At 36.8% G+C, this 108,877-nt stretch overlaps 7 protein-coding genes across 9 annotated transcripts; 3 read left to right on the plus strand and 4 right to left on the minus strand.

Annotated features, from left to right (window-relative positions):
- Positions 1-6,185: 6,185 nt before the first annotated feature.
- LOC126377395 (CDK-activating kinase assembly factor MAT1) lies at positions 6,186-10,288 on the minus strand. Of its 2 annotated transcripts, XR_007567848.1 has the most exons (6): positions 10,064-10,288; positions 9,567-9,863; positions 8,893-9,125; positions 8,092-8,267; positions 7,545-7,733; positions 6,186-7,104 (listed from the first exon to the last, which is right to left on the minus strand). XR_007567848.1 is itself a non-coding variant. In XM_050025127.1 (5 exons), the coding sequence occupies exons 1-5, from the start codon at positions 10,185-10,187 to the stop codon at positions 7,634-7,636; spliced, it is 930 nt and encodes a 309-aa protein (XP_049881084.1). In that variant the 5' UTR covers positions 10,188-10,288; the 3' UTR covers positions 6,186-7,633. The 2 variants fall into 2 exon arrangements, 1 of the variants encoding a protein (XP_049881084.1); XM_050025127.1 differs by having other exon boundaries at positions 6,186-7,733.
- Positions 10,289-10,437: 149 nt separating this feature from the next.
- Positions 10,438-12,513, plus strand: LOC126377405 (m-AAA protease-interacting protein 1, mitochondrial). The gene is made up of 4 exons (XM_050025140.1): positions 10,438-10,873; positions 11,044-11,208; positions 11,542-11,660; positions 12,293-12,513. Exons 1-4 carry the CDS (start codon positions 10,565-10,567, stop codon positions 12,426-12,428), a joined length of 729 nt encoding a protein of 242 aa, XP_049881097.1. The 5' UTR covers positions 10,438-10,564; the 3' UTR covers positions 12,429-12,513.
- An 84-nt stretch (positions 12,514-12,597) lies between these two features.
- Positions 12,598-15,888, minus strand: LOC126377386 (mucosa-associated lymphoid tissue lymphoma translocation protein 1 homolog). Of its 2 annotated transcripts, none has more exons than XM_050025115.1 (6): positions 15,657-15,888; positions 14,903-15,051; positions 14,314-14,503; positions 13,498-13,775; positions 13,228-13,311; positions 12,598-12,766 (listed from the first exon to the last, which is right to left on the minus strand). In XM_050025115.1, the coding sequence occupies exons 1-6, from the start codon at positions 15,758-15,760 to the stop codon at positions 12,693-12,695; spliced, it is 879 nt and encodes a 292-aa protein (XP_049881072.1). In that variant the 5' UTR covers positions 15,761-15,888; the 3' UTR covers positions 12,598-12,692. The 2 variants fall into 2 exon arrangements, with proteins under 2 accessions (XP_049881072.1, XP_049881071.1); XM_050025114.1 differs by having other exon boundaries at positions 12,602-12,766; positions 14,903-15,243; positions 15,657-15,886.
- A 229-nt stretch (positions 15,889-16,117) lies between these two features.
- Positions 16,118-16,799, plus strand: LOC126377427 (uncharacterized). Its single transcript, XM_050025170.1, has 2 exons — positions 16,118-16,263; positions 16,378-16,799. The coding sequence occupies exons 1-2, from the start codon at positions 16,130-16,132 to the stop codon at positions 16,547-16,549; spliced, it is 306 nt and encodes a 101-aa protein (XP_049881127.1). The 5' UTR covers positions 16,118-16,129; the 3' UTR covers positions 16,550-16,799.
- LOC126377326 (structure-specific endonuclease subunit SLX4) lies at positions 16,441-21,895 on the plus strand. The gene is made up of 5 exons (XM_050025010.1): positions 16,441-16,580; positions 16,824-19,636; positions 19,879-20,222; positions 20,852-21,004; positions 21,810-21,895. Exons 1-5 carry the CDS (start codon positions 16,555-16,557, stop codon positions 21,888-21,890), a joined length of 3,417 nt encoding a protein of 1,138 aa, XP_049880967.1. The 5' UTR covers positions 16,441-16,554; the 3' UTR covers positions 21,891-21,895.
- Positions 21,896-21,944: 49 nt separating this feature from the next.
- Positions 21,945-26,066, minus strand: LOC126377402 (protein IMPACT-B-like). Its single transcript, XM_050025137.1, has 6 exons — positions 25,929-26,066; positions 25,607-25,839; positions 25,098-25,227; positions 24,187-24,290; positions 23,505-23,711; positions 21,945-22,528 (listed from the first exon to the last, which is right to left on the minus strand). Exons 1-6 carry the CDS (start codon positions 25,950-25,952, stop codon positions 22,435-22,437), a joined length of 792 nt encoding a protein of 263 aa, XP_049881094.1. The 5' UTR covers positions 25,953-26,066; the 3' UTR covers positions 21,945-22,434.
- A 2,535-nt stretch (positions 26,067-28,601) lies between these two features.
- LOC126377382 (paired box pox-neuro protein) lies at positions 28,602-108,507 on the minus strand. The gene is made up of 5 exons (XM_050025110.1): positions 108,386-108,507; positions 87,431-87,456; positions 66,557-66,777; positions 34,222-34,423; positions 28,602-29,926 (listed from the first exon to the last, which is right to left on the minus strand). Exons 2-5 carry the CDS (start codon positions 87,441-87,443, stop codon positions 29,253-29,255), a joined length of 1,110 nt encoding a protein of 369 aa, XP_049881067.1. The 5' UTR covers positions 87,444-87,456; positions 108,386-108,507; the 3' UTR covers positions 28,602-29,252.
- Between the last annotated feature and the right edge of the window lie 370 nt (positions 108,508-108,877).

Consider the following 108,877-nt stretch of genomic DNA (forward strand, 5'->3'; position numbering starts at 1 on the left):
TCTGAATCACTTATTCCTCTTTCCTCCCCCTTCGTATCTCTCCGCTCTTAACTCTATTGCTACAAGGTACGTTTTTAGTTTAATAAACAGAAAGATATCTTTGTAATAGTTTTTCTAAGTTTGCACACACGAGTTAAATGTATGAGTCTATTGAGATAGTTTTATAACGTCTAAGTACAGCGATTTTATTATTTTAAGCACTGATGCAGCAAATTAGAAATCTCTCTACTCGACTGTGCAAAAGTAAAAAGTTTTTGTAACTTTTCGGAATTGTAAATGTAAGATTGGTTTACAGACAATGATTTTTTTAAAGGTCATTCAAGCAAGACAAATGAAATAAAATAGGTATATGAAGAAGAAAGCAAGATAAATATACTTACGTAAGAACATAATATTAAATAGCCTCTACTGTATACTTCCCACTGCTGGCACAGGCCTCCCCTCAGTCAACCGGAGGGGGTATGGAGCATACTCCACCACGCTGCTCCACTGCGGGTTGATGGAGATGTTACGACCAAGAAAAAAATTAATATTAATAACTAAAATATTGTAGGTGCTGAGTCCTATCTGATGGTTTTATTTCTCTGAACGAACAATCTGTTTTTCGCGAAACAAATAAATCATACAAAAACGGACTGTACGTATATAATAATAGAAGTAGACTAACCCATTAACCAGTCAAGAGTTTAACTTTCGGCGCAAATTTTATTACAATCATAAATTAGTTGTAAGCTATACAGGTAAACAAATGAAGTAGTAACAGAGGGTTCAAGCGTTTATAAAGATATATATGCGTGTTGAGTGATGAGATCTGATGATGAGCTGTTGTCTACACACTGGCTGTTTAAAAAATAATGGCTGACTGTATTCTTTTTTCGAATTTGTCGATGAAATCTACACAAATAGATACAACACATGCAATCTCGATTGGGGACCGTAGAGTTCTGTAGAAAACTAGTCGAGTAGGTAATCGTAAAAGAGCTATATATTTTTAAATTTAAATATGAAACCGCGTAAAATTATGCATGTATAATAGATACCTAGGTACTGACGAAAGAGAAAAGGTACTTTATAGTTCAACAATAATTACATTGATTTTAGGAAACTTAAAAATACCTACTTAGTTTTTGTTTTTAGTTTTTAAGGGTGTTTCACTGTGAGTATTTCTTTATTAAAAAATATGTTTGTTATTCTTATTCTCAATTCAGATATATCTGTACCTCCCGATATTTCAATCTTCTTCTATCGTGTGGGTTGTGAGGTGCATTACCAACCTCATCAACCCTGGTATCAGGGTTATTATTAAGCCGATATTTCAATTAAACAACACTATTTTATTTCAAAATCTGTACATCGCTTCTATCTTTACGGATATCCAATTGCTCAATACCTGAACAATTTTATTTAAAAAGTATAAAACTACTAAAGGCGTCGTTTCTGTTCGCGTGTTTTGTAACCTGTAGCTTTCTGTATTGGTTATTACATTTTTGAAGAAAAATATAACTGGTGAACAGCCTCTATCGCTTCACTACTGGTTACAAAACTCCTCCCTGTGAAATGGGGGAGTGTATTGAGTATACTCCACCACGCAGCATCACTTTTAAAAAGATTTTCTTTTTTTGAGCCATTTTTATAGTCCAATATTACGGCCGCCATCTTGGCAGTACAAGTACAACTTCACTACCAATAATAATTAAAAATAAAAAGCACCTCCCCTCATACTTGGTGGCCCATTGATCTACACTCACTGTTACTCAAATCACTTGGCAAATTAGCATGTGCACCATTCGATATCCATTTACAAGGCATTGTGCTCGCAACGGCTATTGTCTGAACGAACCCGATCCAATATGGCTGCCTATATGGCGGGAAACGGTTATTGTTTCAAACATCTCATATGACTGAATGATGGAAGCTGATGGATATCGATTTGCTTTCGGTTATTTCTGGTTACAGGATCTGGTTTTTCGCGTACAAGGTCACAACAATGCCAGAAATGCGTCTACGATCTTGAAATTAAGTACATTACATACCTATTTGAGAGTTTCGTAATATTTTATCTATTTTATTAATATTTTATCGTTATAATTTATTATTGTAAGTTTTATGAAATAGGCCCCTGATGGTAATTTATAATGCGGCCTACTTTTGTCCTTTGCTCTATATACGACACGCAAAGATCATAAGGCCATACTGACAGGTCATCAAAACGGGTGAAAGCACTTCCAATTAGTCCGGTCAAGTAGTTAATGTCATTTGCGGCAAATCTACACTGAGCAAAATGCCTAGTCATCAGTAAGCTTTCTTTGCGGTCTACACCTACATTTAGGTGGAATGGATATGTCACAACAAATCTTATTTTTTTTAATCAAACAATGGCAACATCCTCATGATTCCTCGTTACGAGCTGACGTAACTACTGAGATATTTCTCCAGTGTCTGACTAATGATATAATGGTGTTAAACAATTGGATTCGTCTTTACTTCAATTGCTCTGTCTACAATTGACTACAGTACTATCCGCTTGTTCACACGTTCGTATGGTCCTTGGCCTACAATGTCTTGTCCACATAATACATAGGTACATCATCACGGCCTCGATTCGGAGGTACCAGGTTCGGATCCCGGAGGGAAATACCACAAAAAAAGTTTTTTTTTGATACGATCCCTAGGTTGGTTAGGACATTGCAGAATGATCACCCAACTGTCCGAAAGTAAGATGATCCGTGCTTCGGAAGCCACATTAAGCTGTTGGTCCCGGTTATTACTTACTGATGTAAGTCATTACATGAGGGACGTCAGGGATATTTGGCGGCTCAATAATAACCTAACATGGCAGACCTCACTACCCACACAATAGAAGAAGGAAGTCCCCAGATGGATATAAAGAATCGTATAGGGACGGGGGGTATAAATTGATTAAACTTTCTCAACTCTCTCTCCTCTTCATTACAACGTCTCCTTTCACTTCTTTATTCTTTTTCTTTATAAAGGTTTGCATAACTATGCTTTGTATTGTAGAATTGAAATGCGGCATGGGTGTTCCACAACCGTAACATATCAAAATTTAGCAGCTGTATTATGAAAACATCTCAATTTTTAGCATCCTTCTACTGGATATGTGCACGCCAAACGGCGGTACGGACGGGCAATTAGCATGAGAAAACAGCGTTGTCTCGCGTTGCGCCGCGGGGCGGTCTAATTGGTACTGTGTAAACCTGGCGTGTTATCGGGGAGCCGCCGGCGGGCGTTGTGGTACATCGGTATGGAGGGGTTGTTTTGAATTTCGTAAGGAAAGTGATTCGTTCCATTTTCTCAGCTTCGTACCAATGCGGCCAGTTGGAAGTACGCTTGACTCTGTGAGGTTAACTGTACACGTTTCGAATCGCAGCACTGGCCTAAACCAATGATTTTCGAATTTGTTTTCGAATTCATGTTTCGCTCATAAATTATTATCACGTGCTCAGCAGTGAAGGATCACATTGTGAGGAATCCCACGTTCCCGAGAAAAGCGTTTCGGAGGTATTGTGACCTAATCTGCATTGGGCTGCTATTCCCTTCGCGGGTTGAAAGCTCAGACAGGCAGTCGTTTCTGTAAAAAATCGGACTTGTAAACCGCGGTATACTTCACTGCCCATTGGTGGAGGCGTATGGGCTAGTAGCAATCCCATTCGTCATTGAAGCACGACATTGATATCGTAAACGTACGATTACCGATTTTCCAAGTTCCAATATTGATTTTTGATGAATTTACAAGACACAATGTCACTGGGGAATAAAATAACTAAAACCAGAAGCATTCTCCACGTTACTGCAGCCGGTTCAAATCCGCCCGCCCAGCACGCTAATATTGACTTCTTATTACCGTCGCCGCCCGGTTATCGTCGTACGGTTCGCTACGGTCCGGATAATAGTGTCCGGTGTCCGGAGATAGCGCCCCACTCTATTGTCCTATCATATTCTCTGCACTTTATTGCCGGCACTGCACTGAGCGGACAAACGGACGCTAACTAGCCAGCCTTTGCTTAGCGCGGCAAAATTAAAACAATAAAACCTTTTTCTTTTTAATAAACAGCTGATCGTATAATTTGCGCGCGAGGAAAGAAATTTAAAAAATACGTAAGTAGATATTATGTAAAACTTTATTTAAAAAGATTGAATGTAAATTAAATGTCTGGTGACATTGCAACTGGCACCACGACGAAAAATTTTGAAAATGCCATTAGGTTATAAAAAAAAATATTTAAAAAAATATCTAATGGCTTTAAAAATATTTTTTAGATGAAATCAGCCAGAGTTCTTTGCATTTATGTCAAAAATGTTTTTTACTAAGGGAGTTTTTATTTGAGTTTGTCTGCTTGGCATCAAACCTTTTTATTGCAGTCTCTATCGCTAACCCGAGCCCGGTAGGTAGTGTAGCGACAAGCAGCCCACGTAACATATCGCATATCACGTGCTTTACGTTTATTTATCAACAGGCTTCTTCCAGGCTACGTTCCCCAAAAGATAAATTATTCAAAAATAATCTAATAGCAGAGGCATATATTATAATTGTTGCTTGTTATTTGGATCATATTATGTATACGCCATCTATATTGTTGAAAGTTGCCTGGAAAGTCTCTCATTGAACCCTGCGGGGCTTTTTTCTTACTTAGTAGAGGTAGACTTAGTAGTAGGAAGTAGGTATTTTCCGATTTCTCCGTTTGTGTCATAATTGTAGAAACTGTTTCCGATATATTTTATTTAAAGGATAAAATGGCTTATACTTAAATATACTTACTTTTTTCTATTTAACTTATTTATGAATTTTAATCAAGAAAAACGTAATAGTAAGTCCGACATTTTATCACGTATTTCTATGACGTCACATGCGTTTTCATCCAAATTCCATAGTAATTTCGTGTTTTGACGTTCAGTAAAAAGTAACTGATTTGACTAGTTGGAAACTACCCTATGGAAAATTGTGGGACCATAAGCTGCTGAACGCAGTTCATTGTACTTAGAAGGAACATTGTATGTATCTATTACCTACATACAAACGGTCTCCGTGGTCCAGTGGTTGAGCGTTCGGCTTAATCCGGAGGCCCCGGGTACGAATCCCGGTGGGGACACATCACAAAAATCACTTTGTGATCCCTAGTTTGGCTAGGACATTACAGGCTGATCACCTGATTGTCCGAAAGTAAAATGATCCGTGCTTCGGAAGGCACGTTAAGCCGTTGGTCCCGGTTACTACTTACTGATGTAAGTATGTAGTCGTTACATGAGCCATGCCAGGGGCCTTTGGCAGCTCAGTAATAACCCTGACACCAGGGTTGACGAGATTGGTATTCTACCTCACAACCCACACGATAAGAAGACCTACATACAACAGCAAAATAGGTACGTATTTCAATCATAATAAGCGCCTGTGCCACCCAACTGTACCCAGTATGCTTCACGTGACCTACCCTCTTGACTAACTACCAACGACAAAGTAGTTTAGTTCAGTCACAATAGTTAATAATCATAATTTCCCACAAGCAATGGGCACTTAATGCTCTAAGTTTGTAGAGGTGCATTATTTGTCATAGTTTAGTGCCTCGGTCGGCGCTTTATGTGTTATCGCTCGAACAATATTTGCTTAAATGCTCGTTTGTACCCGAAGATGGACGACGAAGCGCGGTATTTATTTTGCTTTCGTTTAACGGCTTTTCAGATAAAACTTTTCTAGTTTAAATACGTTTTGATAGCCAAAATTATGATGTCCTACAAACTTTTGAATAAGTAGCTTTTTGTTTTCTCTTGTTGGTGGTAACACTGTCTCACCCCGGACACTTCATACAAACCACCTCGTTTTACATAAATACTACACATTGACATTGACGTTATCTTACAAGTGCATCTGTGTGTGTGACGCCTGACGCCCATACGATTGAAATAAAGTAAGACCGAGGTGTTTGAGTTGCCCGTCTATCGTAGCATTATTCCTTATTCTATGCCCAAAGCTTTTAATGCTACTATTTGTTCAATGCTTCAGAGCCGGTTCTCTTATTCGACTTTTATTTTCTTAAAAAAATATTAATTATTATACTTTTCCCGCCAGATTTAGCTTACCGACATCTGTAAACATTATTACGCAATCTAACAACTTTACTTGGAAACAAGTCCGTTAGATGGCGCTTTAAATAAGGAAAAGAAAAATGGCCACTTCAACACTTTTATTTTTTAGACGAACATCGAACTTCGTTGTAATTAATTCTATTTCAATAATAAGTTATTTATAAATAAACCAGAAATATAATACAGGCAGTAGTTATCACGAGACAAAGTTTTTCACCTAAACATAGTAAATACTTTTCACTACTTCAAGACTCTTACATGCCATAAAATGTAACAAATAGACACATATTTCTAGCTTAGTTTAAAACACATCTTACTATTATATTTACAAAAATAAGAAAACAAACAGAACAGTAACAAAATGCCATCACATGGGAAATTTATCACAACATACTCGTGAAATCATTCACGAACACTATTTTGGACAAAAAAACTGTTTAAATAATTAGAGGTACCCGTAAAAAGAAAACAAGACAGTATAAATGAACAATTAAATGCTGCCTATTTTGTTTCTAGAACAAAAACAATTCGAAACAATGATAACAATCAACTGGATATGTTTCATTATTATTTAATGTAACTAATTTTATCATGCAACTTCAAATTTTATTACACTGTAACACAATACAGTAGTAAGTAATGAAGATTACTTTCAAAATACATGAAAAGATGAAACTCCTAATTTCTTAAGCGAAACTCTCAGCCAATCAGTTCTAGACATCTAACGGTTTTCATTGTTATTACAAAACCAAGTCTAAGGATAAACTAAAGAAGTCGACGGATTTAAATGAAACTAATTTACAAGTTATAATAATTCTATGCAGAATCTGCGTACAGATCAAATATTAGACCGAAACAACTCCTTGATTATTTTGAATGTCATCTTCATTTTACACTTAATTCAAAAATCGAAACTCAGAACACCACTATTTATTACATTTTTTTTTACACTTATTCAGTTCCATAGCAATTACATATTATTTTTAATTTTTTGGCGTGGTTTTGTGGGTCGTTCTTCTTTTTTATCGACAATGATCTGTCCTTCGTTCTGCTTCTGATAAGTTATGTTTTAGAATTTTATTTCATGTTTTGATTGTCCAAAAATATAGTTATCTTATTATACTCAAAATACAAGCAAAATACTAATCGGTTCCTCAATTAGTTATTAACGTAGCTTGATCGTTTTTCACAAAATTCTGTGACAGAGTGGTAAATTGAAATGCTGTCTCCGATGAAAAGGGCCACTCTGTCACAATATTTTTTGGAATGCGCCTGCAAAGAAAAGTATGTTACCAAGATAAAGAGAACCACTAAATAGTCCTCTACAGACACATCTTTATATGATGTTTTAAAATATTTATTGCCGTTATAATTTTAAAGATGTTAAATCCGATAAATCGAGAAAATGTCTTTTTATTGTCGATAAAAAAGAAGAACGACCCTTGTACGAAGTAGTAATGGTGACAACTTGACAGTGTTAGTGCTGTTAGTCTAATATGATGACGGTTTCCACCACTTTTGGTGGTTTTCGTCAGCTGGCGTGGTAGAGGCCAGCGAGTGCGTCTTGCAGGGCGCGCAGGCACGGCAGAGTGGCTGAGTAACCACCCGCTTTCTCTGTTTCTGTCTCTGTTCTGTAAAGGTAATAATAATAACGCTGTCAGTAAAGTCACTGTGGGCCTGTGGTTCTCAAACGGTAAGCGCCAGTTCGCATCCTGTTACTGGACTGTATTCACTAACACAGTTAGCTCGGGTGTTATAGACCACGATACGGCCCACCAGTCACCACCTATTTATTACATTGGTCTAATAGAAAGCTCGGTGAAGCGTGGGTACTTAGTTCATCTTGCAATAAATGTACGTACGACTACCCCAATTGGAATATGGGAGATATAAAAATAAAAATAATATTCTTTCACATACTTTAAAATTCCATTCAATAGACTTGTTGTGATTCTTAGTCATTTCAAATAATATCGCTGAAGTACTAACCTGACATGCTGCAAATACCCATTGTTAACAATATCATCCAGAGTGGGTGGGTCTGGTCCTATCCAGTCCGGTACAACCGGTGGCTCATACTTGTACAATGGGCCCTCTTCAATGACCGGTAACATTGTATGGTTGCTGCCTCGCGTGAACTTCACGCCCGTTGAGAACTGTGTCACCTGAAATGTAAAGCATAAGTTAAAAAAAGTTAAGATATAATATCTGTAGTTCTTTAAAATAATAGGAATTTTAGTAGTACCTACAGAAACAGAAAGAGGAACCTTTTGATCAGTACCTATTAGGACATTATTTTTTTTATGTTTTACTGGTATTAGGACAGTAGGGACAAAATAAATAATAGAAGGTTAGTGTTAAAGTCACCAAAATTAACATAATAGTTAATACTTTGCATAAAATGCCACAACTAAAAAAACACACATAATAAAAATATGTAACTTTTGCTAAAGTCACTGTCAGTGTTTTAGGGACCAATTACTTTTTCAAGATATTTGAAAATGTAACATAATAACCAAACAATCTAACAGATGTCGCTAGTAACTGACGCCAATATTATTTTTATTGATAGATTACCAAGATTGAGTGAATGACGAAACACTGCGTTTATTTTCCACTCCCGATTAACCCCTTAAACGCCGGAACGCGGATCTCGACCAGACACAATGTAAAATCTATTGTGTCTGGTATCTCGGCATATGAGAGGTTAATAAACCAATTTATACAAAATCTTAACTCAATTATCATACCTATTTCTTCAGCAAATTTTAAACAAAGTAGTAGGTATACCTTCGGCACAACAGGCAAAGCTTCTTCTTGTTTGTTGGCAATGTTTTGAGCAAATGTGGTCAGTATATCTTTGGCATCACCCTCAGCAAACATTAACTCATCAATCAACGCTTCCTTCTCCCGAATCTTTTGCTTCTTAGCTTCCTGCTCTATACGGGCTGCTTCTGATCTTCTTAGGTCTTCCATCTGCTTCTCTATCTCTAGTATCTCTTCTAACTCTAATTCTTCTCTTCCTGTAAGAGAAAATAAGTGCTGATTTATTAAAATGCATGAGGCTGTTTTAATGTATGTTTTATAATTATTTGTGGTAGCTTGTAATTGGCCTTTACTTTTGTGTAAAGTGGGAATGCTCCAGTTGTAAAACTATAAATAGTAAGGACACTGGCTGCTTTTCTTTTTCAAATTGTTCTTTCTTGTAGGTTCTCTAGTCTTATCTTAAGTTTAGGGTAATAAAGCTCTATTATTACATATTACATATACTACTATTTTTACATATATTTTCCTTTTCAATGCCAGGAATGTTCCCAAAGTGGGAAAATTCCCGGGAACCCCACGTCACTGTGTAAATAATGCCATAAGTTCCCCTAAGAAATAAATAGTAAGTAAAATAAGGACTCATAGCATTCCTATTTAATATTTAAGTAAATATTTCAAATAAGTCAAGTTATATTTACCTATTTTAACCTTATTCTTCTGTATCAATTCTTTATTTTCCTTCTTATACTGTTCAATCCTCTTATTAGTGCCAACTATATCAATATTATTCGTCAGATTATATATTATAGTTTCAATTTCTTCTAAATAGTCATTGTATTCTCGTAACGTGGCAAAGTCTTCCTCCTTTTTATTGTAATCTTTAAGAACACGCTTCCGTATGTCTATTTCCTTCTCTACCATAGCATCTTCGAATAATTGGACTCTGAAGTTGCTCCTCCGAAGAGGCACATTACATTCTGGGCATGATCCCGATCCTGAAATAAATGTAAGCCCACTTTAATTTCCCATGTTCACTGTAAAATTATTAATAACACTAAACAAAAAGTAATGCTATTTAATACTAGGTTAATATATTACAGGTATTACGTACGTAATCGTAGACATCATATATACTCGCTTCTACAATAAAATAATTTTATATGGCACTTTAAATAAAAAGAATGATATTGTTTACCTTTTAAAAACAGCAAATCGACACAACTTTCACACAAGGCATGACCGCACACGTTTACCATCAACTTTAAAGAGGGATTTCTATATTTCGTGGTTTTACAGCGGGGGCATGCTTGGTCATCCATGGTGAAGCTTTTTGTAAAGATTATCAGAGTTTGTAGCGACAAATTATTCAAAAAACATTTGTTTCTCAAAAAATTAACACAAACCGCTGACTGAAACAACCGGCCCACGGTCCACAGATGCAAAAAAATACTTTTTTTTGCTGACAGCTGCTGCTACTGCTCTTAATTTCAAGTAAATAAAATTAATGTTAAATACGACAGAGACAGCGCTATACCGCATATGGTATCGTTTTCTAGCTGGCTATCTCTAAGTGGAATAGGCAAAAACTGCAACTGACAGATTTTTTTTTGTATATTTGCGAGGAAAGTTATTTCATGTTTTTCGTATCATTTTCTATCATTATAGTGACTATTTTCGTAGAAAGTGTTAGTGAAATATGAATTTAGCTTTAAGGCAAGTCTTAGCGCGACAGACTTTTAGACTATGTGACAGAGTTACATATAAATGTTTACCAAAACAGATTCCTATAACCTCACAATGTCCTGTTATACAATTTCGGAATTATTGCGAGGAACGAGTGGAAAGCAGAAAGTTGCCACAGCTAATGGAGTTCCCGCCGATCGTGTGGCCATCATTCATCAAATTCATCAAGAACTGGATGTTCGCTAACTTCATCATAAGACCGTACTTTGAACAAGAGTTCAGTTTAGCAGAGTTCATTGAGGCTTCCAAACATGCAGTTCAGGTATAATCATCGCTTGACATAGATAATATATCCTTTTTATCTTTATTTTTTATTCAAACATCATCAAAATCGATTATTTGTGATAAAGTAACCTGCAATAATATAATATGGATGTATATAGTTAATTTACTGTAGGTCTGTTGGCAAATTGGGCTATAATCTCCGGTCAGGTTGTTTCAGATGCCCTACAAAGGAGCGACTTCAAAGCACTGGAAGGACTAGTAGAAAAGGATGCCATCACAGCCCTGAAGCAAGCAGTCTCTAAACTATCCATGTCCCAGAGACAGATGCTTGCTGTCGAAAAAGACGACATATTCTATGCCTTCCCTTATCAGGTATAGAAAGTATTTTTCCTAGTGATATTTCGAGTATTGATGTTTGAAGAACTACTTCTTTTAAGAAACATTTTTGCAGTTTCAAATATCGCTTAAATTCAATTAAATTCTTGATGAATGGCTTTTGTGTGATCACAATTCTGCCAGTGTCACGTTTAATATCGCTTAAAACAAGTATCATTTTGACTGTCAATACTGTTAAGTGTGACCAATGTAATAAATTTGGCAAAATTTACACTCAACAATACATATTAAAAAATAATATCTTGCCTGTAAAGCAACAGTTACTCAAATGTTTATAGTCCACATGTTTACTTATGACAAATTTTCCAGGTGGGAGTAATGTTTGACGATGCAGACAAGCGTTGGGTGGAGATCACGATGTGCTACCATGTCATGAAGGGGCTCAAACAGATGCAGGAGACGGGAGATATGCCCCCCATCTCATTAGGGTATGAGTACTTTTGTGATAACATGACATATCTACGTCAAAATATATCTCGAGAGACATATGAGGGTAGAATAGAATTTAACATAGTTTAGGTACCAGAGTTGTTATAAGTAGTTTTTGGCACTGGCAAGAATAAATTACAGCTGTTGATAACCACTCTATTTTAACATATTCAGTAATCACTGTGTAACTGAATATTAGAGATTGTCCCCACATGTGTAATGTTATTTTTCTACATACACATTGGAATTTATGTACATAACATAGACACTATGGCAAGAATAAAACAATCTCAAAAAATCCCCCATGGGATTTTCCAATTTTCCCTAGTGCCCCACATGTGGGACATGCACATATGAGTTTAGATTGATTACCTCATATGTGGTTCATACACAGTGAATGTGTTAATTTCTTTAACTATGAAAGAATAATAATTTCATGGTGATATTTCACTATACTTAATGTTTAATTTGCAAAATAATTGTGTAGGTACTCAATTTCTGTGCCTATGAGAAAGATTACATAAGTTTGTTTATAATCTCTCCTAATTAATCCATCAATCTCATCAAGACGTTAAAATCTGCGCTAAAACGTTAAAATAAGTACTGTACAAAATCCTGTCTCTTGTTTCAGTGTTCAACCAGAGTACCAAGACAAAATCTTCATCTTGAACTACAGATTCATTCGTGAATTTACCAAAGGAGTCGAAGACAGCTGGTGGGTGAACATCGTCAACCACTTCCAGCCACATACGCTTATGAAAAAATGATACCCCAAACTTGTCTGTTGCAAAAGTCAAAAGTCAGTCCGTTGTAAAAATAAAAATAAAATGCAGTTGTAATTGTTCATAGAAATATGTTTTTAATTTTTATAATTCTTATTAGCACCATAAATTAAATTTATGGATATAATTGTTAACATTATTGGCATTTTATTATTCTATAAACTTAAGTTGAAAAAATATGTCTTGCTTTATAAGCGATTATTTACTTTACAATGATTGGCTTTATTAATGTAGGAAACTGTACTTAGATTAAAAAGCGTTATAAAATTCTTTCCAGTCTTTTTCGACATCTTTAAGCTTATTCAAAATTGATCCGGCGTCACCTGAAACAATAAAAAATAACATTTTACTACCTTGTTGATAAAATGTAACCCGCGCCACGAAAGAAGTCCACAGTTTGTAAGGGAATTGTAATTGGCAAGAATCTGCGACACTAGAGCCGCGGAACATATTTCGTGGCGCGAGCTATGTTTTAAAACAGGTTTTATCTTAGTCTTCGTTTTGTATTCTAAGGCGGTATACCAAAGTAGCCTAGGCTCCAGAAAAGAATGCTAGGTAGATCAATGTTCATAATCATAAATTAATACGTTCACTGTATATGAACCACATAGGAAGCAATAAATTTGAAACAGTCATTCATGGCCCATGGGCCATTCCCTAGTGCCCCATTTTCAGATTATTATTTTCTTGCCATAGCATGTCTATGTACATAATTCTAATGTGTTTTTGTAAAATAATACAGTGAACATGTTAATAACTAAAATAATGTAATTATAACACAAACCTGTGGCCGGGTCATAGAGAGATCTCTTATCAGTACCACACTGCACTTTTATAGGCCTTTGTTTCTTCATGGATTTCTCTACATCTGAAAGAAGAAAATACTATTAATTTTCCTACTGATACAAGAAAAACAACATTCAACAAAATAAGGGTCATTGTAGACCTGTATGTAGCCGGCTTGCTTCTCACGGAACTTGCACCAATGAGTTATTTAAGTGCAATTTTACAGTTAGTGCCTTAGCTTCCCAAACGCAGTAAATTATAATAGTACCTGCATGAACTTTATCCAATAGAGTGCTAACATCTAGGTCATCTTCTAATCTATTACATAGTGCGTTTACATACTGACTAGCATTAGGAACTATTCTGTCAGTGTCTCCAGTCTTCATTTCATAGGTGACGTCATTGTCTATGGTCATAGAGCACTCTATTTCGACAAGTTCGTACGCAGCCGCGGAAGGTTGAGTTGCGTACGCGATGAGAAGGTTTCTATGTATATTCGTAGGCTGTGTATACAGAATGGAGGTGTAGATCTCTGGATTTGTTATCCTGTAAAGGAAGAATAAAGGATATTTTCGACAAGGACGCTTTCTACCATTGTTTTAAAAAATAAAGATTTTATCTATCTTTCGCTATCTCTATCTTAATAGAGGTAAGTGTTTTCATTAAGAAATTATAGTCTTCAGTCAAGTATCAAAGACTTTTATACCTACTTTTTTAATGGCAAGAGTTAAAGCACCTTACCAGTTTTAATAATTCAAAAATGACACTCTATTAACTAGTAACCTTCATTTGGGTTGTGTACTAGGTTAAAGATAAATTATGAAATTCTGATTACTAAATGAAGAGTTCTAAAACTAACGAAAAAAACATTTCCTTTTTTCCATTTAACTTATTTATGAATTTTAATAAAGAAAAACGTAATAGTAAGACCGACATTATCACGTTTTTCTATGACGTCACAGTGTGCTTTTTTATACAAATTAGTAAGTACCAAATTAATTTCGAGTTTTGACGTTTAGTAAATGTAACTGATTTGACCAGTTGAAAAATCAAGTTGGAAAATAGCTTTTTCAACAATTATCACCTGTCCAAGTTAATGCAGCACATATCCATGATTAACACACAAAGCTCGGGTTTGCACTTCACAACTGCATTCAACATGGCATTTTCAGTTATACAATGTTCTTCCTTCATGTTTTCTGATGGACAATCTATGCCGAGCATGCATTTTGTATTACAAATCTCACAACCATGCCCTGCATAGAAGATGAAACCTGGAACACAAGGTATGTTTAATTATTACCTTTTCCATTTTTTAATGAGGCTTTGAACACCCTGTGTTATCATGTCAGCCACATAGGCTTCATGTACCCTATCCCTTAGGCAAAGGATTGGTCAACCAGATAATATAAACTAAAAGCCTTACAAAATAGTGGCACTGCTAGCAATTGACTTCTTCATTATCAAGGGAAATTACACCATATTTATTACTTTATGGATAATAATGTAGCAATTTAAAATAATTATATGGCAACACATAATATAATTTGGATTAAGTGTAATTTCATTAGTAATCGTGTTGCATGGGAAGTGTTTTATTATAGTAATATTTCACAGTAGCATATTTTAAATCTCATTGCAACAACATACACATAGTAAAATTTTCAACTAACCATAAGAATTTTCTGGTATTAATTCAAATGTTTTCTCCAACATACTCATCAAATCCATGCTCCTGCTATTTTTAATAGTAACTACAATAAATCCTAAGTTTTTCAAACAGTGTCCTAATGTGGCACAGTCTATAGATGGTGTTGCCAACCTGGATAAATGAAAATATCTATCATTTGCTATAAGGATGGCAAACTTTATATGAGGTTTGTAATATGTTTTGACTAGTTTTGTGTTGAGAGCTGTAGTCAGGAATTCTCTATAATGTTGTACTCTAAAGCCAGAACGGTCTAGGGCGTGAATGAGCAGTTTCCCTGGGGTCTTTGACTGCTGGAAAGATATCCTGTGAAGTAGAGAAATGTTAACTTAATAATTGCGTAAAGTAAAACAGTTCACAATCAAAGAGTATATAAAATAAGATTTTAAACAAATATACCTAGATGGATTTTCAGTTTGAGTATACCTACTAAGGGGGCACTGTGAACTGATAGTACTGGTAACCAACTGGTAAGTCCTGGCCCATACAAAAGTGCCGATAGTGCCCCCTTAGATACAGTCCAACTCCGGATTTTAGGTCATATGAGCGGAGTCGGAATAGAACAGTTATGATGAGCCATAAGTACTCAACACCTGATTTACATTGGTTTGTAAAGTATTCCATTATGTTTCCTATAATGTATTCGCATATATTCCTCTTTGTGTAATTCAGCGTAATCTTAAGGAATAAGGAAAAACTTAAAATTAACTAAAACTTACTTCAAATTGGCTAATCGAGCAATTATTTCACATCTCTCTAGTGGCAGAGCTTCAGCCTCCTTATATTCCAAATATGGTAAATCTTGCAAGAGACAGGGTTCCATTTTTATTACCTAAATTATAAATTCTTGCTTACGAACAGACAATAAAAAGTTGAGCCGCAAGTGGCAGGGTAGCAGGTAGCAGTGGCAAACAAAAGGAAAATAAACAAAACAAGGAAAACATGGGAAAACCGGTCTGTAAATGTCAGCTGATGCTGTCATATTATGGCTGCGTTCCGATTAAAGAATTTTGAAGTGATTGTAGATGAGATAGACGTGTATCCGAAGTTTTGTTATATAACGTTTCTGTTTACGCAAAAGCAAACCTTATTTTCTGCTGAACTTTTCAAGATCTCAAAGTGAACTTAAAATTTGACTTAAAATAATCTAACCAAAATCCAACGCAAAACGGAACGTTTTTCAAAATCCAAAATGGCTAGCCGTTTCGGGATTGATACGTCAAAATGGAAACCTAGGCATATGAAAGGAACTCCCGCCGCTACATTCAGAAATGTTCTTGGTTTTGGTATTATTACATTTGGCATAATTTCTGGCTTAATATTCCAGTAAGTACTTTACTGTTTACCTACAATTCAACACAAAAATTTGAGGTTATGTAGTACATTTACAACGCACTATGTTTTTGTTTATCTTGAATGAAAATGAATTTATCTTTACAGCTTCACCAGCGTCACTGAGGGTCTAAGGAACGCCTCAGAGAAGCTATATGAAGATTCTATTGTAGAAGTGGAGAGGAGGAGGATGATAGCAGCAGGATTACCATTGATGAGCAGTACTGAGATGAGACGCATGATTGAAGACGCTCAAAGGCCTGACCGTCCTGATATATAATTAATATGAGCTTAGATAGTCCTAGTAATAGGTAGGTAGCATTATTTCATATACACTAGTATTGAATGTTCCTTATGCAGTGATTCTGTTTAGTTTCACTGCACAATATTGTCACAGTTCGTGTTATATTGGTTCATTAAATGCAAATGCCCTAATATGATGTCTTTGCTTTTGTCTACTTTCAATCGTATTCAGTAGTCAGTTTGAATTTGTCATTTTCCATATGTAAATAAAAAAAAAGATAAATTAACATCCTTGTTTCATTTGTTCCCAGCAAAAATGAGAATCGGTGCAAAGTAATAAGTAAATATTTTGCCGGACACAAATCTGTTATGGATGAAAGTCTATCTGACTTTCAAGAAAAGAAAAAGAATTTCACTGGTCCAAAGAACTCTACGAAACCAAGTGGAAGTAAGACTAAAACTAAGAGAAACATAAAGAGAGTTAGAGGACAGAAAGATATAAGGACAGTTTTAAAGTCCAAAAAGAACGAACTTGTTGCATATTCTAATGATTTTGAAAAGATATGTAAGCAGTCTGGACTAGATGTAGATTCCGAACAGTTGCAACTAGCTATTGCTTTGTCTAAGTCGCTGCAGGCATCTGAGAATAAAGTCGACAATATACAGAGTTCTGGATCTTTAAGCAGCCAAGAGAGGACTGGGAAAATACGAACAACACTCCTTGAATATGGTTTTGTTGTGCCTGATATTAAAATCACAGCAACAAAAAGCAAGAAATTGAAAAGGTATAGGAAAAACTATAAGTTACTTCAAATTAGTGAAGCTGAGAAGCAGCAAATTATTTATGATAGATACTCGCAGATCTTATTTTCTAATTTTGATAATTCAAAAGTTGATGAAAATCCCAAACCTGGAAATAATTCTGCAACATTGTATCACTTAGTGACTGATATACCATATAAAGAAATAAGTACGAATAATATATTTTATGTTGAAGATTTGATAGAACAATCATCAAATGCTGTTGGTTGTTTGCTAAAAGACTGGTCTGACATTCCTGGAAGACCTGTCAGTCCTACATGTGAAAGACTAAACATTGATTTTAATAGAATAGATTGTTCACAAGAAGAACTTGACATTGTTCTTAGTTCAACTTTAAAGTCTGCTCAAGAAATTGTTAAGAGTAAATATAATTTATTACCACAAGAAAACTTAATTGATATGGTTGGAACAAGTAACAGTACTACAGGCCGTAATACTGAAATAAATAATAAAATGGATGATAATTGTATAAATATTATAGATAATGATAATATAGATATCAGTGACATAAGATCTCACACAAAAGAGTTAAATTGTAAAGAAAAAGCTGTAGATATAATAGAAATTAATATGTTAGAATTGAAAACAACTCAAAATGTTCGAAGTTGTTCGCCGGATATTTTCGACGATGAAGTGTCTTCTCTTATAGACAATTCCAGACATTCTTTAATACAATCTCAAGATAAAGTAAGTGATAAAGATGCAACTAAAGTATGTAATGATGTAATGGATTTAACTGAATGTATGCCTTTGCACTCTCAAAGAAGTTTAAATATAAAACCTAATTCTCAATTATCACAAGGAAGTAATGTTACTAAAAGAAGGTCAAATGATTTTATGGAAATGACAGATTGTGTTGTAGGTTCTTCTCAGCCTTTAAAAGAACATATTATTGAAAATAACATAGACCTTACACAAAACTCCGATGATGAGGAAGATGTAACAGCAGTTAAAGAAAGTAAAACTGCAGAAGTAAGTTCTAAGTACATTGAGAGTATGGATTTAACACAATCTTCTGACACTAATGAAGAATTACCTTTTGTAGAAATAAGTGGGAAGACTGATATGGAGGATACTATTATTTTGAATGATGACGCTTATATTGGACTCAAGAGTAAAAAGGAAATACTAAGTGTCTCACAAAATGATTTTAATAACAAATCAAATAATACAGAAATTAGTAGAAATCCAATAATCAATCATATAAAACACACAAGTGATATCAAATCGGTAATTATTGAAAGTGAAGATGAATTAGACAATGTAGAAAACTATAAAAATGGTCAGGTGAAAGTAAGAGCAATAAATCCCATAGAATGCATTGTGCCTAACCATTTAAATGTTTCTAATATTGGACTAACAAAAGCACAAAACGAAATATCATTACTTGATGTAACAGATGAACAAACCAAAAGTCCTCTAAAATCAGATCAAAATTTAGAAAACACCAACACTGAAAGCTTTTTTGAGGAATTTGTGTATCACCATTCAGATGGAAGTGAAAAACATACTGAAGATGTTGTATTATGTCTTGATGAGAGTACTTATAATTCTATTGTAATTGAAAATAAAGAAGATGATATTGACTTAACACAATCTACAGATTCAGAAGAAGTAACAGAAAAAGGAGGTGTTTCACGAATATATGACTGTAATAGTTTAAACAGAGTTGGTAATGTGTCAATAGATTATGATGAAATGTTTGATGATATGGTGAAGAGTCATGCGTCGTCAGCATCTGAATCTAAAAGTATATCATTGAAATCAAACATCACAGACTATAATAACGACAATTTGGGAATAACTACTAACACAAACAGCGATCTCGTATCTAACTCCAGTCAAACTTCGGAAATATTCGAAATATCCGACAAAGAACTTGATTATTCGATGCATAAATCGAGACTCGATGTGGAAGTTCGACAGGAAAATTTTGATTTTGGCGGCATTTCTGTTATGTACAACCTACCTGACATTCCCAGCTTGAGACAATCCAACAATTTTAAAAGAAGTTTAAATAGGTCTTTGAGTGATAGCTGTTTACCTGCTGTTGAATTAAAAAGTACAATTCCAAGTTCAAGTAATAAAATAAGCTCTCCAACTAAATCTTGTGGCACTGCATCGTCTACGCCTTTCAGATCGCCGAAGAGAACTTTAAATATGGCGAAAACACCAAAAAACGGCGAGTATATTATCAAAACAGATCAAGTGACGCCTATGTTGAATTACGAGGCGATGAGTACGCCTGAGCGAAATGCGGAGTTGGACAAGTATGGACTGAAACCGTTCAAGCGGAAAAGAGGTAACAATGTAATCAGTTCAAACATGTTTATTACTGGTGGCTGGGTATCCCCAGCCGAATATTTCTTGATGTAGGAAAGCATGTCCTTATGCTGACATGATCTACACTAACACTACAACATTGATTGTGTAATTTCCCCATCATCTTACTTGTTCTGGAGTGCCAATTTAATACAGACTGTCTACCCTCATGATGTGATAAAGTCCTACTATTTATTAACGATTTGTTATAATTATTTTCAGCTATACAACTTCTAACACATTTGTACAACCAAACTCATCCAATAGTTGAATCATGTTCAAAAGAAGATATTCCATCACCATCAAAAAAACTTAAACCAAACAATTTCAATAACGCAAGAACAAATCCTAAGGACGACACAGATAATATTATTGTTAAATCCAAAAAAACAATAAATTCGCCTAAGAAAAGACATGTAGTACGAACACAAGAAAATGTTAATATGGAAGAATTAGACAAAGAAAATGAAAATAATATTTATGAAAACACAAATGTGATACCAGATATAAAAGAAATACACTGTTGTGAAGAAGATTGGGTTTTTCAAAAGAGAGAAAAAGCCAAGGTAATATTTCTTTTTCCTACTAATGGGTTGGATTAATAGGACATTGGCCAATTTGGCATTGAAAGTCACCTTGGACGAATGAAGAGGCCTGCCCATCAGTGTTCTCGTAGTTCTTGCAAAAGCTATTAATCTGTTTTTAAAGTTAATGTTAATTTCGAATTTATACTCTTCTTTCTCAAATGTGTTCCCATATCTATAACATTGTATGAATGGGGTGCAAAACTGCCTATTTCTCCCACCAGGTGTCGCCGCTGTTGAGTGTTCTTAAATTTTGATAGTTCCGCAAACTATTTGAGTAAACAAACATTTGGTTATATTTTCACACTTTACGCAGCGCAAAAACCTTTGCGCAGCGTTTAACTGCAAAATCATAGGTATTTATTCCCCAAAGATTGGCAAGAAGAAAACTTAGAAAACCTTATTTTTAATCAAAATTGCCTTTTTCCAACTCATCCTTCAGACAGAATACACTTCAAGTTGCTCCACATTTTATCACGTATTTTACCTGGACAGTATGGAGAACTGTCAAAATTTAGGAGCACTCAACAGTGCTGCCGCCTACATTTGAACTTGTAGTTTTTATCCTCAGTTTAAATTAAGCATTAATGCTTTTCTATGCAACCTTCCAGGTTCATTCATGCCGAGTGCCCCTACATATAGCGCTCCACAACTACGTGAGCACCCGGGGTCATCTCCGTGAGGCAATTCTTCGCTACGAGCCTGTTAACATCGACGTCATTCATAAAGGCCTAGTTGCCGATGGTTACAGATACGATCCTAAGGTAAATTGTTAAAAATGTATGCTATTTTTTTTTTAAATGAAGCTATAACCCGGAATAGTTTAGTAGGTATCTCGCTGGTATAAAACCCGTATGACGTGTGCTCAACTTCATTCTGTCGGGTTATATTTTGTCCGTGTTCCGTTTCAGCAGATAAGAAAATGACAGAAATCTAAAAATAAAATTAGGTGTCTGCTGGCATCAGCATCATTTATTCAGTGCATTATTTTTTGTGTGGTGAAACAACCACACTTCACGCGGCTCGACATATATCGAGGGCTTCAACCAATAGCCGTAGGACGTTTTATCTGCGTAGATATCGCTTCGTCTATTGGTCGAAGCCGGCGATATAACAACACGCGACGTATTTACTGTGCTGATAAATTTACTAATTGTCTTCCGATTACTAGTGCTAGTGGTTTTCCCACCCCATACGGATTAGGTACCTACGTAAGTTTATGTGTCTAAAAAAGCAATATTGCACTTTGACATTTGCGCATATAAAAGTAAGTGCGTAATGCAAACAAATGTCAAAACACAATATTGCTTTTTTAGATGAAGTGCTTCGATGTGGCCATTTTAACCCCCCTGCATTACTAGTGCAAGAAAGGGATATAACTAGTGCCTGCCTTCTGGCAGCACCATATTACACACATAAACTTACGTATTTGATATGGCCATTTTAACCCCCCAGGACGGCACTAGTTAGTCAAAAGGCAAGTTAAAATTCAACACCGTTTTGTTGTAAAGAAAGGGATAACATTATGTATTTGTTTACAACTTTAAATATTTTATTTTTTTATTTCAGGATCTACTCAAATTCATGGACAAAAAATGCATAACTGTAAAAACTGCGGATAATAACGCGAAGAATAAAAAACACTATTAACAAAATCATGAATGTTATAAATATACTTACCTAATTTTAATAAAACTGCAATAATTTTATTAACATAATAAACAAGATTTATTTACAAGAGATCCATATTCATACATCATAACTTTGAGGACACATTTTCTACAAGAGTTAAAAATCAATTCATATTTTCAGATGCAAGGTAGCTTGCTAGTACCATCCAATTTAAATTTTTGTATAAGTAATATAATTGAATTCTAATTCAGGATTAGACACCCACTAACACAAAAAAAAACAAGTTGCAGAATGCTCCAGACGCGAATTATATTGAGGGTTTCGACCGATAGTCGCAGCGAAGCCCTCGATATAATATTCGCGCGACCCAGGTGCCGTCCCGCGCGTGCAACTTACTTTTTGTTTTGTAAACACTTAACCATATATACATCAATGTATAAGTCTACAAAATAGTAGTCTGAGAATATTGACTGCATGAACCCAAGATAGGCATTGTCGCCTTACAAAGATATACAAAACTGTATAAAAGTCTCTGTGTCACAGTCTAAGAGTGAGCTGAACGTCATTTCTTCAGTAGACCAGCTTGTTGTATTACTTGTCTTGTGGCATTGTTGATGTGCCGGAATCTGTCCGGCCCCAGCTGTATGCCACCATACCTGGAAACGAGGAATTTAACTTTATGGTCGCCTTATAGCCAATAACCACATCAAGCGCCTCTTTGACAAATCACATTCTGATAATGTGATTTCCTTCAAAAAAAACCGCGGTTTCTTTCAATGAGGGGACTTTCTAAGCTATCTTCCCCACAAAAATATGGATGGCACTGTACAGATTGACAACAGATAATCTTTTGTCTTTGTTTTTGGGATAGACATTAATGAAAAACTTTCTAGGGTATGTTTTCAAAAAAAAATATATACTTGACAGCGATAAGTACATATTTTTCGCGAGTTATTGTTACACATATCAGTCAGAATACCTAGTTAAGTTATGGAATAAGCTCAATATGTGTGATGTGGTTGTACTTTTTTAAATAAATAAATAAATAAATTCACACATTGCTCGCGCGGTTACCTTTTACCATACATTTGATGGTGCACCATCTTAATCTTGGGAGTTCGTATTAAATCAAAGGCGATATGTGTATGCTATGTACCATAATACAGGTAAATGACATGGTGACGAAAACTGAGGGGGTTGATTCAGCTTATGATTCTGAATCATCAACCTTGGTTTTCCTCGTGATGATGTCACATACACCCTGTACAAGTACGGGTACGTGACACTAGCGAATACTTGGAGGGATGATACAGGCCGGTTGATCTATAATTTCCGTCGGAAAACTTATGGAACTCTCAAGTGTTTTTTTTAATTATTATATGAACAGACACGTTTGTCGGATGCATCCGGAGCGGTGGGCACGAGTCGTTACTCACTGGATACCTCAGGGCGGGCTTAGAAGTCGAGGCAGACCGCGTAAAAGATGGTGTGACTACCTCAATGCTTATCGCAAGGATTGGCCGGAGATCGCGCAAAGTCGAGAGGAGTGGAAAAATCAAGGGGAGGCCTTTGCCCAGCAGTGGGATCGTATAGGCTAAATAAGATAAGATAAGATTATATGAACAGACTTACCACCGGGACACGACAACGAGTGTGTTCTTCTGGTCGAGTATCTGCAGTAGGTGCAGCATGCGGCCCCCCGCATGTGCCTCTCCATCGTCGTCACAGTCTTGCAGAACGGACACACCGCGCTCCGTCTTACGCTCGATCCTGTATGCGTACATGTTGTGTGTCGCGTTCAGAATCTTCTTGTTCTGCTTTAGTTTTGCTAACACGGCACTGGAATAAAGGTAGGATTGAAATGAGTGGGGCTTCAAGTGGCATTAAGTTGAATTCATTTTTAATTTGCTACTTTTCTATAGAATAGATTGAGAACTAAATGCTGAACAGTGCGATGGATCAAAAAAAAAGCATAGGAAACATCACTCACTTTCCTATGCGTCTATCCTTTACTGTCACTCAGAATCGTCATTTGCTAAAGCAAGATAAAGAGCTTCGTCGATTCTGTCGCGTGTGTGCGCATTATCTCGCTCTAGCAAATTACGGTTCAGAATGACAGAAAAGGATAGAAGCATAGGAAAGTTGGTTGTGGTACAGCCAGGTGTAGTTCAACCCTAAATAGTAATAGTAACCCATGACAGATGTTTCAATTACTATGCCATTTATAGTTATAAGTTATAATATTAACTATGGGTTCTCAGTATTTTAACCAACTTCAAAAAAGAAGGAGGTTATTAACAAATATATGACTCACTTGACATCGCTCATAGAATGCACCTCAGCTGCATGTCCCTGGAAGGAGCTCTTCCTGTCCTGGATCACTTCACCGTGTGTTATATCTGGACAACTGATTTCTAACTGAAAAGATTAGGTGTTATGCTTATTATTTTTGATAAGTATCATAGTTAAAAGTCATATTCAAAGAGGTATTCTTTTTTAATTATGGTGAGAAAGTACCAATTAACATAATATTTTTAAATTATCAATTTATTATAAGGTACCTTGCCCATGCTCAAAAGATACAATATATGTATAAACGCTAATCTAAGACAGACCAAGCCAAGCAAAAGTAAATAGTTTACTTATTTTAACTTAAAAATGTTGTAATTGAATAAATATTAAAAAGGTTATTGATAATTAGTTAAAATGATTAAATAATTAGCTAAATTGCATTAGTCATACATAGTTATTATATTGGGGATACTTATATGCAAATGCAAGTATGCACTAATGACATGGCCATTATAAAATGAGTCTTAAAGTTGCATTCATTGAATGTACAGAGATTTTGAATGAGATGTGCTTAACCTCTCATCTGCCGAGATACCAGACACAATAGATTTTACATTGTGTCTGGTCGAGATCCGCGTTCCGGCAGATGAGAGGTTAAAAGTAACAGCTGTACTATCCATTGGCCCTACACAAGGGTGGTTAACTTAAATTTTTTTAATCAATCACGTAAACATGTTAAAGATTTATCTCAAAAATGAATTTCAATATCTAAGTTAATGCCGGAGAGTTGCTCGTTAATAGTTGTTCAGACTTCTGTATCCGTCTTGAGGCACCTACCGAGTAATGACTGTCTATCGCTCTAGATGCGTCTGACAAACATATCCCGCTAACTTCTATATCTCATAAGTAAAATAATTATTACTGTCAATATACCTCTGTCAGATCCAAAGTGTCTATGGGAGCTTTCTCTTTTTTCTTCTGGGTCTCCACTGACTTGATGTTCTGCATTATTTCCCTTATTTTCTCCACCCACTGGAATATTACTGTTTCACCTATATTTTCTCTGTAAAGAATAATGTTTTCCATAAGTAATAATATTTATAACAAAATATTTTGCAATATTTTGTTATAACAAAATATTTTGCAATATTTTGTTATAAATATTATTACATGGTATTTTCATAACATGGTATTTTGATGTGGTATTTTTTTTTTTCGTAAGTTCATTATTTAATTAAGAGATGAAGATGAGCTGCAACTTATAAAACATTAATAAACTATTCGTTTTTGAGTCATAAATGTGAAAAGCTAACTGTAAATTAAATTAGTACCAGTCAATAGTCGGTAATATATCTGGTACAACTTTGACATACTTGGATTTTAAGTTATATTATACAATAACCAGCTATATATCATTATAATAATATAAATTACAAACTTACAAGTAAACTTCGTCCAAAGCTTGGTGTAGCTTTTCTTTATCCTTTCTCTCCATCCAGGGAGCCGACAACTCGTATTTCGGAGGTGACTCCCCAGGGTAGCCTTCTGGCATGGTCACATACAAAATACACTCCCTTTTATTATCCTCTACTCTGATCGAGTATGATCTTGATGCTTCGCTCTCCGTTGTCCAGTCGCTTCCGTATATAGAGCTAAGAGCCTCTACTTCTTCAGCCTAGAGAAAAGGAAAATACCACGACAAATATGCATTTCTATTTTCGATAGATTTATATGTCTATAAATGGTAGTATGAATAAAACTTACCTGCTTCACTAAGTTATCTTCCATTTTAACAAAATTTAAGGCTGCTTTTGTGTTAAAAAAAGGTGAAAATCAGCAATATTACTTATTTATCCGTCCTTCCAAGTTTACTTTTCAACACAAACTAAAATAAAAATGTAGAAGTTGCAAGTTCTTATGTAAGACAGAGACAGAACTATCGCAAAAAATATTTTTACCCTTCTTTTTATTTTACCGATGTTCACACTTCCTATGAACTTCAAACGAAATGTCAAAATTACAAAAGAGCACGTTCGTTTTATCATCAAAACTTGTAAATATGAGTTACAAATAGTTAACACTAGATGTCAGTGCAGCAACTTAGCAAATTAGAACCGGTAGAGGACGCTACTTTACCGTATACTACGTAGTATTTATTATTCCTTATTCTATGCGTATAGGTAGGTACTCTAGTAAAAATAAAATAATCATCACGCTTACCACTATGGGATGAAGACAGTAAGCAGGATGTTTTAATTTTTTGCATTCCTATAGCATTGATTCAACAGTGGCTGCAAGTTGTCTTTGATTACTTGTGGCTCTGCCCACCCCATTAGGGATTACGGCGTGAGTTTATGTATGTATAGCATTGATATGAAACTCAATGCCGTAATCCCTGTCAGGGTAGTCAGAAATAAATAATATCGTCAGTTAGACTATTTTCCTGTAATGAAAATACAAACTACAGAATAGTATGCACCGGTATAGAATAGGAATACACTGTCAACTTAGCTCTAGTGCATGATGATGATCCAGCCGATTTCGGCTACGGCAACCGCTTCAACTCCAATGTTCATGTGCTCGCATGTGACTTATATAACTAATCTTGTTGGGAAAGGTACATAGGTAATATAAAGTACCTACACCCACACCTCGCCTACTTTTAAGTCCTATGTAGGTATCTAGTAGGGGGGAAATAATTGAAAATTTCACGACCTAGTTATGGGTACATCCGTCGTAAGATGAATAGGTATTGCACCTATGAACTACAATAACATAATAAATTATGATTTCAAAACCTATACCTGTCCATGCTTACCTACTATTCTAGTAGGTACAAATTAAAGGTACTTAAAACAAAAGAATGCATGCAAAATCATAAATAATACCTACACATTGCTTAGCCTTGCAAAATGTGTTTATAATAGTCAAATCAAATGGCGTCGACATGAAATTAATTAAATACCGGTACAAATTACACTTATCCAATGGCATTATTTGAGATTACTGCGTAATGAACGAGCGCGTATGCAAATCTATGGTGTATGTTAGTATTATGGAAATACGCGACCGGAAACTTTGGTAGGCAATGGCACACATTATACGTACAGCCTTCATAGGACCGAATTATGCCAATGCAAATATTGTTTATCTGGATTTCAATCGCGCTGACATGTTTATTTCATAGAAAGTTATTTATGGCTCTAATAGACTGATGTGAATATTATGCAGTATTTTTTTGATTTCATGTAGATAGGTGGAGTTCCAGCAACCCGCAGTGCAGCAGCGTGGTGGAGTAGGTATGCTCCATACCCCCTCCGGTTGATTGACGGAAAGCGTGTCCCCAGCAGTGGGTGTAGTGAAACGTAGCTATTAGACTGCTTATATAGTCGTAACGCCGACAGTTCTTTTAAAATCCAAACTCCATTGTTTTACTATTGTGTTTGGAAACCTCAGCTTTACGAGGATATTATGTTAACGATGAGTTTTTCCCCAGATTTCGATTACGAACAAAACCATAACAACATAATCTCAAGACTATATCCTAAATGGGGTAGTGAAAGGTACGTCTATCGCTAGATGAACTAAGTACCCACACCTCACCGAGCTTTCTGTTAGACCAACGTGATAGGTGGTGAGCCTTACGGCTCACCGTCTGTAATGGAATATAATATCTGTCTAATAATATACTAATTAAAAAGGCGTAGGGACTTGACGACCCCATCGCCCGCTGGTGAATTCGTCAGCGAACCTGGTGAATTCAACAGTGCAGTCAGTCTCCGCAGGCCAGCTTGCGGCGAGTTGTTGATGAGTGACGTGATGACACCATGCAGCTGAGATCCCCCGAGAGTCAGTTAGGTCCTCCGTCTCTGGCTTGCCTGAGAATCCCATTGCGGGCTGCACGTCTCTCACCTCTGGCTTGCCTTCATTGGCCGGCCACGGTGGGGCGTTAGAGGTAGGTATACGCTCGCAGGGTGGACTTGTAGAAAGCGGTATAATATCTTTTAATACCCCGAGCTGCTCACAACCATATTGCTGCCTTGCGGTGCTCACGCGTCGCGTCGGCTAGACAGGTGGCCCATCCAGTGAGTGGTCACCGCCTGCTCTTTGAATCCTTGTTTATTAACATTGATCGAGCAGGCGCCATAGTCCGCCATGCCCCAGTGTCCCGCTCTACTAACGTCTACCATGATTTCGACAATGACTCGGTAATCGAACCCGGACCACCAGATCGTGAGTCCGACGCTCTAACCACTAGACCACGGAGGCTGTTAGCCTGGAAACGTAGGGAGGAATTTTGCACTCAGTCTATCAATTTAAGGCCCAATATGTAGGGTAGCTATGGATTGCCATAGCTCACGTTTGCTTCTCATATAAAACGTGGGTTTCACGAAATAATACAGATACCACTAGATTATTTGGTTTATTGTGCTTTTAAATAAACAACTATTGCGCTTCTACAACATACAATGAATACATTTAAGTTGGAAATCTACGACTTTACAATTACCAAGAATAACGATGAAAGAATATTAAATAATACTTACAAGCTATGTAAATAATATTAGGTAATCCTACTACGTACTAAAATAATAAAAGTTATTTGAAGAAGGAATGTTTTGTTCATAAAGTATCTACTAATCTAATTTCTATCGTATCACAGAATTACGTTACACAGTTAAATACAGAACTAATTTATGTACACTTATTGCCTAGATAAAGTTATTTTAACAATATACAAAATAATTTAAAATTAGAATAGAATAATGGTTACTATGAACACTTAATTTTAACAGTAAGTACCTAAGTATTTTATTTAGAGACATTACAATATGGCGATGAGTGGGAAAAATAAGTACATAACATATTTACAAAATTTATTTTAAAGACTTTCTATATGGCGGCGAGGAAAATTATGTACTTAACCGCCTTTAAAAAAAAGCAAACAAACGGTAAACGTGTATAAGTAGGTATTTGAAATTTAATCTAATTACTTCACCGCTTGTTTATTTTTTATTGTTAACGCGGTAAAATAGGAATTAAAATATCTTGCCAGTACGTAGTTTCCTTGGACTAGAAATAGTGGGATCAATTTCCCGCCTTTATTTCCGCACTGGCCGATTCTGTGAAGCAATCGTTCGAATTTGAAACGCCGCTCTGCACCGAACAGTAACTGGCCGGTGAACTTCTATTGCTTAAGTTTTTCTCTTGGGTCTGGTATTCGACCATACTGCCACTCGGTTGGCGAAGGAAGTTTTGAAATCCGATCGGGGTTGAGTTTACGATTTTGTCTGGTTTCTTTAACAATTCCTCTATTGAATATGGGTTCTTCTTCTTTTCTTTTTCGTGTGGCGTTTTTCTTTCGTTCTCATCAGTGTCGGGTCTATCGGTACTGTCGTCGCTTGCTTCGACGGAGATGTGTTCAGAATTTTCCGATTTCACTTCATCCGTGTTTATTCTGTTCAAGAGGTCGTTATGTAAAGAGAGGGCGTAGGGTGGGAAGTTCTTCGAGTCGTATGGCATCATGATTCTCTGCCAGGGGGAGATAGGGTACGGTTTGAGGAGTCCTTGCGCTTGCATCTGGTTGGTGAGGAGCCAGGAGGTGGCGAGTCGTCGGTCGTAGAGGGGAGGCTCGTTGGGGGGTGGGACGCGGACAGCGGAGTGCGCGAAGTAGGGGGGGTTGGGCGGAGTGGGGGGAAGCGATGTCTTCAGTGACATGTAGTCCATCACGTTCGGCGGCAGCTCCGGTTGAGGATACGGTTCTGTAATAGAAAGTTTGAGATTAGATAATCTTGTAACTTTACTTTTTGAGGAGCTCGGTGGCGCAGCGGTAAACGCACTCGGTCTGCGATTGTTGAAGTTAAGCAACTTTCGCAAAGGCCGGTCTTAGGATGGGTGACCACAAAAAAAAGTTTTCATCTCGAGCTCCTCCGTGCTTCGGAAGGCACGTTAAGCCGCTGGTCCCGGCTGCATTAGTAGTCGTTAAATAACCACCAATCCGCACTGGGCACGCGTGGTGGTTTAAGACCCGATCTCCCTATCCATCTATAGGGAAGGCCCGTGCCCCAGCAGTGGGGACGTTAGTGGGCTGGTGATGATGATAACTTTACTAGAGGTATAATGTATAATATTATTATTAGAACCAACGCCAAAATATACAGTAGAGGTAGATATAAACTGTTAACTAATTAATCCTTTACTAAGTACCTACCTAAGTATATTGGAATTCACTGACTTGAATATTCAAAAATACACACACGCTTTTCAAAAATGACCCAAATTAAATAACTGTTGAAGTTTAAATAAGGTAACCTTTTGTAAAATGTGTTCCTTCGTACGTTCAAGTCTCTCACACAAGAGACATTCAATGACTTGAAGTCACACAGAGAGCCGACCGACAATAATGTTCTACTAATCGTTGGCAATTAACCAAACCAAAAACAAATAAACTTTAAAGTAAACAAAGGACGTAAATCAACGGAAAAACAAAGTAAAAGAATAGACGGACGGACATTCTTACTAGCCGACAGGTGTAAGGAAATGACACACGCATTATTATAAATATAATGTTATTTTTTATTTAATTATAGCGCAATCGGCTCGGTGACAAGTTTTTTGAACCAAAGCCAGCCGCCATTAAAGTAGGGAGCCAGTAGTGGTAGCGTATAAGCGATCTACTATTTATTAAATACACTTTTATAAGTTACTAGCTTAAGTTACATGTTAATTACCTACTTTTCCTAACGTAACATGCATCAACATTATTTAATTATCACAAAAGTTTAACATTATTTCTAACATGATGGACTAATGTTATGGGCGATAGGCTGATCCCTTATCACCAAAAGGTTCATCATATCCATCTTTGGACTTCGTATCAACAGTGGCTGCAAGTTGTCTTTGATTACTTGTGGCTCTGCCCACCCCATTAGGGATTACGGGCGTGAGTTTATGTATGTATGTTTAACATTATTTAATGCTTACGCGAGAATGCGATACCGGGGCCATCAATTATTAAATTAAAGCTCAAGTAGCCACAAATATTCGTTATTCAATGTACCTACCTACTAAATAGTGGCTCAGCAACTTCACCTAATACAATTTTCAAGTTGGTTTTGAAATATTCAAATATATAATATGTTCTCATTACCGCAGATTTCGGTCGCATAGCAGTCATTAATTGATCTTACAAATGGGGAGCTTTGAAAGCTCTCATTTGGTAACGCTTTTCATTGATAACATAATAGTCACGAAATAAATCGGTAGGTACATTGACAGTTTCTTTGTTTATTGAAATGTGACGTCACTGGGCAAAATGTCACGTGATCAACCCTTTTCGTGCAAAATTTGGAATTAATGAAGAAAAATTGTTTTTTTTTTCTATTATATAAAGCTTTTTATAAGAAGAACTAGAACTTTTTTTGAGAAGTGTGTCAGGATCGAAGCAAATGGAATTCTATAGTCTCTGCTTACTCCGGTGGGAAATAGGCGTGAGTTTATGTATTGTATGTGTATATAAATCTTTTTGGAAAAAAAAATTAAGAGGTATAAAAATGTAATTTGTTAAATGCTTATCCGAAAACTGTCAACTAGCCAACTTTACAACCTGTTTCACCCGCTAATCGCTAATAGTCGCACACAGGTCACAAAGTGCGATTTGTAGTAAATTAAAATTACCTTCACTTAAACATAACCTCTTGATAGTTTTTAATTATATCTATGGCTTAAACGATTTCTCATTTATATGTTTACTAAGTAGTATAAAATACAGTTTTGCACCCGTAGCATAAATTAAATTCATTATTCTATAAGTATTGATTATAATACCTACTCTCCTAATTAATAATATGACCATCTAATGAAATAAATACATACTTTACTTATAACACAAATAAGCTCACGACTACATCCTAATGGGGTAGTCAGAGCTACATCCGTCGTAAGATGAACTAAGTACCCTAACCTAGCTTTCTGTTAGACCAACGTGATAGGTGGTGAGCCGTATCGCCGTCTAATAATTTAATGTTCGAATTAAGGTACTCTTGCAAGTTCAGTACCGGGATTCGAACCGGCGCTCCCCGTTTGAGAAGCAAGCCTATGTACCACTAGACCACAGTGACAGTTCAAGTGACTCATTCAGTGATTTCTCATGTAGTACGGTCACGAGCATTAATATGTATACACTTTGGTACCATGTCACATTAACTTTTTTGACAAATTGAAGTTGAAGTCTCGCTAAATGTCAAATATGTTAGTGCGACAGAGCCCTAAAGTGGGTACATTATATTGCTCATGACTGTACGTAGTCGTTACATGAGTCATGTCAGGGGCCTATGGCGGCTCAATAATAACCCTGACACCTGACACAGCCCACACGATAGAAGAAGAAGAAGTGACTTATTCATGTTTAAAGTTTTGATGTGTTCGGGTATTATAATTTTTTAATATGTGGGTATACTGCAATGTAATAATCTGTGGCCACCGGGTTCGCAGTCGAGTGTTTGCATTGGCGCCATACGCAACTATGATTTAATCTGTGGCCATACTGTCTACGCATTACGACTGACTATTTTATAAAGATCGGTTTCCGCGGTTGTGCTCTAAACTTTGGAACAATTCCTGTGTTGTTTTGTACTGTGTGTTGTGAACATTGTGTGTCGAAGGCTGGGCTGCCTCTGTGACATGGACTATCGAGCCCGTTTTGCCAGCCACGTGTTCTGGACTCCTGGTTACAACCGCATCTTCACATCGGTCGAGGTGAGTGGTTTGCTTTTTATAGTTTTATTCCTATACCTGAAATCGCCTGAGGGACAAACCAGGTCAGGACTCTCAAACTGAAGTCTATCGAAGCGCAAACTTAGTGAGTAGGTAGTAACTAGTAAGCTGAGTCGGTCTCAGGTTGTCTAGCAATATGACTAACATTGAAGGGTTGGTACCTACATAATTCACAATGATAAATCGTTTATATTATTATGGACTAAGCTAGTAAGTAGCCTAAGCGTAAGGTTCATCGTTTTCCATCTTAGGACTTCGCTACATAGCCACTGGGACCGCAATATGCACAATACGAAATGTTTTACTGAGTCAACTACCGTATTATAAAACTAATTACGTTATGCATTGTTTCTTTGATATAGCACAACCATAACTAGCGGTTGTGTTACTACGTAATGAACGGCGGGTAAATCGATGTAGTGGTCCAGCCAGAGATGTCTTGGTGCGACCGCTTCAAACGCCGACGCGACGTGAGTTAGGCGAAATGGGGATAATAATTTAGTACTTACAATAGGTGTAGGGTGTATCTTCCTTATTTCAAATCAATGAAATATTCTTTATAAAACGAAAGACAATATTTTTTTTGTTTCTGTGTTTTGTGGCGACTATAATACTGCGGACTGTACTACTGTTGCAGTTGCTAATCTCATGTAAACCCTATTCAAATTCAAACATTTATAACGGTCAATTCACAAATCCATAATTTCACATTAAAAAAATAATAAAACATAAGATAGAAGTGAGTACATTGAGATAGAGGGGGTTCGATATGCGTGCTCTTTGTGCGCGCAAAGGGTATCTATCGCCATACAACGTGGTATGCGGCAAGTGTATGGAGACTAGACATAGTAGACATGTAGGGTTTCAACGGTTGATTTACATAATTGTATTTATATTATTTTGTATAAATAATAAAAATATATACGGTCGAATTGAGAACCTCCTCCTTTTTTGAAGTAAAGTAAAAATAAAAAAGTGAAGTAGTAAAAATAAAAACTAAATGACAAAAAATAATAAAATAAATAATAAAAATAAACTGTCCCGTCCCTATATGAGTAATAGGCCGATCACCTCTTATTGTAACCACTTTGGCTGCAGGTTAACTTGTGACTATGCCTATACGGACTTTCCGGACACCTTACTTTCGGACAATCGGGTGATTAACCTGTAATGTCCTAACCAGACTAGGGATCACAAAGTGATTTTTGTGATATGTCCCTACTCGGGACCTCCTAATTGTGAGCCATGTAAAAGTTAAAAGCAATTTAAACACATTCCTTACCATGTCCTCTAGGCGGCTCATCGTCGCTCCAAGCCAAGCCACTGTTCCTCAGTATTCTGTTGACAGACGACACTGAGGGTATGGAGTGAGGCTCACACACTCTTGCACTGAGCAGTCTCTCTCTGATCTCCCACGCGAACATGCCAGGGTTCTCTTGCTTCAGTCGCAGTATCTTCTTCACTACCGTGGGGGTCGCCACTTGCTAGAAAGAGAGGGAGGATTAATTAGATTGTCAGAGGGCGCATCCGAATGGCGGATAGGGAGGGTGGCGATATTGTTCTCATTGGTTCATTGCTAAGAGCTGTAGGTAAGGTACTTAAACGGTTAGGGGGAGATGGTTGAATAAGTGAAAGTTGGATTTGTTTTGTAACATTTGCTTATTGCAACATTGCAAAAATATTATATTAATAGTAACATGGGAAGTAGACACTTAGTATGTACATATTTACATAAACTTAGCATCACCCCTGTACAGTCATAAGCAATATCATGTACCCACTTTAGAACCCTGTCGCACTATCATATTTGACATTTAATGAGACTTACGGTTTAATTTGTCAAAAAAGTTAATGTGACATAGTTTCTAGTGTATATGTCACCGTAAAATTGTAAATAACGTTAGATTATAATCTATCTCGCGAGATTGTGAACTGTCGAAAAATTGTGAAACGTAATATACTGCTTACAATTTAACGTATTATTATTCGTCAGATTATAATCTATCGAAGTAAAACTGTTAAATCACAATCTTACAATTGTCAAATTGTCAACTGTCCGACGGCTGTCCCTGATTGGTCGGCCTTACAGTAGACCGTTCTGTGTCCATAGAGTTAGGAATAAAACACAGGTGTCAGTCAAATAAAATAAATGCTCTTCAAGATTGTGAAATCAAGTACGTATTTATTAATTATTTAGTAAGTAATCAATAATTCTGACATCACATGGTAAGAAAAAATGTATCAAAATTAAAAAATCTGAAAAGTATCATTCAGTATACTTTTCGTGTGTAAGATAAACATGCTGGCGGCATAGGGGTGGCCCAAGGGCCACCCCCGCCGCACCCTAACCTACTGTTATGCCTTGTAAAAATTATGACAAAATACTATTATTCTAAAAAAGAATTATGAATATCTATTTATTAATCCCAAAAATAAGTTATACCTAACAAACCAGTATTCCTAGATGTTATTATGGGAAAGTAAAACTATTATGCTAAAAAACGTTATGCAAAAAGGATTATGATAATTAAAATTATGACAAAAACATTTATGCATTTTAAGAGAATCCCAAATTAACATTATGTTCACTCTAATAGTTTTGTAACTCTATGGTTTAGCACGCGATGTGCGTTTCGTATCACAATTTGACGGTTTCACTTCGATAAATTATAATCTACCGAAAAATAACACGTTAAATTGTAAGCAATATGATACGATTCATAATTATTCGACAGTTCACAATCTCGCGAGATTTAAATCGATAGATTATAATCTAACGTTATTTACAATTTTACGGTGACATATACATATTAGTACTCGTGACCGTACCCTGGAAGGGGTAGGCAGTAGGTATATACCTACTCAGATAAATAAATACTATTTTAGTATTATAACACAAATACAACACGCCTGTGTCCTCGAAGGGGAGACAGAAGTGTATACTACACCCACTTCCCACCTGCCATATTTAAGTTCCATGTAATAGGAGGTGAGCCTATTGCCATTAACTGAAAAAAAATCTTGGAAACCTCGTGATACGAGTATCTTTTACTAATGATAAAAACATGAATTCAAACTCATCGAATTCAGTGGTGTGGAGCCCGGGCCGGGATTCCAACCCGTGACACATGATGTAAATCTGCATGTAATATTCTTGTTCCAAATCATTCACATTCTTCTAACAGCTTTATTTCATTTCTGTTTCCTGTAACCACTTACAAGAAACAATTCATTTTTATCCCAAACAAACGGGACGCTCGACGTTCAATCTAAGCAAATTACACGTTCAATTCTTTAAGAGACTTTTTATAGTGTTGCTGATATGAATATATCGCTGCTAAACACATATTCCATTACAAATTTCATCACAGTTCCTATGTGCGTACTGATTGAAAGTTAATAACTTGAAATTGCCGCCTGTAGCGACCTCGTGCGGTTTAGCTCGAGTAAATGGCTATTTAATAATAACTTTTTGTCTCGTCCTTTCGCATCGTTTACACAGAACCAGCGTGAGTGTTGCCATTTTAAGCGAATCGAGGTGTACTTAATTCGAAATTCGAACGTCGGTTACGCCTATTTATCCTTTGTGTTAAATGTTTGAAGTGTACTTATTTGGAAGTTTTCAATGTCGTTAATAAGAGGAAAAACGTATATGTAAGTCTTTTACGGTTCCGCGTTTTCAATGGAAAAAGACTGGCTGTAATTCTGACTTTTGTAATGAAACCTCGACATATATTTCCAGCCCCCGCGGCACAGCAAGCGCGCCGTGGGCGGCACGACTTTATATTGCGGGCCCAATAGCCGTAAGACGTCTATCCAAATATTATTATTTTTGTGTTTTATTTTATATTTCGTTACTCGCTTTTTCATTCGCATTCGCTGCGTCTATTAGTTGAATTGAAACCTTCGATATAATTCGCGCTTCGCACGGCGCAGTCGCTGCTGAAGACTACGATTCGTTACTTAAATTGGCTGTAGTGGATATAGGTTGACTTTATTGCACTAATATTTTTTGTATCCTTTATTTACTTTATTTACCTTATCTTTACTAATCTAATCCCCAAACTTAAAAGAAACTGAGGGGTCTTCTTTAAGTTTCTTTGTTCATTCTTACATAATAGACTATAGGTTTGGTGATACCACGTGTGAATACAAGTTGTGTGATAACCCTACGCACCCTTATAGACTAATAGGCGTGAATATTGTTATATTTTCTTTATAAGTTTATACTCTATGTTCGTTTGTCAATAGGTCAGCTGTGCTAATCACCCGTGTAACACTTACTGGATAAATTGCCTATAAAAGTTAGGGTTAATTTTAATGTTAATTGGGAAGTTGTAACACCATTACGTGTTTAAGTATCGTCTTGGAGATCAGTTGTATGGACGGACGCTCCTACTATTCGCACTGGATATAAAAAGCGAAGCGTGAAATTTACTAGATCCGATCCTGTTTAGTTCGGTGTCCTTTCGTGTGTAGCAACGACAACTTATGTAGACATGTGTGACTTTAGAATTGTTTATGGGCCTTCCAAAATTAAAAATGGAACTTAAACATTGGGAAAATAGGCGTGGCATTTCGTAAATAGGTAAATAGGCAAGGTTTTTCTAGGTAATCTTTGTCGAAATTTGTCATCTCCCTAGCGTTATCCCGTTTTTAACAGAGTCCGCTTACCTAACCTGTAGATTTGACAGGTCCAGTTTTTTATAGAACCGACTGTCTGTCGGATCTTTCAACCGTCGAAGAAAAAACCAGCTCATTACATGTTAGGTCACAATTCACATACTTCCGACACGCGTTATTTGGGGATGTTTTCCTTCACAGCTGACCACGTGATAATCTTTTACGGTCCAAGTAATCATTTGTCGAAATGACGATCAAAAAAATTTAAATCGATTCTACCAAAAACAGGAGGGTTAAAAGCAATATTGCAATTTGACATTTGCGCATATAATAGTAGGTGCGCAATGCAAACAAATGTTTCTTAGATGAATTGCTTCGATGTGGCTATTTTAACTCCCCAGTACTGTGAAACCATTCATCAAAAACAGTAGCGCTTGCTCTCACGCTATTGCGAAGATTAAAAGATAAAGAACCCCGTCACTACCAATTCGATATTCTAGAGATATGACCACTCCAATATATCGCTTAATGAGAAAAGCCAGCGGCGACATGACACGAAGTCCCCTGCACGACATGGAAGCAACATAAAAACCACGGGACTTCACTGAAACAAGTACTAAGCCAAGTCATTATTGGAATTCAGCTGACGGTTCTCACGGACTTTCATTTCACGATATTGCTAGTGAAGTGCAGTAAAGATATTGCGGTGTAATGAAAATTCCTACACTAATAAACAACGGAAAATGTGTTTTTATGGATTAAGGACGTGTTCGTAACTAGATAAATAGGTGATTAGAACTACTTAGTAGTTATGTTTAGAGCATAACGACGTAGGGTCTGTACAAATAATTTGGAAAATAGCCACGGAAAAAAAACATCATCTCCTTAAATTATTCGGTTTTTTACAGGGTCCGCTTACCTAACCTGAAGATTTGACAGGTCCGGTTTTTTACAGAAGCGACTGCCTGTCTGACCTTTCAACCCACGAAGGGAAAACCAGCCCAATACAGATTAGGTCACATACCTCCGAAAATGCATTTCTCGGGAATGTGGGTTTCCTCACGATGTTTTCCTTCACTGCTGAGTAGGTGATAATCATTTATGAGCGAAACATAAATTAGGAAATAAATTCGACAATCATTTGTTTAGGTCTGTGTTTGCTTCGAACCTGCGACCTCAATGTGAGAGGCAAGCGTTCTACCAACTGAGCTACCACGGTTCCACGGAACAACATACATATTAACCTAACCTAACACAAATTCAAAAATACATAGTTTCGTCTTAATAAGTATTTATTTATTTTATTTATGTAATCAATATACTTACTTATCTAAGTCAAAAAAGAACACTAGCATCTTGCCTTGGTAGACACAAAATATTTCTCGTTCATCGGTACCGAAACACCTAAAAATAATGTTCTAAGCATTTTTCATACATTAGGCCATCAATCAAACAAAACATTATTTGCGATTTGGTTCCACAAAAGCTTAAACCGAAGCAGATTTCTGACGCATTAATTGCTAATCTTGAATCCAAGCGTAAAATTTAGGTACGTAGCGGCATCAATAGAAAATATTATGACATGACCATTCTGAACGCATCATAATAATTACAGGTTTCAAACGCACCCTGCGATTAAAAAAAATAATAAAAAAGTAAAAAGAATATGGCGCTAGAATTAGAATTAACCGTTCAATGGGATATCGATCGAAGTTCTAATGGCGTAATGATGGGTTTCCCGCCAAAATTGACGCCTTGGTACAAAATGGGATGCACCACCACAGATAATCCTAAAGACTACTATTTACACATTAACTCTGACAGCCTACTTTAAAGTCGTGTAATTATTTTTTCGTGAGGAAGTGTTTTTAGGTTTTGCGGCAAAAAAGGGAATCTATAATGGACTGACCCGACTAATAATTGTTTGGTAGCTGAACCAATCAAACAGATGATATTTTGCCGCCAGGATATTGTTGGAACTATTGAAATACGCCTGAGGTCTAGTCGAGTTTTGAGTTTTTACGTTTTATAATTATTTAAATGGAACCTGTGAATATGATCTTAGTTCACGACTAACGGCATGTGTTTCTTCCTCGCAATTACATAACCGCAAATATCGTATATAGATAGGCACATATCGTCGCTTATAGTGACAACCATGTAAGCACTTTTTTGAAAAAGCCCATTTTGATGAAATTTTCTTCGACAAAACCTCAATTTATTTCAATTAATTTCATCCCGGGTAATAATTGAGACCACAGATAAGCTAGTCTATTGCGAAGTTCTTTTTTTAAACCGAATGTGATTTTTCAAAATGGCGCTTAAGTGGTTTTCTCTAGAAGGCGATGTTTGCTACTTACGGTCGAAAGTTTTGGAATCAAGAACATTTCGATTCCTTCAAGTTTACTTTACGTCTTTGGCACAGTCTGTGAATGTGGTTGGACGGAAACACTAAGTAATTAGGAAACAAGCCCCTGGCTAATTTGAAGAGACCGTATATTTATTGAATTCGCTACCGTATATTTAAAAAAATATATTCTTCCTGTTTCTCAGACGACGGTTTAAATGAAGAAACGAACTTTAGAAGCCACATTGGAGCCATTCATCTAAAAAGCAATATTGCAATTTGACATTTGCTCCTATAAAATTAAGTCCGCAATGCCAACAAAATTGATCCAATGTGGCTTTTAACCAGTTTTTTAATCAGTTCTTTACAAGTTTACATAGTTGCCGTGGCAGCCCAGTTGCCTCTCACTTTGAAGTCGCAGATTCGAATCCAGCACAGGCCTAAACATGATTGTCGAATTTGTTTTCGAATTCATGTTTGGATCATAAATGATTATCACGTGCTCAGCGGTGAAGGAAAACATCGTGAGGAAACCTACATTCCTGAGAAATGCATTTTCGGAGGTATGTGATGTGACCTAACCTGTATTGGGCTGATTTTCTCATCGCGGGTTGGAAGGTCAGACAAGCAGCGCTTCTGTAAAAAACCGGACCTGTCAAATCTTCAGGTTAGGTAAGCGGACCCTGTGAAAAACGGCATAATGCTAGGGGGATGATGTTCTTTACAAGTTTAAGTCTGTTATAAATACTTTTTGTACTCTCATGAGACGTCACAGATACATCGTATCTACGTGGTGTGACACACGATCAATCGATAACCAAATTACCATACAGATCGATGTTCAATCTCAGGTTTCAATCTCATTGGCTAATCATCGAGATGCCGAGAAAGTCCAACGTGGCTAAAGGTGAAGACATACAACATCATAAAGATTGGCTGTGATGCTAATTACTTCCATGTTATAGTCACTCCGAGCATGGTGTGTGGTAGGTAGGTAGGTACCTAAGGAAAAAAATACTTGGCATCTTGAGCATGTCGCAGAAGTCGATTAAAAAAAATCCTTGTAAGTATACTATTATTATTATTATTATTGACATACTGCTTATAGAGGTGATCTGCTGCATAATTTGTACAATTTTGTTTTTATGTCTTATACATGTGCTTTCAAAGCCCATGTGAGTACCTACCTATAAGACTCACTAAGATTGTGTTTTGTTTTTCTCTTCTATTCAAAGAAAAGTCTTTTTTTTTGTTACAGTCGATAACTTTACTATCATCAAACCATTTCGAGTTTTATTGCAGCAATGTAACTTACCCGTTCCTATAGAACACAAAGCCCTGTACTTATAACAGTACCATCAAATACCCGTGACGTCCACGCGTCGACAGTATGCGTCAAGCCTAAGCGTCGCGTATCGCGGTAGCCACATTCCGCCCGCGTGACGGCGCGCGCGCCGCGGTTCCGTTGGAGGCGACGCTTTTTGCGCGCGCATCCATCATCCCTGACACATCCAATATCGGTTTTTGCTGCCACGCAACGCGAGATGGCGTTAGCGCGTAACTGTCGCGTGCACGATTAGTTTCTTATTACCGATTTCTATTAGACTTTCCACCTTCCTGATGGGGTGAAAGATAATTTGCCGGGGCGTGAGACCCGTTGCTTTAATGACGGATTGATTCGATATTAATTCGAGGAAGAGATGACGTTTGCTTTAATACAGGCTTAATATTGCGCTAATGTGGCAAGGTGCTCTAGGCGAGTTTTTTAGGAAGTAATAAATGGGGCAAGTCGACGAGGGATACTTAATTGTTGCAGGAAGTGCTTCGGAAGCTTCGTTCGGAGTTATGCACTGGTTTAGGGCTGTTAATTGATGTATAATGACCATGGAAAATGGCTCAGTAGGTACCTGATCCTATTTTGATATTGCAAGAATAATGTTTTAAAATAGGTCCAAAAAAACGCAAATGTTTTAAGAGACGGGAACCTGTCTACGTTTTTGGTGATTCGGATCTTCAGACAACTATCATATCAAAGACAGATAAGCGTCTGATTTACCGTTTTGTTCAAATATTTTCATATTTTCGTCATTATCTAAAACATCGATGTCATGGTAACAAAGATCCCAAATCAGCCGCATTCTCTTTAAATGGTCAGCGTATAAAATCGAGAAACCACTTGTCCAAGGCTAACGGAAGCCAGATCAAGGTCAGAAGACGATTGCTCCGAGATTCCTACCTGTAATTACGACATGCCTGCAGGATTATTCGGATGCAAGTTGGCATTTCCCATAGGCGCCTCGACACTGAACGACAAAAAAAGCAGTTTTTAGCTGTGATTATACCTCTAGTTGCTTCATATCAATTATTCGGATTTTAAATTCGTTTATACGGGTATTACGGTAGATACATCCTGAGTTAACCATAGGGCTTTTTTTGTAAAATAGTTGATCGTGTGTGTGGAAGGTTTCGCTGGTTGATATTGAGAGATATTTTAGCTTTATCTCCAGAACCCTCTGTACGCAGCGTGGTGGATTATGTGCACAGGTCGATCTGTGGCTCTACGGGGCTCCTTATTTAATGACGTAAAGCGTATGCCTGTATATAATCTGTTCATATTCTTCTCCTTGTCGTGTCGATGGCAAACTAAATAGTATCGGCCCAAAACTTGGCAACAAGTATGGCGCTATCTGCAGCGCTCATCAGATCGTCCTGCATGTTTATTATTTATATACCTCCTTAACGATCCTTAATCCTGCCGTGACAAAAACTTGTCTCTTTCTAGTTACACAAATAACAAAACATCACGCCTACTTATATCCCTGAAGGGATAGGCAGAGGTGTATAGTATATTCACTCACTCCTCGCCAGCTATGTCTAAGTCCCTTGCAATGTAATAAGAGTTAAGCCTATTAATTCTGGGTACCACCTGATATCAATTGGGTCGTCAACTAAACTAAACTAATATGTAGGTATATATATGTGTATGTGTATATTAATATGTATAATATTAATGCTCGTGACCGATAGAAGTTTTTTAACTCGGGAGTACAAAAATCTATTTGATGCGTACGTACACGAGCATTAATATGTATACACTTTGGTACCATGTCACATTAACTTTTTTGACGAATTCAACTGTAAGTCTCACTAAACGTCAAATATGTTAGTGCGACAGAGTCCTAATGTGGGTACATTACATTGCTCATGACTGTACTAGGTTCAAGGTAAATTATGATATTCTGATTACTAAATAAAGACAGACGAAAAACTAACGAAAAACATTTTCTTTTTTCTATTTAACTTATTTATGAATTTGAATCCAGACAAACGTAAAAATAAGTCCGACATTTGACCACGTTTTTCTATGACGTCACAATGTGCTTTTTCATACAAATTCCATAGTAATTTCATGTTTTGACGTTTAGTAAAAATTAACTGATTTGACTAGTTGGAAACTATCCTAAGCTATGATGCATATATGAAGGATTCGATCCCGTGACACTATACGATGAAGACACTCCTTCTTGTTCATACATTTAAATTCCTAAGTTAAATAAATGCATGAATTTGTCATAAGTTATTTAGGTATTACACATAAAACGCATGAAAGTTCATTATCTAGTATCATTCGATGAGGTACCTACAACCAGTGACATTTGGGAGTGGCATGGCGACCACGCGTCGGCCCAGCGAGCCCTGCGCTCAAGGGATTTGCCCAGATAAACGCGGATTATGACGCGATCTGCCGGATTATTGATAGATTACATTGTCAATATTATTGCCACTTGGTCATACCTACGTGGGGGTGTTTGATGGAACTTGTAATTTATTAAAGCGTAACCCGTGAAATGGTTATTTTTGCCTTTTTGGCAGGAATTTATAGCCAACATTTACTTATTGTCTGACAGATCTTCTACATATAGGAAGCCGTAGTAGCCTAGATGGTAAAACGCTTGCATCTCACTTTAAGGTCGCAGATTCGACGATGATGAGACAGTCTACAAGCAGTGCCCTTGAGAACCTTTGCACGGGGAACCTTAATACAATAAAAGTATTTTCGGAAGCACTTTAGATCAGGGGAGTTAAAATGGCCACATCGAAGCAATTCATCTAAGAAAGCAATATTGCTATTTGACATCCGTTTGCATTGCGCATTTACTTTTATATGCGCAAATGTCAAATTGCAATATTGCTCTCTTAGATGAATTGCTTCGATGTGGCCATTTTAACCCCCCACAGATCATCAGAATTCAAAGAACATTTGGATAAACAGATTAATATCGGTAATGTATCACGTAGTTACTGTCAGTAAACACCAGTACTATATGACTGAGCTGTGGACTGAAGTCAGCTAAGCCTGCCCGATATTGCATCGTTTATCGCTAGTTGGAACTGTCGTGGTGACGTTTATGTACGCGGTGACATGTCACTCTAGGTACATTCATTCGCGTAAATGTCCGTAATGGTCCGTAATATTTTTTTTTTTCCCATTCGGGCAGGCAAAGGGAACTTAGCCCATACAGCCTAGTCTTTGATCATCTTGTCCGTAATAGGCTAGTTTTCAACTAATCAAATCAGTTACGTTTTACTAAACGTCAGGACTTTTTGGCGGGAACGGGACCGGGATAATTGCTTTCTTCATTGAATAATCTAAATAAATAATACGAATTGGGGTTTTGTGGTTAATGATCGCATTAAGTTAGTCGGAAAACATTCGCGATAGTGTTATTATATCGGAATAAGTATTCAATAAACATGTACTTAGGTAAGTACACTTTGCCAAGGCAAGGGAACTATGCCCATACAGCCATGTCGTATGTATTTTTTTTCTTGATGATGATTAATGAAATGATGAAAGGTGATGACGATGAATGACGAAACCTAAGCCCCCACCCTCGGAGTAAACTCCCCAAACGAATTAACTCAAAAGTCCGCATAAACTTTCGAGTTCCGAGCGGCGACTTTTGAGTTAATTCGTTTGGGGAGTTTACTCCGAGGGTGGGGGCTTAGGTTACATCATTCATCGTCATCACCTTTCATAATTTCATTAATCATCATCAAGAAAAAAAATACATACGACATGGCTGTATGGGCATAGTTCCCTTGCCTTGGCCATAGAATAAAGAAAATGTCTTTCGTTAGAAAAATGAATGAAATGAATGATGTTAGAATGTTTAGATCTGTCTTTATTTAGTACCTAATCAGAATGTCATAACTTATCTTGAACCTAATACACGACCCAATCCTTATTGGGGTAAGGCACAAATCTTCAGATAACAAAACCCTCACTGTAGTTTTAAATGCTCTAAAGACGGATAAAGCATTTCGAGGCGTGTACCCGCACGCCTTGCGCCCCACGCCTCGCAATTTGTGTAGTGTGACTTCATACATAGTATTAGCACAACTCGGACACTTCATACAAAAAATCCTCGTTTTACACAGACACTAAACATTGACGTTATCGTACATGCGCATTCGTGTGTGTGCCGTCTGACATCCATAAGATTAAAGACTAAAGTAAGACCGAGGAGGGGCGAGGCAAACCTAGGTGGGCCTATGGTGGGGAGCGGAGAGTTGCCGTTCTTATTATTCTATGTAATTTAATTAGTCTATTTACAGTACTAAAAATATAAGATATATGTGTTTTGGAGTCGAATAAATCTTAAAAAAAATCATCTTGCCAATCGTAAGTATGAGCGTTTCATCTACATACGGTTGTAATAAAAATATAATTTATGACATAATTTATAAGTATAATTTTACGAGAGGTGTCGGTATAACATGTCCATTTGACGATAAATGCGTGCAGTATCGGGAAATAGAGATTAAAGTGATAGCGTGGATCACTCTAGGGATATTCAATGACTATTATGTTCCCATATACTTGAATAATAGGTACTCGAATTTATTAACGATTCTTAAAACTTTCTGTGTAGGTAGTGTCGCCGATTATACTTCTTTTGTCCTGTTTCAAATAAAACGGTTACGGAGTCGGTTACTTTTAGTGAAAATGCAATGAAAACATCATTCCCATTCACTTCCAAAAAAAAAAAAAATAATAATTGAAGATTGCTCAAGTAATCAAACGAAAACTTTTTGCCGTTCAACATTAATATAGTTGTTTCCGACATTCGAAATTCGAAATTCCGAAGTCCCCACGTGTTATTAAGGCCCAGTCAGATAAGAGCGGTGATAGTTGACATCGGGTGACAGGTGCGGGACGCTCCCAGGCGTTCGGCATTCACTGACCAATCGCACCATTACATTTACAAATTACCCCAAACCCGCGATCGCGGCCGCGATTGTGTAGACGAGACCTAATTATTCCCATTTCGAATTCCCAATTCGAATTTGCTTTTGAATTTTTGTTTTTTTTTCACACAAAGGCATTCGATGTCCACTGCCGATTTGAAAAAAAAAAAACATGTGATAGAGTTTAGTGGTCGCCGAAAAAGATAAAGCGATTTAAAAAAATGATACTTCTTTAACAAAAATATCGGAGGGTTATCTTATTAGATAGAGATGTCACTTAATACTGATGAGCAACCTCTGATAGCAATGAAGCACCTCGCCAACTGTGTCCCGGATTAGATTGCCGTTTAGGTCTACTTAGGAATTGATTTTTTTATAACTGTATCCTCTATTTTTTCTTTGAACCAATATTTTTTTCTAAGAACGGAACCATTTTAATTCATACTCACTCAAGCTCAAGCGCTGGTGTATTTTATTAGATAATGAAAAAAACTACCGGTTCAGCCAAAATCTAAAAATCGATTGCGAATCGATAGAAAATAGCATTGACCAAGAAGCTATGGCAATCAAATTATATACATTGGTCGTTTACAAATATTTTGATGGTTCATTTGGTACAGGTAATACTATTCATGATGCGTTTGACACAATAATAGGCCATCTTAAGTAAGGTCTAGAGCAAAAACTAGTTAATCTTCAACATATTGCGCGAGTTCACGATGTTGACATCGGTAATGACATATGTTTTGCAATGAGCCGCCGGTTTTAACGGTCATTAATCATATCGTGTCGATGTGAGTCGCCCTTAATGATAAACTTGGGCAATCTACTTCGTACCGTCCCTCTTATAAACTAGTGTCATTTACTTTTTAAAAATAAGGAAACTATAAGGAACTGCCTTGCTTTTTTTACATAAATAATCTGTTAATAGATGCCATAGGTAGATAAATATAAGGTGAACATATTTAAATATTAATGCTAACTATTTATTTATAGGTAGGTAATGTTGGTAGGTATGCTAAAATACAAGTATGTTTCGCTTGAAGGCATTGGGTTGAATTGCACAAATAATTATTTAAAGATTACCTTTGAACAATTAGTTTTATTTTGCCCCCAGCAGTTACTTAATAATTGTTGACAATAAAATTGGATAATGCTTTTGTTTTTATTTTTGAGACATTTTGAACAAATTAGTATACTTAGTACTTCTCTTGTGTCAAATAAAACAAAAAGTAAAAAATAACCTACACCTTATTATTTATGAGCTTCTAATTTTAAATAATGATGAAATATTTATTTAATTAAACCAATATCCGAACATGATTTTTAAAAATAAATTAGTGATTCGTGTTGCCAGCTCAATTAAAACGCGAGCAAGTGTTGCTAGTGCTGAATATTTGATACAGGTTATTGTTTGACGAACTTGTTAATGTCTCTTTGGCATGTCATGTCGCCCGGCGATGTTTATCTGCGTTTTTCAATAATATACGTGTATTATTAAGCTATTTAAATTCATGTAAATGGACGTTTTAGTATTAATTATGTTGGTATGCTACAAAAATATGACATTATTGGCAGAGGTCGAATCTTTAATGTAAAGATAAAAAAAAGATTCAAACTTTCTGTATTTCATTAATCTCACACGTAATCTAACCCTCACACTATCAGGAGACAAATCTAGAGTCACCTTTGGTATTTGAGTAAGTACCTACTTATCTAAATCGTGGTTAACTTTGCTAAAGTGATTTGTGTCGTATTGACAATATTATCGTCTAAAATGTAGCAATATGTGTCACTTAACGACATCAAAAACGCAATACATCATCAATTTGGTCTATCAGAAAGCTTTGTGAAGTGTGGGTACTTAGTTCATCTTAGTTCATGCTTGCCTTGTTCATCACTTAGAATGTACTGAAACCCTCACGTTTCTCTTGTTGGCCTAAAGCATAGACAGTATTAGACTGAACATTATTATATAAGTCTCTTTGATACAAATCTTCAATTTAAACCGAAGAAGACATATCCATATTTTCCAGTAAGTAATCAGTATAATGTGACGTTTTTCGGAGCGTATACCCTAGCGTGGGACAAACACGGAGCTATAAAAAAAACAAAAATAAAACCACATAAAATTCACTTCAGATCTAATAGAGATAAAACAAATGAGCGTTCACAGTGCAGGTAGATCTGACCCCACCCCAACCCCTGAGTGCGACCCTGATCGACGCGTTCGATATATTAACGTGTTATTAAGCGAACGTACTATTTAGATAAACGGTGTCGCACGGACTGTCCGGAAATAAGGGTGATTTCCAATGTGAACGCAGGGGTGGACTCAGTTCGGTACAGGGGGCTCGCTGGCAATTTAATTTAAGAGATTAATTGGTAGAGTCTGTATTTTGAAACACTTTATTGCACACACAAAACAGTTACTAATAAAAACTAGAAATGCATTCTTTATGCTAAAAGTCTCCAGACATCCATCGATATAAGATAAATATACATAGTTATATAAAGACTGCAGTGTATCGTAAAAAATGTAATTAAAACCAAATAATGAAACGCAATTACTATTTTATCGAATGAACTAGTGTTTTTTATTATTATTAGTAAAAGTAATACACACTATTGGATTTCCCAAAAGAGGATTAATACATACGTCATACATCTATAAACTCACAACCGTAAGTGGGCAAAGCCATTTCTGATAGCCCCCCATACAGCCATTGGTCCATCAAGGAGGATTAATAATTAATAAATTTATGTAAAAACAACATTACTTCATCATGACCATTCTAACCTTAAGTTCTTGGCCTCGCAAAATATTTAACATTCTAATATTAAACTTTTTTAATAGGTGTCATAAATGTAACGTTTGAAGATATCATAAAATATTGAATTTAATAAGCGATGGGCTTATCGTGTTACCAGTGCAATCTATGTAGAATAATTGGGCAATGTTTACTTTAACCTCAAATTATATATTTGACATTGGTAGTACGAGTATTTTTGTCCATGCAACACTAATATACTGCGCTGCAATCTCGCGTTTGTCTTTCTTACATAAACTGCATATGTACGTCCCACTGCTGGGCACAGGCCTCCCCTCAATCAACTGGAGGGGGTATGGAGCATACTCCACCACGCTGCTCCACTGCGGGTTGGTGCGGCTAATAGCCGGGACCAACGGCTTAACGTGCCCTCCGAAGCACGGAATCATCTTACTTGTTCGGACAATCATGTGATTCAAGCCTGAAAAGTCCTTACCAAACAAAGGACAGTCTCACAAAGTGATTTCTACAATGTCCCCATCGGGAATCGAACCCGGACCTTCAGATCGTGAGCCTAACGCTCTAACCACTAGACCACGGAGGTTGCCTTTCTTATACTTACCAAAAGATTTAACAATCTGCGCAAATACAAAAATAAGTAATCAAATACATATAAACGCGGGAAATGCGTGAGAAATGTATTGCGTTTGAGGAATGCATATCCCTCATTGGAAGCTTTACAGTTATAAACATGGTTTACTTAGAAATAAACCTACCTACGCTACCCAAATTCCATATTGAAACCGGAATTATATACCTGAAAAACGAAATCTTGAGGCCAGTAGTGTTTTTAGAAACTGTATTCTATAACTTTCTGATCGTCGAATTTGTTTGGATCATAAATTATTTTCACGTGCTCAACGGTGAAGGAAAACATTGTGAGGAGACCCACATTCCCGAGAAATATATTTTCGGAGGTATACCTAACCTGTATCGGGCTGGTTTTTCCTTCGCGGGTTGGTAGGTCAGACAGGCAGTCGCTTCTGTAAAAAACCGGACCTGTCAAATCTTCAGGTTAGGTAAGCGGACCCTGTGACAAACGAAATAATGCTAGGGAGACGATGATTGTATAACTTTCAATATCTAAAAACATAACTTCAATTTATGCACTTTTGAAACATAACGACCCCTCCCTGAATCCGTCCCTACACTCGGATGGTATTTAATTGTGGCTACTTAATACAGGGGTTGTTTTTATTTGAATAATTGTGAACATTGTCCCTCCGATCACTACGTTACATGATCGACACGTTTTAATTGCTTCGTAACACGAGCAAAGCGACACTTAGTAAGCATTCTCGATGTAATGTAATGATGGATTCAATCGTAAAGCCTGCAACATTGGTACATTGTTTTTAATGATATTGGTTGCAGGCACCTAGGTATTAAATTGAAAAAAGACAGACGGGGAAGACAAAGGATCAGTCGCGATAATTGAATGATTACAAACCACTGAAAAAAGCCCTGCTCTTAACGCACTTTTGTACTCGATTGACCCAATTAGGTATCTTAGCAATGTCGATGCGAGTTGTTCGAAAAGACAAGTAGAATAGGAGAGTCAACGAAGTAGGTCAGTTTGTTCCCTACTTCTGAAGCTTCAACCAAGCAGTAATAAATACTTGTGGTGAAAAATACTTTTTTTTTTACCTTTGATGGGTTTGCTTTTAGCCCCAGACTTGTCCGAAGGCATTGACGAGGCCTAAGATGGAGCGAGTTCGCCCAGAAGGTGCCTGTTCACTCTGGCCTTGAAAGCACCCGGGTTATATGCATTCGGAAATACAGAAGACGGCAGACTTCCACTACTCCATAACAACAGCATTATTAAAAGTTATTCAGCATTAAAACGTTTGTACAACTATCATTCTGGTACCACTGGTACCACTTACAGTGGTACCGGAGGACAGGGGGGTTAAAAAGGCCACATCGAAGCAATTCATCTAAAAAAGTCAAGAATCAATATTCCAATTTGACATTTGCGCATATAAAAGTAAGTGCGCTGTAGTACAATTAATGTTGGGGTGAGTTGCCCCTATAGATGTTGTCTTATAATGAGATATTAGTTTCCCAGGGCGTGGAATGAGGCACCGAACTCAGAGAATAGGGGGAGAATAAGATTAAAATGTTGGGCGCCGTGTAGAAGATCCCCTCCTATTGCAAACAAAGCCAAGGTGTTGGAAATAATAAAGATTTCACTTTTAACAAAGGTATAATTGATTCAACAATTTCACAATAAAACTATATGAAGTCAGTCGGTTACAAAACATTCTAAGGTAAATTTAGAAATAAATCTATTACTATAACATGATATCTTAACTTAATATTATTCCTAAACAACTAGGTTTTATTCCTATGAGAATAAGTAAAGTGTCAGGACGGCAGGTCCTGACAAAAGGCATGGAGTATGTATTGAGGATAAATACTCCATGTATTAGTTGAATAACACATTGAGAGAATGGCACTATCCATAATAAGTTAAATTAATCATGAAGAAGAGATATCTAGATGGTATCCAGAGATTTTAACACCAAACTGGAATTATGTACATTAATGACCGCAGCAGGAACTGACCCTGACGGCAAAAGTAGATAATGAACACAAATGGTAGTCATGGCTGGGGAGCTAGACCCTGAGGGAAGACCTTGAAGTTGATTTTTGAAGTTAGTCTTTACAGTTGATCATTCTAGTAGAACTTTAACACTGGACTCTGCCGGTGGACTTTGACCCCTGTAACAAAATGACATGTTACAGCTCTGTCAACCCCGTTACGACGCGGAATTATAGGTAAAAACACTCACCACATCACGTGGGACGATATTATAACAGCATTCCCCCTAGTCGATGGACTAAACCATTGTTTTTATACTGAAAGAAAGAACGTGAGGTTAGGTCATTGTCATGAACATATGAAGCTCATAATTGCCAACGTTCCACGATAATAACCATCAAAACACTCACCAGAAGACTTCACCATCCTTTCATCATAATATATGTGGCTTATACACCACTTTAAAGAAATAATCGCGACGGGACTAAATTGCCATCGTCATCGCGTAAACGAAATGTCAAACGAACATAACTTTTTCCCGGCGCGTAGGCACACACCTGTATGCCATACAGCCAAGTGGGAAGTGTAAAAAAAAAACGTGTTACAGTTCCGTTTTAGTTGAGGAAGAAAAATTTTATTTAAAAAATTTAAATTTTTAAATAAAATTTTTCGCTACACTCTAGTAACGAAAGAGAAATAACAAGCGACTCCTGATGAGTTAACTTGTTATGAACGTACATTTACCTTACAAAGGTAAAAGAATGGAAAGAAACAAACATGATCACCATGTATCAATCTTGAAAACACATCTCATGTAGCCCAAGGGAAAAAGGATGAGTACATTACGCACTAGCCTCGTGCTTACCTGAGTTAAAATTTGGGATTCTCCCAAGAAAACACATTGCACATAGGCAACATATGTTTGAATCAAATCAAAGAAACACCCTGGTGGTGTCAGACGACAACTCAAAGAATTAAATCTAACACTGCTTAACCTTAAATGAACATACAAATATCTTGAACATAGTCAAGTTAAAGGAAGACCTACCTAACTTTTAAATTTAAAATAACAGACTAAACCTTATGCATACGTTTTACTTAGTCATGGCCATGACACTAAACTTATTCCAAGTAAAAACTATTTAAGTACTTAAAAAAAACTTAATCTATTTTCTTTTTATTTATTAAGAGTGAATATCCTTGGCGTCATTTGGGTGGTAATCAAACACACACCAAATGCATAAACAAGGCCTACGGATATTACTCGAACGAGGGAAATCTCATCAAATGGATCACCTTCCTATAGGGATGACCACTTAACAGGTAATGTCCTTGAACACAACCTTGAAAGTGAGAGAAGACCTAAACTTCCTCACTAGGACCTCGAACAACAAGATCTTTAATGTGGAAGGAACCCAAAGGTTTACCTTCTAAGGTTTTCAATGAATAAACTACATTACCTAGCTTTTTATGTACTACACATTTTTCAAACTTAGGGGCTAGTTTAGCAGAAAAGTGCTTGGGAGCGCTGGACAAAGGAAAACATCTTTTATAAATAATTTGACCTTCCCGCAATTCCAAAGGACGCTTCCTAAGATTATAATATTTTACATTCTGTTGATATGCCTTTTTAAGGTGACATTCAACTTTCTTGAAGACTTCAGCCATACGAGGCAACCGAGAAGCAAAAGTTTGGGTATCTACTACTATGGTAGACCCATCACAAGGTGAAGAATCTTTTGTATAAGTAGCACCATCGATGACCATCTCTCTACCATGATTTAGATAAAAGGCAGTATATTTTGTACTTTCGTGGACCGAAGTATTGAGCGCACACTGGATTTCCTGAATGTTCTGATCCCATTTACGATGATCAGAACGCACGAGGGAAGCAATAGCACGAACAACATCACGATTCACTCGTTCAGTTTGATTACACTGAGGATGGTATCGAGGATTATAGAATATATGAGGTACTCCGAAAGAAGTTAAAGAATCTCTAAACTCTTTAGAAGTGAATTGAGGACCGTTGTCGGTATACAGGATACGACATACGCCATGGACTAGAAAAACATGTTTCTCAAGACATTTCACAATGGCCTTAGAAGTTGCACTACGCAAAGGGAATAAAAGAACATACTTACTGAAATAATCAGAGACCACGAATAAGTATTGATTGCGAGAATAAGATGAAGGGAAAGGACCTAATATATCGCATGATATAGCCTCCCAAGGTTTAGTAACTTGACGGGGGTTACCCATCAGACCAGGCCTAGCAGTATTGACCGGCTTGTATGAACGACATACCTCACAATTGTCAACATATGATTTTACATCTTTAAATAAGGAAGGCCAGAAATATATGGAAGAAATTTTCTTGTGGGTCTTAGCCACACCGAAATGACCGGAAGAGGGCTCATCATGATATTTTCGAAGAACTTCTACATATTTTTCACGGGGAACAACGATTTTCCAATCGTGTTGAGAAATAAGATGATATTTATTTTTAGATAAACGACATAGTTTACCATTTACTACCGAGAAATTAGGATAACGACGAGGATTTTTAGTACAACCGTTAAAGACTTCAATATACCAAGGATCAGAAATAGTGTAGGGATCGATCTCAATTGAGCCAATCTTGATTCTAGACAAAGTATCAGGTATCACATGTTCTTTACCTTTCCTGTGAATTATATCAAAATCGAACTGACTCAAACGACATGCCCATCTATTTAGACGACCACTCGGATTACTAAGATTCTGAAACCACTGCAACGAGGCATGATCGGTTATAATATAACATTTGCTACCCTCAACATAAGGACGGTATAACTCCAGAGAATAAATCACAGCTAACAGTTCTCTTTCTGTCGCTGAGTAATTGATTTCTTGGGCGTTTAATGTTCTGCTACTATAAGCGATAGGGTGATCAATACCATCGACCCTTTGAGTTAAAACAGCACCAATAGCAAACGAGGAAGCATCCGTATGGATGTAAAATGGCTGAGAGAAATCAGGACATTGTAGAATAGGTGACGAGATAAGAGCAGATTTAAGTTGGGTGAAAGCTTCTTCAGCTTCCGGAGACCATGTGAAAGGTACCTTCTTACTAGTAAGTCGAGACAAAGGTCTAGCAACATGAGAGAAATTTTGGATAAAACGACGGTACCAACCCGCCATTCCCAAGAAACGTTTAACTGACTTCGCGTCAGTTGGCGTTGGAAAATTTGCAATAACATCTACTTTAGAAGGATCGGTCCTAAGACCATATCGATCAATTACGAAACCGAGATATTTAAGTTCAGATCGGCAGAAAAATGACTTTTTCATGTTAATAGTGAGATTAGCGAATCTTAGTTTTTCATAAACCGCTTTTAGAATTTTCACGTGTTCTTCAAAAGAACTGGTACAGATAATGATGTCGTCAATGAAACAAAACACTTTGTTATCAAATTGAGAGGAGAAAAGATTATCCATTAGCCTTTGCATGGTAGCGGAGGCTCCTACAAGACCAAAACACATGACCTTGTAATGAAATAGCCCACGGCCAGGAACCGTGAAAGCAGTTTTCTCTTTCGAAGAGGTAGAGAGAGGAATCTGATGATACGCAGCACTCAAGTCAAGAGAAGTTAAGTATTTAGCATCGCGAAGATTGTCCATAATATAATTAATATCTGGCAGTGGATAGGCATCAGGTTTTGACACTGAATTTAACCTTCTACTATCTAAACACAGACGAATATCACCATTGGCTTTAGGTACCATGGTTACGGGAGAATTCCAAGGAGAGAAAGATGGTTCAACAATATCATGTTGGAGCATTCGGTTTAACTCGCCGTCTAGAAGTTTAAGTTTTTCAGGACTAATACGATAATATTTTTGTTTGATAGGTTTCGCATCACCTGTTTCTATAACATGCTCTATTAAATGAGTACGACCAAGGCCGACTAACTCTGAATCAATATTAGAGAAAAGTTGTTTAACATTATCAATTTCTTGTTTTTGAAAATCCGAAAGAGAATCTAAATTGCGCAAGCCATTTTCTTTGACACTTGCTACATTGTATAAATCGACAGGCTCTATTGCAGGTAGACACGCCAGAACTTCTGGGGCTAAATTAAATGATTTCCAGAAATTAATTCCGAAATGTAATGGAAGTTTAATTTCGGGTTGAATGTAAAATTGAATGAGCTTAACCTCATTGTTATATTCAATAGGAATATCCATGTAAAATTGGCAAATGTATTCGTGACCACTCGCCACTTTCAAAAATACAGGGAACTTTAAATTACGCAATGGGATACCAAGATTTTTAAAGAATTTATGAGCATTGTTTCCTAAAATAGAACAAGCGGCTCCACAGTCGAGTAAACCAGAAATTTTAATACCATAGACTTTAACAGTTAAATAAGGGCGAAAGTCTTTAGAATTAGGATTAAATATCGCCTCCCTGTAGGATTCAGATCCCAAAGAGACTAAGCAATCTAGTTTTTTGAATTAGAATGAGGATTACAATTTGGGCAAAGAGGAGTCTTTACCCCTTTCTTACCACACTTAAAACAAACTACTTCCTTAGATGCATTACACCGATTTGTGGAATGATTTGTTCCACCACAGCGAAAGCAGGTCGAAGAACGTTTAACAGAAGCGACAGGAATGTTTTTAGAAAAATCCCTAGAGGATTTAGGTTTGCATTTAAAGTTGAAATCCGGAGCTACGGAATCTTTAGAGAAATTGGGTTCTATAAAGTTGTCAATCCTATGTTTCGTCAATTCCAAACGTTTACCTATCTGTTGTAATTGTTGGATGGTAGTGACATCAATCATCCGAATTTCCCTACTATATTCAGGACGAATATTCCGCAAGATGATGTCGAGTTTATCGCTCTCAGAAAGCTCTTTACTCAAACGAGACATCATACCTAGTATGATGGACAAATATATGACAATGGATTCATCTTTCGCTTGTGTTCGCGAACGAATCTCTTCAAGAAGACGAAAGTCGTAGTCAGGTAAATCAAAATCTGATTTCAAAGCAGAAACCAGTTCACTATAGTTAGAAAAACGACATTTATTGGCGCGGTACCAGCATAAAGCGGGACCATCCACCAAGTCAGTAAAACCAGTGTAAATATCATCAACAAGAATGTTCCGTGCCGAACACAGCTCCTCCAAACGAGCCAGGAAAGCGCGAACACAGGAATCACCCTTAAATTTCAAATTCAAAGAGTTGAGGTTATATTTCTTTTCATGAGAAATAATAGTTTTATATTTGTTAATACACGACGGACGGTTTAATTCATGCTCGGAATCTGAAGATGAATCGGAAGTGATATCATTATTGGCCAATGATAACAATAAAGAAGTTTTCAATTTTTCAAGGTCATCGGCCGGACGTTCTATGCGAGACAACCGCAAAAGCAAATACTGAGCACGGCCTAGAATACGCTGATGGGCCGAAGGAGATTTGTCAGGACTCGATAAACAAGAGATGATTTCATTTATTTTTGATGTTAAAGTTTTATGTTCATCATCAAGATCACACTCAAAACCCTCAGATGGTACAACTATACTGCCGCGACGGGCTTGTTTACAAGTTTGTCGAAATAATTTTCGTAATTGCTCAACAGTATTATCCCGGTCAACCTTTAGATTCCGAATAGAAAGTTCATGAATAAGTTCATCTTTCAACAAGAAGTTAATATTAGCATTGAATTCTGCCATTCTGAGTAAACAAAGTAAGAACAGTATACCAGATAAGTGAAGAAGAAATATGGTTATGTCACTAATGTATGTGAATACAGTTATAGAACTCTAAGTACTAACAAAATGTAATGAAGAAAAAAATTATAAGTAACACCCCTATAGGGTACTTATCTACATGCTACTATGGTCCTACGTATCAAATTTATGAATACTATGTTCCTATGTAACCACTAACAAATAAAATAAGTTAGAAACCCACAGTCTATTACTATGTCTATGTAAGAACTTCTATGTGCTCTGAGTCACTATGTTTATAATTGTATAAATTACTAGAAAAAGGAATTGTGTCACTATAGTCCTATGTGATATTAAAAGTATATGACTATGGCCCTATGTAAACTAACTCAGCTTAAAATAAGAAAAAGAAATCTGAGAGATACTATGGTCCTGTCAATAAAATTATCACTATGTCCCTATGCAACAACAACTGGAGATATGCTAAATTTCAAGTTTCCATACCTACTTATAAATAGAAAAGAAAAGTCATAAATGTGTACCTATTAAAAGAAAACACACCCTATTTGCTATAAAGTTACACCATGTGCTTATAACTAGGTTATGTTACAAAGAACAAAGAAAGTGAAATACCTACTAATTTCCAACCTTGCTTTTCTGAGCCAAACGTTGGGCGCTTACTGTAGTACAATTAATGTTGGGGTGAGTTGCCCCTATAGATGTTGTCTTATAATGAGATATTAGTTTCCCAGGGCGTGGAATGAGGCACCGAACTCAGAGAAGAGGGGGAGAATAAGATTAAAATGTTGGGCGCCGTGTAGAAGATCCCCTCCTATTGCAAACAAAGCCAAGGTGTTGGAAATAATAAAGATTTCACTTTTAACAAAGGTATAATTGATTCAACAATTTCACAATAAAACTATATGAAGTCAGTCGGTTACAAAACATTCTAAGGTAAATTTAGAAATAAATCTATTACTATAACATGATATCTTAACTTAATATTATTCCTAAACAACTAGGTTTTATTCCTATGAGAATAAGTAAAGTGTCAGGACGGCAGGTCCTGACAAAAGGCATGGAGTATGTATTGAGGATAAATACTCCATGTATTAGTTGAATAACACATTGAGAGAATGGCACTATCCATAATAAGTTAAATTAATCATGAAGAAGAGATATCTAGATGGTATCCAGAGATTTTAACACCAAACTGGAATTATGTACATTAATGACCGCAGCAGGAACTGACCCTGACGGCAAAAGTAGATAATGAACACAAATGGTAGTCATGGCTGGGGAGCTAGACCCTGAGGGAAGACCTTGAAGTTGATTTTTGAAGTTAGTCTTTACAGTTGATCATTCTAGTAGAACTTTAACACTGGACTCTGCCGGTGGACTTTGACCCCTGTAACAAAATGACATGTTACAGCTCTGTCAACCCCGTTACGACGCGGAATTATAGGTAAAAACACTCACCACATCACGTGGGACGATATTATAACAGCATTCCCCCTAGTCGATGGACTAAACCATTGTTTTTATACTGAAAGAAAGAACGTGAGGTTAGGTCATTGTCATGAACATATGAAGCTCATAATTGCCAACGTTCCACGATAATAACCATCAAAACACTCACCAGAAGACTTCACCATCCTTTCATCATAATATATGTGGCTTATACACCACTTTAAAGAAATAATCGCGACGGGACTAAATTGCCATCGTCATCGCGTAAACGAAATGTCAAACGAACATAACTTTTTCCCGGCGCGTAGGCACACACCTGTATGCCATACAGCCAAGTGGGAAGTGTAAAAAAAAAACGTGTTACAGCGCAATGCAAACAAATGTCAAATAGCAGTATTGCTTTTTTGATGCATTGCTGTGATGCGGCCTTTAAACCCCCCAGTAGTGTCTATACTTCTTACAACAGACTAACGTGCACTTTCTTCCCCCAAAACAATACATTTTGCAACTATAGGTTACAATCCTAACCTAAAGAAACGTTCGATGTTCAACAGAGTCCTTCAAAGCTAGGCTTAGTCATTGCAAGCTTGCAATTAGCAAGGTATCGCTACGATGTGAATTTCACACTAACATTTATGTTATTCGTTGCGAAGCTGCACCACGATCGCACAAATGACGTGAAATTTCATTTGTTGCGCCTCGAAAATGCTCTCACACAGCTTGGAGAAATGTATAAGAATTAGTAGAATGCCTCTGTGTTTCTAGTACCCTCAAGCAGCCTGATAGTGTAGTTTCATTGTCATTTTCGTCAGCTAGTTTTAAAGCGAGAGAAAAATGAATAACAAATAAGTTTAAAAACTAAAACCCGACTACGGAAAAATTGCGCTTTAAAAAGTATGAAATAGAAATAGATATAATCTTTAAAACAAAAAAGAAAACAAAAAAATATTTCTCAGAAATTCTTCTCGACGAGCAAAAGTGTGTAGTGTTAATTGGATATAGTCACTTCCCTAATTGGCAATTTGACAACAAATGAAACCTACTAGCTTACACGTGTTTAATTTTTATGCCAGCCTGGTACTTTTTAAACCGATTTCAGCGGAATTGCTCTATTTCCCTAACATAATGGCGGATCCCAAGTGGACGAATAAAACTCCTTTCCAGTACGAAAAACGAAAAGAGAAAAAAAGAAAACTCTTGGTTTTAAATTCCGTATTGATGAATTGGTAGTCTGGGGTAATAAGTCACCACGGTTCATCGTATCCTGAAGTCCCAAAGATACGGTGAACGGATACGGACGAATGAATACATATATTATAATGTGGCTGCACGTTACCTACTAGTAACTAGTGGACCTGCTCGAAAGGGAGTAGGCATTATGTCTATGCCTACCTTTTTTTGTTCCAGACATTATTATCTTGCGACGAACATGCGCTCATTTCGAAATATGTAACAATTCCACCAACGCCGTGAACAGAACGCTAGCGACCATATCTTAGACATCCATTTTACGATTCGCAACGACCGATAGTTATGGTCTACATGGATACCGATAGTTATGGACATGAGTTAGAATTTGGCCCCTATCTCTCTAGTGCTATTTGGTGTGGAGACGGCTGCCTCACTGACAAAATATATGCAGTTGTATAAAAGGTACCTCACATATGCAGTGCAACGAATTTACGGCAACCGAATCCCAAATTCCCCGCTGCTGGAACAACCATAGTGTCTTATTAGATCGAGAGATAGGGCGCTTAGAGGACGATACAAATTACACCGTTCTAGTAGTACCTACATGCTAATTAAAGACGTCAAATAAAGGTTAGAACTGAAATTACTCCTACGGTCCTGTACTCCTACAGTTTCCGACCGAAACTGGATTTCAGCTGAAACAGACAAAAGATTCGAATAATTAATAATGTTTAAAGTTTATCGAGTTAAATAGGGGATCTATAGCTGTTCCTTCATTAAGCAACTCGATATTATGCTCCTCCTTTGATGGTCGATGATGGATATTCTGTTCTTCGCTTTACTTGAAAGTTAAGCTATAACTTAGTACCAGAATAAGTTGCTCCACCGCCACTGTGTAGGTGTGCTGAGACCCTTAAGTTTTTATGGTCCATGGCCACTAAATGATTGTAATTAGCGGCCACAATCCTGGTTTACGAGGGACGGTGCGCTATCAACCACTACTTTCACACCAATGGTCATTTAAATATTATTTTTGAATGCCTGTGCAATTGCACTGAAGCGTATACTATAATTGTGTGTAGTAACTAGTTGTAGATTATTACCGTAGGATAAATTAGCTTTACTATCATCAAAACAAGAGAGCCGTGGTAGCCCTGTTGGTAGAACGGTCGTAGGTTCGAAACCAGCACAGGGCTAAACCAGTGATTGTCGAATTTGTTTTCGAATTCATATTTGGATTATAAATGATTATCACGTGCTCAGCGGTGAAGGAAAAGATCGTGAGGAAACCCACATTCCCGAGAAAAGCATTTTCGGAGATATGTGACCTAACCTGTATTGGGCTGGTTTTTCCGTCGCGGGTTGGAAGGTCAGACAGGCAGTCGCTTCCGTATAAAACCGGACCTGTCAAATCTTCAGGTTAGGTAAGCGGAGCCTGTGAAAAGCGGGATAATGCTGGGGAGATGATGATGAAATTAGCTTTAGTATATAATCCTCAACCATTCCCATCACCACTATCATATTACGCTGCGTCTGTGTAATTATCCAGTTCTCCATCCGATGTAAACACAGAAAGTTTCGTGCCCGACAACAGTTAACAGCCAATTTTAACGAACGTCTGGAATCGAATAATTATCGAATTGATTCGATGAATTTTATTTTTATTTAGTATCATTGCTACAATTATAATCAAATGGAAGCGAGACCTGCCGACAGACTGGAAATAAATGCTTCTGGACGATCATCGATTTAGAAAAAGCGTGTCGAATAAAAATAATAGCGGATCTAAAGGAGCGTTTATGCTTTTGCGCAGGCAGGGCTGTGCATAGGGAGTACTAACCGGCCAAGTTGCGACGCAAAATGCTATGCGACCTAAATCTACTTTAATGAATTCAACGTAATTTAAGAGCAACAACGGCCCAAATTCAAATTTGATTATATTTTATTGCACCAAAATAAAAGAAAATAGTTACAAAACAGATTTAACTAGGTACATGGCAAAAGGTGGCCTTAACGCTTAAAGCAATTTCTTCCAGACAAGCATAAGGTGAGGAAAATATGCGAAAGTACAAAATCTGGGCACCGTCAGGACTGTTGTCTTAAATTTTAGAACCGGGTGAGAGCCCTCAGCACCCATTTGTCCGGCCAAGTAGTTAATGCGAATTGTGGCGTAGCACTAAATCCTTTAATATTTGGACGATATAGGAGCAATGGATTGATGGAGAGAGTGAAAACTAATCCGTACAGTCATGAGCAATACAATGTATCCACTTTAGGACTCTGACGCACTAACATATTTGACATTTAGTGAGATTTACGGTTCAATTTGTCAAAAAGTTAATGTGACATGGTACCAAAGTTCTATTACACTATGAAGTTCAAGACGTGCGTCGCTTATCTATCTCTATAGGTAAATCCGGCGCACGTGAAAACACCCATTTGTATTGTATTTCTCGGGAATGCGGGTATTCTCACGATATTTTTCCTAAAAAAAATGACACAGTTCTAACCAACCCGAAATGCAACAAAATTAACATTTTATTTGTAGTGTGTTTCATGAAAAGATAAGCTAGTTAAAACTTAAAGGTGTAGAACTCACTTTTTCAAAGAGTAGGTTAGAAATCTTCAGACAATCTTACGGTAGACACCCCTGAAAGGGATAGTGGGTAACGGTAAATATTTGTTAGGTAAAGGCTACACAGCATGCCATGTGTTCCCACACTGGCGATTCGCCGCGGTCGGGTTAAGATTCGAAATTCGAAACGCAACGTTTCGGAGGTGTTACCATTAATTGTGGCAATATACAAATAACTGCGAACCTGCGATCGGAAATAATTGGTGTTAGTCATGTTGTGGCTATGTCGGTTGAGGTCTGTGCTGATGTGCAATTATTCACATATTGGTGCTAATTCCTGTAAATACCATCTAATTTTATTTTAAGTTATATCTGTCATTTTCTTATCCGCCGAAAAGGAAAGGGACGGGTAATTGACAAGCATAAAATTTATGGAACACACGTCAATTTTAAGCACAAATCTAAACCAACCGTCTAAAAATTTTACATCAGTCAATAACCCGACACATTAATTTACTCATTCTTCCTAAAATTAAGAGCTGTGAATCATCCGTCCCTTTCCTTTTCGACGGATATGAAAATGACGGATATAACTTAAAATAAAATTAGGCGGTGTTTGCAGGAATCGGGGCCATTATTATACATACATACATAAACTCACGCCTATTTCCCACCGGGGTAAGCAGAGACTATAGAATTCCATTTGCTTCGATCCTGACACACTTCTCTTGCTTCCTCCACGTTCATCAATCGCTTAACATAACATAACAAATACTTTATTGCACAAACAGGAAAAAACAAAAATACGCTTCATACACGCACGTCGGTTCAGAGTAGATCGTACTAAACCTTTTCTAAAGACTCCAATTTGGTCAATGTCAGTCCTTCTAGGTCTTCCTCTGCCAGCCCTACCATCAACTTTCGCTTTATATATCGCTTTTGGAATTCTATTATCCTTCATCCGCTCGACGTGTCCAAACCAACATAACATTCCCTTCTCAATCTTTACTAAGTACTTAGTTGTTTTTTTTTTATTTTCAGGCCAAGTCAACACCATCCATATGCAATAACTCTACAATGGGTAAGTCACGTCAAAATATATGTTTTTTTTTTTAAGTTAAGGGTACAAACGTAAAGGTGATACGGGTCACCACCTATCGCGTTGGTTTAACACAAAGCTCGGTGAAGCGTGGTTACTTAGTTCATCTTGCAACGGATGTACCTCCGACTACCCCAATTGGGATATAGTCGTGAGCTTATGTCAGGTTATGTTCATAGTATTTTTCACTTTAAAAACGTTTAAATGTTTCCATTTGATTGCATTAATTTTTTTTCCAACATTTCTATTCTAGTGCACTCGACAATAGTCGATTGTAGAATAAGTTAATATTTAAGGTTAATTTGAATAGGGAGGATAAGATTGATACTAACCTTTGACCGTAACCATAATTTTCAGTTACATCTAATAATTATTTAAACAGAAGAAAAAAAAATATCCTTTATTTTCGACTGTATTTTTTACAGCAATCTGCGATTTATCCGCTTAATTCTCTTGACAAACAAGAAAATCGGGTAAAAATACGATTTTTGACCATAACGATCGTTTATTAAATTCAAGGTGCCCTTGCGCATATGAGTTTAACCTTTATAAGGCGAAGGTTTCAAATTATTCAATCAAACGATTTTCCTCGGACGTTATCGTTTATGTATTCACGATTTTGGTACTGTTTAATTGTTTTGATAACTGTTGGGGATTTAATGTTGTGTGGAGACACGGTCGTGTAAGGCCGACCTTTGAGAGGTCAAACTTCTCATGAAAAGTGGAAGTAAGTACCAATACAAATTAATATATATTCACATTATTGCTCTTTTGAGCTATGGTAGCCCAGTTGGAAGAACGCTCGACTCTCACTGTAAGGTCTCGGGTTCGAATCTAGCACGGGCCTAAATATAAGATTTTGAAAATCGTTTTTCCAATTCATGTTTGGTGCACAAATGACGTACTCAGCGGTAAAGGAAAACGTGAGGAAACCCACATACACGAGAAATGCGTTTCTGAAGTATGTGACCTAATGGCAACTGTTAGGTTGACCTTATTCAACTGGTTTTCCATTCGCGGGTTGGAAGGTGAGACAGGCAGTCGCTTCTGATAATAACCGGACCTGGTAAATCTTCAGGACCCCGTGAAAACGGAATAATGCTTGAGAGATGATGGTGAATTGCTCTTTATTCCCTCTGGTTTTGTTGCACAGTTCTGTTAACAAAACTACTAGAATTTGTTGTCACTAGTTTTGTTAATCTGTAATTATTTTTGACAGTTCTGTCAACAACACTACTGGGATAAGCGGTTCTTAGTAGTTCTGCTTTTGTAATTTTATTTTGAATGGACAGGAAAATCTGTCATGTGTAACACAGGTATGTAAAATTGAAATGATAGAGTCCGGAAACTTCTGAATTTGTATTTGGAAAATGTGACGTTTGATCTTTGAAATCTACTAGGAGATTCTTTATGATAAAAGTCTGAAATGAATGTTTTTTTTTTGTACACACGGCTTTAGATCTTGTATGGGTTAATATCGATAAGTCATTGATAAGTATATTGACTGACTGACTGGCGAAACGATATTGATAAACTTACTCATAAAACCCAAAAAAAATATATATAATTTTTTTTAATTGGAGGCATAACATCGCGGTATCATTGACATAAATGGTAAACAGAAAAGCGGTAAATTACAAAGAAAAGAAATCAAAAGGTCAAATCTGCAATTGGTGATCTTTACACTAAAATAAAATAATTATCACCAAATTCGTCGATCGTCGATAAGTTACGATTAATTATAATTCGAACGATAACCGCGACAATCTTCGAAACGCCAATAAATCTACATTTATTATTGCGGAAACAAATTCGATTTCTGCTATTTCTGTATTATGTCCTATTTTATTTTATTAAAGATGATATCACTGTCATACCGATTAGAATATGACCGCGATTTCGATTATAATCGATATGCGATCGGCGAGGCTTGATTAGTAGTCAATTAAACGTTCCCATAACACCGGCAATAAAGGTATCTGGTGATTTGGTAGTATTTTGTAGTAATCAATTTTTGACGTCGGCGGCGTTTGTGGCACAACAAATGGGCGGTTTATTGGCGTGGTGAATTTAGTGAGGCCGACGAATGACCGGCGAGGCGATGGTCGGCGCGGGCGCGGCCGTTCCTCTGCAACTGTCGTGGCTTAGGGACTTGTCACGTGTATGAAGAGACCCTTCTTTTTATCGGATTACGAAAATGCTTTAAGGAAGTGGAGAATGGGTTTTAGTGAGGAAGGAAACAAGGCTTTCTTTGTAAGTTAATTGTTTGAAGCGTTTTATGAAAAGTCTTGTAGTAATTTATACGTAGTAATACGTTGTAGTAATTTATTTTGATAAATTACCTATACTTAAGTAATTTATCAAAATCAAATATATTTATTGCACAGAACAAAGATTGAGTTTTACATTCAAAATGCAACGATTTTATTAAAATCGGTAGCGTTTCTTTTTTCAAATAATTGCCCAGAATTCCAAAATCGAAACTCAACATTCGAATTTTGAAATTCATCGGTCATAAAGTTACCAAACAAAAATCGGTACAACGGAACCCTCGGTGAATCGCGGACCGTGTCGAAAGGCGGCAGAAGCCGAAAGCGCCCGTTTTATAGTTTATAATTACGGCTGATTGCCGACGAGCCGAGAACACGTCACAGAATCACCCTGCACCCGACTGTCGCACTATTGGTTTACGTTCTCTAAAATATTTTTGTATGGGAAGAGGCAATATTAAATGATGTACCAGGACATACTTAAAACTCCGAATTCCGGCTAAACCCCGCGTATTTCAAGAAAGTAGCTTTAGGTTAATAATATCAACCAGCCACTTTGACTGAGATATGTCTGAAATCTGTTAATGGAGGGGAACGTTTTGTTCTCTTCGAAAACTTGACTGAAAGAATTGATTTTGCTGCGTCCACGCACTCGTAGTTAGCGATCTTGCTATATCATTGACGTACCTACCTTAGTTTTACTGCCGCCAATGGAGCCGGGCCGTATAGACCCCGTCTCGTAAAACCTGGTGAGGATCTTGGAGACGCAGCCGTGGGATACCAGTAGCTGCCGGCTGATGTCACAGGGGCGGACGCCCATGATGGCTAGTTCTACGATGCGCTTGCGCACCACGTCTGGGAGCGGGCGCCCGTTGACGAACACGCCGCCGAGTTGGTTCACGCCCGCTTGGCCTGTTGAAAAAATAAGAATTCTGTAGGTTTTTACAGGGCTTGGATTATACTGAATTTGTTACAAACATACATAAACTCACGCCCATTTTCCACCTGGGTAAGCAGATACTATGGAATACCATTTTCTTCGATCCTGACACACTTCTCTTGCTTCCTCCACATTCATCAATCGTTTCATACACGCACGCCGGTTCAGAGTAGATCGTACTGAACTAAGGACATATCTGAAAAGTCGATTCTGTCTCGCAAAGTTCGCTCGTTATGACTTACTTACTTAGTCGAAGAGTTATCATGACTATTTGAGTGATACAATGTTACACAACACATAATGTAACGCAACACATAATGCAACATTAACATTTTATTATTATTTATTTATTTTTTTACATTTTTGTTATTTTTATTTTATTTTTTCATTATATATTAATGCAATATTGTTAGAAATATACCTACTTATCTTGAAACTATTTCGCATTTAATAATTTATGTTGAGCAGGTATGCCAATAAGGAAAATTATGAACAAAAACCGATACACCTGCAAACACTACTCAAGGAATAAAATACGCACTAAACATTTTATTACACGTTTTATGAAATTTTAAACAAACTTAAGACATCGCCAGACAATAGATAGGAATCTATTCATTTCTTTACTTCCCTAATTAACTATAGGGACGATAAATTCTCGGATATTGTTGACATCGTATCTTGGGATCTAAAAAAAACAAATGCTACTCATTTTTTTCATAAGTGACTTACCCACCGTCAGGTAGCGCTACCCTTGTAGACAGATATTATGTGAATTTGGCAATCAAATAAATATTAGCCCTAAATTGGACAGGTGTATACGGACCGTTACTGCGAAATAACTCAATGTTTCTTTTGTTATAACGATCGGTATAATGTATGGTCGCCTTAATGAGGTCAAATTGTTGTGCTTTTCAATTTCTATTCCGTAAGGTGCTGGGTAGTTATAAACTCATCTCGTGAGGTTTTTCAAAGAGTTTTTTCTATCAAGGACGACTTAACTTATGTACATATGAGTTTTTGATTCTACTTATTACTCCAAGTATGATAATTCCATATAAATATGTATCGCTTTAGGCGGCGCTTTATCGACCAATAGGCGGAGAAAATACGTGGCACTTACGTCTGTTGGTCAAAGCTCGCGAGTTTAGTCGCGTCGCGCGCGGTATGTAGCCCATGCAAGACTCAAGTATCTCAATTAATCGTGAGTAACCGCAGTAGCAAATCCCTAACACGCCGCCCAAGTGATTCCCTTAACTCTTTAAACACCATTTCATCCGACCAAGGCCCATTTCCTTCAAACCTCATTCGGCTGTTAACGGCTACCGTTCCTGCCATTAGAAAGCTGTAAACCAATCTGCAATTGCCGCGATATTTATCGCCCTGATGCAATAAAATTAGCGTTCTAATTCGTTCGTGCAATCTTGGTTTATGGGTTTTCTTTAGGCTGCCGCTCCCTCCATTTCACGGGTATTGCCGTGTTCAGATGCCGCCACCTCACAACGGATGCAAATTGCTTTCTTTACTTTACGATGCGACCTTGTGACACACAGTCCAATGGCCAACAGGTTCATGCGCCCCGTTTCTTCTTCATAACACGTCCAATTCAATTAAAAATTCAATTATACTTTATTGCACCAAAAAGAAAGAAAATAGTACCTCTTCTAAAACCGAAGGAAATGAAGAAGCCTGTGTAGATGACAATTTATGTTTCATGAAAGTAACATTTCGTGGCTCTGCCTACCCCAAAAGCTCATACGCAAAATGTTATGTATGTAATAAAGTATAAACATCTGACTTATTAGTGAATGAACCTTACATTATTACATTTACATAATACCTAACGCCACAATTATAAACGAAACTAAACGACAAAAATAATGGTCCCGATTCCTGCAGACACCTCCTAATTTTATTTTATGTTATACCCGTCATTTTCTTATCCGCCGAAAAAGAAAGGGACGGATGATTGACAACTGTTAATTTTTAAATTAATGAATAACCCGGGCGAATAAAATAGGCATCTCACTGGAATGTATGTTTGACGTGTGCTGTAAGTTTCGGGTTATTGGCCAATATAAAAACGTAGGGTTTTTAAAATTCATGCCTAAAATTGACGTGTGTTCCATACATTTTATGCCTGTCGATTACCCGTCCCTTTCATTTTCGGCGGATAAGAAAATGACAGGTATAACTTAAAATAAAATTAGATGGTGTCTACAGGAATCATCCATTAACTACTTAAACTTCAAATTTAAAAGCTCTTCACTTGATGAGGAAGTGTTAACAGCACAACGTGTCTATTCTTATTGATATCAAGTTGTTTATGTATATATCATATACGGAGATCATATCACTTTCACAGCTTTACTTCTTACTGCCGCTATTTGTTCGCCAAACATGTCGGGCGTTCAACCCGACAAGTCAGGTGCCCCTCCCAACTTGTCTGCTCGTATGTATCAACTTTACGAGTGCTCACCACAGTGGTCTGTAATGACTGGACACTCGACGAGCGGAATTGGACTTTGATCTGGACACTTCTGGTCGACTTTCCTTCTTTCCGCAGAATGGCTTTAATTTGACTGGACATGGCTTGACACGGCGCAGACGCACTTCAAAAGTTTATGTCCTATAGTTCGAGCTTTATATTTTTGCTGATTATAATGTTGATAGGCATACACATAGATAAATTAAAACTATCTATTTGTGCGAAAGACCGACAACGCATCACCGTAGTTCATAATTTTACCTTGGGTCGAATATAAAAAAGACGATATTTATTTCTCTCATGTGGTGTCATGATAGGGATACTGTAAACATGTCTATGTCGTCTAGATGCATATAAACTAAAACTTGACATTGGCACAAAGCAACACTAGTGCCATTAAAAAAAAACTAGATCTGTGCTGTAGGTTGTACCTACGCATCAAATAGGTTTTTGTACTCCCCTAACCGAGTTGAAAAACTTCTATCGGATAAGAGCCCTCAATACAAGACAAGTAGAAAATGCCATCTGAGTCAAACAATAAGTCACGTCAAAAGAAATACTTGGAGTTACTTACTATTTGTACACAAAAAGAAGAATAAAAAACACATTTAAAATTTATTTTATAACATTCACGCCTCGCGAACGAAATTACCTCTGCGTTAAAAATAATATTCATCGCTTTTAGTTTTAATTATAATTAATAATTAATTACTAATTTCAACTTTTAAAGCCTCTGGGTTACACGCATTTGTCGGTGCGAGGAATACTGCCGAGTTTATAGTTTTCGATTGGCAATGGTGTCTGGAAGCGAGACGAGAGAGAATAAAAAAAAGAGTTATTACCTACCTTAAGGTTAATGCACATAGACGGTACCGGGAGCATTCGGAAGGACTCGAAATCTTTTTGTGTCTTTATTTAATAAAAAAAAAAACAAAGGTTTGCTCTTGACACTATTCTGCTTCTATTTGCGAATGGGTGCTTAAAATAATCAAAAAAACAGACAAACTCAAAAATTATCATTCGAAAAACTTTACTTTTCTTATTCTTAAAAATAATTTTACTACGAAATGCTTTGGGTTTCTTCTACGTGTGTTCAGAAGCCAGTTACGGACCCCACCGGCGTGGTCGACGATTTTCCTCAGGGGCCTTTTGCGGATCAATAAAAAAGTCAAGTAACCCGGGTTAACAACAGGGTTAATGGGGTTGGTAATCGACCTCACAATCCACATGATAGAAGAGACTAGGGTCGATTAATTCTTTCAAATATTTTCCTCTCAGACGACACCCTGAAGTGAGGTTTGCACCCAACTGGCCACCCACAGGCCTGTTGTCTTAAATTTTGTAGGTTAGAGCTTTGAGCGCTCCGGCGCCTATATCCGGCCAAGTAGTTGATGCCATTTGCGGCAAATCGACAATAAGTCACGTTAAAAAAAGTCTAGGTGGGCACTCAGCTTAAGGCCACGGTGTGGAGATAAAATCTCATTTGTAACGTGATAGTAAAATGTTCAAGTACTCCGAGCCGGTAGCTGTAATGGCAACTTGGTTCGCTCGGGTCATCACTCACTGGGGTAAGTAGCCGTACTCTAAACGTGGCGATTTATGTACTCTCTGCTATACTTTATACTAGCTAGTACTCATGCGAGTCAACACCACGCTAGAGTGCAACTCCTTTCCCGCTTTTTTACTCATATCTATGTCAAAACACCAAAAATGACAGCCGATTTCCTTCTAACGGCTTGTCACCTTACGCCCTCTGGTCCGCGGAGGTCCGTGTTACTCTATACCTTACAATGTCTTACAATAGTGATTTTCTACAGAACTTGGGAGATTCGGATACTTTAGTCCGACAAACGAATAAAGATTGAGTATCCTTGACCGTTTTTCTTCATGGTTATACATACACACACAGTTTCGCTTCTTTCACTCTAATCAAAGACTTCATGAATGCTTTCCAGCTTAGAGTATCTGACCTTTCTTTAAAACATCCTGGATCTGACCTCGGTATGCACGTCTAGGCCTTCCTCTTCCAACCCTACCACTAACAACCGCATCGTAAATCGTTTTCGTAAGTCTACTTTCTTTCATTCTTTCTACATGTTCGAACAAACTAAGCATTCCTTTCTGAATTCTCCATTTTATTTTATATCACAACACACTATAACTTTAATTTTTATTTCTATCTTTTATTTCGTATTTTCGTTCCGTTAAAAAGTCATTGTGGCTCTGTGGTACACTGGCTTCGCCAACACAGTTGTCTCGACCATTATAGACGGCGATACGGCTCCGATATGGTCTAGCAGAAAGATCGGTGAGGTGTGGGTAGGAAGGGTAGACAGGCAGTCGCTTCTGTGAAATACTGGATCTGCAAATCTTCACGTTAGGTAAGCGAATTCTGTGTAAACGGGATAACGATCATGAACCTCTAAGAGGATAAAAAAGGGTAGCACAGTTAGTATGACACTACTATAGTTTTAGTAGTAGGGTTTTAATTTATCTTACAATGGATGTATTTGTATGTCCCTCTGACTACCCCAAAAATGCGATATAGCCGTGAGTTCCATTGAAATCCGCGGTACTTCGTTCGTGACTCATACTCCATTATCTTAATGTTGTCACAGAATACATAACTGATATACTTACAGAATATTTACATACCTTTATTAATAGGTAGTAGGTCTTAGTAACTAAAAATATAACTAATTACTAGTCAAAGCAAGTTTGATCCTTAACGGAGCAAAACGGTAGCGTTCATTTCTCATTTAACATCCCGACATCGATGTAGGCATTGGAAGTTTCTTCACCTTAAACCTTTGACAACTGAATACGCTACTAGCTCAAACTGATATTAACCCGTACGTCAGAAGCGTAGTGGAACATTCTCCTTTATTAGCTTCGCCGGTTTATGGGGGGCGGTTTGTAGAAAGTATACGTACATGAAGCCTTTAGTTATACCTTTCGAAATAGGTAGAGTTACAAGTCAATCCATACGATACTGTAACGACGTGACCTCAGGCCACAACGATCTGGCTGGTAGGCACAAGTTAACTTTTAAATAATATCATTATTAAAAAGACAATATATTGTATTTGCTTTTGAGACGGGGTAGGATAGTTTCTAACCAGTCAAATCAGTTACTTTTTACTAAACGTCAAAACACGAAATTACTATGGAATTTGTATGAAAAAGCAACCTGGGTCGACATAGAAAAACGTGTCAAAATATCTTTAGCAATGTGGTCCAGTGGTTGAGCGATGGGCTCACGATCCGGAGGTCTCGTGTTAGAATCCCGATGGGTCATATTACAAAAATCACATTGTGATTCCTGGTTTGATTAGGTCATTGCTGGAAGTATGTTTAAGTGTCTATATAGTCGAGTTGTGTAGTTCTCTAAGATGCATCTAAAAGTAGAATAATAATCCAATGTGGTTGCGTCAACCCGAAGGCTTCTGGTTTAACGATGCCTTTACACATAATTCCGTGTAAGTTCACTGCAAAAAGTTTTATATAGCTTTTAAAGAACACGCGTATAAAGATGTCAGGGTAAATTTCAAGAAGCCATTTCACTGCGTAAAATATAAAATCTGATAGTGAGTCGTATGGGGTATCATTTTACATTGAATGCTCTACTACTATGTTGCTTGAAATATTATAAGTATGTACTGAGTAAGAGACGTTTCTTTACTTACTTAGTTATCTGCGTTCAGAGTTGGCAACACCAACTAAAATATATAATATTTTTAGGTGGTAACACGCTTCTGTAACTCTCTTCTTGTGCAACCGTAATATAGAGTGCATCGTTCTATAACTGCCCTGAAGTTTTGTTAGTAAAAACCTTAGCAAGTGTCTCTTCAAGACATATTAGGATACACTATTAGGAATCGATCTTTCAGTAGGAATACGGTACGAGTTTCAAATATTTGCGGCACTGTTGATTTTCGCTCCAAGGCAAAACCTACGATAAGCCACGTCAAAAAGGTAGATTTTTCCGTAACGCTCAGGATCATTGATACACAACTACCGTAGATTGAATATCAGCGTTCAAAAAGTGGGACGTAAAGTTACTGTTAATATAGCGAAGCTGACAGTACGTTTCCGCAGTACGCGATTAGGCGCCGAACTGGCAACATGGAGAAGTGTGTGGTAAAAAGTTGCAAAAATAGAAGGTCAAAGCAAAAAAGAAGGATGGAATGCATGTTATCATAGTATAAACATTGTATAGTTGTATAATATCATTGCTCGGGGTACCTAATTTATCTTAAGGGCAGTTTTCACTAACACAGTTGGCTCGACCATTATAGACGGCGATACGACTCGACACCTATCACGTTGGTCTAACAGAAAGCTCGGTGAGGTGTGGGTGAAGACACAGTTCATCTTGTGATGGATGTTCATCTGAAACCCCAATGATATAGTCGTGAGTTTATGCATACAAGCTAGTAATGCAATAAGAGCAAAGATATTGAAGACCAATTTATGGGATCCGTTGATGTTCGATGTAATATTGTCACGCGCAAACGCATCATCGGCGCAAGTTCGCACTTTATGGTTTAACTTTCAAGAAACAGCTTTAAAGTGGCCTGTGCGCACGTTTCATCAGATCACTAATATGCTCCCAGTTTTACAATCGGGCCGTAAAAACGTTCTGAGGTTTATATCTTTTTTTTTTCTCCGCATGGCGTGTATTGCCCGTATATTGCACAGGTTATAGCGCATTTTACAACTTGTGACTGATTTTACTACGCCGACGATTGAGCGTTAGGCCCGGGAGCTTAGGTTCCGCTTGATTGCGTCAACAAAGGTTGGTATTTGGGGATGCGTCATATTGGCGCTCCGGTCCATTGTATGTTACTATAGATAGGTCCGCCCCGTCGGAGGTCCGTGTTGTAGTGATGGCGAAGTGTAAATAGTCAAATTATAGTTGACCTTGAAAAATACATACACTGGTTACAAACGAGTTTACGGCAATAAAATTTGTTATTAATAACGTAAGTAACAGAAAATTGATGTTGAGATCGTGTGCGAGCCATAAGCATTCTCCGTTTGTCCGGCCAAGTTGATAATGCCATAGGCAATAAGTTACGTCAAAAAATAAAGAAGATAATGAGACTGTATGACTTCATTCCTTGCCTATGTAAACTTAAAAAGAAAGAAATAGCTTATGAGTATATCTTCGAAAACAATTCAAAAACAAGACTTTTGGCGGGAACTTGATCGACATGGTTGCTTTCTTCATTGAATAATCTAAATAGTTAATACGAAGTAGTGTTTCGTGGTCAATGATGCGCATCAAGTTAATCTGAAAACATTCGTGATAGTGTTATTATATCGGAAAATTCAATAAACAAAGTGTACTTACTTACCTATATATCTATTTTCGTTTCGTGCCAAGAAGCCGCTTCATAACTCGAAAGTTTATGCGGACTTTGCAGTTAATTCGTTTGGGGTTCGGAGTAGGAGTCTGCTCCGAGGGTGGGGGCTTAGGTTTCACCACTCATCGTCATCTTCTTTCATAATTTCATGAATCATCATCAAGAAAAAAAAATAAGACTTGGCTGTATGGGCATAGTTCCCTTTGCCTTGCCCTTCAGGGAAAACCAACCAAAAAAAGGGATAAAAACAAAACAAAAATGTCATTTTCACCGAAGTCTTCCATATAATTTTAGTCTTTATTTTTAAATAGCTATTTCCTGTATTTCGTTATGGACCGTTGTCGGTGTAATGATTACCAGGAAGCTGTGAGGAAGCTGAGGTTCTACATCCCTGGTACTCACAGACCAGACATCATTGATAACTATGACAGTAAGTGCTTATATTATGTACCTAATTAGAAGCTAGACCAAGTTTGTGACTCCAACTATGCCAAGGTCGGGCAGACTCCTGTTAGGACAAAATGTAATACTTAGTGATTTTCTCAAATACAAAAAAATAGATTTTTAACCAATAAGATTTCCCGTCGATCTGTATACTTATTTCGTTTTCCCAAAATCCGGTACAGGGTGGACGACGTGAGAAAGGAAACTATTGGACGCCTATCGTTACTTGATATCACATGGTTTCCATGATATGTGCCTGGTTGGCACAAATCCTGGCTTGGCAGATGTGTGTATTTCACCCACTGCTTGCCAGCTCTGTTTATCCCCATGTAATAGGGGGCGAGAATGTTGCCATTAACTGGGCGTATTTCCTGGAAACCACATGATATCATTTATCTATGACCCGAACTATGAATCGGGATTCGAACCCGATACGATTTAAGTTATGCGTTCTTCGAGACGGGCTAAACATAAACAGTATGTTACAGGAAGTCAGCACGTAGTGCGTTGGGTCCGTCATGGAGTAGAATGGAATGACGACCGGTTCGAGAAGCCTAAAGCATGGTCCATCAAGGAGTTGGAGGACTGCCTGCCACACAAACTGCGCCGTATCGAACAGATGTGGTGCCCCTACATGATCAATAAGAAAACATTTTAAATAGAAATACCTCTATCAAGTTACTATTCTTTACCACTAAGTGCTTAAAACGTTGATGTAGCTTTCGAAGTTCCGACGTCGCACAATGGGTGAAAGCCAGTCAATAATAAAAGGAATAAATCATTGCTTTAAGAAATATATATTTTATTTCATTATTTATTTTTCTTTTAGGTTATTTTAATGCGACACGTCGGTCGTTTTGCTCTATGTATTATTAAAGTCATAAACTCGGCCATTTTGTGCTACTAAAATAAACAGCGAAAAATAAAATCTTTTTTATCATTTTCCATAAAAAAAAAATATTAACAGTTATTTGACAGTACTCCTGACAAATTTGTTGATACAACCAAAAATAATCATTTTTGTGTCATAACATTTTATTTGATTTTTAATAAATTGTTCTTCATCAAATACATCTAAGGAGCCTAGAATTTACAACTAGCTAATAATACTAAAGTAGAATAGTCGTACTTTATACCTAAACACGAATTTGAATTATTAATAGCGTATTAAATAGTAATTAACGTTGTGATATCAGTATGGATAGATGCCGTTGTGAGGATTATGCAGACGCTGTGCAAAAGGTCAAATTCTATACGGTAGGCACTTACAGGCCTGATGTTATAGAGAGGTACGACAGTAAGTACAACATGCTTTGCTTTATAAATAACACGTACTTACAATATAATAAGCAGAGACTATGGAATTCTCTCATTATACATCAATACACAAAGATAAGCTCTCGACTATATCCCATTGAGTATTCAAAAGTACATCCATCGCAAGATGAACTAAGTAGTCACGCTTCACCGAGCTTTCTGTTATAGATGTTAAACTTCTTTTGTCGTTGAAGTCAACAACCAATGTGGAGGAAGCAAGAGAAGTGTGTCAGGATCGAAGCAAATGGAATTCTATAGTCTCTGCTTACTCCGGTGGGAAATAGGCGTGAGTTTATGTATGTGTATGTATGTATGTCAACAACCATGGCATAGGTATATCATAATATTGAACTTGGTTCTCATTTTGCATTTATAGTTTTGTTGGGATAGGTTTATCGTCGTGTCGATGGAACATTCTGTATGTGGACAGGCCTGTCGTGGAAAGTGACGTAGATAAGTTTCTGACGACAAAATGTCCATAGGCTAATAAAGACTCTGCTGGTGAAACGGAATTAAATGTATCGTTCTGTCGACGAATAGTCCAATGGCGATACCGTCGTAGGAAAACGGTTGCAGAATCGTCAAGTATCCTCTTAATTTAAAGAAGTTATAAAAGTGACTTCGATTTCAGGAAGTAAGTACACAGTTCGTTGGATAAGGAACAACATTAGCGTCGACAACCTAAACTTTACGATACCCTCCGTGAGAGTGAGGTATCCTCCCGGAGAGGAACCGACGGACCCTCTCTCGCACGACGCCAGGAAGATTGAGCAGATGTGGTGTCCTTTCATGAAGGTAGTCAGGAAAATTTGAGGAAAGAGGGAGAAAATATTTCAGCATTCACTCACAAGAAGTCCAATATACCTATACAGGATGTTAGAGACATCATAACGAAAAGTTTGAGGCGTAAATTAGACCCTGATTCTGAATTGATATCAAGTGGAACTTTCCATCGCAAATATAGAATTTAAAATAATTAAAAATAAAGCATGAATATTGCGACGGAATTTTCCACTATATATAAACTTAGAATCATCCCCCTCAGTATTCGTTACAAATACACTAACACCTGTATATATGTTCCAAGGGTGCTTTCATTTTCTTCTCGCGTGCCAGCCCTGGTGCCAGAGTTATTATTGAGCCGCCCAAAGCCCTCAAATAGCTCGTGTAACGACCATAGTTACCATCTACTTTCATGATAGTAGCATATAGATAGGTTCAATACATCGATTGCCTTGCAACTTTAATATTAGAACTAGATGTCGCGTGGTTCGCTCGCAGCAAGCTGCTCGCGTGTCCTGTATTAGTTCGAAGCTTTGTATAGAATTTGACCAAGACTTAAATAGGTCTCGTGAAATCAAAAAAGTTCCAGGTGCGATAGTTTTCCCAGGCCGTAGGGTGCCGCCCTGATGCGGAGCAGTTTTTGAAGGTCGGGAAGTATTTCCATACTCAATATGACATTTTGATCTCATCCCTCTTACATCACATTCACCCCGAGGCATTTTCGAGAAAAACGAAAATTTTGTATGGCGGCCATCTTGTTTTTCGGCCATTTTGCTTTTTTTTCACTGGCGATAAAATTTGACCAAGACTTTAATAGGCTTCGTGAAAACAAAAAAGTTCCAGGTGCGATAGTTTCGCCAAGCTGTAGGGTGTCTCCCTGATGCGGAGCAGCTTTCGAAGATCGAAAAGTATTTCCATACTCAACATGATGTTTCGATCACATTCCTCATACATCATTTTTACCCCCGAGGCATTTTCAGGAAAAACGAAAATTTTGTATGGCGGCCATCTTGTTTTTCCGCCATTTTGGTTTTTTTTCAGCGGGGATTGGATTTGACCAAGATTTAAATATGTTTCGCGAAAGAAAAATTGCTCCAGGTTTTATAGTTTTGCCAGGCCGTAGGGTGTCTCCCTGATGCGGAGCAGATTTTGAAGATGACGTTCCGATCACACCCCTATACATCATTTTTACACCCGAGACATTTTCTGGAAAAACAATAATTTATATGGCGGCCATCTTGTTTTTCCGCCATTTTGTTTTTTTTTCACCAGCGATAAAATTTGACCAAGATTTAAATAGGTTTTTTGAAAAAAGTATTGTTCTAGGTGCGATAGTTTTGCCAGGCCGTAGGGTGTCTCCCTGATGCGGAGCAGTTATCGAAAACCAAGAAGTATTTTCAAACTCATCATGACGTTCCGATCTCAACCCTATACATCATTTTTACCCCCGAGGCATTTTCAGGAAAAATGAAAAATTTGTATGGCGGCCATCTTGTTTTGCCGCCATTTTGATTTTTTTTCAACTACGATAGAAATTGACCAAGAATTAATAATAAATAAGAATAAATAGGTCTTGTGAAAAAATAATCGTTCCAGGTGCGATAGTTTTGCCAGGCCGTGGGGTGTCTCCCTGATGCGGAGCAGTTTTTGAAGATTGAGAAAATTTTCCGTTCTCGACAAGACACTCCGATTACATCCCTATACATAGTTTTTACCCCCGAGACATTTTCTGGAAAAACAAAATTTTGTATGGCGGCCATCTTGTTTTTCCGCCATTTTGATTTTTTTTCACCGGCAATAGAATTTGACCAAGATTTAAATAGGTTTCGTGAAAAAAGAATCATTCCAGGTGCGATAGTTGCGCCAGGCCGTAGGGTCTCTCCCTGATGCGGAGCAGTTTTCCAAGATCTGGAAGTTTTCCCATACTCATCGGAAGATCTTGATCACACCCCCCATACATTATTTTTACCCCCCGACACTCCTTCTGGGAGAACAACTCTGTCAGTGAGTGAGTCAGTCAGTCAATACATGGGTTTGTAGCTATATATAATATAATAATAGTTTTGTTAATATAAATACATTTTTGTAGGTATTTCTAAAATATCAATAGTGTAATTAATCCTAATTATTTCTTTATAATTTACTTTGTTGATAAGACGTTTTATTTTTAAATTATGTAAGTCTTACCTATTAGTATTATTTTTATTTTTAAGATTTTTTTAAGTACTTACCTACTATTTTCGAATAAGCTTGTTGTTATAATTGATTTTTTTAAAGAGAAATAAAATAATTTAAAAATGTGTTTCATCTCATTTACTTAGAAAATACTGTTTAACTTATTTATATTCTATAAAAGTTTCCAAAAATATAAAATTAATTCAATTCAGAGGTCAATCCTAGTTTGATGGCGGTGTAAAACAAGTTTCTTTTATTATTAAAATTAATTATCAATTAACAATAAAAGGAAATAAAGTTTATGACATAAAATTGTAACACAGTTGTAAACATCCAAGTAGAAAATCCAATGTGATGTTTTAGATCCATTTGATATGGACCGACGCGTATTAAGCGTGCGGTTAGACATAATATGGATACGACTCATTAAACCTTATTATTATTTCAATTTGTCGATCATAAAATCGTTCTAGAACTCGGAATTAAATGAAAAATGTTGAACGTATAATTAACAAGATATAAAGAGTATTAAGTGGAAATATTTATCTCTAAGGTGTTGCGCTTAGAGTTGTAAATAAAATTCAAGTTATTTTAAATTAGTATTTTCTCGAGAGATTCCACAAACTAGGTACTGGATAACATTTAGTTTGTGAAAAATTTAAATAAATGATTTGACTAAATGGAAATTACCCAATCGATTGTTGTTCATATATGTATTTTTGAGAATCTGTGAAAAGGATGCCATCGATATAGCATTAAGGCTAATCCCCCAGGATTAGCCTTAATTGTAGAGTTCTCTGAACCTACGTTTGCGATTCTGCTAATGCTAATCTGCTATATCGATGGCATCCTTTTCACAGATTCTCAAAAATACATATATGAACAACAATCGATTGGGTAATTTCCATTTAGTCAAATCATTTATTTAAATTTTTCACAAACTAAATGTTATCCAGTACCTAGTTTGTGGAATCAACACAAGCATGGCTCATGATTTGTGGATGAAACACAAGCTCCCAAGCTTAATCATGATTTTCACTTCTCTAGCGGTTTACTAAACGCAGTTTTTTTATTTATCACTCAAAAATTAAATAAAAATATCTCGCTTACATCCTAAGTCTATGGTGGATAAAATTTGGTACCATTGGTGAAAAAAAATTGGACAAAAGAGGAAATTTTGATACGGAGAATAAAGGCACTTATCAACTTTGCTTTCAACATAATTCCCAATTGGGCTTGTCAGATACCACCACAAGATAAACTGAGTACCCACGCTTCATCGGTTTTCTGTTAGACAAACATAACAGGTGGTGAGCCTTATCGCCGCGCCGTATACAATGATCACTTTGCTTTAAAAGACAACATATCCACATTACTCCCAACCTGCCTACCTACTTCCAAAGCGTAGCAGTCAATAAGCCATCTCGTGGTTAAACGTGTCAGGCCGCCACCAGCCGCGCAAGGTTCATTTCCAGGTGACGTCTGATCAATTTGTTTGATTTGAAGTGTCGGTTGGTTATGCGACGCGACGTCGGTAATGCTTCAAGATTTCAAGTTTCTAATAATAGTTGTGTTAGTAGGAACGGACCGAGGAGGAGTACATTTATAACATAACGTAAGCTCACGACTATATCCCAGAGTAGTCAAAAGTGTATCCATCGCAAGATGAACTAATAGTAGGGGAGCCCAGAGGGCTAAATGCGTTTTTACTCGAGCACTTTGAAGACCTATTGGATCGCAAAGATTATATGCTAAAGAAAAAAAAGTTTATGTGATGTATACCTGTTTAGTGGTGGGGGAAGCGTATATAAATTTTCAAAAATGTAAAAAAAAAACAGTTACAAAAAAAACTTCAAGCGCGTCAGTGTTCAATAACGTGAACGGTCTACGAACTTCTGTTTACAGAAAAATATTAGTCTGACGAATCGCTGGTGACACGTAGCTGTACTACCACGTAGAAATTAAGGAAAAAATGTTTTTTCTCGGATTCGTCAGAAACTCATAAGAGAGGTTAAATTCACTATAAAAAGTATGCTATTATAAAGACTGACGATTTGGACGTGACCAAAAGTTTATATAGATATTTGCAAATGCAAAAAAAAATCGTGACATCGAAATACTCGGGCGCGTCAGAATATTATACAGGTGGTTCAGCTCGACATTCTAGAGGGTGTGAATACTTAATCTGATGATTTTGTGAAGGATTTTTTTTAATCTGACAATTTGTCCACGTTTAATGTGATTAGCCAATCGCGGGTCCAAGCAATTACTCTATCAAGATCATCTTGGATTATATTATGGCTAATAAGTAGATTCCCCATTACTTTCGTGACATCTGCAAAGAGTGATATCAGACATGATAACATGTTTAAGATCTGTAAGGTACTGAATAAAATTGGTCCTAACACCGCTCCCTGCGGCAGACCGCTGAGGACTTTTCTGAGAACAGAGTATGATTCTCCGATGCGCACAGAGAAGGTGCGATTTGACAGGAAGCCTTCAATCCACTTCAAGAGATTGCCTCTGATTCCAAAGTGCTCTAATTTAGCAATCAATCGTTTGAGGAACTCGATCAAAAGCTTTTTCATAGTCCAAGTGAATAATATCTGTAGGTATTCGTGCCTTCCAATTTCTTGTCCATGTGTCCAAGCAACAGAGTAAGTTGGTAACTGCTGACCTCCTTGGCACAAAACTATGTTGCTCCTCGAAGATGACATTCTCTCGGGTCAAAAACATCCTATATATCCTATAATGTAGGTATCTTTGCACGGATTTATTAAAATCGAACATTCCGTTCAAAAGATATTACGAATTTAAGTTTTAAGAGTTCATACGACACTACGACAGAAAATAACTTGGGCATAAGTAGGCATACATTATATTTCAATGGTCTTTGTTGGACATCCTTACCTTTAATACAAATATATGCGATAAAAAATATTTTCCCTTGAAATGGGAATTTTTCGGGTTTTTTCCCTCAGAATTGGGAAATTTCCCAAAACGCGGGAATTTTCCGGGTAAAAACCCAACACTACGGCAGACAATAGTGTGGGGCAGTGCGAGAGAGTAAGACGTGGAGAAAGAGTGAGAAGGGAAGAGAGGCATCGAGCGGGAAATACATAATTCTTAATAATTGTACATACTACACTCTTTTAATAATTTTACATCCTTAGGCTTATGAAAATCGGCAGATTATGGTATTTCTATCAATTTTAGACTATTTCCTTTAAAATGAAAAAAAAAATTTGCGCTTGAGTATTTCAAGGTAACGGTTTTTTTTTGCAGCTTAGTGATTCCGTCAAATTTTTAAGTCACGCTCAAACCGTCAGATTATGAAAGGGGTATTGTTTTCTGTATGTAATTAACTTATTTTGTTTAAATCTGATGTGCTCAAGTTTTTTAGAGGGTCGATTTTTTTTTACTAATCTGATCGACTGCCCTAGCCCTGCGTCACTATATTGAGGGACCATACTTGGTAAAAGTACTTAACATAGCACAAAGATTCTCTTCTAGTACTAAACTGCTGAGCTCGAGTCACATACGAAATCCCCGCTTGGGCTCCCCTACTATAAGTACCCATACTTCATCGAGCTTTCTGTTAGACGTGATACATATCACGCGATATCGCTCACCACCGTGTATAATTATCGAACCAACTGTAATAGTGAAAATTGAACATAAATTAATAACTTATTGGTGCAAGTCCGGTACCGAGAATCGAACCATAGAGCTTTTAAAATCTAACTCAAACTTTCGAGACGATTTGAAAATTTATATTAGTAAGTTTATAAATCGTCTCGAAAGTTGTTTTAAAGAAAATATTTATTGAGCATCGAGATTATCGAATAATTTTAAAGTTCTTTTAATTTTTAAAATTATATCTATGATAATTTTCAACGGCAGCGTCAAAGTTCGTAGTACGAGATAATATTATCTATCAGACGTTTTATTGCCCGATTATTTATTAATTGTTGCCAACAAAATGATAAATTTCCATATTTATTACTGAACTTTTATCTCGGCGATATAAAATTGAGGAAAGTCTGTAGAAACAGTAAACAGGTGATTTTATCTATACAACTGATATATAAATAGTATAATAACTAAGCAAGATAGCAATAACATCGCCTATTGTGCTTTGTTTCTTATCGTATGATCTTTGTACAATGAAGTATATTAAATTTATGTAGTTCTCGTATTATAAGAATAATCTGCCCGATGATTGGCAACTTGATGCATTAGGTTCATATTGATAATCTAACCTCGACATGCAAGTGTGTCTAAATGTGTGTGGCGTAGATTACGAAGTTGCCATACTGTTACATATTTATACTTTTTATTTTCCCATAGATCCGGAAACTACGTGTGTGTCCTCTTGTCGAGCCGAAACGTGGAAGCATATCGAACACATCGAATATTTCTTTTATGCTCTGATATTATCACTTTTATGACGGCATAATATGATGAAAATGACATTTTATTATTATTACCAATCAGAAGCCGCGGTTTTACCTAAATAGCTGATTCGTATCGCAGAATGTTGAAGGTTTAAATTAGAACTGATTACGATTGGGCGGTCGAAATTAAAGCGTTTTTCTGATGTAACGTGGTTAATATGATTAAGTATTTTTAATGTTTATTTATTTTTGATCTTTTTTGCCCCATGGGACTTCAACATAGCTGGCGAAGAGTAGCTATACTTATTTTATATTATATAATTGTATATTGTATACTTTATACTATATACCTCTCCCTAACTTTATATACTTACATTAGGCAAGAGAAAATCTAAACACCAAAATTCTCTAATTTATCGTACGAATAGATGGTGACTGAAACATAATTTATACGCGTAATGTACACATATACCTTTATTATTAAACCCGTAATTCGCAAAAAATCTGCACACAAGTAATTCCTCCGCATCCAATTTCTTTTTTTTAACGTGACTTATTGTTGATATGCCGCAAATGGCATTTACCACTTGGCCGGAAGTACTCAAATTAAACAACTTGATTCATCATCGTCAGCCCATTAACGTCCCCACTGCTGGGGCACGGGCCTTCCCTATGGATGGATAGGGAGATCGGGCCTTAAACCATCACGCGGGCCCAGTGCGGATGGATGGTTATTAACGACTGCTAATGCAGCCGGGACAAACGGCTTAACGTGCCTTCCGAAGCACGGAGGAGCTCGAGATGAAAACTTTTTTTGTGGTCACCCATCCTATGACCGGCCTTTGCGAAAGTTGCTTAACTTCAACAATCGCAGACCGAGCGCGTTAACCGCTGCGCCACCGAGCTTCTCAACTTGATTACATTAAGTAAAACGGCATATAATTACTTACCTCGCATCGATTTAGGACTTCAAAGCGGAACCTTTCAAATCGACTTTATAAGTAATCGTTGCTTAAAAGTCAAATTGTCAACAGTTTATAAAAGACAAATGCGAGGGAGTTGATCATGTATAATGTATTAGAACCGGAGTGGTGTGGTGCGGGTGGGCCGATACCAGTCGATGCCATGTCTTATTATCTCGATACGAGATCACTGGCTCCTCTTAATTACTGTTAATGGGTGAACACCGTGCGGTGGTAAGAGTTCTTTGAAACGGTTATGATTTCGATGTGTGAGGTAAATTCTTGCGGTTCAGGGGTATGTCGTAAACTACCATCTACCATGCTAGGCAGGGATGTTAGGGAGCTCCGTAACCGTAACCGAATCCGAAATAAAAGTTTCGGATAAAATCGGATAGGGTCGACAACTTTTAATTTTAAAATGAATGAATAACCCGGATCGATAAAGTAGGCATCTAGCTTATATGCAACCCGTTTGACGTGTGCTGTCAACTTAATTCTGCCAGGTTATTGGCCAATATAAAATTTAGGAAATGCTTTTTAAATTTCTGCCTAAAATTGAGGTATGTTCCATAAATATTTTGCCTGTCGATTATCTGTCTCTTTCTTTTTCAGCAGATAAGAAAATGACAGGTATAACCTAAAATAAAATTAGACGGTGTGTACAGGAATTAGCACCAATACTCGTATATAGGTACCACACTCTTACATCGGTTACTTTCTAGTAAACACTGTAGATAGTAAAGAAGTGATTGTAATTACTTACTAATTACCTATGCTGACCGTAACTACTTTTAAGTGCGACCTCTCCTTTGAGGAATTTCTTTCAATTTAACCTTTCTTATAGAACACTCCTCCATAGTCTAGTGGTTAGAGCGTTGAGCTCATGATCTGAAGATCCGGGTTGGATTCCCGGGTTGAAATCACTTTCTGAGACTGTCCTTTGTTTGGTAAGGACATTGCGGACTTGAATCACCACATAATAAATCGTTGGTCCTGGCTGTTAGCTGTATAACACCTCCACCAACACGCAGTGAAGCAGCGTGGTGACTCCACCACGCTGCTTCACACGAGCATACTCATGCTCCATACCGCCACCGGTTGATTTACGGGAGACACGTATAGAGGGTGTTGGCTTCTGTTAATTATTAAGTAATCTTTAATTTTATTAAGTATCAAACGCACGCTTTGTTATAACATAATTTCACAACTATATCCAAATTCGGGTTGTCAGAGGTACATCCATCGCAAGATGCACTAAATGCCCACAACGCACGGAGCTTTCTGTTAGACCAACGTGATAGGTCGTAGCCGTATCATCATCATCATCATAGCCCATTAACGTCTCCACTGCTGGGGCACGGGCGTAGCCGTATAGTCGTCTGTAATGCATATACAGGGTGTTAGTGACGTCGTAACGAAAACTTTGAGGGATGATTGAGACCATGATTCTGAGATGATATGAAGTGGAATTTTCCGTCGCAAAAGTATGGAACAGAAAATAATAAAAAGAAAAACAAAAATTTTCATGAATTTTCCGACTGAAAATTCCACTTGATATCAACTCAGAATCATGGTCTGAATCATCCCCCTCAGTATTTGTTACGGTGTCACTAACACCCATACCTACTTGTATGGGTACAGTATGTACTTGTGCGAGGTGTAAGTGACATCGTAACGAAAACTGAGGGGGATGAAACAGCTGATTATTCTGAGTTAATATCAAGTGGAATTTTTCATCGCAAAAGTATAGAATTGAAAATAATTTTAAAAAACTAAAAAAAAATCATGAATTTTGCGACGGAAAATTCCACTTGATATCAACTCAGAATCATGGTCTGAATCATCCCCCTCAGTATTCGTTACGATGTCACTAACACCCTGTATATCTAAGTCGATAATTACTAAAACAATGTCTAATAGTATTTTAAACTCACGCCTATTTCCCACCGGGGTAAGCAAAGGCTATGGAATTCCATTTGCTTCGATCCTGATACACTTCTCTTGCTTCCTCCACATTTATCAATCGTTTCATACACGCACGCCGATTCAGAGTTGATCATAGTGAACCTTTTCTAAGGACATCTCTAATTTGGTCAACGTACGTCTTTCTAGGTCCTTCTCTGCGAGCCCTACCAACGACCTTCGCTTTATATAATGCTTTTGCAATCCTATTACCCTTCATCCAACAACAAAAAACTATTTAAATAGAAAAGAAAAATCTGGAAGCATTTAAACAAGCAATCGACCGGAAAGGTACGCAGCATATACTCCACACTGCAAACAACTTGGATACATAGAAAACTCCAATAATAAAATGTAAGATCTTTCGCGTGGTTTATAACAGACCCCTAAGCTACTTAGCTTAAAAAGGAATCGCTTAAGTTAATTAAGGCTTGACTTCGGTTTAACAGAAGCAGGCTTTTGAATGTATCCAGTCCCGGGCCGAATGTGAAATAATTTAGATAACATACAGTTTTACGAAAGATACGCTTACAAAAGTCAGTTTGTAAAATTTTAGTCATTTTTTGCTTGATCCTTTTTGTAGGAGAGTATTTTAATGTGTAAACTTACTCAACTAAATTAAAAATTATAACACATAATTAAAAATATAGTTACTTAATAGTATTTTCAACGTTTTTCCTAGAAAATCCATAATAAAACCGTTATCATTTTCCGAAAAAAAAATTTACCTGTATGCGGCATGATGAAGAAAGACCTGAAAAAGAAATAAATAAATATTAATTCTATCATTCACACATCGCAAAAAAATTCGTAAACTGTAAAAAGATTCGTTTAAACCTACTGGTTTTGTGTGTTCACTACTGTGAACACACAAAATTGTCTGTAATTTATTTGGATTATAACATTTTCATGTCTCTCATAAAGAACCTAATCGGTGCGCGCAATAGCCTGAAGTAAAAAAAAAAACAAAACAGGTGACATCTTTATCGGCCATTTTCTTTTGCGGAGTTTTGACAAAGCGGAGAAGAGAATGGGTTGCTTCAATAGGTTGCTTACAGGTTTTTACAGGAGTTAGTTTATCTGACTTTTGACAGATTTGTCACGTTACCGAAGTGTGGAAGATTTGACACGTTACTTAACCTCCCCAATCACAGATTTAGGTCCCTATAATACGTATGATGGCTGAGCAATATGGAGAGACCTTCTAGAAAATCTAGATTTTTTTAAAATATTTACCACAAAATTTATCTGAGGTACGAACTATATATACCTATTCCCAACAACACCACGGTAGTTGTCGTGTAAAAAAATCGTGTTACAAAGCCCACAATTCGGGTGTGACGCGTACCATGAAAGCGTAGTTGTGATTATAGCTCGCTTACCCCGATAAGGGGGTTAAATCATAATTTATTCAAATTAAAAATACTTATCAAAATATGATGCGGCCTTAAATCAGAAATAAAGTGAGGGGTGCGTGCGCGTCGCACAGATCGATGGTATCGCGCGCTCGATCACCGTGAAAATCCAAAAAAATTACGACTAACTTGTGGTTACACGCAAATATCAGTTTAAAATGCGTGTCGTTTCGCCCGCTTAGTAGCTAGTAGTAACTCTGTTCTTACTAGAAGTTCTCTGTTAGGCTTACTTTAGGCTGGAAATCTTCATAATCAAAAAAATCTAAATAAAAATAGTTTATTTGCTTTAAATAGTACATCAAACATATATGAACGTTATTGGAACTTCCTAGTAAGTCTCATGTAAAGACCTGTGTTAGGAAGCCCCGCTCTTCCTTATCGCTACTTATTACAATTTTGATAGTACTTATATCTATTTATTTCTTTTAACAATACTAATTGACTTTTTTTAATTTGTATTTCTATACTTATGAAATAAGATGTGTGTGAGTGTGTGTGTGCCTTTAAATACTTTTATGATTTAATATTTGAGTAAAATGAAGTTAATATTTTATAGTAAGCGATGTTAAAGAAGAGCTGCAAAACTTCAGAAAACTTGTCCATAATATAAGTAATTATCCATCAAACCTATTCCACTGCCTAAATAAATAAACAAAACAAAACAAATGTTGCGTGTTCGTAAAAGTGTAGAATTCAGAAACACGTTGAAACTCTATCTTTCCACAAACGCACCTTTAACCCTAAAATAGCGTCATGTCATAAATATTTAGCGGTCTAAACGTGTCATAAAAAGGTAAAGCTCAGTATAAGTGTGACCACTCAGTGGGCAGCGATCTGATAGTGTCCCACACTGTCGATTTGCATAACTACATGCGTCTAGTGATGTACCTTGTATGGTTATCGATATCGATTATAATTTTAATAGTGTTTTTAAATAAATATTTTGATCATTATTTTAAAATCGTAATTTATGCCATGTTGTTTCTTCTAAGCGTAAAAGAACAATAGTTTCTATATCGTAAAACAGTACGATTAATTTCTGATTTAACGACCATTTTTCATGCTTAAACCTAGTGCGAGCGTATCAAAAAATATTACCAAAACTATTAGCATAATAGACGACAAAATGCTATTCAACCAAGCTACTGGACACGCCAAACCGTACTCGTAGACCGTAAGACTCACGAAACTCCTCGTATATCTTTTAAATCTTTAGGTAAATCCGTATTCGCATTATCGCGTGGTACCGAGGTGCGTGTTATTAATAATTTGTGCATATTTAACAGTGAAATATCAGTTTTACGATGACTGTAGGAAACTCGCGTTTAAGGGTGAACTTTTTATGGTTATTAGTGTTACAAAGACTGTGTTAAAGTGCTCCGGTGAGTGTGGATAGGATGCTTAAATTGTAATCTAGAAAAGTAGAGATAACGGTAAAAGCCAGTGCAGTATGCGCGAGGGTCGTGCGTTTTATTTGCGCTATTTAGAACACGTGAGTTATAATAAAAAGAAAAGTGGGAAATGTGTGGTCATAACCTTGTCGCCAGTTCGAGACGACAGAATTAATCCAAAATTGCGTGTAGCAGATATAATGGACGTAAACTTTATAATGATTAATAGTTTATACACCAAATCACACAGACCCATTGACATCGGTGAAGGAAACCATCGTGAGGAAGCCCACATTTCCGAGAAACGCGGTTCGCAGGTATTTGACCTAACCTGTATTGGGTTGGTTTTCCCTTCGTGGATCGGAAAGTCAGATAGACCGTCGCTTCTGTAAAAAACCGGACCTGTCAAATCTTCAGGTTAGATAAGCGGACCCTGTGAAAACGGGATAACGCAAGGAAGATGATGATGATGATTAATAAGATAGTAAAAGTGGTATTAATAAGAGGAACACAAGGTGTCTTTTAATATGTAGTCTAACGATGTTGATGGAATGGATATTTGTCTTTAGTGACAATTGATGCAGCAGTATTTAACACGTTCACTGTGTATGAACCACATATGAGGCAATGCATTTGAAACTCATACGTGCATGTCCCATATGTGGGGCACATTTTTTCTTGCCTATGTACATAGGCACTAGTGTGTCTATGTACATAAATGACAATGTGTTTATCGAAAAATAACATGGCACGGGAGGGGTTGATATCTAATTCTAATTCTTTCCACAACTTGCGCTAATCGCGCGTGAAATTCTTATTTATTATTTATTAATGAAAAATACTTATCTAGGTAAAGCCATGATAAGCTATTTAATTGAAATTCTAATAAGCAAACGCGTAATATATTGCATGAAAATAAAGTGACTTATAATTAATAGAGCTCGTAAAAAGTATGATTAATAATATAATTACTGGAGTAGTCTCCTTCTGAAGTTCCGCTTATGTTCATTACCCTTATAATTTACGTAGAAAATAAGTACAGATATGAAAAGTACATAAATAAAATATGTAAAATAATGAGTACAGAAATACTGTTACAGAATAGGCAGAGACATTAGCCTTAAGAAATATGCTGCATGAGTTTTATATATAGGTATATAAATCACGCATATATCGCTATCGGGTTAAAAGAGTTAGCACTCGCCACCACTCTAGAACCTTAGCCAAGTTGCAAACGATTATGACAATCGACAGTGACAGTGTTAAAATTTATGGGATTTAAGTCACCATGATATACGTTTTTTCGACAATGAATATGACGAAATGATAATTGTATTATATGCTTTAAAGACGAATAAACAACAAACAAAATCAGTTCAGTGTCTCATAATGAAGTGAAGGAATTGGTCTTTGATAGACAAGAATGGAGAATGCTACACCGACAAGAGCGTGGCTATTAAATTAGTGATGAAAATCAGTTCCTTGTCAGCAATCCCATTGACCAAATATACAGTTGTAAGGTCAAATATTCTATATTCCCAGTTAGGGTAGTCAGATATACAGCCAATGTATGACGAACTTAGAACTTATTTAGACTAACGTGATAGGCGGTGTGTAAGTAGTTAAGGCCATATACATCAAATCTACAGTAAGTCACGTCAAAATAAACACTTTTTAACCGTACGGGATTACTCTCAACATAAGGGTTTATTTTTACCATTTTGGTTCGGTACCTTAAAAAGCTACAAAAAAAGCTAGTAAAGCTACAAGGAATGACAAAGAACTTACATGGAACAGATCAAAGAGAAAATGTACGTCGTGTCTTATAAGGAAGTAAGGAATTGGCCTTTGATAGACAAGAATGGAGAATGCTACACCGACAAGAACCTGGCTCTTAAATTAGTGACGGTCGATATTGATGAAAATTGCACTAATTGTAAGGTCACAATTACGTTTATTGATTTGTTTCGCTCCCTAGCTGTCACCATATAAATAACTAACAGCTTAGAAGGTAAATATTCAGCTAATGGCCAAACAGCGAGCTGGCTGCGGTAATGGCTGACAAACAGCTGATACGATCACGCCTAATTAACTGCAAACAAAACGCCAACCTGGCAATATCCTACGGTTATCTCTTCTGGGCATGATACCTGTATGGGGGGCTACTTTTGTGCCTTGACATAAATGGACAATAGCAAGAAAAAGATCGACAAGGAGACTGGTTTCCATTTATCGAGTGAGGGTTGCATGATGTTACATTACAGGTTGGTAGGACTGGACATATTAGTAGATAATTAATCAGCTATAGAGTTTTAAATTAATCCGTTCGAGAGTACTTCTTTCTCCATCGACTGTCCAGTCAAGTTAATCCACTTAAAAAGCTTTTATCTATTTGCAAATATACTGTTAGAACATTTTATAACAGTTAGGATACTTGCAAAAAGGTTCTAAGAAGCTTTTTCATTGATGAGAATAATATTGAATTCCGGTCTGAGATTCACCCACCGATAGCAAGAAATCAACTTGTTGGCAATTTTGAAATTACAAGTGTCGAATGTTTTACAAGTTTACATCTGAAATGTGCTTGTAACTCTGGATGTTTTTTCTGATTAAAACTTCTTTCTGGTTTATTGCTGTGTGTCAATAATAGTAGTAAATAATAGAGTTAACAGTAAAGTCCTACTCTCCATATAAAAATATACACTCCACCACTACAGTTTACATCACAAACTTCACGGTAAACCATTACTCTTCCATATAAACTTACGCTCCCAAGTGTACCATTCAATCTGTTTAAATAAGTGACTTAATTAGACACCCTGTGCGCGCTCGAACACGGTGAGTGGCGACTGTGGCGAGCTAAAGACCACACTAAGATATCTTAACCTGTCCACCGGTAAATTATACGCTATTTTTAAAATAAATCCCACCAGCATCGACTGAGGCGCTGGAGGGTTCCGTAGGATTAATTTAGAAGCACATTACTCGGAGCGAAAGATGTGTTCTTTTTTCCGGGCGATCGAAATTTTAAACAATGAGTTAGAAAAGTAATGAGGAATAAAATATTATATTGTATTATCAGGTAGGTAAGTACCTTAATACATGTGCTTTAATAAAGGTAAATGATTTAATTAGTCTAATATAGTATGTTATTGCAATTGCTATAATTCGTTGATTATTCTACTCAGTTTTTATTTTCAATTTCGGACATTTTGAATGTTGTTATTTGAACTATCTAGTTTTACTTGTTGATATTTGTCTTGATTTTACCTGGTAGAATTATTATGTCAAAGCAAATAAAAAGCCCTTTCTACTACTGCGAGTGATTGACAAATAAATGGCACTTAAACAATTTCCAACTAGTCAAATCAGTTACTTTTTACTAAACGTCAAAACACGAAATTGCTATGGAATTTGAATGAAAAAGCAACTTAAACGTCATAGAAAAACGTGACAAAATGTCACACTTATAATTGCGTGTTTCTTGATTCAAATTCATAAATACTTAAGTTAAAAAGAAAAAAGAAATCGTTTTTGTCACTTTTAGGTTAGCCTATTTAATAATCAGAATTTCATAATTTATCTGTGACCTAAGAAACTACCCAATTTTAAAAAAAACTTCAACCTGACGTGTTTTCCTCCTCTCCCGCGGGACCCCAACAAAAAGGTTCGCCTTATTCCGGTGGCGATCGGTGGTAAAAAACAAACTAGTGAATTGATTAGCATACGCTGGCAGACCTCCCAGCCTTTTATAATTAAGCTACTTGTCTTTTGGCGCGGTGCGGTGTGCGGCCAGCCTTATCACGATAGTGGGGCCTTTATTTTATGCTCCGTCCTTTATGTTTTGTGCACTTTTTGTTGATTTTGTTTGCGGTTTTTGCTGTTGGTTTTCTAGTTATTCGTTAATGGGTTACTGTTTTTCTAGGTAAGTAATGTTTGTATGACGTTTGGTTACTTATTAGTTAATGAGCGGTTGATTAGTGATAAAGCTCGGTGAGGTATGGGCTTAGTTCATCTTGTGATAGATGTACCTCCGAGCACCCCAATTGGCATAAATTCGTGAGTCCATGTTTTGTTGCTATGGTGATTAGTGATTTATGTACTTACATTAGTGTATCTGTGTTATTATGTGTAGTATGCGCTTAATAAGTTTAGAATTGACTCACAATTAATTATACGAGTAACGATGATTCTTTTAGATAAAGGTAAACTGATAATAAGAATCCCTGACTGTTCCACTCGTAGTTGTTTTGAAGTTTATAGAATCAGATGGATAGTCTAAGCTCCGAATGGACGAAACAATTGTTGGATTTATTTAAATAAAAGTACAAAAATCGATTTAATCATTGTATGTTCTCAATTCTAATGAAATCGAGTAATAATGTACGATCGAGACGCCATCTACCTTCACTCTTGTTGACTGTGCTAGGAGTCAGACGTTGTGGTTTCCTTGTGAATATTAATTTAGTAGGATTATACGAACATATTCGTCCTTAATACTAAATAGTTGTTTTCTTTTGGCCCATATCTATTCCATAATATTGTGCCTAATTTCTAATTATTTTTAATTTAGTGTTCTTTTTTATTATTTTTCGTGCGGTTTTTGTCCTGTGTTAAATGTAATTTACCTCTCTGTGTCTGTGGTGTCCGTAAATAATAAATGTTTCTTTCTTTCTATATTTCTTAATTCCAGTTTGGAAAAAAACATATCTTGAAAAAAGACAGGCACTACATACATAAATACAATTCTGAAACTTTATGACTTTATATGCTTGAATTAAACCGACCAAATATGGAAGATGACAATGATCGTTCATCGCTGGTAGATAAAGATAAAGCAACAAAGATGGGGCGTGGGGCGGCGCCGGCGCCGGTGCTACGCCCCACCGTTTAATTGAATAAATTATCGCGCATTATCATACCATATGTCTTCTTTTTGCGCAGTTTACTCAACTTGCGTACTATTAGTGTGTGACTGAAATATCAACTGGCATCAGGCTAGATGGTAGGTGTGGGATGGATAAGGAAAATATATCCAGTATACAATATTTATGTTTATTTATTTCTACACGATAAAACTGACAAAAGAAGCATAATTACAAAGAAAACAAACAGTACAGCTGGGGGGTTAAAATGGCCACGTCGAATCAATTCATCTAAGAAAGCAATATTGCAATTTGACATTTGCGTATATAAAAGTAAGTGCGCAATGCACACAAATGTCAAACAGCAATATTGCTTTTTTAGATGAATTGCTTTTAATGTGGCCTTTTTAACCCCCCTGTACTGTTTGTTAAGCTTATCTCTAAAAAAGAGATTTCTTCCAGCTGACCTACGTGTCAAGGAGACATGCAGTGTATAATGCTATAGATAGACATACCTACATACGCGTATAAATTTAATGTAACTACCTAAACAAAATATAGGTATATACTAAAGCTATATATATTATATAAAATATAAAACTAGGACAAAAAAAAACAAAATACTTATAATGTTTATACGCAAATACATACATACAGTCATTAGGTTACTAAAATAAGTTACTTAAGTAAGTTATTCTATCCAGTATTGACACCGCTATATTCACAATCATTCAGTTAACCGAACCAAATCTTCCAACGATCGCGCTACAGATTAAGGCAAGTGAGTGTAAAATACTGCTATCAGTTATGCAAGTACCATTTAACGTGTTAATGGGTGAATATATCTTCATTACCTTTAAACTAGTTACATTGCAGAACTAAATCTGCGAGCCGTTTGTACTGAAGCGTAACAAGAGAAGTGGTTTTCATGTTCGGCTTGGTTCGCCAATGTTTATATCCAGTATAAACTGAGCTCTTGGTACCTATAGTAGCGGTTGCGAAATGGCTCAACTAAAATTGGTACTTATTATTAATAATAACGACCAGTTCAGTACAATTAGCGATCATTATTTTAATAAAGATAACATTCTAGAATAGCTCCAATGCGCGGTACGAATTAGATCTGTCAAAGTACGTCAGCCAGTGTTGTTACGTTCATTAGTATAATGTATCAGTCGAGAATAGGTTGATCGTAATAAACATAACCTTTGAGGATCGGGAATAAGCCACTTTTATCAAACCTCTCTCGAGAACCAGTCAAAACATAAAGACAGTACAGTGCATGAAACTAAAACAAACCAAAGAAAACCAAAAAGAAAGCCCAAGAAGAGCTTAAATGAAACAAATTAAAGAGTTGGCGTTTGATAGACAAGAATTAAGAAGAATAATAACCCTGACACCAGGATCCACCTCACAATCCACATGATAAGAAGAATAGACAAGAATGGAAAATGCTACAACGACAAGAACGTGGCTCTTAAATTGATGGTGACACGTCATAAGAATGAGGTACTCGCCCTTTAAAGACGACACGTTCATTTTTGTTTAATTTTTTAGGCACCAAAAATTTTTCACACATATATACACACATAAGATCTCGCGCATTTCCTATTGGTGTAGTCCGATGCCACATAATTCCACTTACTACGATACCGGTACTCCAATCTCGCTTCTTCTCATGAAATCCTTCATACATACTCAGTGATTTAAGTAGAGCATTCTTGGCTTGGTCTTTCTTTCCGCAATCTACTTTCGAACATGGTTAACATACGCCTCTTTCCTACCCTTTACTCTTTCTCTTGCTTCCTCCACATTCATCCATCGTTTCATACACGCACGCCAGTTCAGAGTAAATCCCAATCAATCAATATTTTAACACACACACCATAACCACTCACTGTACCAGCGAACGCATTTACTATTTTTTTCCCTCAGCAAGTAAAAAAAAAGTAAAAATATAATTTATTGGACCAATCAACTCAACAACTTTATGTACAGTTATGATAGTAACTGAATCTATAGATATAAAGCACTGCTGATACTTACAATATGTTAAATCTGTGCTATAAGTACCAGCTATCTCTCATTGACGCAATAATATTCGTAACAGTTTGAGCGCAGTTCTAATACAAGTGACAGTGCGGTGTGAGTGCGCCCGCGTCGCATGTCTCGCGCGGCGATGAAGATAGCGCGCGCGCTCGTATTAGCATATATACGCCACACACAGAGACCCTCTGCGTCGCACTCCTGCGCACAGGGTTGACATTACTAAAAGCAGAGCTTGGTGGCATTTACAACTACGGATTACGGATTACAACTACGAACTTTTTGATAAGTCTACAATCTACATAGCATGAAATATCTTACAAATATCTTTATATTTTGTCTGAAGTTATACAAACTTATACTTATCTGAAGTTCATGCATAGTATTTTATTACAAACACAATTGATCTAAGTACTTCCTTGTAGTTCTGCCCGCCCCGAACAACATTACTTGCGTATGATGTGTCATTTTATTAACATTATAAATTTATGAGTTAAGTCAACTTATACTTTCTTTCAGTCATTGTTTTTTTTGTTTGTTCACATGTACAGCTCTGCCTACTTCTGTTTACAGGTATGCATTTGAAATATTTGTTTATTTTGTTAAAGTTTGTACAAAATAAAGGCGTTTTTAACGTATATTGTTAGTTTTTACATATATTTTTTTTTTACATAAATAGAATTAATTACTTCGTTGGAAAAACCAAAGCGGGAAAAAATGACTAAAAACCATGTTAGTGGCAACCCTAGGTACGCGGTCGACAATTTTCACCTCTTTCGCCACGTCGGGGTGGTGTTGAAATAAATTGTATTTCTAGTCAAAGATGCGGCAGTAATTAGAGTTTAGGTGATGCTTGTTAGATAACAAACAAATAGATGAGGATTTTTTTTTAAGAAAGCCGGTCCCTTCAGATCCTCAGGTTAGGTAAGCGGATCCTGTGAAAAACGGAGTAACACTAGGGAGATAAATAGATGAGGCCTGACAAGAGAATGAGATCGTAATGTGCAATGGCTAACTTCAAATGGTAACCCACCACAATACAAAACGGCCCTGTTTCAGAAAACGGCTAGCCGTAATGTAAATAGGCGGATTATACAAACCAGCCGCGACATGTCCAACTCAAAGGGCATACATGCGGAACGTGATAAAATTTTGTCACGGTCTTTTTATCGATTTTGACGATATAATTATGTCGTTTTGTCGCTTGGTGCTAATATATGAACCCAAATAAGTCATGTCGTTTTGTTAAAATACTAATCACTTATCGAATCATGTTACGGAAAAACAAACTTATTGATTTAGACAAAATTTATCACGTTGCGAATGTTAGCCCTGCTGGCGTCTCCTATAGTTTCAATAAAAGTATTATTTTTATTTTCGGCCTCCGTGGTCCAGTGGTTGAGCGTTAGGCTCACTATCCGGAGGCCCCGGTTTCGAATCCCGGTTGGGGACATAGCACAAAAATCACTTTGTGATCCCTAGTTTGGTTACCTGATTGTCCGAAAGTAAGATGATACGTGCTTCGGAAGGCACGTTAACCGTTGGTCCCTGTTACTACTTACTGATGTAAGTATGTAGTCGTTACATGAGCCATGTCAGGGGCCTTTTGCGGCTCAGTGATAACCCTGACAGCAGGGTTGATGAGGTTGGTATTCCACCTCACAACCCTCACGATAAGAAGAGAAGAATAAGTATTATTTCCCCGATGGGCTGAAAGTTCCTAAGAAGCCATGTGTGCATTCCGGTAGAAGCTATTTATATTAATTGTCTGACACCTCGCTCGACTGCTTTCATCCTATTACTATAAAAGGTTAGTGTTGTTTAGGTATTTTCTAGGCACACCCGCTTGATCGTAGACCCCATCACCAGTTCACAAATTTAAATAAAAATGAAATAATCAATTGGTCACAATCAGAATCATTTATACACTGTAATTATCATAGATAAACTTGTCGAAAGTCAATATTTATGAATCTACGTAATTTCGCAAGGTATTACGGCTGAGGGGAAAAAAATACAAGAAACTTCAACAGAATCACATATTTTAAATCAATATAGACAATAATCATTACACGTAATTAAATAACCCACCCCAACCCATTTAATACCAGGCATTTTTATCATTTAGGCAATCAATTCTCTCTCTCTTTATTTAAGAGCTGCGCTCTTGTCGGTGGAGTAATCGCCATTCCTCTCTTCTTCCCGCCAAATCCTTCACCTCCACGACACGACCTGCACTTTTTCTTTTATTTGTTTCATAAATGTTCTCCTAGGTCTACCCCTTTCTCTCTAGGCAATCAATTAGGTAGTCAATTTAGTGACCCCATCAGGAATAGGACTTGGGACCTCTAGATTGGCACCCAACCTGTCTAGTCATTTCACCTTTCAGCACACAGGAAATTTATATAAGTACCTATATAAAACTTAAGGTACATGTTTTAATTAAAATGTAACAATGCGAGTCATTGTTAGCCTGTGACGTTTGTTAGGCGAATGTTAATTAAGGGTAAGTATAACGAATACATTCCGCTAAATCAACAAAAACTTGATAAAAACACGGCACCGAACTTCTTGTGACATCGCGAAATATAACCACCAGGGAGGGAGCTAGGCGCACCATAAGAGGGGGGCGATTGAATAATAATTCTATGATAATTTTATTAGGGAATTTAATATACCTTACTAAGTCTTACTAAGACCCCACCTAAAGTGGGAATGAGCAAAGAAATCAAGTCTTACTATAACGCATTAAGATTACAATTATTTTTGTGTATTTATTATTTTCATATTAGCGATGTGTTAAACGGTATAATTACGATCCTTATTGAGCATATAAGAACAGTAGCTGTTCAAACGAAGTCTAATTGTAACAAAAACAAAATATTTACTTTAAAAATAATTACACTTACAAATAAAACAAAAATATACCTAAAAAGCCCGCCCCTATTCGCTTTCGGTGCAAAAGTGTTTTTTTTAATAAGACACGTTAAAAAAAAAAGTGCAAAAGTGCCCATGACACTGGCAGCATTAACAACGCTGGACAACCTTTAGTAAGTAACTATTTTTGTTGCTTATTGCGAACATAAACAAAATGCGCTCAGCTTCATATATACCCCTAAGTATATCGTAAAAACTATCAGAAGGTTTGCGTAATTTCTAACACAGTGCACATTAAATGGACGATAGCTGATCATGGATATGTCGCCAACCGGCGCATCATATCCATGTTAAGACTTCACATCAAAAGTTGCTGCATATTGTTTTCTAATTATTTAAGACTGCCCACGAGGTTAGCTGTGAAGTTGCTTTTAAAGAATCTTAATAGCTGTATCATAGACATTGCTAGCACCACACGACAGATTTGTTATGAATTTAGAGAGAAATGCACAAAACGAAATGTTTTACTGAGGCAATAATCATATTATAAAGCTTTTCAGTACATCGGTGTGGTTGCTCCGTTTGTGACCTAGGGCCGGTCGTACTTTCGCGCGAATTTGCATCTCACGTAAACACACGAATACCTACCTACCTACTGGCCTACGACCAACTAGCACCTAATCTAAGCGCTCGTACTTTTGAAGGTTTACGTATTATGTTCTCGTATGTGTACGAACCCGTGGTCGCTCAGTTGGTAGAACGCTTGCCTCTCACTTTGAGGTCGCAGGTTCGAATCCAACACAGACCTAAACCAATGATTGTCGAATTTGTTTTCAAATTCATGTTTGGATCATAAATGATTATCACTTGCTCAGCGGTGAAGGAAAACATCGTGAGGAAACTCACATTCCCGAGAGATACATTTTCGAAGGTATGTAACCAAACCTATATTAGGCTAGCTTTCCCTTCGCGGGTTGGAAGGTCAGACGGGCAGCCGCGTCTGTAAATTAACTGGGCCTGACAAATCTTCAGGTTAGTAAGCGGACCCTGTGAAAAACGGGATAATGCTAGGGATATGATGTTCTCGTATGTGTACGCACGGTTGAATAGTGCGCATTTAATGCGTCCTGAGTGGTCCCTAGGTCCCTCCCTGGACTGACACCGCGAAAAATGTCCGGTTCACCTGAACTTGGACATTTGCATGGTGTCGTGCGACATGCGAATCCACGGATTCGGTTTTTAAAGCTCAAATTTTTTAATGAGTCGCGCATAATGTACACGTTTGCGCCTCAAATGGATTGGGGTGGTAAAGTTGTGCTCCACTTTCATAATTAATATGTTTGTACTGGCGTCGGCAGAAGTGTCAGGAAGTTAAAACTATAGAGTGTCAACAGCTTTTTTATTTTAACATTGAAGATAAATGTCACAAGGAAATTAGCCACCATTGTCGCTGTCAAGTATAAGTTTCTTTTCTCTTTTTCTAATCCCATCCCCGTTGGGATGTAGGGCTCGAATAACAGATTTCCACTCCTCGCGATCTTCTAGAAGAACCAATTTTTTTTTTTTTTATTTAAGTAACTTTATCTAGGGTATATATTGTATGTTGTTTTCAGGTACATCCAAATAGGCATTTATTCTCTTTTGATTAAAATACACTCTTATTTAAGTGTGACCAATAAAATAATCCTGAAAACAGAAACTAAAATTACACAAACACCATCACGTCAATATCACAGTTCATTATTTAAAAATAAATAGCGAAGGACCATTAAAGAAATTCCATAAACAATGTAATACTACACGACCGCCAAACCTCACAAACCAGGAACACTGATCACTGCCCTCTGGCGGTGGTGTCGTTAGCAATTATTTAAACAAGACGTTCCTTACTGGCCAATTACCGTTCGCCGGCAGCGAAACTGATTTTTTCGAATTTCGAACGCACCGGCTAATGATGAGATTAATTTAAAAATAATTTACAGAATACCCTGAATAGGTACTTTTGTTTACGGAAATTTGAGGTGCGGTAGCTTTGTTATAGGTTACCCTTCGGTTTTCGCTACTGCGGTCCGAATTCGAACCTCGCCTGTTACAAAATGCATAGTTTACAAACGTATCTACCACGTCCGAGATACATACATAATGAAGCGTATGATGACAGGTAGTCATCCAATCATCGGTCAAAGTTATTATTAATTTCGAAAGGACAGCAGTTTACAGAACGGTTTATAAGTAAACTAAACGGCCTATACAATCAGTAAATGATCAAGAGATGACATATAAAAACTTTATTTAAATTCGTGGCTGACTTTTCTCTAAAGTGATCTTTTTGCTAAAGTGATTTGTGTCTTATTGCAAAAGGTGTAAATCAGTTTCGACAAAAAAATCATATACTTACGTCAGTATACTTACGTCAGTTAGCGACATTAGCGACGAATTGTTTTCGCTTACTCACATTTACGTATATCTATTACGTCCTAAAATAAATCGCAATTAGTGTTTTGGTTTGTTCATTTGTTTGAGACTAAATTCACTGTATTGAAGGTCCATCGTGTGCTGTAAATATAAAATAATTGTACTTTTGTATGCGATAGTACTCATTTTTTATTTTTGGCGGTGTGCAATGGAAAGCCATGCATGTCTTGTGTTAGATTAAACGTTTCCTAAATGAGGTTTTTCCTAACGTCCAGTAACATTGAAGTTCACAAAAAAACTTAAACTAACACTTGCTCGGGAAATATTTATGTTTATGAAATACGGTCATATTTCTTTTCATACATATATTAATACGAAACTTGTGTCCGTGGGTAGGATAATGAAATATTACGTTAGTTTTGTTTTCAAATTCCAATCCCGGTACCGGACATGCACCAATGAGTTATTAATTTAATCATAAGTGCAGTTTTCACTATCACAGTTGGCTGGACCATTACAGACGGCGATACGGTTCACCACCTATCACATTGGTCTAACAGAAAGCTCGGTGAAGTGTATTTAGTTCAATTAGTTCTTTTACTACCACATCGAGATATAGTCGTGAGCTAATTTGTATCTTACTGTTCATAGAAAGTCTTTATTGGACATACAAGAACATAAGCGTCCTTATTGATGAGATGGCAACCTTTGGGATATAGAATTAACTAAAAACTAGCGTTACGCTATGATGGCCGTTTTGACATTTTGTTAAATGTCTTTAAATTAAAGAATAAAAAAGGTTATTATAAGATTAGTCTTTATTTAGAAGTAAATGCATGGCATTACCTATTTGGGAACTGATATTCGGCAACCAAATTACGAAATTGTATAACATTATTTTATGGTTTTTTAAAGAACGTCTAGGGCCATGTTCTGAGGTATACTGCACCGTCTTTTCCCGTTATCACGTTAGTCTATCAGAAAGCTCGGTGCGATGTCGGTTCTTAGTCCATCTTGCAAGGAATGTAGCTCTGAATACCCCAATTGGGATATAGTCGTGAGCTTATGTTATGTTGCTTTTAAATTGCTAGAAAACTACACAGTCACTGTTAATATTTTTTGTCCGTGAGTGGTCTAGAAGACTAAACGAACACGCTCTCATCGGTGTAGCATTCTCCATGCCACTTTTTAGGGAAAAATAGTTTTTTAGGGCAGTAGTTCAGACTATTCTGGGCGCCATCCCACTCGCGTCAGTGTACTGCGGGGCGGAAGGCAAGAGGGAAGACTAGTAGCATCACTAAAATTTCTATCAGCCCACAGCATGATCAGTTACCTCACTGTGTCCCCTAAGGGTACTCCTGACTAATAAACCCTGACACCCTCACTTTGCACTTTAACAATTACTGATAATTCCTGCTAAGTACACCAGCCACCTCATCTTCCTTAGACGTACCGGCGCCCGTCGCTTACAGCGAAAAAACGAAAAATACAACACACTAATACCACCTAAAATACGACTAAATTAAGCTTTAAAATCCAACTACACTTGCTAATAACATGTCATGAGTTCGCCAAATTCTCACCTGAGACAATTATTAATCTTCCATCTCCTTCTGTCGAGTAGACTCGTAAGAGTGAGAGGATGAGGTTGAAAATTTGAGGAACAGGAGAGCGTAGGACGGTAATGAGTCGGAATTATAGGGCTGGCTCTCGAAAATTAGGTGTTAAAGCTGCATCAATCCATCATAAGTCATCGATACTCATCAACACTCATCAAGGAGCCATTACACGTCAATCAAACACCGAACGCTGAAAAGACGCATGGAAAACTCGAATACGCGTGGTATAAAATCGAAATTTGTTTTTGTTTAATTCATGATTCTTCTAATCCTGGACATATTTAAAAGTCGATATATTAGTTTTTAAATGCAAGGATGTTCAAAAAAGACATGAAAAAATGCAATATTGAGCCTTCTCGCTGGGAGCCTCTTGCGAGTAACCGCCCGGAATGGCGATGTATAGTGTGGAGACTAATGTCTACACATTTGAAAATGAAAGAAGGCGCGAACTGGATGAGAAACGTGATGGACTAAAGAATAAACCGCCTGCTAACATATTATATATTTATAAAGAAGGTTCCCTTACGTGTGCGTATTGCTCGCGGACATTTACCGCTAAAATAGGATATCTTAGTCATGTTAGAGTTCACCATCGAAGCTCAACTACGTAATGCAGTAACATTCGCCGTTGCCGAACACGGCAAGGATGATATTATACGTTAGTTTTTACTCATGGCTATTACATATTAATAATTATTAGTGATTTGACTGATCATCATCATTGGCCTTGTACGTCTGTTTCAGACGATTTATGACGTCATTGCCTCGAAGAAATGCACTTTCTTTCATGGCTGTGCAAGCCAATCCTAGAGCGGCAAACTCTACCGCACACTCTGCAGGAGAAGTCTCCAACTGGTGGATTGTTTTCGGTTTGATGGCGTTTCATTCTCCTGCTCGCCAGTGTGTCAAACCAGGTGTGATCATGAGTGTCGCGTCCATTGAGCACACGCTTCTTCCACAGGTCTCGATCATCGGCGAGCTCCTCCCATGCCTCGTGGTAAATTCCAAATGAGCTCATGTCTCTTTTGACGCAATCTTTAAATCGAAGCACCGGTCTTCCGACATCTCTCTTACCGTGTGCTATTGCGCCAAGTAAAACGCGACGTGGTAGACGGGAGGGTTCCATTCGGAACACGTGCCCCTCATTATAGCTAAAACGCAAAATCGAAAAATGGCTGAAAGATTTTTCTTAAGATTTGTAGTTCCGCTCAGTAGAAATAACAGCCTTTATGTATGTCAGTACTTCGGCGTACGATTTCCCATTTGCTACGTGCTTATTATATTTTTATAATAATTAGTTTTTATACAAGAATAAATGGGTTTTCTTAGCAAAAACGCTTAGCCATGAAGTGAAGATGACGGTTTTAAAAAAGATTTATAAGCGTATTATGGTAATTGTATTCAAACTTGAAACGGATAATTATTCAGAGGCCATGCAGTGTAATATTAAAGCGTAAATATTACAATAATTACATGTTTATTATTAAGTAATTAACACACGAAGGTGATCCAAGTTATAATAGCTATTATTTTTGCAAATTGCACCATTTGCTGGTCGGTTAGGCTACAAAGTTAACCTCAATATTAAACATGTGTTCAAAACTTTTAAATCAAACTATGAACACACATTTTAATATAAGTACTCATCCTATTTTATGTGCCTCATTTGTATTGTTTTCTGGTAATAAAAACATTTTTCATTTTTTTTTCACATATCTTTAAACTACTTTTGGCTCCACCCAAAAAGTTCGTTCGGTATTCAAAAACAGCATTTCATTTTGAAATTGGAATGCTTAACTCCCAGCCAATAAAAAATAAAACTAGAGAACTCTCAGTGTTGCCATTTCAATTGTTTTGTGTTATTTCTTTCGTGAGAACTGTAATACACACACACACACAAACACATCACACATAAACAAATCGTATGTGCAGATGGAGTCGAATAAAGCGGCGAGATCAAAAGAGTCTGTACCAATTAAAGTATATAAGTTATGAGCTTTCCGATTTAAAGAGGTCTAAAGTAACGGCTTAAAGAAGCCATAATACTTTAGGTAGGTATGTTGCTACAACGTTTACAATGGATGCTACAAAGAGAAAATTTAAATCGAAAAAATTACACCACCGGGTCCTCCTCCTGTCCATGCGAAATTCTTACCATTTTTTTTCGAATGGGTGAAGAATAGTTCATCTTGCGATGGAAGTATCTCTGACTATCCCTATTGGGAATACTGTTTTGAGCTTATGTTATGTACTTAAGTACAGAACTAAGTAAGTAAAGTGTTGCTACAAATTGGCCTTCAAATTGAAAGTCCGATTGTCTGGTAATAAACTGAAAAAAATTGGTAAAGGAACCCCTCTGTCTGGTCTGACATTTACTTAAGTGAAGTAATTATTTAAGCTACCAAAATTATGCATTTTAATAATTTGGACGAAATAAAATGTTTTCATTGGCAATAAAAATGCAACAAAAGTTTATTTTTCCAAGTCGGTAAATAATATGTTTTCACGGGATGTGGATAAGTACCAAAAGACTATTATTGCTTTAGACTCTCTCCCCACGCTCGCTACATCTCTTAAACCGAACCAAAGCCGAAAACAAATAAAAGGCGTGTAATACATAACATAATGCAGCCAAATTGGACTCTATGTATTGTTACATAGCGGTGATAGACAATAGGCGAGGGCGGAACGAGGTTCCCACAGCGAGTACACCGTGACCGAAACCAACCGTGAGATGGAAAAAATATAGTTAAGCTAGAACTGTTTGTTATTTCCGAGGGTTCCGTACCGTTACTCTATTATCATCCAAATAAGTTACCGGTATAATATACTCTTCAATTAAGCTTTTTAACTAACTGCACAGGATAAAGATTAGGTCGATCATCACTTTAATATTTTACGTATTTTTGTTGGTTTTGTTTGACAAGAGTTATTTCATAATTTGCTACTTACAACATTTGAGTAAATCTAGTAAAACCTTTCTTAAAACAGTACATTAAACGCGATGTTTGAACAGGCTAACTTTCTGTATATTTGATACAACTAAAACCCGGTGTATACGACAGGTTTCGTACTTTCCAAGGATTGTCTTGCAGATACTTTTGCTTGGGTATACAAGTTGAGAAGCTGCAGCAGATTTATTTATTCAATCTTACAACTATCATTAAAGGTTATACCTAATCCGACAGTGTATCTTATATAATGTATAACTTATAATAGCTTATAAATACGATCTTAATTCAACTAAACATTATAAAAAATTGCAAACAATATTGTCCTTAAGAATTCACTCTGAGAGCAGAGCGATTTAGACGGATGAGACGCACGACAATAAAATATACTTATTATTCGAAGTGTAACTATGTTACCCACTGAATAAAGATGTTTTTGAGTTTGATTCGGTACTGTATTCACACCACTGAACAGATATAAGGTTACAATCTTCAATATTCACAGCATAACACACAATTCACACGTTTCACAGAAGTGTGCGGTTCAGAGCTTTGCTTACGGAACCCAAATAAGCACATAGTTGTTAGAACTGTCTTATTCGGTTGTTGTATTCAGTTAGATAACCGTCTACAGTTCAACTATAATTGTTTTGTTTTTAGATTAATTTCTATGGTAGCGTAATTCTACAAGTGCTTTGCGATTACGGTTAACACGTATTCACATACAGAATAATAGAATACGTTTAGGTACTACTGCGATGAGTAATGAGAACTATAAACTTACCAAATCTTGGCAAATATATAAAATTGTAGGACATTTATAACTACAACACACGATGTTCTTAATTTGAAAAAAAATATATTTGAAAAACACGTCGATACGTGTCAATTTTGTATTCAAGACACCAATTATCAGAGGGGCTAAAAAGGCCACATCAAGCAATTCATCTGAAAAGCAATATTGCTAGTGATTTCTTATACATTAATACTTCGATGTGAGTAAATAGCAAAATTTTCATGGGATATTTTATAATTGTGTATTTTCAATACAGGTACTTCAATTAATAATAATTGTGTCGTACCTTTACCACTTCATTTTTGAAATGGAAACAAAAAATAAAAAAAAAACAAAGCTGCCTATCATCCCGGAACATCCTAAAATATTCTTATTAATTACATGTTTTTATGAGGAAAATATACATAATATTAACAAGCATTAGTTAAACTTGAGTAAATTTGTGTCGGTGCTAAAGATCTACGATATAACATAATATACTATAAGCTCACGACTATATCCCAATTGGGGTAGTCAGAGGTACATCCGTCGCAAGATGAACTAAATATCCACACCTCACCGAGCTAGCGATCTATGATTTTTTTCTTTATCATTAACTTATTTTAATGAAAATATTTTTTTAAACGAACAGTACAATTTGCATCGACTAAGAAATTGAGTCTCACTATAATGGCCTATTAAAATTTGAGCCAGGATGGGCTGGCCAGTTATTACCATCAACGATTCATCACGTCCATCTTAGGATGTCGTATCAAAAGTGGCTGCAAGTTGTCTCCTGGCTACTTGTGACTCTGCCCACCCAGATATAAATTACTAGCGTGAGTTTATATCATATAAATTTGAGTACTATTTTAAGTTATTTTAGCTATAATTAATTATTTTTAATATCTATGTATTGTACTACAAATAAGATGTAAAAAGCGAGTTCCTACTGGTTGCCTGAAAGAAATTGTTTTGGCCTTGCATTTTTTAATATTTCGCACAATTCGCATACTAAGGAAATGATATTCCTTATTTTAGTAAATAATTTAAAATACCTATGATATTATTTAAATACTAGAAAGCAAAAAATATACTCGTTGATGTCTTTTCTATTGAAAATTGTATAAGAAAAGAATAGTTTTTTTTAATGAAAATATTTCAATACTAAATCATTGCTGTAAAAAGTACCTAATCATATTATGAAAATGTGTTTATTAATAAAATATAATTTTAACCACACTAAGTAAATATGCACCTAAATTGGAAATTTTATAAGACATTTAATAAAAATAAATAATTAAGCAGTAAAATAATAAAATTACTTACCAATTCTAATCAGAATTTACTGTCAGCCAGTGTTCAATGAAAAACCATTTTCATGAAACAGTTTTTAACTTTTCACACAAATAGTCCGATAAAATAAATAAAAATAAATTCCTAAACTAAAAAATAAAAAAGAAAAAATAATTTACAACTAATAAAAATCGCGCACTTTTTAATTTACTTCAAAAAAAAATAAAACGCCTTCTAAATTCAAAATGTCTTTAACACTTCAAGAGTCACACACAAAAAGGTCGCTTCTCTAAATGGCGAGTAAGTGCGTGAAATTCGAAATTTGAAAAAGCGTATGAGAGCGTGCGCTCTGTTCCGAGCTTTGCGCGTAAGCTCACGGCGGACCGTGGTAGCGTTGTAACGGTGCGACCGTGGCACGCCACGCCCATAAAGGGGGACGGTGCCCACTTATGCCCACCCTAAGTCCCCACCTTCCGCACATTTTCAACCGTAACACGTAACAATAGGAACTTTGGAAGGGGACTT

This window comes from Pectinophora gossypiella, chromosome 23, assembly GCF_024362695.1.
Source record: "Pectinophora gossypiella chromosome 23, ilPecGoss1.1, whole genome shotgun sequence".
NCBI classification, from domain to species: Eukaryota; Metazoa; Arthropoda; class Insecta; order Lepidoptera; family Gelechiidae; genus Pectinophora; species Pectinophora gossypiella.

Excerpts from the sequence above, each read along its gene's own strand:
- LOC126377395 (XM_050025127.1), bottom strand. The coding sequence starts at position 10,187 with ATGGATGACCAAGCATGCCCCCGCTGTAAAACCACGAAATATAGAAAT. Across the intron at positions 8,268-8,892 it reads CTTTGCCTGTTGTGCCGAAG|GTGACACAGTTCTCAACGGG; the intron begins GTATACCTACTA and ends TTTACATTTCAG. Across the intron at positions 7,734-8,091 it reads GGGTATTTGCAGCATGTCAG|AACAGAGACAGAAACAGAGA; the intron begins GTTAGTACTTCA and ends TTACCTTTACAG.
- LOC126377405 (XM_050025140.1), top strand. The coding sequence starts at position 10,565 with ATGAATTTAGCTTTAAGGCAAGTCTTAGCGCGACAGACTTTTAGACTA. Across the intron at positions 11,209-11,541 it reads TCTATGCCTTCCCTTATCAG|GTGGGAGTAATGTTTGACGA; the intron begins GTATAGAAAGTA and ends CAAATTTTCCAG. Across the intron at positions 11,661-12,292 it reads ATGCCCCCCATCTCATTAGG|TGTTCAACCAGAGTACCAAG; the intron begins GTATGAGTACTT and ends CTCTTGTTTCAG.
- LOC126377386 (XM_050025114.1), bottom strand. The coding sequence starts at position 15,760 with ATGGAACCCTGTCTCTTGCAAGATTTACCATATTTGGAATATAAGGAG. Across the intron at positions 13,776-14,313 it reads TGCTGCATTAACTTGGACAG|GATAACAAATCCAGAGATCT; the intron begins GTGATAATTGTT and ends CTTCCTTTACAG. Across the intron at positions 12,767-13,227 it reads TCTCTATGACCCGGCCACAG|GTGACGCCGGATCAATTTTG; the intron begins GTTTGTGTTATA and ends TTATTGTTTCAG.
- LOC126377427 (XM_050025170.1), top strand. The coding sequence starts at position 16,130 with ATGGCTAGCCGTTTCGGGATTGATACGTCAAAATGGAAACCTAGGCAT. Across the intron at positions 16,264-16,377 it reads ATTTCTGGCTTAATATTCCA|CTTCACCAGCGTCACTGAGG; the intron begins GTAAGTACTTTA and ends TTATCTTTACAG.
- LOC126377326 (XM_050025010.1), top strand. The coding sequence starts at position 16,555 with ATGAGCTTAGATAGTCCTAGTAATAG. Across the intron at positions 19,637-19,878 it reads ACCGTTCAAGCGGAAAAGAG|CTATACAACTTCTAACACAT; the intron begins GTAACAATGTAA and ends AATTATTTTCAG. Across the intron at positions 21,005-21,809 it reads GTTACAGATACGATCCTAAG|GATCTACTCAAATTCATGGA; the intron begins GTAAATTGTTAA and ends TTTTTATTTCAG.
- LOC126377402 (XM_050025137.1), bottom strand. The coding sequence starts at position 25,952 with ATGGAAGATAACTTAGTGAAGCAG. Across the intron at positions 25,840-25,928 it reads AAGATAACTTAGTGAAGCAG|GCTGAAGAAGTAGAGGCTCT; the intron begins GTAAGTTTTATT and ends CCTTTTCTCTAG. Across the intron at positions 24,291-25,097 it reads ACACTTTGGATCTGACAGAG|TTAGAAATCAGTTGTCCAGA; the intron begins GTATATTGACAG and ends TAATCTTTTCAG.
- LOC126377382 (XM_050025110.1), bottom strand. Across the intron at positions 34,424-66,556 it reads TTGGCGGCAGTAAAACTAAG|CAAGTGGCGACCCCCACGGT; the intron begins GTAGGTACGTCA and ends CTCTCTTTCTAG. Across the intron at positions 29,927-34,221 it reads TGAGCCGCCTAGAGGACATG|AACCGTATCCTCAACCGGAG; the intron begins GTAAGGAATGTG and ends TTTCTATTACAG.